The 101,525-nt window shown below is 34.7% G+C and overlaps 12 protein-coding genes and 1 pseudogene across 26 annotated transcripts; 3 read left to right on the top strand and 10 right to left on the bottom strand.

Moving 5' to 3' along the window:
• Nucleotides 1-15,503: 15,503 nt before the first annotated feature.
• LOC142519498 (uncharacterized) lies at nucleotides 15,504-16,255 on the bottom strand. Its single transcript, XM_075622531.1, has 2 exons — nucleotides 16,147-16,255; nucleotides 15,504-15,991 (listed from the first exon to the last, which is right to left on the bottom strand). The coding sequence occupies exons 1-2, from the start codon at nucleotides 16,158-16,160 to the stop codon at nucleotides 15,658-15,660; spliced, it is 348 nt and encodes a 115-aa protein (XP_075478646.1). The 5' UTR covers nucleotides 16,161-16,255; the 3' UTR covers nucleotides 15,504-15,657.
• A 4,640-nt stretch (nucleotides 16,256-20,895) lies between these two features.
• On the bottom strand, nucleotides 20,896-22,343 carry LOC142518403 (2-oxoglutarate-dependent dioxygenase DAO-like). Its single transcript, XM_075621188.1, has 3 exons — nucleotides 21,924-22,343; nucleotides 21,499-21,817; nucleotides 20,896-21,317 (listed from the first exon to the last, which is right to left on the bottom strand). Exons 1-3 carry the CDS (start codon nucleotides 22,259-22,261, stop codon nucleotides 21,057-21,059), a joined length of 918 nt encoding a protein of 305 aa, XP_075477303.1. The 5' UTR covers nucleotides 22,262-22,343; the 3' UTR covers nucleotides 20,896-21,056.
• A 1,984-nt stretch (nucleotides 22,344-24,327) lies between these two features.
• Nucleotides 24,328-26,524, bottom strand: LOC142519449 (2-oxoglutarate-dependent dioxygenase DAO-like). The gene is given in 4 exon segments (XM_075622478.1): nucleotides 24,328-24,703; nucleotides 25,267-25,386; nucleotides 25,388-25,589; nucleotides 26,174-26,524. Coding segments are annotated over 4 exon segments (921 nt in total). The 5' UTR covers nucleotides 26,512-26,524; the 3' UTR covers nucleotides 24,328-24,442.
• Nucleotides 26,525-29,182: 2,658 nt separating this feature from the next.
• Nucleotides 29,183-31,440, top strand: LOC142518924 (cationic amino acid transporter 8, vacuolar-like). Its single transcript, XM_075621784.1, has one exon. The coding sequence runs from the start codon at nucleotides 29,483-29,485 to the stop codon at nucleotides 31,319-31,321; it is 1,839 nt and encodes a 612-aa protein (XP_075477899.1). The 5' UTR covers nucleotides 29,183-29,482; the 3' UTR covers nucleotides 31,322-31,440.
• A 13,431-nt stretch (nucleotides 31,441-44,871) lies between these two features.
• LOC142519144 (gibberellin 2-beta-dioxygenase 1-like) lies at nucleotides 44,872-47,026 on the top strand. Its single transcript, XM_075622081.1, has 3 exons — nucleotides 44,872-45,607; nucleotides 45,705-46,056; nucleotides 46,626-47,026. Exons 1-3 carry the CDS (start codon nucleotides 45,213-45,215, stop codon nucleotides 46,875-46,877), a joined length of 999 nt encoding a protein of 332 aa, XP_075478196.1. The 5' UTR covers nucleotides 44,872-45,212; the 3' UTR covers nucleotides 46,878-47,026.
• Nucleotides 47,027-49,146: 2,120 nt separating this feature from the next.
• On the bottom strand, nucleotides 49,147-51,517 carry LOC142518052 (interactor of constitutive active ROPs 4-like). 9 transcript variants are annotated; one of them, XM_075620654.1, is made up of 3 exons: nucleotides 51,279-51,517; nucleotides 50,889-50,962; nucleotides 49,147-50,494 (listed from the first exon to the last, which is right to left on the bottom strand). In XM_075620654.1, exons 1-3 carry the CDS (start codon nucleotides 51,500-51,502, stop codon nucleotides 49,239-49,241), a joined length of 1,554 nt encoding a protein of 517 aa, XP_075476769.1. In that variant the 5' UTR covers nucleotides 51,503-51,517; the 3' UTR covers nucleotides 49,147-49,238. The 9 variants fall into 9 exon arrangements, with proteins under 9 accessions (XP_075476769.1, XP_075476777.1, XP_075476778.1 ...); XM_075620662.1 differs by lacking the exon at nucleotides 50,889-50,962 and having other exon boundaries at nucleotides 49,147-50,340; nucleotides 50,421-50,494; nucleotides 51,279-51,418; XM_075620663.1 differs by lacking the exon at nucleotides 50,889-50,962 and having other exon boundaries at nucleotides 49,147-50,340; nucleotides 50,421-50,494; nucleotides 51,274-51,395.
• A 7,162-nt stretch (nucleotides 51,518-58,679) lies between these two features.
• On the bottom strand, nucleotides 58,680-60,486 carry LOC142518330 (polyphenol oxidase I, chloroplastic-like; annotated as a pseudogene).
• Nucleotides 60,487-61,809: 1,323 nt separating this feature from the next.
• LOC142517774 (E3 ubiquitin-protein ligase DA2L) lies at nucleotides 61,810-67,962 on the bottom strand. Of its 4 annotated transcripts, none has more exons than XM_075620216.1 (11): nucleotides 67,742-67,962; nucleotides 67,435-67,535; nucleotides 67,016-67,326; nucleotides 66,290-66,341; nucleotides 66,134-66,179; nucleotides 65,898-66,012; nucleotides 65,646-65,790; nucleotides 65,479-65,572; nucleotides 63,464-63,530; nucleotides 62,533-63,131; nucleotides 61,810-62,356 (listed from the first exon to the last, which is right to left on the bottom strand). In XM_075620216.1, the coding sequence occupies exons 3-10, from the start codon at nucleotides 67,205-67,207 to the stop codon at nucleotides 62,544-62,546; spliced, it is 1,299 nt and encodes a 432-aa protein (XP_075476331.1). In that variant the 5' UTR covers nucleotides 67,208-67,326; nucleotides 67,435-67,535; nucleotides 67,742-67,962; the 3' UTR covers nucleotides 61,810-62,356; nucleotides 62,533-62,543. The 4 variants fall into 4 exon arrangements, with proteins under 4 accessions (XP_075476331.1, XP_075476329.1, XP_075476330.1 ...); XM_075620214.1 differs by having other exon boundaries at nucleotides 65,470-65,572; nucleotides 67,742-67,958; XM_075620215.1 differs by having other exon boundaries at nucleotides 65,470-65,572; nucleotides 67,761-67,958.
• Nucleotides 67,963-71,325: 3,363 nt separating this feature from the next.
• Nucleotides 71,326-71,613, bottom strand: LOC142518510 (VQ motif-containing protein 1-like). The gene has a single exon (XM_075621297.1). It carries the CDS (start codon nucleotides 71,611-71,613, stop codon nucleotides 71,326-71,328), a length of 288 nt encoding a protein of 95 aa, XP_075477412.1.
• A 1,166-nt stretch (nucleotides 71,614-72,779) lies between these two features.
• On the bottom strand, nucleotides 72,780-78,386 carry LOC142518422 (uncharacterized). Its single transcript, XM_075621206.1, has 19 exons — nucleotides 78,290-78,386; nucleotides 77,780-77,836; nucleotides 77,131-77,441; nucleotides 76,422-76,915; nucleotides 76,206-76,281; nucleotides 75,961-76,002; nucleotides 75,763-75,825; nucleotides 75,508-75,561; nucleotides 75,408-75,431; nucleotides 75,123-75,197; nucleotides 74,891-75,001; nucleotides 74,742-74,802; nucleotides 74,425-74,538; nucleotides 74,220-74,341; nucleotides 73,882-73,951; nucleotides 73,615-73,662; nucleotides 73,501-73,541; nucleotides 73,263-73,389; nucleotides 72,780-73,053 (listed from the first exon to the last, which is right to left on the bottom strand). The coding sequence occupies exons 3-19, from the start codon at nucleotides 77,356-77,358 to the stop codon at nucleotides 72,956-72,958; spliced, it is 1,848 nt and encodes a 615-aa protein (XP_075477321.1). The 5' UTR covers nucleotides 77,359-77,441; nucleotides 77,780-77,836; nucleotides 78,290-78,386; the 3' UTR covers nucleotides 72,780-72,955.
• Nucleotides 78,387-80,065: 1,679 nt separating this feature from the next.
• Nucleotides 80,066-82,145, top strand: LOC142518024 (exopolygalacturonase-like). The gene is made up of 4 exons (XM_075620598.1): nucleotides 80,066-80,254; nucleotides 80,321-80,626; nucleotides 81,079-81,600; nucleotides 81,671-82,145. Exons 1-4 carry the CDS (start codon nucleotides 80,117-80,119, stop codon nucleotides 81,893-81,895), a joined length of 1,191 nt encoding a protein of 396 aa, XP_075476713.1. The 5' UTR covers nucleotides 80,066-80,116; the 3' UTR covers nucleotides 81,896-82,145.
• A 344-nt stretch (nucleotides 82,146-82,489) lies between these two features.
• Nucleotides 82,490-87,207, bottom strand: LOC142518025 (polyadenylate-binding protein-interacting protein 9-like). 2 transcript variants are annotated; one of them, XM_075620599.1, is made up of 10 exons: nucleotides 86,429-87,207; nucleotides 85,162-85,269; nucleotides 85,045-85,089; nucleotides 83,731-83,803; nucleotides 83,516-83,637; nucleotides 83,348-83,407; nucleotides 83,118-83,165; nucleotides 82,944-83,012; nucleotides 82,636-82,697; nucleotides 82,490-82,553 (listed from the first exon to the last, which is right to left on the bottom strand). In XM_075620599.1, the coding sequence occupies exons 1-10, from the start codon at nucleotides 86,801-86,803 to the stop codon at nucleotides 82,499-82,501; spliced, it is 1,017 nt and encodes a 338-aa protein (XP_075476714.1). In that variant the 5' UTR covers nucleotides 86,804-87,207; the 3' UTR covers nucleotides 82,490-82,498. The 2 variants fall into 2 exon arrangements, with proteins under 2 accessions (XP_075476714.1, XP_075476715.1); XM_075620600.1 differs by having other exon boundaries at nucleotides 83,516-83,628; nucleotides 86,429-87,198.
• Nucleotides 87,208-89,618: 2,411 nt separating this feature from the next.
• Nucleotides 89,619-98,559, bottom strand: LOC142517714 (ethylene receptor 1-like). 3 transcript variants are annotated; one of them, XM_075620103.1, is made up of 8 exons: nucleotides 97,713-97,890; nucleotides 97,505-97,624; nucleotides 95,819-96,757; nucleotides 94,544-94,912; nucleotides 94,149-94,415; nucleotides 93,944-94,071; nucleotides 93,668-93,865; nucleotides 89,619-90,287 (listed from the first exon to the last, which is right to left on the bottom strand). In XM_075620103.1, exons 3-8 carry the CDS (start codon nucleotides 96,713-96,715, stop codon nucleotides 89,930-89,932), a joined length of 2,217 nt encoding a protein of 738 aa, XP_075476218.1. In that variant the 5' UTR covers nucleotides 96,716-96,757; nucleotides 97,505-97,624; nucleotides 97,713-97,890; the 3' UTR covers nucleotides 89,619-89,929. The 3 variants fall into 3 exon arrangements, with proteins under 3 accessions (XP_075476218.1, XP_075476217.1, XP_075476216.1); XM_075620102.1 differs by lacking the exons at nucleotides 97,505-97,624; nucleotides 97,713-97,890 and adding an exon at nucleotides 98,270-98,559; XM_075620101.1 differs by lacking the exon at nucleotides 97,505-97,624 and having other exon boundaries at nucleotides 97,700-97,929.
• Nucleotides 98,560-101,525: the final 2,966 nt, after the last annotated feature.

The following is a 101,525-nucleotide window of genomic DNA, read 5'->3' as shown; positions in this document are numbered from 1 at the left end:
TTACTAAAAAAGCAACATATGATATAAGGCAAGCGAACAAGGGGGAAGGATGAATTTGTGATACTCAAAATTAACATGTCTCACAGATCATGAAATACATATTTACGATTGATAACTGACTCGCGCAGATTTGCAATTGAATAATTAATTATGAGGTTGTTAAGGGCCTACAAAAATATAAAAGAAAACGGTTAATGGGCCGAGGTTGTTAACCCAGTCCATCAAAAATATATATGAAACAAGAATTCATGGGCCGATGTTACCAACCTCTGCCCATCTAAAAGAAACAAAACTTGTGGGCCGGGTTGCCAACCCATGTCTCTGCCAATTTCAATCCATCGAAAAATATAAAAACTCACCCTTTTTTAACAATTTTTTTTTTAAGAACTCACCTCCAATAATATATATATATATATATATATATATATATATATATATATATAAATTTTTAGTTGAAGCAATGGTCAAGTGCAGCCAAGAGCTCTTTGGTCACGAATAACATATTCAATTGGTCCATTAGCTTTGTTCAAATTGTGTTGCAATGCCCCCTACAATATAATTAATGCCATTGTTGGTCTATGGATACTATTTAATTTCAAGACAGTGTGTCGGCAGTCCAACGTGTATAAATGATAAGATAAAAGGCAATTGAAGCTCCATCAGTCTAAAGTAAACATCGACGTCCATATATATAAAAAAAAAAGAATATATATAAAATACGACCCGTATCGCACAAATTTTTTCCTTCAACTATTCTTAATAATAATGTAATTTTTTTTATGATACGAGAAAATCGTTTAATTTTTCATATTGTGAAATAATTACGTGCTTTATGGTTATATATATATATATATACACACACATAAAAATTGTAGTGTTGAAAATACTTACAAAAGGGAGATAACGTACTCTGATATAATTGAAACGACAAGCTCTTATAAATTGCAAATTAACCTGATAATAATTAAACAAAAGATGAGGTATTATCGTTTACAACAGAAGAGACGAAGTGAGTTTCATCGTCTGTCCATTGATCAAGAACACTCGTACCAGCAATCCCTTGTTCACGACTGTTCTCAAAACTCCAATATTTCTCCACATCACCACTCGGCGCAAACTCCACGTCCATCCAATTGTGGTCATCAAGATCGTGCGGCATCGACCAATCTTGGCCGCTGGATTCTTCGATCCAGTACTCGTTGGAATCGTGGCTGTCGTCGGGCTTGATTTCGGCCTCCAGAGACTGGATCACTTTAGTCAGCCTCTCGTCGTCGCAATCATCGACTTGCGTTTCGTCGAGTAATGACATGAGAAGGCCTTGATTGACATGCGAGAACTCCAAGCTTTCGAAATCATCCTCCTGCTTCTCAATGTATTCCCAGTTTTCAGCTACCACTGTGGCCATACAACTACTTTCAAGAAAAAAAATATTATATTGATGATCAGCGGTGAAACTCCACTTGGGCTACTCAATGGTTCTGGTTTTCCTTAACAAAAGCACCCTTTATATAGCCAGGCAATAAAATCTTTCCAATAAAGTAAAAGAATATATTATATAATTTGGTGATAGCTAAATTATATGGTATTCTCAAGATATTTTCTCTGGTTAATGTATTTTAGGCCTGTCGTGTAAATTCTTTCTTCATAAATCATGATATTGAACCTGATCAGTTCAGGATCTGACCACTTAATTGAATTCTGATATCATATTAACTAAATAGCACGCTATTTAAAGTATAAATTGTTAGGTTTCTGACATATAAAGGCATGTGTTTATTTTCTAGCTGCCAAGTAGACATCCTAAAGAGTAAAGATAAATAAAAAAAAATTATGACAATTTAAAAAATTGTTGAAAATTGATTTTGCTGTATGTGCTTTAATTGAGGTCTCTTTCAGTGGTTGAGAAATGAAAAATTAGTTGTACTCGATGTTCCTAGTGATAAATAATAATGCATCCACACTTCCACTGGTAAAGGATTGTAGATAAATGTCTTTGTCTACCACTTGTGACTGGAACATGTGTTGGGACAGGACATAAAATATTTTGTAAGATATGGAACAGTAAAGGAAGAGAGACAATTCAATATATATTTTTTAAAGCCAAAATAAAGTTATGATAACAGTAATAAATCAAAATGTACAAGCTTTAGATACAAAAATAGGACTAGCTTTGTAACGTCCGGGGTCGAAGAGGGCACGGTGATTGTTGGTGTTATAAAATTTTACAGGAGCGATTCTTGACAGTCTTTTTTTGACGAAGAGAACATGAATGAACAATTCTCACACCGAAATGAAAAAGATTTCAATATTATTCAGGTATGAGACTATGCAGTTGAGGAGTACTGCTTAAAAATTTGATAGGTATTACTCATATAAAAAAAGTGTATTTTTTTCCCGATTAACTCCAAAATTAAACGTGTTTGATTTGGAGCAATTCAAATATGGATAACCTCCTAAAAGTTTCATATGATAATATAAGTGAAACATAAATACGCTAGAAAAATACATCTTGATACAGTAGAGATAATCGTCAAATTTTTTAGATATTACAAACTTACTATATTCAATATCACATTTCGATCTCATACTCTGATGATCAATAATATGTACAACTTGATTTACATGCATTGGACAGAATTTTGTTTGTGATAATAATTAACCTAAAATATTTAAAATTAAGATAATGTAAATTGTCGAAGCGATTCCATCATCATGAGCACGGAATGATCGAAGTTGCGTGGATTAATGACTAGATCATGTCACCAGTTAGATGCCCATTACGTCTTTGATTAAGGTAATTTGATTGGAAAGTCTCTTTTGAAACATATATGCTATTCGATTTATTATTATATTTGTTTATCTGTTGGTTTGTTTGGGATTCTATTACTGTTAATCATTTTCGTAATCTTAAATGAAACGTTAAACGTAAGTTCACGCATGCTTTTCTGAAGGAATCATATTTACATGGTCAATTTAATGTCTTTTTTATGTTTATATTTTAGATAAGTATTGACCAATGAGCACGAGTCTGATCGGTTTAAAGATATTGTTTCACGTTTTAATTTTCATATTTAGTCGATATATTTCGGTTCAACATCTTATCAAAATATTGTTACTTTATCATGGATAACACCAATTGACAAATCAAATTCGTCGAGTCACATTCAAACATGTACATTAATTAAAACGATGAGATAAACTTTATGATAATTGTAAATTAATTACAACTGTCGATATTTTATTGTCGATGGTTGTGCTGGTAAGTGGATGCATAAAAAGGAGCATTTTTGGGTATTTATGCACTTTGGAGACCAAACATTTGTCAGGTGTCTAATCAATATGCGATATAATACAAATGTAATAAGAATCATCAAAATAATGAAGCGTGAATAATTGATTTTTCTCACAAAACAAATATAAATTATCATTTAAATACTATCTGATACAAGAAATAATTATGATTGAATTGAGTAAAAATCAGTCCAAGAGCCAAATAAACAAAATTTAAGATTATAGAATCCCAATTACCAAAAATCAACTCAATTAAAAATAAAATACCAACAGCAACACACAAACAGGCGTGAAAAATCACATTCAATAAAAAAAAATAGCATGATATATAATTAACCCAATTTGATAAACCTAGCTCACCTGAGTGGAGCAATTTAACGAAGAAAAAAGAGCTTTTTTAATAAGAAAATTGGGTTTTTTTAACACAAATAAAGGAAGAGTAAAATTATAAAAACACACACAAAAAAAGAAAAAAAAACTAATAAATTAAGAATAAAATTCGATAATATAAAACTAAAAGTACAAAAAAAAATTATTAAAACTAAAAATACATTTTTTTCTTTCAAATGATAATCTAAGTTATCTTCGTTATATAAATATTTAGTATGCATGAGTTGTGATTGATATGATCCCTCCCCCTACACCAAATCTTCACACTCAAATGATAATATATGTGTGAAAACGAAGTTATAGATGTAAACTTGGGCGGCAAAATTTTCCTAAATTTGGTCACATCTTGAACTTCGTCTCATTCCCATCTTGAAAATATCTCAACCTGAATTTCTGGGAATTTTCTCGCCTCGATCAATGTCAGAAGAGGGATCAAGCATATAATATATTCCCGACGTGATTCTTGACCTGACCAGACCCAATTATATTAATAATAAATTTTTATTTTGGAAAAAAAATTATAATATAGTTAGAACATTGGGACCGGAGATTATAATTTTAAACAGAATATTTGTACTGAATTCCATACAGAAATTGACTAACATATTTAAAAAAAGGCTCGCTCATATATTAAGATTTAAGACTTAAATTAAATAGTTAACTAATTCATCCAAATAAAAAAATTGTTAAATTATGTCATTTAAACGTAGTTATCATAGTTCAAGAAGAACCTCTCTAATATCACTTTTTAGAATCAGAAACATATTTAGAAGTGATAAATAAACACTTTTATATTTATTCGGAAGTCTTCAAAATATTTTTAACAGTTTTCAAGTTGTTAAGAAATATTATTGAACGGTAGACTTACTGGATGGAAACGGTCTAGTTAGGCTAGTACTAGTAGTAACCACCACGATTGATAATTTAACAAGAAGCGATGTGACAGTTTTAATAAGAAAAACTTAATTTTATACAAGTCATATATCAAGCCGACTAGACTAGTTCGGACGTTAGCTATGTTAACAAGACGCTGTAAGATCTAGTTGAATGACACGGATACCGCAACCGCGTTCAGTTGATATAGATAACATCCAAAATAGACTAGCAAATTATGTATTATTTCTAGCTATTTTGTCCACTTATCATTTTGATAACTAGTTTATGAAATATTATCAAAATATTTCCAGATTTCCAGATGATACTACAACTTTTATAAAATGTTAAAGGTCTAGGATGTATATTTAATTTTCACTGGAAAGAAATGTACATTTTCGATATTTCACGAGGAGGTTTGATGCAAATAACTCTATCAAGATATCTCATACAAACGACTTAATGTCTGTGTTATATCTAGAGTAACAATCTTGTTATATTTTAATAATACAATATGTTCAATTAATTATCTCAATTAATAATTAATTAAAACAAAAATATACGAAGATCACTAACTGTCCAATTGAACACGATGTCTTAACACATGAAAGAAGTGTTACTCATTTAACTATGTCGAGTGTCTAGTAAATTGAAATTAAAAACTGGGCACATATCGATATCTCTAATCCGTTAGGTTGTATCAGTATGTTTTTGTAATCTCTCAAAATATTTTTTAAAATAAAATCAGTAAATTTGTTTTAAAATGTAATTATCTTACTCTTCTTCTTCGTATTTCATATTTTTTTTAAAAAAAAAACAGTAATTTTTTTTTATAAAATGTAATCATCTCACTAGCTATTCTCCTTCGTATTTCATATTTTGTTCATATTCTTATCATCAGTTGCATATATTGAAGTGCTCCAATATATAACACACACACACACACACACACTGACTGACACACACACAAAAAAAATCAACTCTTTAGAGATACCAAAATAATAAATGCCGTTCTCACAATAAATTCAAAGCTAGTGTGGATTCGGGTGTTATCGATATCCAATTTGGGTCAATGCGAAGTGGATCCAGAAACAAGAACTAACTCCAAGTTAGTTGATCAAAGGCTCAACAAATCAACCTCTTGGATCCGAATCTTAGAAATACAAATACATTTTTTCGCGCTTTTTTAATAACAAAAATATTGTTTAAGAGCCCTTCAGTGAAATGCATATTACTGCTAAGGGGCAAGAGGTTAAAGGGCTGGAACTCGCGCAGTTGACTTGATGAATAAAAGGGAAGTCACGAGTAGATATGCAGCTGTTGATTCGACAGAAAAAGAGTGTGAAAATTAATCCAAAGAATTCTCTGTGAAATTCATGAAGTGTGTTAATCTTTCTGTATATGTGAGAAAACAAGAGTGAATTTGAGTGAGATGATCTTGTAAACTTGTGTGATCAGGAACTTTGTAATCGATTATAGAGAAGAGTGCCTCCTCCGTGGATGTAGATCAAATCGAACCATGTAAAATCGGTGTTCTTGATTTCTGAATTTCTTATTCATTGCTGTGAGTGGTTTATACAAATTGTTGGCACTTGTAAATATGCACCTTAACATTTTACTTTTTTGGGTGTTTTAGGGCGAGCTTGACACTTGTTGAAATGGGACTTGAACAGGTGACTCTTCCCTTCTTTCTCTTGCAATAAATAAGTCCCGTTACAAGCATTTTTCATCAGAAATTTTTTATCAAAATTCGTGGGTTTTAGAGAGAGAAATATTAGGTTGGAGGAGAAGCAAAAATAAAAAGAAAAAGGGAAAAAACGAGGAGAAAAACACCAAACTTTGTCCACAAATCTCCAAATTTTTTCACAACAATATCTTAACGAGAAACCATCGTTGTTGGAGATGTAACAAGATCATGATCCTAATCTTTCCATAAAATTTGAGTTCATGAAGAATATCTAAAATAGTTACTTCCAACTTGTTTTTCTCGTTTTTTTTAACGAATTTTGTTTTGATCATACCATAAAACTTGTTCAAAATATTTTATAGTTTACAAATGTGCGCATCCTCACAGTCCCCGTAAAAACTATTTTGGATGGCTGAACAACCAAATAATCATTTTAACGTTTCAAAATCTAGGTAAGATCGGTTCGATATTTCAAAATATTTTCTGAACAAAAAATTTAGAACTCAATAAAATAAAACTACTATAAAAGTTTCGGTCGTGCGTGGTGGCTGAAGCTCTCTCACGCTCTAGCAAGGAGGCGCGTGTACTACACACGCCATCATGTGTTATGATTTTCGAGATGGTCAAATCTTTATGCAACTATTTTTGGACATTTTAGAAAATTTTGGTGATTTTTCAAATTGTATTCTAATTTATATTACTTTTTAAAGCTATAAAAAAAATTATCTGGAATGAGTGTGGCATGAAAATAATTTTTTAAAGATTTATCACCCACTGTCGGTCCTAACCAGTGTAAAATCACTCAAATTATATTTAATGTAAGCTACCGAGGTGAGGTTTTTATCGTGATGCTTACTACCGATTTTCTTCATTTATGTCCTCTTTCGCATTTGACCTGGAATTTACAGTAAAAATTCATAAATTACTGATTTATTCATATTTATCGCATCATATTATACATGCCACATTTATTGATCACATTGTTCTGCATATTTGATTTCTGAAAAGTTATTGGCTCTTGATTGGTCATTGATCAGCTACTGACTGATTGAATGAATGGAGCTCTAGAAAACAGTCAATATACCGGATTGTTAGTCCACCGTATAATGCGACTTCGGCTCGGAAAGTGAGTCAAATGAACGACGAGTTATCAACTCGGGTATATGGTCAATCTGAACAACATGACTTCGCTACGAAAATGTGAGTTCACCTTGGCTCGTAAATATTCGATTGTATGAATCTTAATTGAGTACTTGGGGAGAAGTGACAGGTCAAATGCTGGTGGGTGTTATCTCTTTAGCTCACGATTTTCACTTCAGAGTTCTGAACAATTGGTAATAGATTTTCGTAACGCTAAGTTACCACTGATACATTATCTTATATAGAATTATTGTATTGAGATATTGTTTTTAAATTTGTTATAAATATATAAACTCAGTTTTTTCCCTCATCAAGTCCCCAAAAACTTAATCTCTATTTTTATTTCATTTATTGTAAATTTCAGATACAAATTTCAGGACTCCGAGTAGGAAATAAATTGTGAAAATGGAAATGTTTGGCTTAGTAAGATCGTGGCATTATTGATATTATTTGTATTATCTTTTGTAAAATCCACGATGGTAAACACTTCCGCTATTATAACTTGTAAGTATTAACTTTGCTTCGGGATAGAAGTATTTGATGTTAAAACAAATTTCATAATTATTTAGTTTGTCGATAACGAACTATGTTTACCGATGCGAAAATTCAGAAACCATACAATCATTCGCAAAGGGTAAAACAATTCTTTGGAAACAACACCTTGTTGCATGATTGTTTTTCATGAAAGAGTGCAATGTTTGATGAAGAGTCGCGTCTGTTTTGAATCGAATTTTTGTTTCTACATATATGACATCATTAGATCAAGAAGAAGCATAATAACTTTTTCGGATTATGATTTGATTTAGTCAACTACAAATACATAATATCTTCATTGTATCCTGAGAGAAATTTTTCATATCCATGTGACTAAAGTGAGCGAGAAAACATTCCTTGGAATTCATTAACAAATTATCTATATTCGAAATAAATTATCAACATTTGATACCGAAATTTTTTATTTTTACATTTAATCTGTGAAACTAGTTTACATATAAAACTAAAGTTGATCAATGAGATTCAAATATTCGATCGAGCTACAATCTAGTTAATAATTATTTATCATGAATTCATTCTGATACTCACGGGAAATTTAGGGTCCGATCCACGCAAGCGTCACTAATCCAGACACGGGCTTCAAAATTACCCTGGGCCTGAAATCACAAATAAGACCGTTAGGAGGGGGCCAGGAGAGTATCCTGGCGTAGCCCCTCCGACGCTCAAGTCAGAGACTGAGGATATATGGGGGGAGCAGCTAAGGGCGCTGCTGAAAATAATATAGTGAATCCAATAATCATACGCTCCAACCTGGTATTTATAGAAGAATACATGGGCTTGTCATGGGCCATTCACCTGTGGGTCTTAATGATGGGCCGGGAATTTGGGCCGGATCTTGATGGGTTCATCTCTGGGTATCACCAGTCTCCCCCTCCCGAGTCGAACTGAATCGTAGGTTCAAAGTTCGATTGATTGCGTTGTTCTCGGTTTACAACACGTGAGTTGTGCATTTTCTTCCAGGCCTCCGTCAGTCTCCAAAAAGTTGGAAACAAATCAAATATCAATCCTAGCACCGCTTCATCATCACCTCGCCGCCTGCACGCTAGCCCCAACAGCGTGCGTCCGCCCTTGCGCGCGCTCGCCCGGCAGCCTCGCCCCGCGCGGCCGCACAGCTCCTGCGCGCCACGCCCTCACCGAGCTCGTCCGGCGCCCTGCCGAAGCACTCGCCCCCTCGCGCACCACGCTCGCCTGCTCGCCTGGGCGCCGGCTCGCCCGCGTGCCACAGGCTCGCCCGCGTGCCACAGGCTCGCCCTCGGCCATGCCTTTGCCCTAGCGCCTGCTCGCCAGCGCCACGCCCCGCCAGCTCGCCCGCACCCCGCAGCTCGCCCGCCACTCCAACTCGCCCGAGCACCAGCTCGCCCCTAGCCCCTCGCCTGCCGCTCTCGCCCTCGCCCGCCGAGCGTCTGCTCGCCGCGCGCCCGAGCGCCACACGCCAGCTCGCCCGCCACTCCAACTCGCCCGAGCACCAGCTCGCCCCTAGCCCCTCGCCTGTCGCTCTCGCCCCTCGCCCGCCGAGCGTCTGCTCGCCGCGCGTCCGAGCGCCACACGCCAACTCGCCCGCGCCCGGCAGCTCGCCCGCCACTCCAGCTCGCTCGAGCACCAGCTCGCCCCTAGCCCCTTGCCTGCCGCTCTCGCCCTCGCCCGCCGAGCGTCTGCTCGCCGCGCGCCCGAGCGCCGCACGCCAGCTCTCCCGCGCCCGGCAGCTCGCCCGCCACTCCAGCTCGCCCGAGCACCAGCTCGCCCCTAGCCCCTTGCCTGCCGCTCTCGCCCTCGCCCGCCGAGCGTCTGCTCGCCGCGCGCCCGAGCGCCGCACGCCAGCTCTCCCGCGCCCGGCAGCTCGCCCGCCACTCCGGCTCGCCCGCCACTCCGGCTCGCCCGAGCGCCTGCTCGCCGCGCGCCCGAGCGCCGCACGCCAGCTCTCCCGCGCCCGGCAGCTCGCCCGCCACTCTGGCTCGCCCCCGCCACGCCACGCCAGCTCGCCGAGAGCCTGCCTGCCCGCCACTCGCTTGCCCTCGCGCCACAGGCTCGCCTTCGCCCACGCCTTCGCCTCGTCCAATACGTTGAGAAATTTGATATATTCCCTTGCGAATGATTGTGTGATTTCTGAAAAAATTATGGGGGCGTTGCCCCCACACCCCCACGACCTGACCGGGCAGGTCGATCCCCGTAAACTCTGCTCCCCTTAAACATCTTTTGTTATCGACTAACCAAATAAATTTTTCTCTTCCCAAACTTTGCTCCTCTGCTAGGCGATGTCTTAGCAGGAAAATAAAAACTCAACATCTCCACCCTCCAACTCCTCTGCTAGGTGACACCTTAGCAGGAAAAATAAATTTAATTCTCCTCATCCACTCTTCTCCTCTGCTAGGCGATGCCTTAGCAGAAAAATAACATTTTTCTCCTCCCAAACTCTGCTCCTCTGCTAGGTGATGCCTTAGCAGGAAAATAAAAATTCACTACCCCCACCCTCTAGCTCCTCTGCTAAGCCGGGTCTTAGCAGGAAAATAAAATTCAACTCCTCCATCTAACTCCTCTGCTAGGTGATACCTTAGCAGGAAAATTTAAATTCAACACCTCCACCCTCTAACTCCTCTGCTAGGCCGGGCCCTAGCAGGAAAATAAAATTCAACTCCTCCATCTAACTCCTCTGCTAGGTGATACCTTAGCAGGAAAATAAAATCAACACCTCCACCCTCTAACTCCTCTGCTAAGCCGGGCCTTAGCAGGAAAAATCAAACTCTCACCTCATCATCTCATAACTCCTCTGCTAAGCCGGGCCTTAGCAGGAAAATAAAATCAACACCTCCACCCTCTAACTCCTCTGCTAGGCGATGCCTTAGCAGGAAAACAAAATCAAAATCTCCACCATCTAACTCCTCTGCTAAGCCGGGCCTTAGCAGGAAAAATCAAACTCTCACCTCATCATCTCCTAACTCCTCTGCTAAGCCGGGCCTTAGCAGGAAAATAAAATTCAACACCTCCACCCTCTAACTCCTCTGCTAGGCGATGCCTTAGCAGGAAAATAAAATCAACATCTCCACCATCTAACTCCTCTGCTAAGCCGGGCCGTAGTAGGAAAATAAAATCAACATCCCCACCCTCTAACTCCTCTGCTAAGCCGGGCCTTAGCAGGAAAAATCAAACTCTCACCTCATCATCTCATAACTCCTCTGCTAAACCGGGCCTTAGCAGGAAAATAAAATTCAACACCTCCACCCTCTAACTCCTCTGCTAGGCGATGCCTTAGCAGGAAAATAAAATCAACATCTCCACCCTCTAATTCCTCTGCTAAGCCGGGCCTTAGCAGGAAAAATCAAAATCTCACCTCATCATCTCATAACTCCTCTGCTAAGCCGGGCCTTAGCAGGAAAATAAAATCAACACCTCCACCCTCTAACTCCTCTGCTAGGCGATGCCTTAGAAGGAAAATAAAATCAAAATCTCCACCATCTAACTCCTCTGCTAAGCCGGGCCTTAGCAGGAAAAATCAAACTCTCACCTCATCATCTCTTAACTCCTCTGCTAAGCCGGGCCTTAGCAGGAAAATAAAATCAACACCTCCACCCTTTAACTCATCTGCTAAGCCGGGCCTTAGCAGGAAAATAAAATTCAACGCCCCCACCCTCTAACTCCTCTGCTAGGAGATACCTTAGCAGGAAAATAAAAATTCTTCTCTTCCACTCTGCTCCTCTCATCGCCGACTCTGCTCCTCTGCTAGGCGATGCCTTAGCAGGAAAATAAATATTCTCCACCCCAGCCTCTACTCCTCTGCTAGGCGATGCCTTAGCAGGAAAAATTTAACTTTTCTCCCCCCCCCCCCCCCCCCCCCCCCCACTCTTCTCCTCTACTAGGCGCAGCCTAAGCAGGTAAAATAAAATTCATATAATCCTCATAATACAAGAACAACCACGAACTTAATATAAGAACTTGGCTTTATTAAATATCAACTGATAACGTAAGACAAATTCAGGAACGAAATACATCAAAAATGAAGTGAAGATGTTCTCTAAGGTGGTAAGCGTTCTCATGCCTCTTTAGAGCCTTACCCAGCGCATTCTCCAACTTTCCTCTCAGCTCCTCTTGTACCTCCACAGGACAAAGTTACCCATTTTGAATCTTCTCCGAATGACTCTACAACTGCAAGACTGAGCTCAAGCTTCCATGCGAATGCTCGTGACTTCTCTTTTCTTCTTCCTTCACGATTCTTTCATAACAACGACGTGCGACTTTTTGGTCCCCGCACAGGACTCCAACTCCTCTTCCCACAGGAAACTTAAGCTTCTGATGATAACTGGAAGCTACTGCTCTAAAATCCTTCAGGGCTGGTCGTCCTAGAATTCCACTATACGATGACTGGGTATCTACTACAGTGAAGGCTATCACCTTTGTTACCCGCCGAGGATCAGTCCCCAAGGATAGGGGAAGAACAATCTGACCCAAAGGCAAGATGACGTGTTCTGCAAACCCATACAGCGGGGTGGATACCGGCTCAAACTCAAATCCTCTCATCTTCATTTGATCCAACGTGCTCTTAAACAAGACGTTCACGGAGCTTCCATTATCAATAAATATCCTTGCCACATCATAATTGGCAATGGTGGCCGTCACCACCAAGGCATCGTTATGTGGAGTCACAACGCCTCGGAGGTCTTCCGGCCCAAAGCTGATGACGGGGTCTTGTGGTAAGTCTGCACCACTATATATCTCAAAGTTCTCCAATTTTCTCTCATGTGCTTTCCGAGCTCGCCCAGAGTCTCCATCAGTAGCACCCCCCGAGATCATATGAATCATTCCTCTCGTAGGGTGGTTATCCTCATTCATTCCCCTCCTCGGTTCCACGAGCTCCTGAGGGACATCTTGACATCCACCTTCCCCTCTCTGCTCACCCATCCTCTGATTTATCCATGGAGGGCCTTGACCACGCCTAGGGGGCGAGCGAGACCTTTGTCGACTCCTTAATGAGGATCCTTCTCGTCTATCCCGTGAAGATAATCTAGCACTGTACCCAACCCTTCGCGACTTCTCCCACCTCCCCGCGGGCTCCCTCACCTCCATCACCTCGTCCAGACTCCTATCTAAGGGAACATGGGATGAGAATTGTCTTCTACTACTAGTTATGTCTTCATCTCTTTCCCCCGCACCCCTGTTCCTTCCTCCTTTCTCCACTCCCTCAACTCTACTTCCTCCGTGCCGGTTCTCCATCCTTCTGTACCGTTGGACATCTTCCAAGTTTACATATTTCTCAACTCGAGCCAACAGTTCATCATAGCTTGATGGGGGCTTCTTGACCAGTGACTTGAAAAACTCCCATCCCCTCAATCCTTGTGTGAAGGCACTTATCATGATGTCAGGAGTAGCCGCTGGTATTTTCAGCGCTGCACTGTTGAAACGCTGGACAAATTCTCGTAAAGTTTCATTCTCTTGCTGTTTCATCACGAACAGTCTCAAATAATTTTTCTGGTGCCTCTTGCTGCTAGCAAATCGGTGCAAGAAGGCAGCTGAGAAGTCCTCAAAAGAACGTATAGAGTTGGGCTGCAAAGTGTTAAACCACTGCTGGGCTGACCTCACCAACGTGCCCAGAAAAACCCTACACCTGACTCCATTTGAATATTGGTGCAACAGAGCCGCATTCTCAAATTTTCCCAAATGCTCTTCGGGGTCGGTATGTCCATCATATTCTCCAACTTTCGGTTGTCGGAAACTCGGGGGAAGTCCTTCTTTCAGAATGGCAAGCGAAAAATGACTTCCTTTCTTGGGGGCCGACGCTCTACTTCCCACCTGTTGTCTCAACATCCGTATTTCCTTCCACATCTCTCCAATCTCTGCATTCCCTTCGCTTGGGAGGGGCTGGGTCTCTTCAATACTGCTCTGCTGGCCCTCAACATTTTCTTCTCGCTCCTGGCGAGTGGCCTGCTCTTCAATGAACACAGCTTCTTGGTTCCTCTTCATAGCCTCATCCACTGTCCGAGTGATAAATTGACCCAACTGCTCCAGGGTCAAGTTCCCCACATTTTCATTAGGACGGGGTTGCTCGACCCTGGTCTCTTGACGAGGTTGTTCAGTTCTTGTCTCCTGATGGGGTTGTTCCTGCCTCGCCTCAGCATGAGACTGTTCGGGTCCCCTCTGAGGACGCGATGACGCTGAGTTAACTCTTCTACTCCCTCTCCTCCCTACCATCTCTACATCTCAACTCAAATATTCCCACAGACGGCGCCAAGTGATACTCACGGGAAATTTAGGGTCCGATCCACGCAAGCGTCACTAATCCAGACACGGGCTTCAAAATTACCCTGGGCCTGAAATCACAAATAAGACCGTTAGGAGGGGGCCAGGAGAGTATCCTGGCGTAGCCCCTCCGACGCTCAAGTCAAAGACTGAGGATATATGGGGGGAGCAGCTAAGGGCGCTGCTGAAAACAATATAGTGAATCCAATAATCATACGCTCCAACCTGGTATTTATAGAAGAATACCTGGGCTTGTCATGGGCCATTCACCTGTGGGCCTTAATGATGGGCCGGGAATTTGGGCCGGATCTTGATGGGTTCATCCCTGGGTATCACATTCCTTATTAAACTTTGAGTTATTTAATTCGATATCGAAAAAAGTGATATATTTTAAAAAAATCTGCTACATAGAATTTTGTGGAAAATTATTTATAGTATTTCGAAATCAAAGTAATTTTTCTCCAAAATAACCATGTTAACTCGATTTTTAAAACCTAAATGCATGCTTGTAAAAACACATTGTGAATTTTCCCAACAATCGCATAAAAAATAAAAAATTTAAAAAACGCGTTCATTTAATTTAATCAATAAAATTTTAATTATGCATATTTAAAAATTAAAGGATATTGAATGTGTAACTATATAATCAAATCTAAACAAATTTAAATTTTGTGTGTGCCTCTGTGTGTATATATTTATCAATATTTTACTTCCAAAACTAATGTAATGTGCGATCAAATGTATATCAAGCGTTGGCTCATGAGAGATTAATGTTCGTTGGTGGACAAAGTGAACGTTTGATCAATGATTTGGAGTTTTATTTTCCTACTAACACTTTCTCGAACGAGCGTGTCTCATAGTATTTTATTGCATTACACTACAAAAAAAAAGGCGTATGTCCTGAAAAACCGTTGTTAAAGTCCATGTGGTTAAAGAGTGCGCTCAAAGACAACGATTTTTATCCGTTGTTGTAGCTACAATTTGCGACGATTTTTCATTACACTACAAAAAAAAGACCTACGACAACGGATTTTCCACCGTTGTCGTATGTCCTGAAAAACCGTTGTTGAAACCCTGTTGTTGAAGGGTGTGCTCAAAGACAACGGTTTTTATCCGTTGTTGTAGCTACAATTTGCGACGGTTTTTGAAAAACCGTCGTAAATAAAATTAGCGACGGATTTATGCAAAACTGTTGTATGCGTTGTCGTATTGTTTTTTTGTTGTAGTGTTATCAGAAGATTTACTTTGGGCACATCAAATGATAACAAATGATAATATATATGACTGTCCAATCTATTCCGACTTCATTAAAAAAATTGGAGAAGATGAGGTGAAAATCGATTTACTTAATCTTATACAAACATTTCATCATAATATGGCACAATCAAAAATTTAGGCAAACAAACTTTACATCGATAGCTCTCATACCAAAAAAAGGAAAGGGCGACTTAATCGGAGAAGATGAACTGAAAAATGATTTACTCCGCGATCAGCTTTTAATCTCCACCACCACAACCACCGCAACCACCACCATCACCATCACCGCAACCACCGCCAGCACAGCAACAACCACCACCACAACCCGCACCTGCAGCTTCAGCCGCGATATCTATTACAGCTACAGCAGGTTCCGTCACATCAATGATCGAATCTCGATCCTTCTGCGCAGATCCTCCATTTACAGCGGCTGGAGCCGCCTGAGAAGTTTGGGAACTATTTGGTGCGTTGGTGCGGCGGAGACATGCCGGAATCCAGCAAAGTAATATTGCTAACGCACAGACACCACCAATGACCCCGAAGACAACGGCAGAGTTATCAGATCCTTCATTGCTGCAAAAAACAGATTACAGACATCATGTTAACAGCTCAGGTATATATCCCTCAAAATTTAAGATTGGTTATGTGGAGAATTCAAGACTCTAACTAAACTATGTATGAATATCATGATAAAAGAACGTGGAACAAATTACAGCATCATTCGATACCTGGAGTTACTCATTTTTCCCACCCTAGCTATTTACGCCTTGAACAAGTATGTATATTTTCTACTCGATCGAGGAGACTCCGATCCTTACACTACGTGACAGCAGCGAGAATGAATTAAGCAGGTTGTCTTCCAGCATAGAAAAATTACAGTCCTTTAATAAGCTGAAAATCGGAAACATCGTAGATACGCGTTTCGTGATGAAACTTGGTCATAGTCATTGATTTTGAAGTCCACGCTAAAAGCCAGAGATCTCATGCAAATAATATTACATAAAAGAATATTGGTACTTATATTCTTTCTTTTCAAAATATTGGGGGATTTTTTAAATCTGCGTGAATTGGCCATTACAAATATTTTAACATAAGGTTTATATATACATACGGATCAAAATTCATTATTTATTGTATATATACTTTGGATTTATTTGATCATATACGAAGGGCATTGCCATTTTTCAGCTTGTCCAATGCATTAGTACCCACGTGAAAAAATATACTGGCTTATTGTATACAATTGGATCAGCTTTAGGACATTACCTACGACTGCATGTGTCCTATGATGAAAAGTCCAACAAATCTGGACACCCCTTCTTCGGATGATTCATTTGTCCTGCAGAAGATCATGTACTATTTTATTATTTTATGTATTGCTACAAGTTTTCTATTTTTATTAAGCTCTCTCTCTCTCTCTCTCTCTTTTTATAAATTAATAATGTCAATTTTCGATCATTTTCTACGTTAATTATATACAAAATTTAGAGGTCAATTCAATTTAAAATAATTTACTAAATTAAATCGACCTATTTAGAACATGTGTGTCCGATTTTGTAGTTAACAATAGTTAAATGTATCAATTTGATTTTAATCCCCAATTCTACCTACGTACCAAACTATATATTATAAATAGTTAATGCACTAACATGAATTTTACTTATATATTAACTAAAAGGATTAAAAATCAAATTTAAAATTACAAAAGTTCATCATGCTATATTGTATTCTAAATTAATTTTTTAAATAAGTAATTAAATTCTAATTGTTGATCATAAATAAAAATTAAAATGCATGAATATCTAATAGATCTCACTCGAGCAAGCATATTCATTTGGATAAATAACAATTTGAGTACTGTAAATTGACTTAAATTAGATTTTGTTCCTCTAATCAGTTTAAAAATATGATTTAGAACATTATGATCCTTTCATTCCGGTTCAAAGGAATGAGTATCATTAATTAAATTAAATAAATTTTAAATATACAAAATATAATAATTTACAATTAATTGTGATAAAAAGAGCAGATTAAATTTGTCCACGCGCGCTCCAAACCTGGAAAGTCTAGCAACTACAAAACAAATAATAATGGACAAGAGGATGATTCTTAGTCATGACTTGCAAATTGAAGCAATTTCTATCAAGTTTCAGCCTCTTTTATTTCTATTTTTATATATAATACAATATAAATAAGCTCCCTACACAAGGCCAATGTAATTTTTAAATTTTGGACGGCAGTATAAATATAGTTATAATTTTAGCTATAAAGTTAATTTATATGTACATTGTATGTATATTTATTTAAAATTAGTGTTCCAAAAAGCTTAATTAAATCTCGTTTATTCATATTTAAACTTGAAACTTCAAATTCGGTCAAACATAGTTTGATCAAATTAAAGATAATTAAATATGCTTAAGTGCGACTCTTTAAAACTAAAAAACAACCTACAACTAATATTAATGCTGATGTTTTAAAGTACCATAAAAAAATGCTGATGTTTTAAAGTAGTTCAATTATATTGAGTTTATATTTGATGATAAGGGAGATGAAATTAATGATACAATATAAAAAAACTAGAATCTGACCAAAAAAATTAATGCATTACATTTAAATTTATTATATTTGTATATTATTTATTCCATTTATCCGTTTGAGACAACTAAAATTATAATTTAAAGTAAAAACGATTTTTTTATGTTTAAACTTGTATTAATTCGGATTAAAACTTTAAAAAATTGCTTTAAGCTCTCACACTTCAACGCGTTTCACGCTTTTTAAAATCTGATCGTATGAAACTTCCGCGAAACTTAGCAATTAAATTGCTCTCGTGACGACAGTCGTGATCATTCCTTTGTACTCATGGAAGGATTATTTTTCGGATTTAATTCTAGAGGTTATGCGGGATTGATTTTAATTTATATTTTTAGTAAACTGAGGATTGGCTCTGATTTTTAAGTAATCCCACGTCCTTTTCTTTCATGGATTAATTTATTTAAGCTGTAAAACGCGTTATTACATCTTATTATTATCGTTGTTTAGGATAAGATTAAAATATTTATAAAAAATGAAAGTTTTGGCATGTATTTAGAAGGCTCCGTGCATAGAAAAGTTTCAATTAGCATATATCAATGTAAAAAAAAATGGAATAAAAATTAGGTGTGATATATATTTTTTTGTAATTTAATTTATTTATTTGGATTTAGTCAGTTTCTTCGTATCATCAGACGTTCAGACTAAAGGAAATTAAGGATGGCAATTTTGTTTCCAATCTCGCAAGTAACTAATAAGAACCACTTGAATAAAGGGGATACGGAACGTCCTTATAACATCATGCGGTGGCATGATGCTGCGCATGATTCTCGTCAAATTAGAAAGGGGTACGTACTGATCTGAACTACGTAGAAATGTTGGTTGCGGGATTAGGGCATCACTGGTACCGTCTGTGATGCTGATTGAGTCTGCTGCATTGGCTTCTCCAGTAACCGATCCTGAAAAGATGAAACAATTAGTTGGCATGCACAACTAGTTACGGAATGCACTTGTCACAAATAAAAATTATATGAGAATGATCAAATAAAATAATACAACTTTTTCCTACGTCAATTCAAACTTTATTTGGAGCGCCTGCCCCCACAAGAATTATTATAAGAACCACTATTAATAGTGATCATCGTCCACTTTTAAATTTCCACCATCACATACGTGGAAACAAGAATTTTAAGAAACACAGAGTCCCGCAAAGACTATTTTTCTGTATGCCATCAGATCTTTGTGAGCTTGTGATGCATCTTTTTTGTTGTTTGGAGGCCTCGCCTTTTTCCATCTTCTATAATTTGGTTTATGTTTTCCTATTGAATTTTATGTTTCTTTGGCTGTGAATGTATTCTAAAATTTCAGGAGTTGCTCCAATATATAGAGTTATTGTAGCTTTCCAGAAGAATCCAAGTGTACAAGTGCGCGCGGGCCAAGACTTTTAGGAGTAAGACAGTTTAATGCATGCATGTTTTTATGAGTTTCACTCTACACGAAGCCCACTCATGAAACAGAACAAATGTATATATATGTAAAAAGTGTGCCGTAGATTGAACTCAAGTCTCACTGTTGTGGATAAGAATTTTATTTTTAAAAATATAGAAATAATTCTAGATTGATAGTTTATTGATTGTTCGCCAATTCAGCGAAAAAAGCAATTTTGGTTTCGGGGGCTATTACGAATAATATCTATTATTCTCGTACACAATCTTGGGTTGAAATTTTACATTCATGAGTTGTTTAGTTTGGTCAATTTGAATGATTTTTAGGGAAATCGTTTTTCGACCATGTATATGCAAATTTTTCCTTATTTTGGTCTTTTATGCTGTGAAATTTCAGTTTTATTTTTGTGATTTTTGATTTTTTTACAATTTTAGTATTTTTCATCGGGATTGTTAATGTGACAATACACGCGTCAGTACTACATTGGTGTCACATCATCGTCGCTTTGGAAAAATAACTAAAAATATTGTAAAAAAGTGAAATATATATATATATATATATATATATATATATATATATATATATATATAACGGTGCAAAGAGACAATCATAAATTAAAGAACCAAAAAGAATTCCCGAATTTTCATGTATTTAGATAAAAAAAATAAATAAATAATAATTCATACATTTAACCCATTCCCAAGATCAAATCGAAATAATACTCAAGCGGCAAGTCTACTAAAACAAAAACAAAAAAAAATAAATAAATCCTTACAAACCCCAACAGACCCGACCCATTCAAATCGCAAAAATTCTGTCAAAAATATTTTTTTACCTATTATATGTATATTTCTACATATCTATCATTATACTATACTTTTGGATATAGGGTAATATACGATATATTGATAATTGAATATTGTTGTTGTTTATTTTGAGTTTTGGTGAGTTACACCACCTAACCTGCAATTTTAGTTGGGCTAGATTTGTTTGAGCTTTTCTCAATCCATTAAGAGCTAACGTGACCCACCCCATTTGATGGACTAAGACGGGTCTGGGTGGATCCATCCTTTTCTACAACTCTGTGTGCATTATATATAGCAAGAGTATAATAATGTCTCTTAGGTGTTCGAATTGATAAAATAATTAAGTGTTGATAAATAGTTAGTGGTTGATTTTTTCTACCAACACTTTCTCGAGTCTGTGGAAGGCAATCCAAACGATAATTTCACATTTCTATACATGTTCTCTCACAGATAAATAGAGCCGATTGAGAAATGCATACCAGGAGTGGATTTCCAAGATTGCACACGGATAATATTCCCGTACTATTGGACAGGAGAGTCCCAAAAAACCTACCACAGACCAATTCAATCAAAGATAAAGAGGAAAGTATCATCATTGATCCTTTACCTTCTGGCTCTAATTCCATGTTCAACCCAAATATTCAAAACAAAACAAAAAAAAAAAAAAAACGAGCAAATGATAATTAACATTTGTTCCTTCCTGACAGGTTATTTGAATTCATCCAGGGAAAAAACGATGACCAGCAGAAAATAGAAACGACAGCTCCAATAATCACCGAGGTGAAAATAGAAATGACAGCTCCATATAATATAATATTATTGAGAATTAACAATCTGCATACATCCTTTATGACTTAGTTCAACAATTCCGGGCGAGATCGGAAAAATTCAAGAGCTTCACCGGTGGGTGAATTGGTAGAGATTCGTAGCCTTCTGTAATGATTGAAATTGAACGGCACGTAGAGGGCAGGGTGATCGGAATCCGCCAACCCCGGCAACACTTGAACCGTCTCGTCCTCGGCGGGCAACACGAAAAGGGCAATTGTTATACGTACAGAAGCCTCGTAGCATTGCACTTGATGCTTCACGTTGTGAAACCTTCCATTACTCCACACCTATACATGTATGCACATGATTTATTACATAAATAATTGATATTTATACACACATTTTATATTTTAAGAACTATTGGTCATAAAACGCACGTGTCATGAAAATGGAATAATTGAATTTATTATTGATTTTTGAATAAAATATAAATTAAAAATTAAAAAATATATGTTTATAAATACTTACCTTGCCCGCATCTCCGACGTTAAAAACAAGTGTTCCGGGTACATGATCAACGGAGATTAACTCTCCAGTAGTTTTGTCCACAGCCTCCAAACCATCGACATCTTCATCATCTTGCAGTATGGTGAAAAATCCAGCGTCTGAATGCATTACAGCACCCTGTAATCCCACAGTTTCCGGTCCATAATTATATTTGTTCATTTTGAACTGGCATATTCCTTCCTTGAATTTCTCCCCATTCAATCCCAGACCTTCCATTAATTTGCTCCCTAGGAGCTCCGCCAGACCTTGAACAGCAGAAGTGTATTTTACGATGATCTCCCTGCATAAAGATTCAAAAATTGCCATTATTGAAGAGCACAGAATTCTTCTCCATCTTTTATTTGTTCTTAACATAAATCAATTGAAGGTAAAAATATTAATTTCACCTTTGCTGAGGAGATACATCCAACTGAGTGCAGAAATTTTCGACAGCAACGGCCGAGCCATCGTCGTATAAACTCAGGCTTTCGAAAAAGGCACTGGCCATGTTAGGTGGGGTGTACCCTTTGGAAGGCTCCTGATGGTTATAATTTCTCATCTTGATTTCCATCGGAAGATCATGAAGAGAACGTACTACATCCTTCATATCAGACATGAGGGAAAAAGGAACCCCGTGATTGATAAGCCTGAAACAACCCCAATCTTCGCAGGCACTCACTATTTTCTGGGGCAGAGTTGAGAAATCTTGCATATCAATCACTGGAACTGACTTTTTTACGGCCATTTTACAAAATTTTATTGCCTTTCTCAAGTTCTGTATCCATGTTTTTATATCTGGGTTTGAGTACTTTGAATAGTCAAGATCAAGTAAATGGAAAGTTTATTATTCATACAGGATTTTATATATCATATGTCAAGTGAATTCATTATTTTGGTAGGACAGTAGTTTGAATAATTAAATGATTGTTAAGAAATCGGTAGATTATTATTTATTTAATAAATGTAGGACCATATGATGAATATTGAATTACGACTAAATTATGACAAAAATTTGTCTAAAACGATCTCACGGGTAGTTTTTTATGAGACGGATCTCTTATTTGGGTCATCCATGAAAAATTATTACTTTTTATACCAAGAATATTACTTTTTATTGTGAATATCGTTAAGGTTGACCCGTCTCACAGATAAAGATTCATGAGATCGTCTCACAAGAGACCTACTCCTAAATTATTATATATGATCTTTTTCATTTAGTGTACATTGATATTTAGATTTTGTTGTTCTAATTTTTTGTTTGCGTAATTCACAATATATAAACAATTTTATTTTTCAATTAATATGGAGAAAAAACTACCCTCTTTCCGTTTCTTTTTCAAAGGATATAATTATTAATACTTGAAAAAAAAATACATATTAGAAGACCTTTTTAATCAAAAATTGCCCAAGCCGAAATATAATTAAAGATCTTAATAATTTACTAAATTTTTATTACAAAACTTCAAGCTTTTCAAATATGTGCTAATATATAGAAAATAATTATTAGACATCGAATATTCTAGAAGTTAAATTGAAATTTTAACTAAAAATACTCCCGGTTTTTCACGTTTTTCGCGTGTCTTTCTGTGTTTTTCACACTTTTTGTCTGGAGTTGTTAAAAGAATCTCGATATAAATATTGCCTTTTAGGAGGAAATATAGAATTAGTGCGACTAGAATTGCCTATTTGTTCACCAAAATATGACTTCAGTCCAAATCAATCGTTTTACTTTCCGTTTTTACTTTTTGCAAAGTTAGATGGAATTATAAGTTGCATCCTCATAAAATACATTATAATTATATAGCAACTCGATTTCACGCGTTATGTATTTGTATAATCGTTTTTAATTATTAATATTTTTAGATTTAAATACAGGTAATTGATTTTATTTTAAAATTTTGTGTTAATTTATATTAATTCGAAACATATAAAAATATAATGAGACAAGAATAATTGTAAATTAGTAGAAAAAATTATTGGTATTGATTGCAATTTTCAAGTCGTCATACTATGTTAGTATAAAATCATCTTTCTTTATAATATTACATAAATAATAGTATATTAACAATGTACAAGCTCGTTAAAGTAACTAACTACCTTGATAATTTTAATAGATGGACAAAAATATGAGATTTCATTGTGAGTTTTACCCTCTTATTAAATCTAAATTTCAAAAAAAAAATTAATTAATTACGTGGTAATATTTGAATTAACAATATTCTTTGTTAATTAATAGTAAATTTATTTTTATTGACTTTTTTAATCCTTAGCATATGAAAATAACAAAATGCACCCTTGCTAAAAATGAAAACAACTATCAATCAACACTTCATGTCGAATTTTAATTTTGATATTAGTGTTATTAATGATTTAAGACTAGAACTTTATCTATTTTTATTTTTTATAATATAAATTGTATTAAAGATTAAAAATAAATTTTCCTCTAGAATTTCAATTAAATGCATTTATATATATGTACTGTATAAGGTTTAATACTTGATTGGTAGAAGTGACGGTCGACTAGTCAATTTTTGTGTGTGTGGGCGGCGCGACCCAGTCGAAGGGACAGACCGGAGACTTTGTAGACATTCTCCAGGTTTGAAGTCTATTTATTTTATACATATATAAATTTAATACTTGCAAATTGGTGATCCCAAATTTGACTCGTTTGAATTTTCATGTCCATGCTCCGCTTGGAACTAGAGATGTCGAAATAGGCTGACAGGAGAGCTGACCTGCAACCCACCAAATCTTGTGTTTGGATGAATTGGGATATTGGCAATTCGATTTGTCTATTTGGCGGGACGGGACTAGACGGATTAACCCAACAGACACAACCTATTTTGACAGATTTACTTTCAACCAGATTCTAGAAGACAAATTAATATATGTATACATACATATAATATATATATTCAACGAGTATTTAGTTCAACAAGTCTGGGTGAGATCGGAAAAATTGAAGGGCTTCACCGGTGGGTGCGTTCATAGAAGTTCGTAGGTTTCTATATTGAAGAAAATTGAAAGGGGCGTAGAGGGCAGGATGATCGGAATCCACCAACCCCGGCAACACTTGAACCTTCTCATCTTCAGCAGGCAACATGAAAAGGACATTTGTTAGACGTACTGTACCCTCGTAGCATTGTACTTGATGTTTCACGTTGTGGAACCTTCCATTGCTCCACACCTATTTTATATATTACGAGTGAATTTCAAAGGATAGATCGAGACACATACACACATACATACATACATACATACATACATACATACATACATACATACATACATACATACGTACGTGTGTGTGTGAGTGATATGTATTATAATTAATTGATATTTTATATTAAGGTTTTTCAAGGGAATTCTTCCGCACTCTTGTTATTAGGTCAATAACGTGTATGCAATATGCATGTATTATATAATTGTTAGAAATTTGCCCAAAACTAGTAAAATTTACATAAATATCCTGAATATTTTATTAAAAAAAAATTGCAGACATTATATAATATTTGATATAAATTATAATATAGATAAAATAACTCGATTGAATAATTAATGTATTGTATACTATTTCATCGGTTTTTAACTTATTTTTTGGGCACATAATTAAAATATTATATATTATGATACATTAAATTTTTAAGAATGAATTTTTTCAAATAAAAAATTATCAAACGTATCTGTTCAAATGAAAATTCAATATATACGGCGGGGAAAGAAATATAATTATGAAATTGGTATACTTACCTTGCCCACATCTCCAACATTAATAACAAGAGTTCCAGGTACATGATCAACGGAGATTAATTCTCCGGTGGTTTTGTCCACAGCCTCCAAACCATTGACATTTTCATCATCATGTAGCTAGTATGGTAAAAAATCCAACGTCTGAATGCATTACAGCACCTTTCGAACCCACAGTGTCCGGTCCGTAATTATATTTGTTCATTTTGAACTGGCATACTCCTTCCTTGAATTTCTCGCCATTCAATCCCAGACCTTCCATTAATTTGCTCCCTAGGAGCTGCGCCAGATCATGAAGAGCAGAAGTGTATTTTACGATGATCTCTCTGCAAAAGATTGCCAAGAATAAGCTGCGATATTAACTCTGTTAAAATATTACATCTAAACCATCATAACATAGAAATCATTACATATATATACACACACATTAAAGGTACACTCGCTTACATTTATTAAAAGTTTAAAACCCAATCACCCATATTTTAGAAGATTGCTTTTAAATGAGTTTAACCTCATATAATAATTCGAATGGGAAAATAACTTATCAAATTTTGGATTTTAGTTTTTGGCTTGTCAAAATTTGGTTTTGATGCTATAAATTTTAATTTTCGTCTATTGTGATCAAATTATATTGTTGAAGTAGAATTGGATACATCAGAAGTTTTTATGTTATGTGAGCATTTTTTAGTGTTACATCAGCATTTTTCCGCGTCATGTCAACACATTGACAAAATATGACTAAAAAATCAAAATTACTACGTGAAAACCAACTTTGAAAATTTAATATACCAAAATACAAAATAGAATGAGATCGTGGACAAAAAGAATATTTTCTCTAATTCGAAATGCCTAACTATTTACGTCTCACTCTGATATGTTAGATTATGATTCCGTGCATCATGTTTTTTACCTTTGATGAGGAGATGCATCCAACTGAGTGCAGAAATGATCAACAGAAGCGGCCGAATCCATATCGTATAAACTCAGGCTTTCGAAAACGGCACTGGCTATGTTTGTTGGGGTATAACCTTTGGAAGGCTCATGATGATTATAATTTCGCATCTTGATTTCCTTTGGAAGATCGTGAAGTGAACGTGCTACATCCTTCATATCATACATCAGGGACAAAGGAATCCCGTGATTCTTAAGCCTGAAGCAACCCCATTCTTCGCAGGCATTCACCATTTTCTGCGGCAGAGTTGAGAAATTTTGCATATCAATCACTGGAACTGACCTGGTTACGGCCATTTTCGATAATTTTATTGCCTTTTAAGCTCTTAATTTATATACTATGATGTAGAGAGTTCTGTGTGGATTTCTTTCAGCAGACAAAACAGCATTTTATAGCTGGATTTCGAGTGTGAAAGACCTGCACTACATTCTATTCAACTGTTAAAAGTTCGGCCCCTCGATTATTATTGACGTAAGCGTATTTTAATTATTATATTTTCTATTAGAAATCTTACTAGCCTGAATAAATTATTATCTGCATTCTAGAAGCGTTGATCTAGAGGTTGTTTTGTTTTTTCGTCCACTAAATCACCATTATTATTTTTATATAAATAAACTTATAAAATAAAAATATTGATATAATTAAAAATATTAATTAATATTATATATATTAAATGAAATTATAAATAAAGATAAGTAAATTAATAGTGGGGTGTAAAAAAGCGTTTGTATAGGTTTATACGCTCGAAAAACTGTTGGGTTACAATAATTGCTTTCGTTGATAAAACAATCCGAACATGACGCTTGATTTTAAAAGATTTAAAAATTTCAAGTTACATCATTATTATCATTTATAATTTTTTTTAATAAAAACGTCAAATATGTTTAATGTAGAGTATTGTTTTAACATTTAACATGAGAGCGATATGACAACGTAAACCTCTTGTATATGACAGATGCAAGTTTTCTTCGTATAAAAAATAATAATTTATTTTTGAAATACTATTTTATAGTGGGACCCATTTGAATGTGTGTATTTGTATATGAGTAAGTTTCTCGTGAGACGGTCTCACGAATCTTTATCTGTGAGACGGGTCAACCCTATCGATATTCACAATAAAAAGTAATACTCTTAGCATAAAAATTAATATTTTTTTCATGGATGACCCAAATAAGAGCTTGTCTCACAAAATACGATCCGTGAGACTGTCTCACACAAGTTTTTGTCTTTGTATATATAATAACATGAGGAGAGCAATTTGTATACTTCTCTTTGTTCCAGGAATACGACTTCAGTCCATAAAATACATCAATATAACCATTTTTGCTTTTCACCTTTTTGGGTATTTATTTCGACCAATCTTGTGACTTTTTTTCTCTTACTTTTCTCTTTATGACACTAGGTTTAGTCTTCTTTCCTCTTCGAACTTCACTATATGGCGGCGGAGGGTTTCGCCCTTCATCAAATGCATCAAACAGTACCTAAAAATATATTTTTATCATACAAATTATCATATTGGTCAATACATGTCTTTTGCATTTGTATTTGAATTATATGTTTCAAGTTGCATTTGTATTTGGATTATCTTTTTCAGTTTAGTTATGAATTGTATTGTTATATTAATATTTTGTATTTGTATTAAATTATATTAATTAAAAATCATAACAACAAATTAGTTTTTAAATATTAATAGTTAAAGTAAATAAATAAACATTTTAAAAATTAACAATTATTATTTTATAATTTTTATTATTAAATATATATAATTATTAAAATAATAAAACAAATATTTTATTATTATTTAAATAATATTTATAATTTAAATACAAATATGTATAATAAATAAAAATAAAAAAATAAAAAAATTTATAATTTAAAAAAAATAAAGGAAAACCCCTGCGCCAGCAAAATAGCGCAGCCCCATTGGAGAAACTAAAGCGACTCCAATTTTGCACGAAAAACACGCTTCAATTAAATTTTAAAAAATATTTATTTATTTTTAAGGATTATAAATATTTAATAAATAATTTATTATTAAATAATTTACCTTTTTAACATAAGCTATAAACATGTAATTTATAATATTTTAAAAAAATTTAAAAATTAGTGTAATACTTAATAATATAATATTTATACATCAAATATAAAAATTATATTATATTATTCAATTAATAAATATATTAAATGAATTATAAGAATTAATGTACGTAAAATGGAATGAATATTTAGTGTAAAATTTGAATTAGATGAGTTTCTATTTGAATAAAAATTCCACTATTTTATTATAGAATTTACACTAAAACAGAATTTCAGGATTGAGATGAACTACATAGTTTAACCTAAAAAGTAGATCGACCTATCTTTCAAAAATAAAAAAGTAGGTTGGTCTATATTATATCAACATTAAAATATTTATTTATTATAGTAAAAATGAAATTAAAATATGCTTGAAATTTATATAAAATACTAAAAGGAGGCATTAAGGGCTGAAAAATATATTGCCAGTCAAATCTTTAACTTATGAAAATCGTGTTATAAGTTATCATCATGACATTATTTGAATTCGATTATATAGAGCTTGGGTATAATACAGTTATGGATATACAATAAAAACATGTCTATTGTAAGACGGTATCACAAATCTATATTCGTCAGACATGTTGACTCAATTTATGTTTGCAATGAAATTTTTTTGACATGAAAAGTAGTATATTTTCATAATTCGTATCGGAGATTTGTCTCACAAAATTGATCAACCAAACATTCTTATAAAAGTTTGTGTGCATATAAAAAGTATAAAACAAGAAAATTGATTGATCACGAGAATCGTGAGAATGGCTATCAGTTCTATAATTAAGATTTTATTTTAAATAGGATTACATTGATGTTTGGTAAAACATCAGATTATCATAATATAATAGAATAAAAACAAGAAAATTTATTGATCACGAGAATCGTCAGAATAATTATCTATTATTTTAAAAATAAAGTACTCACGCAAAGAAAATTATTTACACGAAAATTGAGGTGGAAGACATCGGAATCTTATCGACGTAATTTGGAAGAGGAAAATGTTAGCTATACATGATATGGATGTATTTGGAAAGAAAGATGAACAAGATTCAGTACGAGGAAAGGAAACTCGATTGAAAGAATTCGACTCAGTTCCAAACGCTTTTTCCTCGATTCTTGGGATTCCATTCGCACTCCACAATATTCGGCAATCCCCTTGATTCCCAGTTTGGACTCAAATTCTTTCTAATTATTATGGGACATAAGAATTACAAATTTTCGTCCGAAGTCTCAGATCTCACCACTCCAATAGCACCGCCGACAATGGACCCTCCCGCCGGGAAATCGTACTGGCGTTTCAGCAAGAAAGATTTTTTCCCGGAACCCACCTTCCAAGACTTCTCAACCTACCTCTCCGCCCTCTCCAAGACCCCCCACCGTCTCAAAGATCGCTTATTCGGGCTATCCTCCGACGTGAATGAGCTCGTTCAGTGCAAGAAACAATCGGAGAATGAGATGAAGCAATGCCTCACGTGGTGGGATCTTATCTGGCTCGGATTTGGTTCCGTCGTCGGTTCGGGAATTTTCAGCATCACGGGTCAAGAAACCCACGATCACGCTGGTCCTGCAATTATTCTGTCGTATGCTATTTCGGGTTTATCCGCTTTATTATCTGTGTTTTGTTATACTGAATTTTCTGTTGAGGTCCCGATTGCTGGGGGGTCTTTTTCTTTTCTTCGTATAGAATTGGGGGATTTTGTTGCCTTCATCGCTGCTGGAAATATTTTGCTGGAAGGGCTGGTTGGGGCTGCAGGTTTGGGGCGTTCTTGGTCATCTTATTTTGCTAGCATTATTAAAAGTAATCCTGATTTTTTGAGGATAAGAGTTGATTCTTTTACTGAGGGGTTCAATCTGTTGGATCCTTTGGCTGTAGTGGTTTTGGCCATTGCTAATGGTTTTGCAATGACGGGCACGAAGAGAACTTCGGTGCTGAATTGGATTAGTTCCATTTTCGGGGCCGTAGTGATTGTGTTCATTATAATTGTTGGTTTTGTGCATGGAAAGAGTGAGAATTTGGTTCCGTTTTCTCCATATGGGGCGGAAGGGGTGTTCACTGCCGCCGCGGTAGTATATTGGTCTTATACGGGTTTTGATATGGTTGCTAACATGGCTGAGGAAGTTAAGAGGCCTTCAAGGGACATACCAGTGGGGCTGGTTGGGTCGATGTCTTTGATCACTGTCGTGTACTGCTTGATGGCATTGGCTCTCACCATGATGGTGAAATATACTCAAGTGGATGTCAATGCTGCGTATTCTGTTGCATTCGATGGAATTGGGATGAAATGGGCTAAGTATTTAGTTAGCATTGTGGCACTTAAGGGAATGACGACCAGTATGCTAATTGGATCAATGGGACAGGCTCGTTACACCACTCAGATAGCAAGGGCGCATATGATTCCCCCTTGGTTTGCTCTTGTTCATCCCAAGACAGGAACTCCTATTTACGCTACCCTGTTGATAACCACAGGTAGCTGCATTCTTGCCTTCTTCTCGAGTTTGGACATTTTATCAAGTGTACTATCACTCAGCACTCTCTTCATTTTCATGCTGATGGCCGTTGCTTTGCTCTTCAGAAGATACAATGTTAAGGATGTCACCCCCAAAAGTGATGTCATCAAATTTTTCACATCACTATTCATTATTTTTGGCTCTTCTCTTGGGATAACGGTCCTTTGGAATTCCAAGAATAGGGAATGGATAGGGTATGCTTTGACCGGAGGGCTGTGGTTTGTAGGAACTTTAGGGCTGGCATTTACGACAAAGCACAGGAATCCGAAAGTATGGGGGGTTCCCCTGGTTCCGTGGCTGCCATCTCTATCGATCGCTATGAATTTGTTTCTTATCGGATCTCTTGGTTCGGTAGCCTTGTGGCGGTTCCTCATATGTAGTTTCATCATGCTAGTGTATTATTTGTTGGCCGGAGTTCATGCGACTTACGACATGGCTCATATGGATGAACAAAAACTGAAACTTGAAGAGGGAAAAGAAGATTTGGACCAAGCGAGTCAGCTGGTAACGAGGCAGGGCTTGTAATTTTATCCTTCATCTGTCATTTGTTCATATTAATCTCATGTAATAAGCTAAGATATGTTTGCTAATTGAGCACTGAACTAAAGTGTAAGACTCTTGGATTGATATCCGCACCTCATTTCTTCCTTCCATTTTTTAAAAATAGAAACTATATGAAATATTTAGTCCAACTCTAAAATACAAACCAAAATGAAAATTAATGTACCTTTGAGGCATTAACAATACAAAATCTTGAAGCGTGGTTAGATCAATTAACTTATTCCTTACGAATGCTTCTCCCAATTAATTGCCTTTTTATTTCACTTTAAAGTTTTATGAAGAAAAAAAAACAATAAGAAAATCATTTTGTTTCGGATTCTAGGAGTACTATTAAATCCAGAAAAGTTTTTGCAAACGAATAGCTCCCCCCCTACAAACTCTAGTGCAAAAATGTTCGCCATATCGTTTCATTATATGTAACTTCTATATTTAAATATACTAGTAGCGGTAACAAATTTGAGTGCACTATACGATTGAATGAAATATTGAGTTGTTAATTGATAGATTTTTAATATCACTGATTTGATTTGAAAAAAAAATATATTGAGGAAATGTGATGTATTTGACTTATAATTTGATTTAATTGATTATATCTTCTAATTTGATTTAATTGATTCGTCTGTTTCGAATTAGTGGATGATGTCAAAGATAGTGGCGATGTAAATATTAAACCTCGAGATGTCACTCTGGAATTAAACCGACCAAACAAAAACAAAGAAAGAATAAAATTAAAAGTTAAACAGATTAATGACAAAATAACTATATTAATATCTAAAGACAAACATATAGTGATACCAAAAGATGAACATAAAGTATATCAAAAGACACGTAAAAAACAAGTGAGTAATTTAGTAAATTAACAATGATATCGACAAAAATTTGCTTGGTTTTTTTAATGTAACTAATGCATATTCTTCTTCTTATTATTTTTATAACTTAGATATATTCAATTATGTTTTTCATTGAATTATTATAATCTCATATGATGATTCAAGTAACTTGAATTTTTGTCAATCAATACAGATTTTTCAACGCGATATTGTATTGTTTTTCTTCATTTTTTCCCAAGCAATTAAAATTTCTATAACATGTGTTCAAAGTTTATCCCCACGAAATTGAATATGTAAAATTGTTTAATTTATTTTAAATTATCACTATGTGAAGTTGATATTATTTAAAGAAATTATATATGACTTTTGTGATTCCTCTATGTTTTAATTTTTTTAAAAATTTCAATTCAGAGTTTTTCTTTTCATACCAATTAAATAGAAATGTGTAGATAACGATTATTCTTTATTATTATTAAGCAATTATACATTGGAGTGTATTATTGAGTTTTCCATTGATAGATTTTTTTAATATCATTGATTCCATGAAAATGTTATGTATTTCAAAAAATATATAAATATATCATTGATTCCATGTAAATGTTATGTATTTCAAAAAATAAAAAATATTGTTATTTTTTATTCTTAATTATCTTCATTTCTTCATTTTTCCCTCTTATTTTGTTTTGAAACATGATTGTACATCAAAGTTTGTACCCATGAATAACTGAAACCATCGAAGTGAATTTCATTTTTTAAAAATATAAACTATAAAAATAAAAAATTTAATTTATATTTTAGATTTGCTATATAGATATGTGTTCATCTTTCTCAACTTTTATTATTTGTATTTAAACATTATAAGACGAAATTCTATCATCTTATTTGAAATTATATGACTCTTATGATTTATCTATGTTTATTTTTTTTTCATATTTCAAATCAGAGTTTTTATTTTTCATTTAAATAGAAATGTATATATATAATGATTATTTTTTATTATTATTAAGCAATTAATACATTGGAGTGGAATATTGAGTTGTCAGTTGATAGATTTTTAATATCATTTATTCGATAAAAATGTTGATAAAATGTGATGTATTTCAAAAAATAAAAAAATATAATTATTTCTTAATTCTTAATTCTCTTCATTCATTCCTTTTTTTTCATCTCATTTTGTTTTCAAACATGATTGTAAATCAAAGTTCATATCACATGAATGATTGGACTATAACGTTGAAGTGAAGTGAATTTCATTTCTTAAAAATAAAAACTAGACAGATAAAAAATTTAATTTATATTTTATATTTGCTATATAGATCAGTGTCCATCTAAACAATTATAAGTTGGAGTGGAATATTGAGCTGTCAATTGATAAATTTATTAATATAATTGATTCGATAAAAAAGGTGAGAAAATGTGATGTATTTCAAAAAAATAAAAAATATAATTATTTATTAATTCTTAATTCTCTTCATTCATTTCTTTTTCCATCTCATTTTGTTTTGAAACATGATTGTAAATCAAAGTTCATACACATGAATAATTGGACTATGACATTAAAGTAAATTTCATTTCTTAAAAATAGAAGCTATACAAGTAAAAATTTAATTAATATTTCAGATTTGATATATAGATTTGTATTCATCTTTCTCAACCTTTATTATTATTATTATTATTATTATTATTATTTAGACATAATAAGATAAGATAAGATGGACTCATATCATTTGATTTTTTATAATCGATTCATCTGTTTCCAATTAGTGGATGCTGTCAACGGTAGTGGCGATGCTAATATTAAACTTCGAGATATAACTCTGGGATTAAACCGACCAACCAAAAACAAAGAAAGAATAAAATTCAAAGTTAAACAGACAAATGACAAATAACCATATTAATATCTAAAGAAAAACATATTGTCAAATGTACTTGCGATGCAAATATTAAACTTTGAGATTTAACTCTGAAATTAAACTGACCAACCGAAAACAAAGAAAGAATAAAATTCAAAGTTAAATAGACAAATGACAAAACAATCGTATTAATATCTAAGGAAAAACATATAGTGATACCAAAATATGAACATAAAGCATACCAATAGACAAATACAAAAATAGAAACTATATGAATAAAAAATTTAATTTATATTTTAGATTTGTTATATAGATTTGTGTTCATCTTTTTCACCTTTTATTATTATTTGTATTTAGACATTATAAGATAAGATAAGATGGACTCATATAATTTGATTTTATATAATCGATTCAGTTTCCAATTAGTGGATGCTGTCAAAGGTAGTGGCAATGCAAATATTAAACTTCGAGATGTAACTCTGGAATTAAACTGACCAACCAAAAACAAATAAAGAATAAAATTCAAAGTTAAATAGACAAATGACAAAATAACTATATTAATATCTAAATAAAAAAGATACCAAAAGATTAACATAAATCATACCAAAAGACAAACACAAGACATGATGGTAATTTAATAAATAAACAATGAAAACTCACACTTCTATGATAATAATAATAGATAGATTCAAAACAGAGTCGATTTCCATGCAAGAAAAAAATGCAATGAAAATTAACTTTTAAACGTCTTCTTAAGGTTTTATTTGGATTTTAAAAAGTATTTGAATAAAGAATTTGAAATGACTTCGAGAGGAATTAGAAATCCACCATGATGATTTAAAAAATGATTAGTTAAAAGAGTAGGTTTCTTGTAAGACGGTCTCACAAATCTTTATCTGTGAGACGGATCAACCCGATCGATATTCACAATAAAAAGTAATATTCTTAGCATAAAAAGTAATATTATTTCATGGATGACCCAAATAAAATATCCGTCTCACAAATACGAACCGTGAAACCGTCTCACACAAGTTTTTGCTTAGTTAAAGATTTAAAATTCGTTGTAGAATGTATTTATCTAAACAAACTAAAAGATTTGTTATTTTGGATTTTAATTTTTTAGTTTCCATCCAAATGGAACTTAAATTTAGTTCTCATCAACGGATGCGGTATTTTTATCGTTATTTTCTTCTGTTATGTGAAATGTGAATCCAATAAATCTAGAGTTGTTGTGTGTACGCATGAATATGACTTGTGATGCGATCCTGGTGAAATGAGTAAGCAGAGTCGGGTGCTCCACCGGATCTGCTATCAAAATGATGAAGGAAATAAGAGCAATGTAGATATCTGAACCAGAAGCTTCTTCCACGGGCGGAGAGGATTTCCTGCACTCAAGAAGGTAACCACGTGAATGGACGTCGGAGGAGTGTCTGGCGTGGCCACTCCGATGCTTAAGTCAGTGAATGATTCAAGCCAAGAACCAATGTAACCAAGTGATGGCTGTGATATTGGTGTGAATGAATGAATGTAAATGTAAAGAGAGAACCTGGTATTTATAGTAGGAGAAGTAATTATGACCTCATTCTCCGTGCTACCTACTAATTATAGTAGGACGGCTGAGCACACCCTATATTCTGACATGTCAAATCTCATACTGGTTACATCCAGTCCATCTGATTTTGTCAACCCATCGGCCTGGTGTCAGAGATAGGACAGTCGCTCACATCCTATTCTGCTAGTATACTCAAGTGCGGTGCTCATATCGAGGTGGCCCGGGTAGAAAGTTCCCGGGAGTTTGAACGAGAGCCCGGGCGTCCGGTGGCCCTGGGAGGAGACGTCTCGGGCATTCACCCGCCCGGCTCCTGATGAACCCTTCCTGTCGACTTGTCCTGATTCTGGCCATCTATCCAGTATCATGGGTCGTCCATGCCCCGGACACAAGAATCGTCTATGACTCGAGCACAACTCGGACTATCCCGAGGGTATCAACTTGACTTTGTTTTCGTGAAGCGAATGTCAGTACCATATAATCAAATCATAATAGAACTTCATAGTAATATCATATACTTTCAAGTTGCAACTACACGTAATATCTCAGCGCATTCCAAGTTTAGGAATGGACTCTATCCGAATTAACCGAGTCCCCTTCCCCCTTTCCTTATCTAAAACTACAGTCCTAAAGCAGTAAAAGTCCAACACTTGTCCAGTTCTTGAAATTCGCTAAATAAATGGAACATGGATTCACTTATTGGCTCCAAGTGCAGAAAAGGCAACGACCAAACTTACCCCACCTTTTTCCCTTCTTATTGGTGGCTAAGTTAGATAAGCATGATAATGGAAATATCTTCTGCCACAAATGGTCGAAGAATAATCCTTGTTTTAAGATGAGACAGAACCCAATATGCAATTTTTTTAAAAAAAAAAAAAAGAAGAAGAAGAATAAAACGTAATATTATATTAAATGGAAAACTGAAATGTTTTCAAGAAATACGAAAAACTGAATCAATATTACAATATTATATTTCTTCATGGGCAACCTCTAATCTAAATTCCAAATATATATTAATCCCTGAAACGATGTTAATGACGACAGCTCATAGACGCATATACATCAATCAAATTCCCGATAAAATCGCTTATGCATCAGTCACTTCTTTTGTGTATGCATGCCTTTGATTTGACAAACTGAGTATCCTCAGAATGTGAGTGGTTTTAGCTTTATGACTCCACCACAAATAATAATTTAGTATTGACCCGAATTTATTTGACCTTTTCTCCATGTATTCAAAAAGATCGATCGAACAAACACAACTATCAGTTTATCCCAAACATGGAGATAAGATTACTAGTGCTCTCCTACATCCAGACCAACTCATAATGCACACAATTGTCCAACTTTTCTTCGTATGACCATCAAATTTTCAATGTGTATCACCATTTTTTGCTTTATTTGGTGCTATGATACGTATATATTCAATCTCATTTATTTATATACATATATATATATATAGTGTATCGATTGGAACAATGATGTGCTGAGTTATTGTACGGTTTAAAAACAATCCTCATTTTTGCAAACCTGACATTAGCACGTACGCTACATGATCTGTGGGCATTTGAGCCCACCAAATTAGTAACTAGATTGAATATCTAGTCAAAAACATTGTTAGGCAAGCAACAATTTGTTTGATTTTTGGTAAGATATTGAATAGTTGTCAAAGATTGCGATTAATGCAGTGCGTGCATCCACGGGGGTTTCTTGATGCCCATAAATTAAAAAGAATGCACGTTATGTCTACATCAGATTGTGATGACTCTGTGAAACTGTTTTCAGATTTCAAAAGTGACATCTAAAGTAGTAGGGGATATTACTCTTCGAAACTTATAACTAGTTGAAAACAAGTTGAGCACTACTTTTGACCAAACCGATTTTTATCTTCTTGTTTTTTCCAAGGCAATCATATATCAAAATCTTAATGTGATGAATCAATTTCTCACGACTTTGGTTTTTTATATGGTAGGATTCATCATATTATGACGAAAACTGCAATATTAGTTATGTATGTTTTTCTCTATAAGATTTTGTTTTCTATGTTTTTAATTAATTCCAGTCTTAGTCCGTACTTTTTTGTTATTCTTGTATTTTTAATATTTTTTTTGACATGACGCTGATGTGATGACATTTTTAATTAAGTGTCACATCAATATTAGGCCTAATGAAAAATTAATAAACTTGTAAAAAAATTAAAAGATAAATGGTTGAAAATGAAATTTAACAACATATATAGATGAAGAAAATAGCAAAGAAAAAAACATATAGCATCAAATTATAGTTTTCTCGTATTATCATGAAACACATATTAGGGATACAAATTAGGGGTGACAACGAGTCAGATTTAGGTAAGATTTTTATATCCTCCATCATTATCCTCATTTTGACCATTTTTGACCAATTTTACGGCTAAAAGGATTTTTGAATGTGTTCTAGACCGGACTCGTGATCGGTTCTCGGTCAAACTGACCGATTTAAATTAATCAGGTGGAGTATGAATAGGATTCTCCCATACCTACAATCATCCTTAAACTCAAAATCCCAATATCTAATTACCCGATTACTTAATCGGGTCAAAAAATCTCTTCATAAGCTCTTCCATTCGAATCGGATATCGGATCCTCCAATGAATTAAGAGAAAATTATCATCTCAAACAAAAATATTACATTATTTGATCAACTCTATCTATTCAAAATGATGCATATCGAAATACGTATGCAAAGAAAGACGCGACGCTATATAATAGCAGCACTTTGTTTTTCATCTAACAAATGAAGTAGATACAAGTCCTTGATTGGTGTGCTGCGTGAAAAATCAAACTTTATGTCGGTTTAATCCCATGAAGTAATAATCACTTCACTTTCTTTATTTTAGAGAAACTTCACTTTCTATTATTATTTCTACTTATTTGTATGAATAAAATTTTAGAGACATACTAGATATGCGGAATATAAGGGATAAATTCATAGGATTACTGTCAAGGACAGTACAAATTTCCATATGCGAGATTTCGCCCACCATTTGTATGGATCTTGCGATATAGCAAGATCTGTTACTCAAAGAATAACTAGTTTTCCGAGTCTTCCTAAACACGTCTATCACGTTTGCTACTTTACCCAAAACTCTTGTTCTAACTTGGTAAGAACTAGGCATTATAATACGCACATATCTTACATACAATGCATTTTATTAGAACGGTTGACCAAATGTAATATTTGAGGGTGTCTAGTTATCCAACTCTAGCCAACTATTATTTTTTTAAAAAAATGACCTCTTGCGTTATATTTGAAATACATTTAGGAAGACCAGATTCATTTTCCTATTAATCCCGTAATATTTGTAATGTTTCACTCAAACTAGCTAGGTCTTTAGCTACATCCCCCTATCTCACGTCTCAAACCTACAACTGCCTGCGCTTGTATATTCTGTACACCATTACCACCTTATCTCCCCAGTCTGACTGGTTGCTTTCACTGCTCACCAAAAATATGGATGCATGTCCCAATTTTATAGGAATTTGCATCAATTATTGGTCCATTGCCACAATTGGGACCAAAAGCAACTCTCGCCATCAATATTTTTTTGACGTTTAAATAACTACTTTGGGACAAAGACCGGGCTAGCTAGCTAGGAAAAGGAAACCAAAACTCTTGCTTGCGTCGGTCAGACGAGCCAGACACGTGTATCCAAGATTTATCGCTTATTTAATTTTCAAACATCCAACTCTTGAAAATATAACATTTTAAGATAATAATGATTAAATAGTAGTCGTTGCAAAGTTTGCATGATCGAAATGCGTAACAAATCCATATAGCAAAGTTTTAATCAGGGGCTGACCTTTTTTCACTCCAAAATTGATCACCCCACCAAACTTCAAATGTTGAGCCATGAATCTTTTGCAGTTAGTTCTATTGGCCATACCTGAACCACGTATGTATATGCAAAATGTGTTACAAAGTAGCCAAGTTAAGACACACGCACAACCGCAAGAATTAACAAATACGTGTGGGGTGGCCAACCTGGCTAGCTATTTCCGTCCGGCAAGCTAATAAATTGGAGTCCCCATACCTATTCGCCATAACCAACGCCAAATGTACGCGCCTTGCACGTAACAGTCGACATGGAAACACACGAATCGTACTGCTCCACGTTTCCCAACTTCAAATTTGTGGCCCATTATCCCAGTACGACTTTTAATTGAAATATACGTACAGCTATTATTATATATTGTTTATAGTTTGATTATGGAAGATAATATTTAAAGTGAAAATGTTTCAAATTTTTAAATGAAAAATATATATTTTAAACGCCAATAAATGAACCCAATCCAATTATTTAAATGTTAAGGGTTTTCTTGAAATTAAGTTTTCATTGAACCTGGAAAGATTTTGTTTTATTTTATAGATGAATAAACCCTAGACGAGTTGGTAATGCTTGAGACGGGGTCGGAGGAGAAGTGTGAACAAAAGTGGACAATTGTTTGGCTAAATATATCCAAATAGGAACTATCAAATTCTAATTTAATAGCTTAACCATGTTGGTATTTGTAATTATTTTTCAATTTTCAAGATGTCTTCCCTTTTTTTGCTTGGCGATGAATTTCATTTTCATTTGTCCTTTAAATAATATAGTTTTTTTTTTAATTTTAGAATTTGATTTTGTTATATAATATTTGATTTTATAACTTTATTTATCTTGAATATGGTTAAATCGGTTGGTTTAAAGAGAGTTTATTTTTGTGTGAACATTTGTCGTGTTATGAATGATTGAAAAGTGGACGATAAAATATCACATGAATTTTTGTGTTAAGTTCTCGCAATTTGGAGATCTTTGTCCAGCTTACATTTTTCACATTGATGGAATAAAATAATATAATTTTACGGCTTTAATTTGTAACTGATCATGCGAGGCAATGATTGGATTGAACAAAAAATAATATTTCTAAATTTTGGGATTTTTTTGCGAATTTATTATATGTTTCCAAGTATTTTTTACCAAAAAAAAAAATTTATTCAGTTTTCATTCTGATTTAAAAATATGTTTAGATTTGTACATGATTATGAAACAAAAAAATAAAACAGCACTTGATAGTATATGATTTAGATTGGACAAAAACTTGTGTGAGACAGTCTCACGGGTCGTATTTTCTGATACAGATATCTTATTTGGGTCATTCATGAAAAAATATTATTTTTTATGCTAAGAGTTACTTATTATTGTGAATATCGGTAGGATTGACCCGTCTCACAGATAAAGATTCGTGAGACCGTCTCACAAAAGACATACTCTTTAGATTGAATATAATTTATCGTTTTAATTCCAAAATTTTAAATTTTTTCCACACCATTCTCACTTTCCAGCAACTATAAAACAAATGTTTTTTAGAAATATAACTCGTCAAGACGCTTATCGCGACAAAATTTGTCCACTGATGGAAAACTTCTTGTTACACCCATGGTTTAGAGTGACGCGAATTGATAATCTCTGACGTCGTCTAATCGATTCTTGTGTGAAACATATTTTTCATTAAAATATTATGAGATATATTCTCAAGATCAATATTTATTGTCGTTTCGGATATCTACTTATGTACATATCGCGACTTACTTTTTTTCCTCTTGATTCGGGACTCATATATAAGGTTTACCATCGTAGGTGAAAAACAAAGATAGAGGTGAATAACTTTTTGTAAAAAAAAATGGAATGGAAAAGAAGAATGGGGAAGGAACTGAAAAGTTTTGTTGACTATACGGGCCCACAAATCAGATGGGGGCTGAAGAAGAATAGCTGACCAAAACGGGCCCAGTCAGCGACGATGTTGACTACTCCTAGTTCATCAGTAATGGCTGCCCATGGCCCGCAGTAAACATTACGTATTTATTTATTTTTCATTTTTTAATAATATTTATTTTTCATTTTGAGCAATTCAGACAAGTTTTCATAACACCCATCACCTTGAATAGAAATATTACAAGAAATGTTTTTATTTGTTATTATTTTATATTATTATTATTGCCATGGGCGTACTCTATCAATGTGCTGTCGAGAAATTTCCAAAAAAGAAAGCTCACTAATCTATGAACTGTCATAAATGCAAGTGGATTAATTGTTGGAATCCGTTAACGATGTTCTGAATTCAAATAAAAATATAACAATTTATGTTCTAATGTAAAATCACAAAGAGGTGTAATACACTGTCTTTGTAACATAAACTTAGTCAATTATTGGTTTCAAAAAAAAAAAAACGATCATGGACCATTAAGCTGAACCAACATGGACATCGGCCCATACACATGCACCACTACTGGTCATGGGTCGTTAGGATGGTCCAGCATGGACTTATACACCGCCACTCATAGAATATCTCACTCCTGGAAAGTGGTTTTTTTCGCCTCTCCCAACACTTGAATCCATGACCTCCAGGCATAATTATTTAGATTCTTAAAGTGTTGGTATCAGTTGGGCTACGTGAAAAAAAACACATTTTGTAGACACAAGCCATATCCTTGTGTTATATATATATATATAAACTGAATGTAGTTTTGCACTAAATAAAGAATGAAGCATATGTACATGTAAACTACTAATAATTTTGATGCCTCAACAATAATTAACATAGATGATATAAAATTAATTTGTAGAAAATGGCTAACAAATTATTGACTATGTCCTTTTGAATATAATATAGTGAAAGTGAAGCGTGAGACGTTGTGGGGAATAGAAAATAGAACCTAGCTCATACATACATCAGAATTTAACAAAGAATAATCCCGTTGACCATAAGTCAAATAAGTATCGATGATAATTAATAGATACATGAACCCAAAAAAGGTACACATAGGGGTTAACAATTATGGCTTTAAGGCAATTCCTTGCACAGATTGGAACGATGAGGATTTAATGTCAAACTCTTTGTATTTTTATTATGTCAATGAAAGCTAATTACCCTTTAAATAACTATATGGTTTGGAAAGTAACTATTGATCATTTGCAGTCGGTATAAAAAGTTTCACTCGAATTTAAAGTCATTATGATATGTTTTGACGCTCTGGTGACAAAGACAATTATCGTTCCCATACCATTTTTTTCGCATCTAATCTATGAAAGAAAAGAATCCACCTCTAAATTTTAAATTGCAGTGTGAGCATGCAAGTTATTAGTTATAAAAAAATATGCATTCCCTCGTATTATCAAGGTGAGAGAGTTTTAGCAACTTTTTAATTAAAGTTAGAGGGTATTTAAATTCAATTATTTTTTTTTATTTTTCCATCTGAGTTCTCCCACCTATGCACTCGTTAAAGTATATTTCATGCGTCTTTCTTGGGTAAAAATCCAAGTACTCTGCTCCAATCTTGCGTGTTCGTTTAAATTTTCTGTTTCAAATAGTACGCTGTTTCTTACCGCATGCTTTGGTCCCATACCATGTTTTCTTGTTCAATCTCCTACCAGAGTGTATCTGACCAATTAACGAAATGATAGTCTTAATATATCATGTAATACATTAAAGAGTAGGTAGATTGAGATCATTTTTTTATTTTTTATTTATTTTTTAATTTATATATCAAAATTACAATGTAGTCCCTCACTATTTTTTATAATTATATTTTGATCATCATTTAAATATAAATCAAATAAATTTAAAAAAATATTATATAACTACTCAATGTGTAAGTCGATACACTAGTATATATGACATGTGCGCGCCTGATTGTTGATATACTACGGTAATAATTTGTTAACAAAAAACGATATTTAGTCATTGCAAAAATCGACATATATACAAGTAACTGTTTGGGTTTTCCTGCTGCCGACATTAGAAAGTATTTAATTAAATAGTTAATTCAACAAAAAAAATACATTTAATTAATATATGACAAAAACTTGTGTGAGATGGTCTAACGGGTCGTATTTTGTGAGAATGATCTCTTATTTGGGTCATCAATGAAAAGTATTACTTTTTAGGTAAAAACTTGTGTGAGACGGTCTCACGGGTTGTATTTTGTGGGACGGATCTTTATTTGGGTCATCCATGAAAAGATATTACTTTTTATGCTAAGAGTATTACTTTTTATTGTGAATATTGGTAGGATTGACCCGTCTCATTAGGATCCGTAAGACGGTCTCACATGAAACTCACTCTACTTTTTATGTTAAGAGTATTAATTTTTATTGTGAATATCGGTAAGATTGAACCGTCTCACAGATAAAAATTCGTGAGATCATCTCACAAAAGGTCTACTTTTAATATATATTGACTTCACAAACATATAATTTACACATGTCAAATAATAAGCTGTGTGAACCGAAGACCAATCTTCACGTTCTAGGGATTGATGAAGCCGTGGACCAGCCAAGCACCAAATTGACTATTTCTTGCTTTTCTCACTCTCATTTATGAAATTTTATGTTTATATTTTTTATAATATAAAATTTATGGAAACCATTAACTAACATTATAAACATAACTGATATGCAATGTGTATTTTTTTATTGCGTGAGATGTTTACTAAAAATATAGAAAAATCCTAACCCATACGGACGATTTTTCACGTAAAATTGATAAATTAATTAATATGTAAAACATGGATTAAATATATATATATATAGGCAAAAATTTGTGTGAGACGAGCTCATGGGTCGTATTTTGTGAGACGTATATCTTATTTGGATCATCCATGAAAAATATTACTTTTTATGCTAAGAGTATTACTTTTTATTGTGAATATCGGTAGAGTTAACCCGTCTCACTGATGAAAATTCGTGAGATCGTCTCACAAGAAACCTACTCATATGTTTATATGCACATCGACATTTTGCAATTTGAGTTACGTTATATGTATATTTAGAGTTGCACTTGATTACACATCATTTTTGAGATTATAAAATTACCTTAATACACTTTGATTTAAAAATTACATTTGTGATAATTATGTAATCTTAAAATCAATATATGACATGATTCTTATTGTGCACATCCCATTTCTTTCGAAATTCATGATTTTTGATTAAGATGTTATGTCATATGTTGATATTATGTCATAATTATGTAATCAAAAAATCAATATATGATATGACTCTTATTATACATATATATATTTTTCTCGATATTGATAATTGTGAAGCATCACAAAATTTTGTGGATGTGCAAAAATGGTGATCGGATCAAATAAAGTACGTTCGTGTCAGTCCGGGTAAAGCTACTACAACTAAGAGACGTCTGGGTTAGCTTCGTTCCGAGACGAAGACCGGCCTAATTCGTGATTTTTTATTACCATATTATGTCATTTTTCCAAAAATTCCAACTTGTAACACGAAAATTAGGCATAATTCATACATGAATATGATTATTTATGTGAACAACAAATTATTTGATTAATTACGTTTGATTGAATTCAACAGCCAATATCTCCCCTTCACAAAATTCCACTCTCTCATAGTTTCAAGTACGACTTTTTTGTTCACGAAATCCCATTTCCTCTTCGCCATCGTCTCTCTCCAAAACCCTCTATAAATAGCCAAGCAACACCCCACCCCATTCCTTCATTCATAAACCTTGACTCAGCTGTCTGAATCTTCGATAAATCTGTGTACCTTTGCTTCTCCACTTCCTCGTTTTCCAATGGTGGTTCTCACGAAACCAGCTACCGAACAGTTCTCCATAGCCAAGAACTGCTCCACATTTTTCACTGGTGTGCCACTGATAGACCTCTCCAAACCCGACTCGAAAACGCAGCTAGTTAAGGCCTGCGAAGAGTTCGGATTCTTTAAAGTGATCAATCATGGCGTCCCTTTTGAATACATGAGAGGTTTGGAATCGGAAGCTCTTAAGTTCTTCTCTTTGCCTCTGTCTGATAAGCAGAGAGCAGGCCCGCCTAACCCTTTCGGTTATGGCAACAAAAACATCGGCCTGAATGGAGATGTCGGTTGGCTTGAGTACTTGCTTTTGAATTCAAATACCGAAGCAGATTACCATAAGTTTTCGTCCCTCTTCGGTGAAGCAGCAGAAAATTTCTCGTGAGTGCTCAACTTATTCAGTCAAGAAAGTGAAGGTTTTTGGTTTTAGCTCCGGTTTTTCCCACCATTTCTTACATTCTCTGTAATTTTTTTGCAGCTGTGTTCTGAAAGATTATGTATCAGCCGTGAAGAAAATGGCGTTTGAGATTCTTGAAATGCTAGCAGATGGGCTGAAGATTCAACCAAGAAATGTTTTTAGTAAACTTCTGATGGATGAACAGAGTGACTCTGTTTTCCGAGTGAATCATTACCCTCCATGCCCAGATTTGGGAGAATCCAATAGTACGAGGAATTTGATTGGATTTGGAGAACACACTGACCCGCAAGTCATATCTGTTCTTAGATCCAATAACACCAGTGGCCTTCAAATCTGTTTGAAAGATGGGAATTGGATTTCCATCCCGCCCGATCACAATTCTTTCTTCATTAATGTTGGCGATTCATTGCAGGTACAACAACCCCTTGAACACATGCATATACTACTCCTACACAAATTATATATAGACATATCATAGGAAATCATATCAAAGAAATAAATTTTTATTTTGTTATGAAAATTCTTAATTTTTCCATGTATATATATTATTTATAACGTGTGAGATATAATGATTAAAAGAGAGGTCGGTGAGGTATATAGATTAAAAAATGTGCCGAAAATTGTATTGACCCCTTGAGGCTATGACATCATTCATGTTTCATGCATGCGTTTCTGCCTTGTATGTGAAATCGAACGAATCTTGGAAGATTCCTTCACGTCTATGTTTTTCAAGTCACCATCTATGTGGTTCTAGAACCATGAAAATGAATGGCAATAAAACTAAGATGGAATTTAGAATTTCGGATTTAATCGTATAAAATAGGAAGGTTCTATCTTTGAAGAATGAGTATTAGTAAAAAAAACCCTATTTACAATATAATGTACAAGTTAGTTTTTTGAAATAATTTATGTCTCATTTCCCATCAATCACATCAAGAAAAGGGAAATTCATTATGAAATATCTTCGGTGTATTTGGGCAGGTAATGACGAATGGGAGGTTTAAGAGCGTAAGGCATAGAGTTGTGGCCAATAGCTCAAAATCAAGACTTTCGATGATATACTTCGGTGGTCCACCATTAAGCGAGAAAATAGCCCCATTGCCTTCACTAATGAAAGGGGAAGCCAGTTTGTACAAGGAATTTACATGGTTTGAGTACAAAAAATCTGCGTACAAGTCAAGATTGGCTGATAACAGGTTGGGCCTCTTCGAGAAAATTAATGTGGCCTCTTGATGCTTGGCTGGCACATTTTGGGATTTGGTACAGTCGGACTCAAAATTTTCCATAGATGGCAAAGTTTGTGTTTTCTTTTGCTTGTATTTCTTTTCCTCCTCCATACATCATGTAACTTGTTTGTTCATAATTCAAGAATTCATCAATTATCTTGTTTGTGTGTAAATAGTTTGCCCCTATAATTCATTCATTCATACTTTCTTCTTCTTTTTTTAAATAATAAATGGTTCTTTGCCACCATAATATCTATCGTATTTCAAGCAATTGATTACTTGAGATGGACTTGTATCATTAATTCAGAATACATCAAACTCAGGCCGGCAAGTACTTTTCACAGAAAATCAGTCTTTGTCGAAGACTCAAATTGGATTAGAATATTATATTCTCTGCAAATTCGTTGCATCACTTGTTCAATATATGATATTTTTTATGGGTTTTTTTAAAAAAAACATAAAGAAAGGGATATAGTCAAGTTCTTGGCAACCCTGATCAATTATCTTCAACTCCTAGTTTCTTGGAGCTCAAATTTTGTTTGCCATTAGTTTATATCCACATTCAATGAAAAGATGCTAGCAATAATAACCAATAAAGATTTTTTTCCCCCAATATACGTTTCAGTCGAATAGCAAAACTATAAGACTATTTCATTTTTTATTTTTTTGGTTAAGACTACTTTCTCTTAAAAAATTTATTTATTTCAAAGTTATTTTCAATAAATGACTTGTAGATATTTGGGGCTAATTAAATTTCTAGGAAGTAACTTTCCAAATATCAATGTCTCAATATTTTACCTAATAGTTATGCTCTGTGTACAATGCTGGTTAACATTGAATTACAAAGCACATTTGAAATGATAAAACTATCTTACATGTACCTGCATTTTTTAAAGATTTCTCCAAATAAAACACAAGGAAATGTATTTTGAATCTCAATTTATAACTATTATTTTACATTTTCCTTAATATAAGGAAATATAAAAAAAATATTCATAACACAATACTTATGTATTGAAGTCAATCGATTACAATTTTGCTTGTGGATTTAATTTCGCCCAGTCCAAATGAACTTAATCGAATTGCCAGACCTAAAATCTATGCGTCTTCAAAAACCCATGCCCGTGTCAATCGCTGACAGCGAAACCCCACCCTGGCCTCTGCTCCGGGTCTAAATGGAGAAGGACGATAACCCCAGTTATGAGCCCTTCCACGGGAGGAGAACAACAATAATAACAGTTTTCTAATAAACTATTATTGTTTTTCAGATAATATTGGGTTTATGTGAAATTTTTTATGCGTGAAAGGATCATCGGGAAGATTGCATTCAAGAGGATGAGTTGGAGATTGATGTAGCCAAATAAATTTATTACTGAATTAGGAGAATTCAAGAGAATGCGGAAATCTCGGATAAGGGTATGTAGAGGTCGACACTAGACACGCTGGTTATTACCCTCCGACACTCAATTCAACGCTATCCAAAACTAAAGAAGTGAGCAAAAATGAGATCTTGGATAGTATAAAATAAGAATTTGTTGAGAGTAAATGAGAACTTAACTTGAAAAGAGAGACTTGGTCTGTCTATAGGTTTTTGGAAGACTGCAAGAAGGCTTGGGGCCTTACATGAGCTTAACGGTCCTTTATTGGGCTAATTAAGCTTAACTATTTGGCTATTACCCATCTGAGATATTATTGCTAACAAAGCCTCACTCCATTATTTGTTGTCCTACGGGTAATATTTTACTCTTTAGTCCAAGAATAATTACAAAGAAAATATAATTTTTTCCAATGTGTGAGCTCATTTGAAAAAATACATGCGACATCTTATAACGTTTGGATTAAGAGTTGGGTACTTTCATAGGGTTGCATCGAAGACCAGGTTTGAACCCTCTGGCAGAATACACATTGAACATGTTGAATTTTCAACTCAACTTAAATCAAAACTCAGAATGGCTATGTGGCAGATGTTATATTCATTTTTTTCCAAAAATCTAGTATAACCTTACAAGACATGAGGTTTGAATTTTTGTTTGGGGTACTCTGCTTGTGGATTTTATGTTAATGAATTCGACTTCTGTATGCTTAGCGACTGAATGTTTCTCGCTCAAACAGTGATGTTTGGAAACATAATCCTGCTTGATTTTATTGTCGAGAATCTTGCCTTATATAAGATTGTCCGCAAGGTCGAAGACTGAATCAAATGTATATTTTGAGTGCTAAGTGGGGTTTTCTATAACTCCATTTTTATTGAATATCAATCACGAGAGCGTCGGAGGAATCAGAGTACAAATAGTCACATACTGATGGCAAGCAACCATATTTGAATATCAAGCATAAACACATCAACAACAAAAGAAAATTTAAGGTTCTACTTTTGGCCCTTCTTTTTCCACAGGTCCCCAAACATTCTAATACCAGAACCTTTTCTTTTTCCGCCTTCAAAAACATCATCACTTTCATCATCCATTGGCCTAGGGGAATCAGCATAACCGGGATACACACCGACCGGGATTCTATAATGATTATCCATGGATCCACACCTTTCAGATATCCTTCTTCCATTCATCTCTACTCCCCCTGCTGCTAGAACTGCTGCTGCAGCGTCAGCTGCTTTTCTCCATTGCTCGGTTTGCACTCGAAGCAACTTCATCTCACTTTCTAACTCTTCCTTTGCCTTTTCGGCGGCTATTAGCTTCTCGTTGATCTGGAATGCGTTGTTTTTAGAATTTTCAAGTTCTTGATCAGCTTTATTCAGCTTCAAAATCAGCTCCGCTATCTGAGATTGAGCTGATGATATATTAAGTGATTTCTCGTTAAGCTCGTTCCTTAAGCTCTGATTTTCTCGACGAAAAACGTCCATTTCTTTGTCTTTTTCGTCGAGCTTGGTTTTCAACAAGTTTATCTCATCATTCTTTGATCCCAACTCATCAAAAGTGGAATTATCTGGCTCTGTTATTACTGGCGTTTCAGGCAACAAATCACCGGATCTAGATACGACCCGTGTCTTAGTTTCCATAGGAACTTCAAAAACATCAGTTTCGTTCTCTACTTCATCAGACGATTCAAACTCTGCAACACTGCTGTTTTTCATGTCCATCTCTTCGGTTTTTATTGAAGTTGAGTGCTTCTCTTGGATCTGCATCGATTCTGTGACGTTTTGTTGTTTCTTTGCTTTTTTCTCAAGATGTTCTTGAACCACTTTTTTGGCAGCATCAGCTGACACTAATTGGTCTTTAAGACTTTTGAGCTCATCTTGAGCTTGCCCAAGTTGAGATTCTAAATCAGCAATTCGCGTCCCGAGCTTCTTTTTATTTACCGGATCAGATTGGGCACCACGAGGAGAACGACCCTCTGCAATTTTCGGGCTCCTTTCAGTTCTAACACGATTGTGTAGTGGATCAGAAGCAGAGCTCGATGTCCTGAGATGAGGGGGGCCTCGGGGAGTTTGCTTTTGAGGCACTTCTGTTAACCTGTTCTCATGAATTTTGATCAAATCAATGAAATGACAACAAATCGATGCAATAATGAGATTCCTGGTTATGAGAAATACCTCGTTGTTCTTGGCATTCTTGATCAAGTTTAAAGGCAAATAATTTTTAACAGCAGCAGAACTTAATGTTTGATCTGTATAATTTGAAATATTAAATAGAAGGGGTTTCAGCAAGAGACGGCACACATTCGACAACAATTACTTCTAACACTAAATCGGAAGAAAAAGGAACTGCCTGAAATATTATCCGTGAGAGATCATTAATGAAGTATCACATTTACTTCAATGCACCTAAATTTATAAAAAAAACTCTGGCATACAATCAAGACTTGTATATAGCTTCATCATACCTTTTCAAGTAAAGATTAAAACAAACATACGCGGAAAAATCAAGTCGATTGCTCAGACATTTCTCATGTAACATAAAGAAGTGTCCAAAGTTTTGACGCATGCTTTTTTCTCCACAAAAGAAAGTAACTTTGCAGTCCACTTGTGGCAACTTTTAATGCATTGAAAAGATGTGCAGACCTTTGCCTACGTACGTCGTACGGGATTCAATTTGGTTGTGTAAAAAACGATGATCAAGTGGATGCTCATGAGATCTGAAGTTACAGAAATAGTCGGCAAATAAAGATCCAGGATCAAGATTCAGTCATTTATTATTAAATCCTTCATTTAATTTCAAGAATCTTGAGGTTAATGCTGTTAAAATACAAAAAACCCTTTTAAATAAGCATATAATCAAGCTTTGAACAAAAAAAATACCACAGGGAGCGACAGATCACAGTTAATCACTGTCATGATCGCAAATTAACCCCCCCAAAAAAAAAAAAACTGACACCATGAAGACAAAATCTTGGAAAAAAGAATTCAGAGCTCAGAATCAAAGAAATGACTCGATCACAATTCTCACCATACCTTGAACCAGTTTCGTTTGCCCTTTCTTCTCTGCAAAATGGGAGAGAGCACAAGATCAAGAACGAACACCTAACATACAGAAAATGAAGAGTGGGGTGGTGTAGCCGTTGAATGGCATTTATTAATGCATATCTGTAAATATAAATGGACAGCTCTACACGGGACCCCAGACAAGCGGTAAAAACTATATGTTTTATGTACATGCATTGAAAGCATATTACCATTTTCAAATTTTGAACTACCTTCTTCTTTTTTGGATAGAATTTGAATTACTTACAGGTTAACAAGTGTGAATAAATCATACTCATCAATATACGTAGTAACAACATATAATCATATATGTGTAAATTTTTTTATGACGATGAAATTGCAGTCGTTATACTACGTCATACTTCGGTGTTCACCGGATAAACCTCGAATATATATAAAAAATATTTATATTCATTTATTCAACATTTAGATGAAGAATGATATCATAGATACGGTCGGATAAATTTATGGTCAAACTTTCTTGTAACAGATCGGAGTTGTAGGCAGTGAAATATTTAAAGGGTATAATAATTTTGTGAATATTTAAAGGGTGGGCTGTTATTTTTTTAATTAAATCTCAATATTGCTACATGGCTTTATGTTATTTTAGTTAGAACCTTGGAATTTAATATTATACATCACAGTAAACAAAAAACTATGTCTCTAGCTAAAATCTTCAAATCAAACCTAGCTCCATCCTTTTTTTGCAAGATTAATAATATTTTTTAAAAAATTATATAATTAAAAAATGATAATTTCTAACTTAATTTGTCCCACTTACAAAACGAGGTAATTACCCTTCATTAAATAACGAAAAAAGGGGGGTAGACAACGACGTTTTAAGATCTTGATTAGACTAAGATTTGGTATGACGTCCGCTACTTATATTGATTACATTGCTAATGTTGACTAAAGTTACTCATAAATCATTCATCAATGATCAATCCAACTGTGTTATTCCAAATGTTATTTAATGTCAGTATGCATGAAAGTGATAGCTTTGCATGTAGAAGGTGGAATATGCAAGTTGAACGAATATATAATATATATAAAGGGGATAGTTATTTTATAAAGTTATTATATGATTTTATAGATGTTTATCTATTGGACGAGTCTATAGTGTTCATATTTACAATAATAAGTAATATTTTTTACATGAAAAAATAATATTTTGTCATGCATTACTCAAATAGAATGTCTCTCACAAAATTGAATTGTAAGATCGTCTCACAAGAATTTTTGTTATATTAATATTGATTTAATTTTGATTTTGATTTTCGAGAGACGGGTAATTTGAGGAAATTTGAATCGGGTTGGAGACTCTAATTAATGTACTTTTAAAAATAATATTTATATATAATATTTAAATTTATCAAATGACAACTTTTAGCAATCATCGATTGCATATTTGCATATGATATCGGATATTTTTGCATGTGGAAAAATTTAGTTTATTTTTTAAAAAACAATTAACATATCCAGCTAAGAAAATTGTAAACCACATGTTGAAAATTGGCTAGCTCAAACTTGCATCCTTTTATCATAATTTATAATGATGAAAATTGGATAAATTGGTCATATAAGTTTGATACTTTTAGTTTTTGGTTCGATATATTTGCTATTTTTTATTTACGTCCGATATATTTCTATTATTTGGACATTGGGCCCTTTTTACTCAATTTTCATCACACTTGTTGAAATGACATTTTTCTTTCCTGATGTGTAAATTTTGAATCGTAGATTTTGTCACATTACACATAATGTGAAATTTATTATACGCATCATCTTTTATTGGTGGGAAAGTAAGCACTTTTTTTCTCCCATATTCATCGATATTTACGTGGAGGGATAAACAAGTCTCTATTTTTTACTAAAAAAATTCCCCAATTTTCTGATATAAGAGAAGTTATTTTGCAAAAAATGCTGATTTGAATTGCGTATGATCATCATCTAAGAAATTATCCAATAAAAAGAAAAAAAAAGATAATTTTTCATGATCCAGCTTGTAAGAACTTTAGATTTTTATTCTCTTTTTGGTTTGTTTTCTTGTAAACTCTGAGCACACCAAATTTTCATTTCAAGTCAGTAATTATAGTCATCGGCTTGCGACACATCAATGGATGTTCCCATAAAAAAAATCACACCTACCACTATGCCATAGAGAGTAACATGTTTCACCAACAAATTAGTACAAGACTTTAAAATCAAAGCACAAGAAATTCGCCAGCCATGGAACCTTCGACGCGGGTTATCACTTGTCCAAGGAACCCTCAATTGTGCTCTTTTTCCACATTTACAAAACAAGATTCCTCCTTAAAAAACAGATGAGTTCATAATCTCGTGTAAAATAAATTTTCTTCTACTTAAAAATTTATAGATTTTTTGAAAGAAAAATATGGATTTGCTTCTTCTAAATAAAAGCTGATGCCGATCGATAAGAGAGACAAGACAAGATGTTAATGTTAAATTTCATATTATGATTGATGTGGTAAAACCAAAAATTCAGAGTTTACATATAATAAAGAAAAAATGTTAATTAAACAACTATCACTACAAGAAAAGCTTCAATCAACAACACTCATAGGACAACAGTTTTTATTAAAACCGTTGTCGGTTTTAACAAAAAACCGTTGTCGTAGCCTAAAAAACCCCGCTTATAGACAACGGTTTTTAAAAAATCGTTGTCTTTTATGTGTCTACGACAACTATTTTATGATGTGTCTACGACAACGGTTTTGTCTATGAGCGTTTTTTTTGTTACAACAACGGTTTTTAAAAACTGTTGTCTAAGAGCTTTTTTTTGAGCTACAACAACGGTTTTAACAACCGTTGTCTATGAGCGATTTTTTTTTAGACTACAATAACGGTTTTTAAAAACCGTTGTCTTTTGGATGGTTTGTTTGGGCTACAACAACGTTTTTTCAAAAACCGTTGTCTATATAAGATTCTGTCAAGGGTCAAAGACAACGGTTTGTGTAAACCGTTGTCTTTCGGATGGTTTTTTAACTACAACAACAGTTTTTTAAAACGTTGTCTTTTTTTAGTGTTTTATTTGATTAAAGACAACAGTTTTTGAAAAAACGTTGTCGTAGTTTCTATTTTTTTTAAAAAAATCGGTTAATATTTAGTGACGGGTTTACAAAATACACACGCTAAATTTAAATTTCGCGACGACCGTCGCTAACTTTAGCGACAGTTACCGCCTGTTCGTCGCTAAATTTAGCGAAGGTTTTTAGCACACCGTCGCCGATTTAATTTAGTGACGGTTTAAACAACAACCGTCGCTAATAGCGACGGTTTAGTCAAATACTGTCGCACAAGTGTCTATAAATATCCGCGTCATTACTCATTTTCTTCACACCCTTAAGTCATTTCCTTAGTTAGTTTCACTTCTCAAGTTTTTTTTCTTCCACATTTTATCTACGATTTTCCTTAAACTTAAATTTTAAGTTAAAGATTATAAATATATTAATTTAGTAAGATTGTTAATTTATTTTGTTAGGTTTATCAAATTATAACCGTAAATTTTTTTTATTTTACGAAAAAAATAGTGACGAAAATCATAAAACAACCGTCGCTATTAGCGACGGAATTGTTTAGAAAAACCGTCGAAAAATTCTTGTTTTGCAACGATTTTTCAATGCTACGACAACGGTTTTTCACCGTCGTCTTTAGACGTCTACGACAACGATTTTTCACCGTCGTCTTTGAGCGCATCTTTTTAGCCACAGTGTCTTTAACAACGGTTTACAAGACCTACGGCAACGGTTTTTCACCGTCGTCTTTGATGTCTACGACAACGGTTTTTCACCGTTGTCTTTGAGCGCACCATTTAACAACAGTGGCTTTAACAACAATTTTTTTGACCTATGACAACGGTTAAAAACCGTTGTCTTTCGTCTTTTTTCTTGTAGTATATGATGAAAATTGGGTAAACAATGACCAAACATCTAAATAATTATGTAAATCAACTGTGACAAAGATAAGAGACTAAAAACCAAAATTGACAAACTTATAAGACTAATTTACAAATTTCCCTTTACTACATCATTATTTGTCCAAATTTAATAATCAGAACGAGATTATGCTCTATATTTATATCAGATAATAACAAATAATGATTTCTTGATCGTTAATTATTATAGGAAATTAAATGCACCTTTCACGTGAATCCAAACATAGTAGGTAGATGTTTTTTTTTTTTTTTTTTGTATTTTGTTTTCTAAAGACAGATCATGTGAAAAGCATAAATATAAATCCAACGACTCCATTGAATTTGCCTATTGTTTAGTAGCCCTACGCCTATCAATTTTCGTGACCAATCTTGAATTACCGAAATTACAGATAGCACATTCAAAGAATCAAGCCCACTCGCCTGATGTCACGAGTCGGAATATTTAATCATAAATTATACACTTTATTAAAATTTAAGTTGTCTCATCGGTGAAATATAATATAATACGTCGTCTTCTTCTCTCTTCTTGATTTGCTTTAATTAAAGTGTCAAAAGGGTCAATTTCAAAAACTACTCCTTTTCAAAGTTTGCGAAAAAACCCTATGAAAAAAATGTAACGCGATCAGAGCAAAAACACACGCAGTAAGAAATTAACAAAGGCTTGGCACATATCAATAATTCACATAAAAGATTAACGCACAAAAGTAAAGAACAACGGAATTACGTGGAGTATGTTATGGTTACGTATTTCATAATTTTTCTTTTTTTTGAAAATACGTATTTCATAATATTTTTGAAATAGTGTTTCATACTTTTATGAGCATAAAAAATACACAAAAACTCATATGAGACTATCTCACGTGTCAAAAGTATTATATTTCATTATAAAAGTATAATTTTTTTAGTTATATTATGAAGAAATATTGTGTAATATATTCTGATTTGAGCAAAAACTATTATTTTTTATATAAAAAATAATACTTTTAACTATATGCATAGATCGGAACAAGTCTTCTTACAGACACAGACCTCTGAGATCATTGCACACGAAACCTACACTAAAACAATAATCATAATAATATCAGTGTAATCATAATAATATCAGTATATCACTTTGATAAAGTCTTTCCATTAATTTATCGCGAAACTTGTTCTATTCATTAAATTATATCGAATTTACACACAATTTTTCCCCTTTGAACTTTAGCAAAAAAACTTGGTTTAAAAATATATTTAAAATCTTTAACATGTTTTGAAAAATGAAAGGAAAAAGAAAAATATATATTTTGTTATTACAATCAAAATGTCATTCTCGACTTTGTACATAATATTATGTACAGATAATAAAAACTATATACGCCACGCACAAAAAAAATCCATAAATTTGATGAGCTACGAGTTTTAGCTCGTTAAATTTTCATTGTTACGTCGTTGCTTTTTCGTTGTTGGTTTCAACTTCAAATTAACACGCACATGAATACTGCCATTGGATTCATTAAATTTTCAATTGGGAGGATATTAGTAGATTTTAAAACATTGGGGTTGCTTTTGGAATTTTTTGGCGATTTGCCCAAATTCAAAATCTGTTCAAAGCGGCCCATTAACATAGCCAGCCCAAAACATTCCGCCTCCAACACAAAAAAAATTGCATGCAGACAAGATTCATAACAGTGGATTACTTAAAAATCAAGGGGAGAGATTCCATCCGACAATTTTGCTTCTTCCGAATATACAAGTCAAGTCTTTACCTTCCAAAAGTCAAGCCCACAACCTTAATTTATACCTAAGAGCACCCACAATGGGATGTTAAATGAGTGTTATTGTGAATGAGCGTTATAACGCTAACGGCCCACTCACTAAGAGAGAGAGGGACGTTCAGTTGTTTGAACGCCCCTCTGTCAGTTTATTTTTTAAAAAAAATTTGATAGTCAAAAACCGTCGCTAGTAGCGACGGATTTTCAACATCCGTGGCTACTTTGCTGACGCGCCGGTTTGTTTTTAAATTTTTAAATTTTGACTTTTATTTCAATTTCAATTTCATATATTTTTGCTATTTCAATTTTATATATTTTTAAAAAAGTTAATATTATTTATTAAAATTAATAAATTTATTTTATTACAAATTAAGATGCTCGTTAAAACTATAATAATGATTTAAATAATGTAAAAATATATTTAAAACATATTTATATAATTAGTGGACTGTGTGACCCATACATAATGAGTTTGAATGTTAAAAGAAATGTGAGTAAAAGATATATCTTGTTATAATGAATATGTGCCAGTGAACCTCACGTTTTTTGATGAGTCGGTCGACGTTGGATGCCCTGAGAAAGAAGCAAGTAGAGACTAGGTAGTTATAATATATATAGATATATATAGACTTGACTTGTATATTCCGAAGAACAAAATTGTGATGATGGAAGGCAAATGACGAAAGGAAGGCGTGAAAGAAAGCACGTAGCAGAGAGCAGGGCGCACCCACACGGTGGAAAAGCCACGTGCATGTATACACTCAAGTTAAAGATCGGGTGACTCAAATTTTTTTAAAAATTTATAAGTAAATTTTGTATAATTTTAGAATAATATGATATTAGTTCGATAAATCAATTTAAAATATTAAAAAAATTTAAAACTTAAAATTTTAATTCGAACATAGTTATATTTTTGGTTCAGCCACTACGTACGTCGATAACCCAGAGCACCCGCGTTGTTCAAGGCTAAATCGAGAAGTAGGAGCACATCTGCTCTACCTTCTTGGCGCGGTCGCGCTGCTGAGACGAGAAACACGCTTGAGAACAGAAAGACGGGCGCGTACGCTCCAGACATTAGGGGCACCCGCACTAGCTGACATACAGAACATGGCATCTGCGATTTTTTTGATATTATAAAAGGGCCACAACTCTAGCTGCCATGAAAAGAGCTTAAGATCAAGCGACAAACGAGAAACCACTAAAAAAGAGAGACCAGAGGGATGGGAGAAGATTTGGAGAGAAAAAGAACAAGGGTACGAAAGCGAAGAACGCCACATCCGGGGCAGAGAAGCAAAATTCGACTTCGTTTTATTCTTCTCTTCTTCTCAATTCTTAGTTTAATGTTCGGATTGAAAAACATTATTTGTTTTACTTTCTATTTCATTATGAATTAATTTTATCATGTCGAAAAACGAGATATCTTGACTTGAAACCAAGTTTTTTATATTTTATTTTATATATTTGAATTATTCGTTCAGTTTATTTGTGTTTTCATGAATTGTTTGTATTCATGAATATATTTGAAATATGACACTCGAGAAAGAGAATTTTGAATAAACTTAAGAAAATATATCTTTAATGTTTATAAAATTCGGACATAAAACTTCATTGAAACCATTACAACATATTATTTTAATATCAAGATTCAAGAAGGAAAACGCACACACAAACATCCAAGATCAATCATAAACTATAGAAGCTAAACGTAGATGATCTTGATACCACCAATGGATATGTCCTCTCCCCCATCTTTGGGGACCAAAGAAACCAGTACTTTTTCATCATCTTCAGAACCCAAATCTTCCAGAAGTTCAGTCAATCCCAGCCTTATCCGAGTCTTGACATTGATCGAATTCTTGTGCGGAATCTGAGAGAAACATCCTGCGTACTCCGCCTTGTCCAGTTCATCAGCCTTATCTTCTTCGTCATTAACAAAAACATCGAACCTCACAAACTTAGCAGTGTCCACTTCAATCCCTTCAATCACCAGCAACTCCTCTTCCTTTTCCTTATCATTCTTGCTTCTCGATTTCTTTGGCCTTGTGACCAATACCTTCACCACCTTGTCAAGTTTCACCGGGAAAACAGTCTCCGCCGCCGGCGCCCCAGAGGTCGCGGCCACGTTCGATTTCTTGACGCGCGGAGTTGGCCTGTTTTGCAACCATGGCAAGTCCACCTCCTGGTAAACGTACCCCATTTTTTCGTTCTCCAACGTGTCTTTGACTCTTACCCGCACAAGCTGCGCGTTTTCGTCGTAGAATGGGAAATCGGCTTCCAGCCAGTCGGCTTCGGTGTAATCTTTGGGTTTTGTTCCCCTCAGGCCGCGCCATATTGTCCAGAGACGATCAACATTTGCATGGTGGGCGTAGAAAATTGCGTCTCGACCTGTTGAGTAGAAGTTCCCCATATCCTCTCCACTAGGCGTGGCCTCACCTGTCCAAGCGTGCGCTGCTATGTGCGATCCACGCTCCACTGTGCCTGGACCTGGGTTGGGAGCGGTACCCGTTACGTACTTTTCCCCGTAAAAATCGTCTATTTTTTTAACATTGCGAACCATTTCGCCGTACATGACTGTCAAGTTATTGGGTAATATCTTGCTCGGCTTCGTGGGGGATTTGGCTGAGTACGCCAGATCGAGGAGGACAGGCGGTAGATGAGTTTGGTTCCGTCGCGCATCATACAGGGTGAGTCTTTCTTTGTGAATGGTTCAGGCATGACCATTCCACCTGGGTGGTCCCAGTTCCAAAATGGCAAACCGAAAGTGGGGTCGCCAATTAATTTGCCCAAGATTCTCTCGTAAAAATATAAATACCATCTGTGCCAGGGATAGAAGTGCCAGCAGTTGTGAATTTGAAGTTTTTGCTTAGGGTCTCCTGCCTGTTCATAGGTGAGATTGCAGTAAGCGCAGTGAACATTAGCTTGTTGCATGAAATTACGAGGATCGTCGGCGGGCAGAGCTTTCATGAGCTCGATAGCTTTCTCAAACTTGGCGTAGTATTCTTTTCCTGCTAGCTGTGCAGCTGGGCGGAAGCGCATTTTCTGCACGGGGGGAAGCTTATACTCGATTATTCCCGAGGCCAGAGGTGGGCAACAGTCCACGTCGAGTGGTTTCTGTGTGTTGAGATTTGTGCCCCTCGTGCATTTGGTGAAATCGGGGGAAGAAATTGGAGAGGCAATGGCTGGCGAATCCGACGGAACAAGACTAGCTGCCCCGTAGAGACCCCCCATCCCGAGAAGTACATTTCTCCGGTCCAATTTTCCTGGGATATTTTCAACGTTTTCACGGTCATGCTTCTGGTCTCGACCGTGGTTTGTGTGGTTGCACGACACAGCGAAGCGTCGAATTTTCGATGGATCGCCTGTTAATCGTGGTGGCTCAGCGATAAAATTAGGTTGGCGCTGAGACAAGTGGATGGACCATGAGAGTGGAATAGTAGCCATGGTTTGTAAAATATTATTAAAGCAGAAAATACTTGGAGAAACTTACCACTATTTCTTTGTATATATAAGCAATTGAACCAAAGTTTTTATGGTTACCATAATTTAATCAATTAGTGGTCGAAATGCTTCTATTTTAATCAATCAAACAAGTTGAGCTTCTTCTATATATATATATATATATATATATATATATTATTTTCCAAAAATAATCAATATTCAACTTATACCTTTTATATCTAATGACAATTTAATCAAGTGGGGGTATTAATATACATCTTATAAATAAATTCGTTCCCACGAAACCACTTGCGAGCTTAAAAATTGAAGGCTCGTCACCAAAGTTGTCGAATATATTAATTTTTCCTATTATAGTACAAATGAGAAAAAAAAGAAAGAATAGACCAACACAGAAGTTTGATATTTAATAATAATAGTAATAGTTAAAAATTCCTTGTTCAAATAATGAATATTCGACGTCGGCCTTGGTCGGACCAAGGCGGTTAATGCACTCCACTTTTTATTATTTCTGTACGTAGGCAAACAAACCGCGAGGTCCGGCGGCTACTAATATTCTATTTCGTATTAAATTTTTGATTTGTTGAATGATCTCGAATTCAACATCTAATTATTATGACAAAATATCCATATCTCTCCACTGGAAAAAATAAAATCGAAAGTATTTTTTAAAAGTAAGTATCGTTACATTTTTCTAAAATTAATTAATGTGAATCAGTGAGCATTTAAAGAAGCTAGGATAGTAGGACAAATAATAATCAGTTTTGACCCAGGCTCAATTAATCTATCTTGAAAATAAATTCGCTCCCATTAAAGTTTAAACAACTTGCTAGCTTAAAAACCTAATGCTAATCACCAACAACCCGTAATTAAAGGTTTGACTTCCAGCCTTCCTTCTTGTTTGAGTTTCAAACCATGAATTCAGGTGTTGGATTCCTTCTGGACTTCTCAATTTGAGCATGTCTCACACGACTTACTCAATATGATTTACCGGAACATAGTTTACAGACTATTGTGTTAACTATTTGAGCTTACCCAAAACGCACCACATCGACAGCTATATCCACCAACCCACACAGCAAACATTACACAAGTTCCATGTATCTACCAAATCACTCATATTCCATATTTAAATCCTTGTGCCATCTCCAATACCACCCTCTTTAGTAATCACTGGATGCTATGTCTATCTACTAAATTAAAGAACAAAAGGATTGAGAATTAAGACTAAACATTATATATATTATATATATATATCTATCAATTTTATTATATATTATCGATCAATTTTTTTATCACTCATAGTTACAAATCCATATCCTTCAGACATCCCAAATATCCGTGAAGTATTATGTAATAGTATTATGTAATCATGAGACTCACATAAGCAGTTAATTACACAAGAAAATGTCAAACTCATAGCCACTCAAAGGAAAATATGATCGTCCAATAAAAAGAGAAAAAAATCTATATTCCACACAGATTGCGTTGAACAGTCCGTCAGGAACAGAAAATGGCCAATTAATCTATGTCATTCCATAACAAAGTACACATCCGAACCACCCAAAGAAAAGAATGTGAGAATCTAGAAAGAACTATAAATGTGTGTGTATATGTACATCCCCTTGCTTTATACCTGAAAATCAGCCATTTCCAGCCTTAAGATGTTCTGATACATAGGAAGTGGCCAACTTTCTAGTGTCCTGTTCAGCTTGAGAAGACGGCTTCATATGAGGTGCAACGTGATTTGTTTACACTCCAATTGAAACCAACACATCCATACATATAGCGCTCCCAATTGGCGTTTTTCTAGGTATCGTGATAGATGCCCTTTGAACAAAAGCAAGCTATCGAACAAATTCCTTCTGCAAGCTACTTTGTACCTACAAAGTTGGAAAGGAGATCATGGAACCATGTTTTATATCACATATTTCCCCGGGCTTACCATAATGAATTACCCTCCCCAAGTTTTGAATTTCTATCAATGGATAAAGAGTAATATATAATAAATATTTTTTTGTTGGGCCCCTGGGGTATAGAGGGATAGATTTGGCTTTACCTAAGCGGAAGCTAGTGCCATGTAACTCCTGGCGCACTTGTCCTGGCTCGAGCCTCGGCAAGTGAAACAGCCATGGCTAGCATCATCTGCTCCTCAAAACTCTCAGGAACAATCGTTCCTGTAACAGGTTGGAAGCTGTCTTGATTTTCATCTTGTTGAGGTGGTTCCCCATGCCTCATACCGTCATCAAATTCATCAGAACCTCCATAGCTAGTTCCAACTTCAGCCATTTCCGATCTATGATCAACCCATTCTCCAGTATCCCCGGTCATTGCCAAATGGTTATCAGGTGATGCCACAATCATATTCTCTGCAGGAAAATAACTTTCAGATTCACACACCTCCCGATTCAAATATCTGCTAGAGCTAGGCATGCTATACGTAGACATGCTTCCAGCATAGTTACTAGAGGTCTCTCCGCTTATTTGTTGACGTTCCGCAAGGGCTGCAATGGCGCATGCGAGACCACCAGATGGAGATGATGAAGATATGGATATCGGGGCCATCGCCGCCAAGGAACTGGAACTGTGATAATCTGCAATGTATTCTTCTGACTGAGCTGCATCACCATACTGTGGATCTTGTCTTTTCCCACTCTCCTTTCATCATCACAGTAAGAGACACGACGACAAAAGATCAATTTACAGTTTCATGTGATCAGAGTAAAAGATTAATGATTAGACCAGTCAACAACTAGAGTTCACGAGAATAAAAGGGTGAGGGAAGATTGCAAAATCAATCCTGTAAGTAGGCTCAGCAGTGATTTTGATCGGCTAACTAATCAAATTTCAGGTTTAATCTAGTAATTTGTTTCAAAAATTTACTCCTTTTTTGTCAGACCGCTCACATGACACTCTTGAGTGTCTTTACCAAATAACAAACATAAATATTGCATCAACAATAGAAAAAAAAAATGGATATGTAGGAGTACCTGAATAGACAGCCAAATGGCTTCCATAACCATTATATCCTCAAGATCCAGGTCAAATTCGCCCTCCCTGCATTTAGTGTCGGTATAAGAATATCGAAGGCATATGGCATCATAAATCTCCAAAGAAGCAATCTCTAATCTATTAGTCTAATCAGCAACCATTATCACCTTCATATTTAAAAATCCATTACTCAACTTAGTGTTAATCTATTCGTGCATATGTGAGATATGAAACATACTCGGGGTCATAGAAGTAGGTGCCAACTATCAAGATGTTGTGAAAGTGGCCATAGAAAAAAACGTTAATAAATTTATATGTCATGACTCATTACATCATACACACCCAAGGTTTCTTCATAGAATATTAGAATGAAAATGAAAATATTCTTCAATCCAAAAGTAAATCATTTCACCAAATCCTTTCCAACAAGGAAGTTGCTTGAAGAAGCTTAAAAATCTGACATCTAACAGGGTGATGGAAAAGTTCATATCTCAAACTATATAGTATTTTTCTAGAACAAGCTCTCTTAACAGCTTCATCATTTTTAGCATGTAAATAACAAGATTAACACTAGAAAAATTATAATTTCTCAGCTTAGTTTTGATTAAACAAATTCAGATTTATTTTCTGGAGAAAGAAACAAAAAAATGAATCTAAGGTCTTACAAGATCCAGTAACATATTATAAAATCTCAGGGAGATGATAAGATGTTAAAAATAAATAAAGCCAAACACCTCTAAGTTGGTATACTATAAGAACGAAAAAATATTCATATTACTGTAAATTTCGGTTCATTCTTGATGTGTGAGGTAACCAAATACTTGCTATCAATAAAAATGAAGATTACATCCCGTATTTGCTTCCATCTTTCAGTGTGTAGACAAACCCACAGGGTCCTAACCACTCAATATCCATAAACCATGTTAAAAAAATTATTCCATAACTAAAAGTTACCTAGCTGAACTTATATTCCAACCTAAAAAGATGAAACCCAGTCATCATTTTGCAGATAAACTGTTATGCATTACAAACTCTGACCACAATCTCAAACTTTAAGCCAACAATGCAAGTCGATCCGATCATAAAGTACATGGTACAAATTCTAGTATCCTATGACCAGAAGCTCTTAAACTTTGATTGCAAAACAAGCTTTAAGATGAGCGAAGAAAGTGGATAGCAGAAATTCAAAAGGCTAAAGCAACATTTATGCTCTTCATTTGACAGCACCTTAAAGAAAATGTAACAAACAGATTATTGAACATGAATCATGATGAACAACAAACCAACCATATATCACACAAAAAGCTTTGGCAACAATACTATATCGTGTGGAAACAAACGGTTACACTAAAGTGAATCGAGTAAAATAGAGCTAACATTCTTTGTCGCTGACATTCCTAGAACCTGGGGATGATAGCTTTCCCACCAGATAAAAAGAAAACAGAAATATGTAAAGAAAGTGCCAATTTTGAGTGATAATCTTCCAAACATTTGACGGTATCTTCACGTTTCAAGAAATGGAAAGGGAAAAACCGAAAGAAAAGAAACGTATGAAGAGGGCAACTGCCCAGATTAAATAGATTCCTGGTTACAAATTAAATGAAATTACTAAATTTTCACCAAATTTAGACTACCATTTGAAATGTAACACAATTAGAGTGATAAGATTGACTTCCAAAACATAGACATGGAATAACTGATGCGCTCACCTCTAATCGGCCTCTGACAAATGTATTCTTTTAGCTACAACCTAAACACGTCAACACAAACTTTTATACTGCCTGATCCAATTCAATTAAGAACACACCGGATCATGATAAGCTCAACTCCCAAAAGATAAACATGGAACAAATGATGCGCTACACCACTAACCAGCATCCGATAATGGATTCTTTTAGCATACAACCAAACACGTCAACACAAACTTTTAACCGATACAATTCAATTAAGAACACACTGGATCATAGCAAGAATGATTTAAGCAGAAATTATAAAATAAGTAGACCTATTTTGCCTTTGGGGTGGAAGCAGTCTCGATGCGGTAGCAGCACTAGACTCATGAGAGTCCACAATTTCTTCACTTTCCAAGGCAGAAGCAAAAGATGGGGCTACCAATAGGAAGAAATGAAATGTAAATTAGTAAATGAGCAACAGCCAGTGAAAATGTTTCATATCAATTACCTCTAGTCGAACAATAATCAGCCTCACTTAGTTTTCTCACGCTGCTAGAAGAACTGCCTTCTCTTCGTTTCAGCATCCTATCCTCTTCATCCTGAACTTCTTGCTGCCTCATCCTTATTTTGGCTTCTATAACTCGTTGTTCTTCCTAAAAATGTAAGTTCGATTACATGCCAACATTTAGCTGTGAGGCCATTTTCAACATCTACAGGAGGAAAAATATAGCACATAATGATACTAATATTTCACTCTCACAATTTGTTCCAAGCCTTTCTCCTCCTTTGTCTTAACACCTCGATATTCCACGGCATAATTTGAGGTTTTGCAGAAAGGACACCTTTCACTGTTAAGGTAAGCAGAACCAGACATACTTGACAGCATAACGAGCAATTCAGATAAATAGTTAAAGCAAACAAATTGCATAATAAGTGCAGAGCAAACCCCTCCAATATAAAATAGAAAATAAAATCAATTATAGAACCCAAGGATACTGTGTTGGCCTGGTGGAATTAGGAGTCCTCATCTGCAAAAAACACTCTGAAATGGGGGAAAATCAATATAGCAACAACTTAAAACCAAGATAAATAAGAATAATTGCTTGGTGAAAAAATGTCTAAATATGAAAAATAAAATAATGTGCAGTGTACCGGTACATATTCCTTTCGTGCAGCATCTTGACCTATTAAGGCTTGGATAGAACTGAAAACATTCAAACAAATAAACATAGTTCTGAATCAAATGGAGGTCAAACTAAAAAGAAAATAACATGTCGACAATCACTATTGTTTGCTAAAAACCTAATCATTGTGTCATCAAGAACAAATATGTGCTTTCTTTATTCCTACAAAATGACCCTCCTCCGTCTATCACCGGGAAATAGATAAAAACACATAACAAGTTACTCAAATTTCCAATGTCTAACCCTAAACCCTACACTTTACATTTCAGTTGCTCATGAGCACTAGCCCAAAGGGATAAAGATTAGGCTCATATTTCCAATGTCAAACACTTGAACAATTTTGCAGAGGCAATTTCTTTGGCACTGTTGAATACTCAATTTTTCCAAGGCAGTTTCTTTGGCGTTACAGTGGAAGAAAAACACAAGTCCAATAAAGTAAAAACAGACAAAAAAAGTGAATACACAGACGATCAAATGGAGCTGAAGAACCAAACTGCAGTAATAAATAGAAAATTCAATTAGTTACCCCTTCAAATCTACCAAGACTTATAAAACAATGTAGCATTTGTCCTCTAATTTCTTTTCCTAATCCACTTGGTATCGCATATGAAACTGTTTCTTCCTAAATGGAGATCTAGTCCAACCCCTACGAAATACAGAAAATTGAAAAACGAAGACAAAAATAGGGGCAGACCAGGAAACAAATGGGGCATTCCTCTAGGTCACAACTACAATCATCATCACCAGGAAAACAAGGTGCCAACTTTGAGTCAAGAATAAGCTTTCTAAGCTTCTTGTGATCCACATCTTTGTGTTGGTACAACCCTTGAGGCCTAGTGTACTTCTCATCCACCACATGCCTCTTCTTCCCCAATTTATTCCCCATTGAATAAAACCACAAAAATTCTCAATCGCTCTTTTTCTACAACAGCGAGATGTCCAAATCTTATCCTGTGGCTCCAAAATTTCACTTCAAAGCAACACAATTTCCACTATCTCAAATTCCTGCAAAACGGGTAAATTAAGATTAAAATAAAACATAAATGTCAAATAAACAAGAGAGACCCGTCAATTTATACGCAAGAAATGAAGAGCACCATCAAATATTTAAACCTTGAAACAAAATCTTGGAACAAATAAAGACGGCCCCTAATGAAATTCAACAAGCAAGACAGCGCAACACTGCGTATGCCTCCACGGATACATCAACATGTCTGTACAAGAGAAAATGGAAAGAAGAACGAGGGAAATAGGGAACAAGATCAGAACTTTTTCTCAGTTGTCAATATCTGTGTTCTTTTGCGTGTGAATCGATATATAAGTGGGAGAATTGTGATGGAATTTGTATCACTCTTAATTTTATGCGGTGCCTACAGAAATAATAAAATAAAAATATATATATATATCGATATATATATACTTCTTCTGCTGATGCATACGCTGAGAATTCACAGTCTGCTTTTGTTCTTGTTCTATTTCGGATCTTTAGGCTTCGGTTTGTTCATCAGATTCAAACCAAAAAGCTTCGGTGAAAAAACACAAGATAACTCTCTGCCGTCACTTTTTCCCAACCAAGTAAAACAAGAAAGTTTGGATATTTGTCCTCTAATATTTAACTGATTGATATGTCAATTTCGTGCTATTTTTCCTTAAAACTTAACGAATAAAACAATGGAAAGAAGCCACGGGATAGAGTGGAGCAACCGGAAAGAATCAAGCGGGCAAAAAGAGTACAGAGTTTTGTTATAATACTTCCGACTCCTAGACTATGAGTATTAATGAAATGTCACTCACTTAAAACTATTCATAAAATGACGATAAATTTATTAAAATCTATACAGATCTCACAAATCACCATACACTAAAAAATGTAAAATAGGTGAGATTCAAATATTTTATTCCAGTTTTGATATTTATATAATTCAAGTGAATTTGGTGATTTATATTTACTTTTTCATTATATTGTCGTGCATGGACTTAAATCATGAACATGGAGAAAGAAAACATTTAACCATCATTGTGCCTTAACGAATTCGAGGGTCTGAACTCTGAAGAACCATGCACGTAGCCAGTATATATCTAAATTACCATAGGCATTTATTCGAAATTTTGGATATATTTTCAAAATGCATGAATGTAATTGTCACGTTATCTTCTCAGTAATTAAATAATTCGTAAACCATACTTTTTTGGTGAAGCTCTTCAATATGTATTTAAACAAAATTAATCAACTTTTTATTATCAATATCAATGTGTTTTTATTCTGAAAAGCTGAAACAAAATGGGAAGTTGACAATATATTTAAGGTTTTTTTTATATAAAAAGACAACATAAAAATTGAGTAAAACTCAATATAATAAATTCTATTAGGGTTTATTTTTCGATGAAAAAAAAAACTGTCCTTATATTTGGTCCGCACATTAAATCTGTAAATCCCAAGGACATTCTTAGCCAAGGATGAAAGCAAAAAATTGTTGTTAAAAAAACCAAGAAATAAAGGGAAAAGCTGTGAAGAAATAATAGAAAATTGTATATAAAAAATCCATTTCCGTATCAATGATACGCCAGCTGCTTGTATGTACCCTGAAAAAGCAAACTGGACCATTTCCAGTTGCTTATCCGAGCAACAAACTAAGATTCACTTCTATTGTCCCCTTCTATTTCTTTCCTTTCTTTTTTTATTTATTTTCCATTTACAGTGTGCTCTTGTTTATTACATGCGTGCCTGCCATTCTGTACAAAACTTCTCATGATATCAAGACTGAAAATGGTGGGTTATTTTAATGTATATACACCTCCAAGTTAATTTTATCATCGCATTAATTCTTTTTGAATAGTTACAAAAAAATTGCTTTCAAACTTATTTTTTTAAGGCAAAAATTTATGTGACACGGTCTCACGGGTCGTATTTTGTGAGACGGACCTCTTATTTGAGTCATTCATTAAAAAATATTAATTTTTATGCTAAAATTATTACTTTTTATTGTGAATATCGGTAGGATTGACCCGTCTCATAGATAAATATTCGTGAGACCGTCTCACAAGAGACCTATATATAACATTTATATATTTCGGTTATCTAAATTTGAGTACAAACATAATCAATGATGTTTTTTTATATAATTATTATTACATTTTGAATATTTTATATCAAGATTAATTTATTTTTTTATAATATGAATGATTGAAAATTTATATAACATTAATAAAAAATATTTTTACAAATTCTTCGAAACACTTCTTTAATGTATCAGATATAATATTATTTTGAAAACTTATTGAAATTTCTAAATGGGGAACCGTACATAACATTTTAATTTTTACATTTTTTTTAAAATGTCGATTCATGATTCGATGTGTGTTAATTTTTAGGGTTGTGGTAACGTTCCAACTCTCTCTTATGAAATTTATTAGCTTGAAGGGACCTAATATCCATGAAGATATATTTAATTTACTCAAAAAATAAATTCGAAGGGACAGTTGTTCACTACTTCTGCTAAAAAAAAAAAAAATTAGTTGAAAATTAGAGTCTCCATTTCCAATTAATGTTAAGTGATTCCCAAAGTTTTAGGTGAGAAATTTTAGTAAGTTGGTCTGCTTCTGCATCACGACTTCAGGAAATATGAATATCTATAAAAACAATAGATTACTAATAATTTTTTTAAAAAAAATTACTATCGAAGACGGAAATTTTATTGTATTCATTTATTTTTATCTAATTAAATCCGATATCTCATCTTATCTTATCTCCATAAACCGTGAATTTGTCTTCAAAATCTCTTGACTTGATGACACGACACATCTGACTTTTCAATTTTCTCGTCTTTATTGTATAAAATAAAATAAAAAATCACGAGTTTGCCGCGCCTCATTGGCACATCAATTTACGACGACGATCTATTATTATATATTTTTGTTTGTTTCCATGGAAACTATAATATATGAATGGATTATGAGAAGAAAATAGCCCTTTTTTGTGTAGTGTATATAATATATATAGATGTGTGTTTGGTCCATCCGCTGCGACCGTGAGTTGAATTTTGGATTAATAGTTTAGTATTTTATTTGATACGAGTCATCGACTTTAGGGTAAGGTCCCCTGCCAAACCAAACCAAATCAAAACCAAAATCAAACCGATAGCTTCCCTTTTTCTTTTAGAATTAAATAATATAATATTAATATTAGTCCAACTAAATTTAGTTAAATTCAACATTCCTACTCTATTTCCATCTCATCTGTTCGCAACGGTATACTAACAACCCGTTAAAGATTTCCATAAAGCAGCCACGAATTAAAGAGTAGGTCTCAAGAGAGACGGTCTCACGAATCTTTGTCTGTGATACGGGTCAATTCTACTGATATTTACAATAAAAAGTAATACTTTTTCATGGATGATTCAAATAAGAGATCCGTATCACAAAATATGACCCGTGAGACCGTCTCGCACAAGTTTTTGCCCAAATTAAATACTATTATATATATGGGATTTTTATCAATTAATTTCTAAAAATAAGACCGAATTAATTTTAGATATATATGCCATAATCATTGACATGAATAAATGATTCTGAAACGAATTTAAAGAAGTATAAGTTATGTTTATTCATCATTTAATGTTTTTTTATTACATTAATATAAAATTGTTTTATACGTATATCAACTCATAGGTAAAGTTTTCAAATGTTAGCAATTTGATATGTTCGAATACATTTTTTGATCATATATTCATAATTATCTTACATACGTATAACTCGGAAACGATGAATGTTTTTTTTTTAAGAGACAGATACGATGAAGTTAACTTGAATTCTGTAAGAATTGGAAAGGATTGAAATAGAAATTTAGATACAACTCAGGGTTCAATCTGAACTTAACCCTAGCTTGTTGTCATTTGTACTTAAATGTTGTGTACTTTAACTTAAAACATATTTCCATTTGTATTCATTTTTTGTTACCTATGTGTGTGTGTGGATAAATATCGAACAAAATTAATGAATTATACTTCATAGTAAAGCTTGCAATAGTTCATCGAGTGGAGGCAACTCCTTGGGCGTCCATTCAAATTCGAAGTCACTAAACGACATTCCATGTGACAAGAATGGAGCCATGTTACAGGCGATTGGAGTGGAAGATTGAATCCGCGGCGGCTGCTGTTGCAAGTTAGCATCCTGGATATGGGAATCCTTTCCGGTAAGGTTTTGAACAACTGACTTGAAACTCATCGCATCAGTTTCCACATATTGCGTGTTGATTATCACCACCTTAACTCCAGCTCCTCGCCTCCCAGCCATTGTTCCTTTCCTTTCACGCTCCGATATATATTGCTAAATGCTATAGCTCAGAGCTGTTTTCTTCTTCTTCTTTTTTGACTTGGAGCGCAGCTTTGTGAATGATGATACTGATGATGATTAGCAAACTCAGAATTTATAGGTGGTCTGACATGTGTACGGAGTCATTCGTCAAAGAAGTTGACCAGTGTATTGTTATATAATTGACGGCCTAATACGACCATGACGCACACGCGAATGGGAACCTTTGGAATTCAAGAAAATTCCATGAAATTTACATCTCATTTAGATTTTGAGGAGCTCGAAACCAGTCAACTTCACACACACACTGGAGGGGAAAACAACATTTTTCATCTTTTAACGTACATATTTTTCATTTGTATCACGTCATCGATCAATTTTTACAGTTTTAATCTACTAACTTGTACATTTTTTTCTTCCAGTTTTTGTTATATTTAACCCGAATACTGATACATCACTATTTGTTATATATATATACAATAATTTTATAAAAATGACAAAGTGTCTACGTGTTTGTACGCTCTTCACATATTTGGTGGGAACGCAACATTAAATTTTTGCTGACCAATTGCCAAGTTGATATTTGTCTATTTTAATTTTCACATGTAATTTAGTTTATGAAGATACTGTGTAGTACATAGACTTCATGTCGTTTTGTGATTTAACATTATGAAGTGGTCAAATTGAAAATTAAATGCAGAAATAAAATTAGACGGAGACTCATGGGAGAAAGTGATGTACTTACATATATTTTATTCATGGTTGTGTAATTAGGCAATAATTATTCATAGATTTTCCAGTACTATATTTCATTTGACTCTATCCACATTTAACAATAATAATGTCTTAAAAGTAGGTTGAACCCAATATCATTTGACAAAAATTTGCGTAAAACGATCTCACGGTTCGTATTTTGTGAGACAAGTCTCTTATTTGGGTCATCCATGAAAAAATATTACTTTTTCATACTAAAAGTATTAATTTTTATTGTGAATATTGGTAGGATTGACCCGTAACACAGATAAAGATTCGTGAGATCGTCTCACAAGATATCTAGTCATAAAATTCTATGTACTACATTATTTAAGTATAAAAGGAAAATTGATATTGATATTCCTCAGTCGTCACTGAGTTTCGTTTCTTAAAAAAACTGATCTCTTTGTACCAAAATGTGAAATGCCCATCAGCCCATGAACTAACGAAAATTTACTGATTAACAGATAAACAAAAAGTAATACGAGATAGCCTCAACTGAAACCAAAAAAATTATCCTACTTACAGGCATGTCCTGAGATATGTGGACTTAGAATTCGGTTTCTAGGAGCTATTGTTGGTTGCAATCTAGATCAATCAATCTACGAGTTTCTTCCCATAACTTGGTCTCCAGTCCTAACTTCCGGAGCTCCAACAGACCACGCTCGACTGTGACACACAACGAGCAATACGGATGAGTTCGAACACTACAAGGAACCATTACTTCCATCATGCATGCATGATTAGTCAAGAGACATGGGACGTATACTTGTGTCGTGGAGAAAACAAAAGAAACATCATATTTCAATAAAGCTAAGGAAAACATGAAAAAGGGACAAAAACAAAAAAATTGTAGATAGAAGTGTCCAAGTTAGTACCGTCCACAGCGTCATGTGAATTTAGCAGTTTATGGGATTTGTTGATCCATAACTGTAGTTTCTCTTCCGCGATGTCAGGTTCCAGTCCATGATTCTTTGCTCTTCTCCAAAAATATGTCAGCCAAGCCTAATATTACAGCATAATGAATCTGTCTGTCATCCTGAGCACGAATGTGCAGCTAGAATATAACAACTATAATCATTCCAGATTACAGAAATCGGTTTCATTTAAGGTTACCTGTTTAAGAAGAACGTCTTCAGACTCTTCTGGACTCAATTCTGAAACAAAGTATTGAGTTTCTTATTAATCAAAGTAGTAATAGCTGGAAAAAATTTGGACAAAAACACTTACCAAATGCTTCTGAATAATATTGGCCCTCACTCGGTAGCTTTAATTCATCTGTAGATGTTAAAAAGAAGGCAATACCAGAAATATTTGAATCAACTTTCCTTGTCAGACTGTGAATTATGAAATAATAAAAGTTCACATGGGGTTGATTACAATGTAAAATATGAGGTGAGACAATTCTTTGTTGTACAAGAATGAGATCAGATACAAATTTGACAGTATTCATCCACAGGATTAAAAACTCAGTCGAAAGTTATCGAGTTTTCATACCGGTGACATTAGATTTTGCGACACTTGGGCGACGCTTTAGGGCCATTGATATTGCTATTGCCTCTTCTACCTTTGAAACAAAATACTAAAAATCATCAGAAAAAACAACAAAATTCATTCTTTTCCTTTTGTAACCGTAAAAAACTTCATTCTACTTGAGGTTGAATAAGAGATCTCAGGCGAAATCAATGTCTTTGTTTCCACAAACAGATCGAATTTTCTAACATTCTTTACAATTTACAAACATTAATAAAAATTCAGAATAAGGAATAACATAATGTTGAAGAAGTGCGGAAATTTCAATCCACAGGCATTAAAGGCAAAGTTTCGAGAAGAACCTTAAGTGAGTTCAGTTCCCTGAGACCTTTCTCAACTAAAAGCATGCTTTCAACACAAGTTTTTTTTGAAATATCATTTGCGTCTTGTACAACCTTCTCTCTTTCTTCAAACTCGCTATTCACTGCAAATTGACAAAAGTAAAATACGGTCAAGTTGCATGAAATTAATGCTAGTTGACACAAACATGGAGCAAATGGAAAATACTCTGTGAAGTTTCATCTTTTGCTTTCTGTCCAGCAGCTAATATAACTTCAACGGGACGAGAGGCAAAAGAGGACCAATATTCGTATCTTGATCCAGCAATTTCAGCATAGATACCTGCGATTTTATTTCAGATTTAAATTCCTAAAACAATTTTGCAATTAAAATTCAAGATTCCTATAGGTGATATAGTCCACCATAACCTGCTTTTCTAGAATTCCTAATAAAAATATCAGAATCCTGTCATGTATCCTAGTTGGTGTCTTAAATAGGCCCAACCATGTGGTGGTAGTTAAAATTGAAGACTGAATAAAAATTACCATGGCGAAGGCATATACTCCAGCACCGAGCAAGCCAGCATCTCTTCAAAACAACCTCTTCCTAATATAAGAGACTATCAATAACATAAGTACGGATAAAAAGTGACAGGAAAGAGCACTGAAATGTTTCACAATTTGTAGATACCAACCATCTCTTCTTGAGTCAATATCGTTCTTTGAGTAATTGTTCGAAGTGATTTAACTTCATTTTCGACATCGTGGAGCTGCTCCAAAGTCGATGTAGCTTCATCCCTTGCAGCCTTATTAGAATATCATGGTAATAATATTTAGAATATACTTGGAATCATGATTGATTAGCATCCTTATGACTTTGCAAAATTTGTGACTGAAAAATCATAAACAAGCTAGACATCTCAGTACCTCGGCTTCCATTCGAAGTGCTGCAATCTCCTCACCTCCTCCGCCATAGCTTTGTGCTGCAACTTTAAGAGCAGCCTGAAATGCAATTGATAAGAAGAATTAAAATTAGTTGTCCATGCAAAAGGAATTAGCAGAAGCATCAAGCCTTGACCTTTTTTAAGATTTAATGAATACGGTTTGGCGTAAGTTGTGATACTGACTATCATGAATGTAAAGCTGATGCTCACTAATAGATAATCACAAAAATATCATTTTAAGTTGGTAGAATTTTACTATCTTACAGACCTCTCGTTTCTGAAGGTCAGCTTCCTTCCTGCAGAATTGGTAAGATAAAAACAATTAGAACTGAATCTACCATCTTACTTAAAAGTTCCCAATCCAATACTTGCCTGCTCAAAAGACGAGCTTCTAAAGATACACCTTCTCCCATAGATGCAATCTACACAAGGTCATGATATATCAATCAAATAAAAGCTCAAACTTGTAGGTTTTGAAGCTACAGACAAAAAAACATTATACGGTACTTAATTACTGAAATTATGTCTTTTCATAGCCGTAGAAATAAGTCAAAAGCTATATACAGGAATTTCATATTCCCCCAAGAATTAAATATAGACCTCAAGTACACTTTCAAAGTTACCTGTTTCTCGAGCCGCCTGGTTCTTGCTTCCGCTTCCTCACACCTTTCTTCTGTAATGCGCAGCTGAAGAGGAGAGGTTACATTGAGATGCTAACTTATATTGTGATATGGAAACTATTCCAGTTTCATGTGAAACTAAACTTGCAATAAGAAATAAATAAATCATGAGTCATAAACTAAAAGGAAAAGATGCATCACCTTTTCCAATAGATTATCATTTTCTTCCTGAAGCATGTCAAGCTGCAGTTTTTTTTTCAACAGTTGTCAATGAAACAGCCGAATTTCAAGGAAAATATTTCAGGTATATGCATAACAACTACATTATTATAACAAATATGTTAACAGCAAGAACACATTCGTACATCCATCCCTTCTGAAAGAGTACAAATGCACTTTCCCATTATCCCACAGCAGTGTAATCAATTTGGTGTAAGAAAATGTACCTCGTCTTGTAGAGCAGAAGACGACTGCTGCTCACTAGGATCTTTATATTTGAAAGTTCCAAAGTCTAGAGATAACCTTGAAATTGGCAGATCAATTATAATTGAATAGATAAGAATACTCAAAGTTTTTTAAAAAACAATGCAGAATATATATGGCGAGTAAAAAATAAACTAGAGTGAGAGATCTTTTGACACAATATTTATCGATTCAAGTACCTTTTATCTTTGGATTTAGCAGATTTGGTCTCAACAGGGACTCCGGATACCTCTGGCTTATTTGATACTGGTACACTTCGAGGCACCGTGGAAGCGGTCTTGATCACTAAAGTTGGATGATCAGCTGATGTAAAACGAACAGATGGAGGCTGTTCCGAGAGACTAGAGTAAGAAGCTGATCTTCCAGTGGCGTTAGATCGAGCAGAAAGTGGTTGTGTTTCTTCGGCCGATTCTATGGGTCGAAATGAACTACTTGGTATTGTAGAAAGATTAGGTGTCGGCAGGTCAACAGGCTTTAGATTTGATGGTCGAAGAAAAGATAACGAGCGAGCTGATGGAGGCTGTTTTTCTATTGAGCTGAGAGTTGCGGATGCTCTAGTACCTGATGTTGAACGTGCAGAGAACTGCTGCTCCACCGAACTAGCATTTGTAGATCCTCTAGCACTGATTGTTGAACGTGTAGATGGTGGTGGTTCTTGCAAGGTACGAACTGACTAAAAAACAACATAAAAAGGTCCATATTAGGTGCTTATAGGAAATTCTATCCTTCATATTACTTCCCCTCGAAAAAGTAAAAAAAATTAAATGAAAAGTTTCTTCCCCTCCAGAAACCTGACACATCTCTCTCACATTTTAAATGAAATATTGGGTCTGTCCCTCACCAAATGATACTGAATTAAATGAAAATGTTAATGATATAGGTTTTTACCATTGGAGAACGACTTTTGGTTTGCCTTCCTTCTCCAAGTCTTATGCCAACTGACAAAATACCAGGTTCAAAACCATGCAGGTCATCGTCATCATCCTCGTCATCCGCAGGTTGATGAGCCATAACTTGAGCAAGTCTTTGAGCAGCTAATTTTGTGTTCTGTGGTCTCTTCATATTTGATAATCCAGTCGAACTAGAGCGTCCATGGCGATTCATTGGAGATGCCATCGTGCCGCCTAACCACTTTAATTTTGTTGTATCAGGGCAAAAATTATTCCTTCATACTTACACTGGTCTAAACAGGTTCATTGCTGCAAAATAACTTAGTGGTCATGCAGAAGAAGACTAGCCAAAAAGGATTATATGGAATTTTAAGAAAAATGAGAGCAATTGAACCATCTTAGAGCGACCTCTAAATTTCTTATCATGAATTATCAAATTCTCGATCACTAAGAACAAGACTATGGATGAGAATGTCTGTGGGAAAAACTCAGACAATGTAGGAAACAATAATACTTTCATGACTATATTTCCATGCATACATGAAGAGAAAAGTGCAGAGATAATGTCATCAGCAAATTAAAATGGAAACGCTACAATGTTCATAAACAAACTCCCTGACTAACACGAAAAGTGTGCCGAATTATACCTATAACGATCACCTCTTCTGCCTCGCGAACTGCGTTAGTAGTGCACTGCCAAAAACCTGCATCAAGATGTATCATACTATTACTACAAAGCTCTACTTTGTGTGTCATAACTTATTTCATGAACATGTACATAACTTAAAAAACAGAATGCCAGTATAATGCAGTATGGAAACCAGCTGCTGACCCTCGAATTTCAAATTGAAAATGAGAAAACTTCAATTCCTAAAATTCAGATTTCACCTTCTCTTGAAATCACTCATATGTCCTGCAGGCCTCCCGTCTCACGACATCACATCCACTTTTCTCATAGATTTTCCATCCAGAAAATATTCAATTTTTTGCGGTACGAATCGGCTTTACGATCAAATCCAATCCATTTATATTTATATTTCAGAAAATATCTTAGGATCCATTTTTTTAGCTAACTTCAAGAAAACCAAAGATTCCCACAATCAATATATATGTGATCACATATTGAAAAAGCTCAATTATATTAGGATTTATCTCACCTGATGCATAAATGTCAATTACCGATGAAATTGGCTGGCCGAAGGAGTCTGTAGCTCGTATTCGTACGAGGGATGGTGTCCGTTTCGGAACTTTCCAGGAAAAAAAAAAGTTATAAGCCCCACGTGTGTGCATTGCATGCAACTCCAAATATATCTCGATTTTAAATTTATAGTTTAAATTTAAAAAAAAACGAAAATTAAATTTGAGTTTAATGCTTCGACTCCATAAATTATCAAGAAACTTGGGTGATTTATCAGACGAGTAATTATATAATATTAATATTAGTTTCCTAAACAAATGACTAATTATTGATTTATCTTTAATTTTGAAAACTTGGACGCAAATTGTGAAATGGAAAAAATGCGGAAGATAGAGTTGGGTCGTTAAAAGGTAATTTTAATTTAAAAATTATAAATATGTCACAAACATATCAAAAGTTAGTTAATTGGGAGGTTTAATTTTAATTGTAATATTATATAATAAGAGAGTGATTCCGATATGAATCATCAAACGAAAGAATGACAAACACGCTTAATTGGAATCGAGCTCTCAATTTAATAACGTTTAAAGGATCCGTTTTGTTGTCCCGACCTTTTGAATCCAATATTGCGCGACCTTCACCCCTAAACTACGAGGTTTAGTAATAAACGATCACAAATAAACAACCGACACTCAAACGAACCTTCAAAGAACTCGTCTTTGACAATCCGTGCAATAAACGATCGACAAACGCCACAAAGTATAAACTTTGATAAGATTGATTTTTGAACAAGCTTTTATTGTTTGAGAGAAAAACTCAAGAACAATGTATTCTATCAAGGAATAATCTGAATTGTGTTGAAAATTCATTATGGTTACATACTCAAAGATAACAATATCTAGTTATCAAAATAATTAGGACTCTAAATTAGGTAACAAGATAATATTCTCGCAGACGGCACGTTGGGCGGTATAGTTTGGCCGTCCTAGCGCCGAAGGGTTCTGAAATGTGCACCTTGGACAGTGTTTTGGGTGCTGGGGCGGCCAAATTATACCGCCCTAGCGCTGGGTTCTCTAGAATTCACACTCTTGAGCAGTACATAGCGAGCTGGGGCGGTAATATTTTGGCCGCCCTAGCGCGAAAGCTTCTGGTCCAGGGTCATCCTCTTCATAATTTAGCACTTAAACTACGTTCATTTGACTCTCAACTTACTTTCATTAATCACGAACCCCTCGAAACTTGGTTTCTTACTTGCAAGTTCTTCTTGATTACTCATGAGCCCATGCAATGCTTCCTTGAATTTCTTCAGTCGTTCCCTCGTGATTGGTCATTCGGACAACTCCAGCGATTCCAATTCCTTCTTTGGAACTTGATTCGCATCATATTCATATTAAAATTTGTAAAATACATTTTCCAACATTAACCCACGATTGAGCACCATAAATATTCCCAAATATATATTAGTCTCAAGGGATTATTTTATGCTACACTTTATGATTTTAATAGTACAAACTAACATATTAAATTATTCAAGAAAGATTAGTGGATTTCGATTTTTTAATTCGATCCCAACCATGGTAATTTAATGTTGACCCTTGAACTTCCTTAGGAGAATCAACAACATTATCTCATAAATTCTCTTGCTCATTCAAATCCGAGGAAAAAAGAATTAAATTGACGATAATGGGTAACTGTAACAAAACGAATAATGATTCTCTTAAATTGCCCCTTCCGTTCCAACTCCCAAACTTGTCGCTACAATATATAGCATTCGTAGAACTGGAGCCCATAAAAATAGTCGAGAATCTCCATTCTCATTCAAGAAAGCAGGAAAACAAACACTAACATGAATCCAAGAGTAGCCCTCGGAATAGCACTTCTTTCCTTATTTTCAGCGGTGGTTGTGTGTTGGAGTCACAAAACAAAAGTTTTCGACGTCAAGAAATATGGAGCTATTGGGAACAACAAGACCGAGAATTCTAAGGTAAATTTGTTGCCATGCAGAGATCCCATAAGCTGTGGTTATATGTTTTCTTTTGCCATAATGTAGGCATTTATGAGAGCTTGGACCGAGTCATGTAAATGGAGAGGCAAGAGCATTGTTTTGATTCCGAAGGGAACTTTCCATTTGGGATCGATTGTTTTAAAAGGACCTTGTAATGGTAGAAAAGAGTTTGTCATAAAAGGGATGCTAAGGTCTCCTAATCGACCGAGTTCCTTTTTCATCGACCATTGGATCACATTCCAGAATATCAATAATCTCAGGATCCACGGTGGGGGTACATTGGACGGCCAGGGAGCCTCGGCTTGGCCGTATAATAAATGTAAAACCGGTTCTTGCAAGCCTCTTCCTGTTGTAAGTTCTTTTTTTTTTAATATAATTTTCATTTATTTATTTTAATGATTTTTTGCCTATTTCTTGACTATTAATAGCTTGATTAATGAGAAGATTTGTGGTTGAAACGTTTGGAAGTGTTAGTGGCCAGGAAATTTAATTTTGGTTGACTATATGTAACCCCTCCTTTAATCCTGTTATATATGAAATTAAATTGGTGCTAAATGGCTTAGAACCTTAACTGTCTCCATTTAATTTTTCTCACTTGGGATTGTTAAAATATGTACTGCATATATACTGAACTAAGATTCAGTAAGGATACGGATAAGTATTTTGAATTTTGAATACAAAAAGATATGATCAAGAGTGTGATTTTTGCAACCAAAAAAAATCGCAGAAGCCGTCAATAATTCCACCTACAATATTAAAATTTTATGTTTATAAGTTAAAAAATTTGGAATGACATGCAACAGTCGCTGCGGCTGGATTTCGTGAACGAGTCGGAGATATCCAACATAAAGTCACTAAACAGCAAGAACTTCCATTTCAACCTCTTCGCGTGCAACCGTGTCAACATCCGTCACGTCATTTTATCAGCTCCGGCTGACAGCCCCAACACCGATGGCATCCATGTCAGCAGCTCGGGTAACATCAATATCGACAAGACTGTCATCTCCACAGGAGACGACTGCGTGTCCATCGGCCCTGGAAATCGGGACATTCACATCACCAACACATTTTGTGGGCCTGGCCACGGGATCAGTGTCGGTAGCATGGGAAAATCTGGCACCAAAGAAGATGTTACAAGCATCAGCGTCGTCAACTGCACCTTCCGAGGGACTCTTAATGGAGTTCAGATCAAGACTTGGCCAGAACCAAATGCTGCCGGCGGGTTCGCTTCGAACTTCACATATGATAACATTTTAATGGAGAATGTGGACAACCCTATATTCATTAATCAGCAGTATTGCCCTTTCAACTTGTGCAATCCTCAGGTAAATTTTGTATAAAGTGATTGGGTTTTCCATTGACTTGTGGAGTTTTTCCTAAGTTTTCTTGTTTCAGGGATCATCGAAGATTCAGATAAGCAACATTATATTCAGGAACATATGGGGGACATCAACCACCAAGGATGCAGTGAAACTGAAGTGCAGCAAAAGCAATCCATGTCACAACATTGCGTTAGAGAACATAAACTTAATCGGTCCAGGAGGAGTTGAATCTTCTTCCTGTTCGAATGTCCACGGCAGGTCTCGCGGCAGACAGAAGCCTCCTTCTTGCCTTTCATGATTAGAATTTAGAGGCCTCTGTTTTTTAAGATAACCTCTACATTTATCAATTGGCACTTTGTTCTTGTTTTGCCGACTGATGTCGAGAATATTAAAGCTTTTTAGACTGGCCAAAGTTTTTTTTCCCCGTTATTTTGTTGGATCGTATATTCTGAAACAAGAACTTTTGTAATTGATCGGACGTAAAACGGAAGATGCATCGTCGTGAGGTTCAATAAATCTCTTGAACCCGATGAACCGCCTTAATTATGGTAGTTGAATTTTGAATAGTTAATCGGTTAATACTCGTCACATATCGATACTTGGAAAAGAATGATTCAAGAAAACTTAACCATGGATCAGATCTGAAAATAGTAACTCAACTGGCCTGGAAAGTAAAAAACCAACCATTTTCGATGATTGATCATGGTATAAAGCAACCTTTAAATAAAAGGTCGACCATCAAGAGTAGCATTCAGTTTCAAGGGGAAAAAATCGTGGTTTTCAGGGAAAAGGGATAAATGAAACAAAGTTAAATCCCACCACCGCTTCATTTTAGAAGCATTCTCTTCCAAGAGAACCAAACCCCAGATACCAGGTTTTGGATTCCCGCTAACAGACTTTCTTATACTCCAGGACGAGGAATCCGGGGCCTTACCGGCGTCTTTGAAGGACTCACCCTATAGTATATATTTAGAAATTTGGTAAATGAATTGTTACGGTCTTGAAATAAAACAAACAATCACCAACGACAAGCTTTACCTGATGCGTTGGGATCCCAAAATTTCACCGCAACACTCAAGGGCCAGTATTGCACTCTCAGCCTGCAAATCATACCAATTTACACTAGTATGTATGCATATTAAAAGCATGTAAATATGCAAGTGGACGTGGCTACGGGTGATTGGTGTCATCACTTGAGCGGCCATGAATAACCAATGTCCATCTTTTGGCTGACAAAATCTTTCGATGAAGTTTGGGGAAAACTTGAGAGTTGAAGCGTTATTCAAAAGAAGATGCCAAAGCACAAAGTCATTTGAGAGCAATTTCAGCCAGTTAAGAAAACAAACCATGGAAAATTCAACAAATGCCATGCGTGTTGAGTGCATGTGATCCCCCAAGAGCCTCAGACGAGAAACCTACAGTTGAGTTACCTCAGGCATTTTACACTTTCAAAAGCTACAATATTTAGAAAAACCGACTCCAATGGCCAATACTTTAAAACTTTTAGCCTTTAGTTATACCTCTCCGCATCTTATTTCAAAGAATACCTTGACATCAATTTGAGAGACCTGCTCAAGTTGACACATACCACAGATATGTGTTTTAGAGTATGCAACAGCTAAGTAATATACGAGCAGGATAGAGTATGCAACAGCTAAGTAATATACGAGCAGGACATGGTAAACGGCAAACAAATCATTATTCAGTAAAAGCATAAAACCAGCCATCAACAGATGTAGAGATCATGTACCTTCTTATCAATATTTGTACAGTATACTGTCTTGGCACACATTTCACGTTCAATCTCCGACTACAGAATAAAATTCATTTAAAGAAATATTGGTAACTAATTAAGATGGATTTACATACAAATTTACTTCGATCCAAGCAATATTTAAACTCATATATTTGATCTTACCCTGGGAAGAAAGGTGGGGTTAACGGGTAGAATGGCCGTTTTTGAAGGCAGGACTGTCACAGGAGAGAAACCTAAATGTGTCCCGCAAAGGCTAAGAGCAGCTCTAGCAGAATCTGTAGATGTTAATCATGCATGCGAAATTGAGATTTGAAGATATTAGGCACGCATGTCAAGCAATACAAAAAAGAGTTCATGGGGAAAGTAAAATTACATACACTCATCACCAAATTCTACAAAGGCGAAGCGAAGGCGAGAGTGTGGATCACCACAAACTCGACAGTCAAGAACCTGAAATTAAATACAGCCAGAAGATAAAAACTATAAGAAATATCACAAGATATATCTTGCCAATCTTTAGCCTTCAGTAAAGTTCTATTCATTGTGAATTGATGATATGAAATTTTTTCCTGGTAATCAGAAGCCGGTTTACTGTTTGAACCGTGACAGATTTATGACTATAGACCATTCTCCCAAAAATGGACGATATAGAGACCACATTTTAAGTTCATAAAACAAGAAAACAGGGAAGAGAAATTAACGGCATCCCATGTTTGTCTTTAGCTCCGGCAATTTTTTCCTTCAGGTTAGGATCCCTAAATCAAAATATATTAAATACTTCTAACTGTGGAGACGCGTGTCCATTGGATTTTTCAGACGAAACCTATTGACTCAATCCCCCCTTTAATGTCAATTTATGACAGATACCCTACGAGGGGTAGTGATAAAAAGCTTCAAAACAGAGTAAAAGACATGCAAGACAACTAACTCACAACCTCAGTAAATCTACTCAGTCAAATAGTTTACGGATTTGATATATGTAACAATTCAATCACTGGTTAGCTAGGTTAGGCAAATTATTGATGCTACATTTTCAGAAAATATAAATAATTTCCTGAAAAACAAAAAATTCCATATCTCGTTGCACCGAAAGAAGAAATGCAGCTAGACCATACTGTATTACCATAAAAAGGAATAAAACCAGCTCAGCTGAGTTAGATAAGGTATACTATACATACAACATGATAAGATGTCTCACATCGGTTGAACAAAATTCCTGGGAATTACATATATGAACTTGGACAATCCTCCCCCTTGAGCTAGTTTTTGGGGTTGAGTTAGATTCAAGTCTCAATCCTAACATGTTATCATAGCTCAGGTCCAACGTTATGTGTTATACTGCCTATATTTGGGTCACCTATTAATAAGATGTCTTACATCAGTTAGACAGAGATCTTGGGAATTGTATATATGGACTTAGATAATCCTCCTCCTTGAACTAACTTTTAGGGTTGAAATAGGCTCAAATCTCAATCTTAACACAATCAAACATATTCTTCGAAATCTCAGAATAGCACAGATCCATGATTTTTCTCCAGATTATTGGTTAAAATTCTAATATCTGAATCTTATTTTCAAAAATCAGCACCAAACATCTCGTTTTGTTTTTCAAAAAACACATATACACAGCAGATTTACAAGGAAATCATTAATGGCTTGCAGTTGAACGATCTCTAAACATAACAACTTACCTGTCCAAAGCCGCTGAATAATGCAGCAAGCTGCTCTTCGGTGACCTTATTTCAAGAAACAACAAAAATGTGTCAATATGAATTAAAAGAAAAAGTGAAGTTAATTGATTTACTTACATTGTGGTCAATATCAGACACATAGACTGTTCGCCTAATACTATCATCTCTTTGAGCTCTAAAAGATCTGCCATTTATTCTCCGATTCTGGCTGTAGTTATTTCTTTTCTGAGAACAATTGTGTGACCAGTGAGAAATAAGTAAATATAAGAGATTGGTGGTAGGAATGGTATTGGCAATCTAAAAACTCAGTTCAGATAAACATAAAAAGCACATTTTGGTCTAAGAAATCATAACATGCAACACAGTCTGACGTTCAGATATGGTAAGAAATAATCACAGAACATGAATTGGTAAAAGAAAATCGATCGTCGGTTATGAGATCTAGTAATCGGTATTACACATTTGCTGCTGATTCTGTTTATATTATATTATTAGATTTGTGCATGTATGTATATCTTAATGAACTGAAGCCAGGCGCAGAGCTCACAGTCATATATCAAATGGACCAGTTCGATAATGTATATGCCGAACCAAATTCACTGCCAGCAGTTATAATCACAAAGTCAACAACTTTCCCAAAGATCCATATTCCAAAAGAGTCATCTTTACAGATCAAATACCTCTCCATTCGGATGATCACACGTGTCCACAACCTATCTCCTTACATATGATACGTCGAAGACGATTTTGATGTATAAAAAGGACATAATTTTTTTCCAAATTCATTCCAATCCTCCTTCATGCATTAATGTACGAAAAGACCAATATGTAACAGAAAATCCATGACCAATAAGCTGATTGCTCTATTTAAGAGGACTTGTATCTTAAAATTCTTTCCACCACTTCAATTTAACAATAAATTCTCCAAAAGAGGAACATAAAACTACATGTAGAATGATCGAATTTGGCATCAAATCTAGTTCTGCAAACTCATCAAATCCACGTGAATAACAAAAATAATGAAATGTATAATCGGATCATCATAATTCCAAATTCAAGAAACCATCAATCACTATAAAAACCTTAGACAACAAATGACTCCACAATCCTGAGCAAAGAAAGGAAATAAATCCCGCTAATTGTTTTATCGTTCTCACTTCTGCAAATAAAACACAGGAATTTCTTCTTATTCAGTAACAATCAAATATAGAAAGTGATTAATTGCAAGCTATCACGGTAAATTCAACACTGGATCAGATGAACAGGTCAAAACCTTAGATGATAATCAACAAAAAGTCAAGCACGATAACTAAAAGACTAATTGACCCATTAGAAAATGAACACGGTTAAAACAACCAGAGAGGCTATTGAATTTATATTATACCCTTTGATTATTTGGGAAACCATCATTTCCTAAATTCTTATCATCAGGAGCAAAATTGATTATCCCCATTTGGCCATGATAATAAGAGGAAGGAAAGAACTCCTTAGCTAGGGGATTCAGCTTCAGTTTCTTCAGAAGATCAACAAGTTCCTTCACTCCCATTTCTGATTTTGAATCCCCATTGGAGTTCAATGCAGAATCCTTAACCCCACCGTTTACCTCAGTTTCCGCACACTCTTTAGAATTGGAATTGACGTTATTTTCGACGGATTTTTCAGTGGAAGCGTCGGTGGCTTTTGGTGGATCAAGAACAGCAACAGGGGTCTCCATTTCCTTACTTGCTGCGTCACCATTCACTTCTGCACCAGCAGCCATTGAATCAACAGAACCCCACAAACAAAAAGGGCCCAAATTACACAAAACCCGACCCTGAAAGACAATGCACAAGAATTCAGACTCAAAAATCAGAAGGCTCCGATATTTTTCATGTTTCCTCCCGCAAAGATAAAAACCCAAACTTTTATCTCGATAATAATATTAATTATAATGGTCAGTCAAGAAATAGTCTTTTTTCTCCGTTCCAGATTTCGGTGATCTCCACATAAGATTTTACCAATTCTCTCAATGCAACGAGTATGCACACAATTAATAAATGGGCTATAACCACAACCCCATCACGTGAAACAAGACAAAAATGGCAGGAAAGAAAGAAGTGACGATGATAGGGATAGTGATGATGATCCAATGAAGCGGGTAAGAATTTGATGGGTGATTTTATCGGGTGGGGTTGATGAGCTTGAGATAGTTATCCGGACACCTGACCTGTACTCACAAGAGAGAAAGAACCTTAACGGACGTCGGAGAATTCTGCGACGTTAAAACTTATGGAGAAAGTTTTGTAATAAATGTTCTAGGTAATATGTAAAATAAATGAGAGTCTTTAATGATAAATCTGATATTTATAATAAGAAAGTCAAGAGTGTACAACCACTATTCATGAAGATATGGTTACCCATGCTTTCTGCTTTCACTGACACAGTTCGGTCTGAAACACATGCTTGTTTTGATTAATTTTGGTCACTTTTTACACGTTAAATGATCGCTTAATGATGATCAATCCAAAATGCCTCATACTTATGATTTAAACTATGTCTCCTGTAGTGGAATGTCCGAGTTCTATCATCCCGGGCTCTCAAACGGAAATACCCTTGCTGCTCAAGTGTTTTGGTTATCCGGGTAATCTGTTGATAATATCCCGAGAGCTCTAAACTATATGGGCTCAAAACCGATAATGATTTAGGAGAATATAAGATATTTACCGGGATATATAGAAAGAAGAAAAGAAAGAAAGTGAAGAGAAAGATGCAATATATTAGAAAGGGGGCTCCTGTATAACAAATTCGATCACAAATTGGTAGTGGTTTTGGAAGAAACAAACAGGTCGCCTTTCTCTACCCTTCTTTTTGCCAGTGTTGTTGAGAGAGATAGAGAGATAGTTTGTCACATATACATACAGCTAGCCATATAGGATAGATGGCTGGAGGGATGCATTAATCTCACATTTAATTTGATGTTCAAATCTTGCTATATTTTTCTTAAATAAAACTTTATTTTAAAAAAACACTAAATAATAAATACACCGTTTTCAAAAAAAAATAATAAATACACTAAACATTACGAAGAAAATAGAATAAATCACGTACAAAACATTAGATTTTTATTTTTAAATTTAATAAATCATCAATATATTGTTTTAATCATTTATTGTGCTTGAGACATAATTTATTGTCGATTTTTTTAAAAAAAAATAGACGAATTATCATTGTACTTTATTTATAGATAATGTTTAATACGTTTAATTTTAATAAATTTTTGAAAAGAAACTTATATAGGTGAGGATTTAATCCCATGAAAGAAGGGAGCAGAGATATGTTTGCTTGTTTGTTTTTCATACGCCACACATGGGACGTGGCTTTCGTAACTTATCACTGCCCCTTTTTCATTGGGATTCTAATTCTCCATTATCTCATATTTTGGACACTTGCTTATATTATTTCTCCTTTCATTTATTATATATAAATGTTGATTGATATTTGTATGTTAAATATGTTATTTAGTACAAAAAATAATATTCTCACGTTTCATCCAATTGTCTAATTTTATATTGGTTAGGTGGTGTCCATATATTTTTTTAAGCTATGTATGTCCAAATTAATTTTAAACCATTGAATTAACATCAAACCTAAAATGGCCATAGACATAAGAGTGTATCTAAGAATTGATATTAATCAATCGAGTAAGTTTTTGTGAGACGGTCTCGCTGATTTTTATTCGTGAGATGGGTCAATCATGGTCATATTTACAATAAAAATTAATATTTTTAACATAAAAAATAATATTTTGTCATATGTAGCTCAAATAGAATATGATTGTTTTAACCGTGGCCAAGAAAAATTGATTATTCCCCTTTGACTCAAATAGAATATTACATGAAATTTCCAATTAAATAGTTTTAAATTTTGATAATCAACATGGCATCAAAATCAACATAAATAGTATAAACAAAAATTATAACAAATGGAAGGAAACACAAACCTTTGTTGTCGTTTTTAGCATCATAAAATCATGCGTATTCATTTGTGTATGAAATGAACTTAACGAAATTCTATTGTTTGAATTCAACATCGTTGAATCTCTAAAATATAAACCTCCAAAATGCTAAAAACTTTGAAATCCCGTGGGTGATTACAACATAACTGCGATGATTACATTCTAGTAATATTTTAAAGCGTCAAGAATGATGTTTTAGTTTTAAAACCAACCACGACGACTAGTTCGATTTTTTTTTTTATATATTATTACTTGTGCTTATTTCATCGCCACAAAAGTCAGGGAGAGAAATGATTTCCACACGTTTGTTGTTACGCAAGGGAGTTGGTCATTAATTAGTCAGAAAATCGACTTTGAATAAGTTTTCCCGTTGGAACTCGGAAAATATATAACCTATAGGGGCAGAGACGCTAGTGATTGAAAAATAATAATAGAAGCTCTCGAACTCGAACCAAGCTCCATCCGAAATACCAAGAAGGAAGCCATTATTTTTTAACTTAAAATGGGTTTGACTTGGAGCATGAATATTAGACAAAATAACAGTATTTACAGCCTTCTGAATAACAAACGAGGGAAAAAATAGAGTGAGTTAGGTAATATAGATGGTAGGCAAGTCCGGTTTTCAGAACTTCCTCTATAATTTATGATAATATATTCTAAAACAGAATGCAACCGAGAAAATTACCAACTTATGATTCAAACAGACCATGTGCGGAATACAACCTCCGGACGACTGATCTCTCCCAAATTTTGTCGAAGTTTTATCATCTTCGAAAACCATACTTTATCCGACCAGTTAAACAATAGCAACATGGTCTCAGGCAGCAGTTCTGTCCCCATATATCCATTAAGCTCAATTACCTTGTTCACGAGTAAGCAGTCGTGTTTGGTTTACTGAGATTCAAATAAAAATCCATGCTCGAGGAGCTCAGATAAGACGGTTCTCATTTTATCTACGGAAACAGGCTTTAACACGACTCCATCCATACCAACCCTTGAGCAGTTCTCTTTTGTCAACTTATGGGTGTTTCCTGTTAGTGCTATAATCAAATGTCTCTCATGACGTTTTGGGAATTTTTCACGAATCCTTTTAGCAACTTCAAAATGATCAGCACCTGGAATGCTTATGTCGAGGAACACCACCCTGTGTTCATAAGTAACGGCTTTGATACACTCATCTCCCGAACCAACAGCCAATACATCGCACCCCAGGTGCGTAAGGAGCCCCTTTGTTACCATACGGCCAACACTGCATCATGAAGAAACAACTTTAAAGTCAAACTTATTAACAACTATGACTCGTGCTATTATGTTTCAAATCTTTTGTGCAGTTCATCGAGTATTCAACATGGTCAATAAAAACCAACAAGCCATGCACTTAGGTTCAACAACAGGCAAGGCACATTACTTGCACATATGTGAAAATCTTTAATGAAGTGTGTGGTTTGAATATAAGGCACACAATTGACATAAGACTCGATGTTTTTATTTAGCACAACCGCGCACTAAGCGTGCTTCTATATGAAAACAACACATACATGGGAGAGAGATGAGATCCAGTCCTACTTAATACAAACAATACCATACAGCTTATTAAGAGATGAAACCCAGTCCTCCTTAATACAAACAATACCATACAACTTAGCCAAATAAGCATAAAAAAGCACATTAGTATTCTTATGTCTGGCGATTGACTTCCCCATCCTTAAAAGATCGATGTTAAATGTAGAGTTTGTTTAATCCAAGTTGAGATGCAATGTGATAGTCCTATATAGCATTAAACTGAAAAAAATTGTTCCCAAACTATTAACGAAGTATATTATGTGCAATGTTGTGTAATTTTCCAATCCTCGTTCGTAGAAGGCATGTGCTCACTTGTGCTTAAGCTTCAAGTTTTCCTTGCACCTTCGATAACTATGATCTAGAATCATAAGAGGATTTCGACTAACCTGATGTATTTTGGAGGTGTGGCTAATATTGCCTTACTAACCCTACTCTAACACTCCACGTGAACTTAGAAACACAAATCTGTTACATCCAATGAAATAACAATGGCCAAGAACTCAACAACCACAATACCACTTAGCAACAATTCAAAGATCGCAATAATAACTGTAATCATGTCAGACAATGCAAACAAAATTGACCACTAGGATCCAACAAGATCCAAATTTTCCCTCTACAACAATGACAGTAACAATAATGGCAGATGTGACACAAACCTCAGCAATTTAACAGCAGCGAATAAGGTGGCAATGACCAATGGAATGGCAGGCAATGATGCCAAAACTATTGACGACAACGACAAAAGACATATCAATATGTTTAAGACAATAGAGCATAAAAATGAACTCGTAATCTCCGTGAGTGACAAGAACATACAGTTTCTCAACATATACTTCATTGAGACCATGGTTCTAAAATTCGCTAGGCGCTAGTCTAGTAGACTAGCGCCTAGAGGCTAGGGCCGCCTAGGCGAGGACTGTAGCTAGGCGGATTCCACGGTATTAAGAGACTTGTAATGGTTCTTAAACTAAATTTCAGCCCAAACTTTGTTAAAATCCAATTAACACCTGGTTTATTCCTCCGCGGATCAGAATAATAGACAATGCAAAAGAAATCAAAATAAAGAAAAAAAATTACTTTAGGGTCTGTTTCGATTTTTTTATGTGTACAGAAGTAAATAGACAAAGAAGATAAGACTGGCGTGTTAGGACAAGCACAAGCCAACAAATTGTGGTTTTAATCAGGCTTTCAATCCCAAAAAAATTAAATGCACGAGCCTATATTTTTTTCTTATGACATATTCTAGTTTAATTCGACTTTCAAAAATTAAAACCCCAAAAAAACTTTAAACGCCTAGACCCGCCTTGAACTGTCTAGACTCGCCTAAGAGCGCCTAGGCGCCCTTGCCGCATAGGCCGGCATAGAACCTTTTCGGTGCAGTCAAGCGACTCCTAGGAGGCCATCTATCCCGAGTTTTAGAACACTGATTGAGACTTGAATTGATTGTTTTTCCTAACTCAATAAATGTGCTCCTGTACAAGCTAAACTCGTCCAAACATAATGATTCAAAATTAGTGGTCCAACGCCATATGAAAATGTTTAGATAGGGTAAATTATATTAGTTCCCAAAGAAGTGTCCATAAACGACACAACTTACAAAAAATAAAACATATCTATCTTCTCCGAACTACATTCCTGGCATAAAATAGCCAAAAATGCTTTCACAAACATCCTATCTAAATATTCCACTATGTCAAAATAAACCGCCCATAAAGGAAGGTAGAATTAATTTTAATTTTCAAAAGGTCAAATAACATAAAGAAATGTAACCAGTATTTATTGGAAAAGGCAACCCCAAATATTACAGTAGACTATGGAATAAGTTTCTTCAACTTGGGTTAGTTTAAAAGAACAGAATATATTTTCGCCATCACTATAATCAAATAAAGTATTTACTATGGTGAGCCGGTGCCAGATGCCTTTTTTACATATTGGATCACCCCAAGTAGCTATTTTAATTGTAGACAGGCCAACAGACAAAACTCATGTCTCTACCATGAGCCCAACGATTTTTTGGCCAAATTCCTTCATTTAGTCAAATTCGTGTTTTTCAGTTTTTGGTAAATTTATGTTATCTTAATGAATCGGCATATGAAAATCAAAATTCAATTCCGATTTGATTTCCATATTCATTAGGCAAGATAGTATCTTTTAATTAAGTACTTTTAATTTTCTGGATTTTGATTATTATGAGTTTGTTCTATATACACGAGACATACTTTTGATGTAGGGACAGGTTTTTTATTAAATAATATTATTGCGAGTGTTTTCTCATTATTTCAAGATTTTCAGGCATGTTGTGTTAATCAAAAAGTTGATCCTTGTTACTATACGCTTCTTCTACATCATATGGTAACATCATGAATAGCACATAACAAAGCACCGCCCAATAAACCCATAATTCCTATCATATGAAATGGGTGGGGCGTCAAATTAGGAAAATAGGTTTGAATAATTTGGAATTTGTACTTGCCTCTAGAGAGGATGTGGGTCTACCTTTTTGAAAAAATCCCCACGGACCACAATCAACGAATATCACCACAAGATTCGCAACAAAAGACAATGGTGCGGTATGGAAGAAGACAATGGTGCGGTATGGAAGAAGCTAGTAGAACGATGGTGACAAGATGTTGACACTTGGCTTGAGTAAGGTGACAGTCAGACAACAACAATAGGGGTATAATCAAGGGTACTCAAAACGATTGGTCTCCTAATATTTGGTTTTCTACATTTCTTGCAACAAATGTAGGGCAACATCATTAATTGTTAATTGGCTTATCCCATTTTTCCTTATGTTCATCAATTAATCACCGAACTTTCTGCAACATGAACTCCCATTAAGAATGTAAAAAGAAAAAAGAATTTTCCAGATTTCAAATACTCTACGAACCAATTCAAGCCACAGCAGATATTAATTCAACAAAAGGCAAACTTTAATTTATAGCTGATGTTTATAAATCACTGCTTTACAAACAAATAGAACATATATTGCTCATAAATAAGACACGGAAGGAAAAACATTACAACGACATGAATAAAAGGGAATTATAAACCATTACTAACCTGTTCTCATCCATCACAACTACCTTGAGACCAGAAAAAATTGGCTTAACATAAGTTTCTGGACTTTTAGGTACAAGCGAGTACTTGATCTCATTTGAGCGTCCAGGAAAACCAAGTTTAACAATGAAGATGGCAGTAGAACCTTTCCCAATACCTTCACTTTCAATCCAAATATGCCCTTCCATGAGATTAACAAACCTGATCAAAGAAACAGATCTAAGCTAATTTTGAAATCATTTTAAAATGTTTATGGCTCAGGAAATGTAGCAAGATTACCTCTTACTAATTGCCAGACCAAGTCCACTGCCATCAGAATTTTTGGAAGCTAAAGGTTGACTCTGCACAAATTTCCTGAATACCTTGGGAATATCTTGTGGGCTGATTCCCAAACCAGTATCTTTTACCTAAACCAAAATGGTAACAGTTGTGAGATGCTTGGAAGAACAAAAATAATCCTCCCATTCGGAAAAAGGTAACAAACCTGTACACGTAAATAGAAGTGGTTGTCACTCAGTACAGGTAAAAACTCTGGGGCTCGAGGATCTCTCAAAGCATCTGATTTTGCAAGAAAGGCAGAAATTGACACGCCACCCTCTTTTGAGAACTTCACAGCATTCCCAACAACATTCAAAAGTATTTGCATTAGCCGCTTTTCATCACCAACGGAAAACTCAGGCAAATCTGAAGACAAACTCAATGTAACAAATAGCTTTTTCACAGATGCTATAGGCTTTATCAGGTTAAGGGCCTACAATAAGAAGAAGACATTCATTTAACCATAGGAGAATGGGAAACAGAAATTAAATAAAAACTTGCTACTTCTAAAGACGGGGCAGTAGTTAAACAAACACAACACAGCCAATATCGTGTTTTTACCTCTCTGAAAAGTGCACGCAGGTTAAAATTTCCTATCTCGAGTTGAAGGCTACCATCTTCAAGCCTTGAAAGATCCAAGACATCATTTATAAGTGTTGCTAAAAGGTTGCTGCTCTTGAGTATTGTTTCAACCATCAGGCGTTGCTCCGGTGTCAGCTCAGTCTCTTGTAGTAAGCTTGAGAGAGCAATTATTGCATGCATGGGAGTACTCATTTCATGATTCATGACAGCCAAAAAATCATTACGAGCACGGACAGCCATCTCTGCTTCTCTTCTCGCAAGATCAAGAGCAACGTTCTGTTCCATAAGAAGATCCCTAGCCCTCATTGACTCCTCCAAAATTGCAGCATGCGATAGAGCAACAGCAACCTGATTCCAGAATAGATCAAACACATAGGAAACTCCAAGCATCAAGAAATCTGATAAGAGGGCTAATCAACTGTTCTGAATCAGGCAAATGCAGAACGCAAGTTCTTCATTTTTACAACTTTCAGAGGCGTGTTCTTGTTTTCAGACGATTGGCACATCCTTTAAACCAGAATTTTTTTTGACAACTTAAATAACCAGATAAGAAACACCAATAAGCACCATGTCATAACTATACCCCTAATTGTGACACTATATTATACACAACCAAATTATCAGGGAATGTAGAATGAATTTCCGACAAACGAGAAACTTTGTTGAGATACCCTTTAAAGTTGTTAGACCAATACAATCAAAGAACAAAGACTAAAAAGTCAGCCTGAAAAAGTAAGCATGCTGCTAATGGATCTGGATCTTGAGAAATGGATGAATAAAGCCCATTCTATTTCATAACAGCAATGCCAAACTAGGGTAGAAATAAAGAATAGAAAACTAAAAAAATACAATTTTGTTGCAGGACTTTCGGTGGGAAAAAATCCCACTAGCATTGAGATAATACTAGATGCAGCTACAAATACACAAGATCCCATCGACCATTTTACCAACCTTCCAGTCATATAACTGTCATTCACTTAAGTTGTAATTTAAGAACAGCATGGCAGCCCCATTCGAATGGAAATTGGCAAAGAATGGGGCCCTGTAGTTTAATTCTTCATTTCAGTAGATTTAGCTTTCTAAATTCTAAGCACGACAGCATAAACAAAGCATAGACACATTCAATGCCAATATTTTTTATTCGCATAAAGATAAAAACTATAAAAAAGATCCGCGCCTCAAATAAAGGAAGGCACAAAGAAAATATGTCCAAAATCTGAACGTAACTAGGAAAGAGATGTGGTGAATCCTAACCTGGTCCGCCACGACTTCAACAAGCTCCAATTCATGGACACGCCATTGCCTTGCACTATCCGAGGGGAGCATTAAAACCATTAAAGCATAGCGTTTAGTTGAGAGCTCAGGCCAATCATGAATCTGGAAATTGGATAGATGTAGTAGGGGAACCCGCACGGAAACCACTTCTCCAGGCATGTGTTTTCCAGCACGTCGGAACCAGGCGACTGGAGAATTTGGAGAGATTTTTATGGCTCGATTAGCGTTGAAAACTTGATTGATCACAGGATGCTGTATAGGCACAGTAAACCCAACTGGATTTTGGTGATGAAGTGTGTAGGAAAGTTGGAGCTCCAATCCTGTACGAGTTGGCATCCACAACGCACACTCTTCCAAAGCCAACGTTCTTCCCAGCTCAACAAATGTAGTCTTTAGAATGGTATGCCTGTCAAGAGTGCTTCTAATTTCATGAGTTAGCATTCTAACATGCCTACCAGTTTCTTCCTGTGACCGAATCAATCCCATTTCTCTATCGAGCTCTGCAGCCTTATTTTTCAAAAACAACTCTCTTGTTTTAACACTTAATAGATCAGGAATAATATGAACTAGCATAAGGGCAGTTGCACACGACACAGCAGCAGTCAAAACTTTTGCAGCGGTCATGACAATTGCCACGGTTCTTGTATGCATTGTAAATGTCCATAAATTAATTAAGTGTGTTGCCCCACAAAGAACAATGAATGCACCAAATTGCACAAGCACCCATCTATACGGAAATACAGCAGATTTTTTGACAAAGTAGATCAACTCCAAAGGAATCGAGAAATAAGCCAATGCAATGAAGAAATCTGAAATATACTGGTACTTCATCAACAATTCATCAGCCGGCCATTGCGGCTCCATGCAGCAATCCATGCTGTAAGAACCACCTGAGCTCCACTATTTACGTCTACATTCCTGCATCAATTAATCAAAAATGAAATCACAATCCCAGCTGCATCAGAAGTTACTATCTGATTATTAATAATCTGAAGAAAAAATATAAAGTTTTGATCTAGCTGGATGCCTTTAGATGGAAAAACAAACCATGATGAATAATAAAATAACTTTATAATATAATATCTTGACATATCTTTTGCAGTGAGGCATATTTTTATTTCGCACTCACATGGTTCCCAGATTAAAAAAATCCATGATTATTTATAAATGAAAATGCATCAAACAAAGTGCGATGAAAGGGAAAAAAAAAACTTAAATCTTTTGAGACAAAAAATACTCTATTAACCTATCTATGGGGCACATTGCTGACCAACAAATATTATGACAGGCACTGAATCTAAATGACACTAGTAAAACAATGGCGGCTTTCAACCTTACGAACAAAATTTGTTCAAAGATCACTTGAAAAGTCGATGCCCTTTCCCGGATACAAGATTGCGCATCTCCAAGAAAAAGCCACGCCACTAGTTAGCGTATTCCGTTATATAAAAAAATTTCCCGAAAATTATTGATTCACTCTGATGAATTACGCGTGACAGCTAATCATATAATTTTAGCATTTTCTTGAAGAGATTATCACTTATTTGAAGATGGTTTATTCGACTACCCCCAGACAACCCAGAAAAAGAAGAAAAAAAAAGCATCTCAATACGACTCTTCAATATTCAAATACAGCTTGCCCCAGCAGACATATCATCATATAACCTGATAAAACTGCGAATTTTGCCCAAAGAACAAAACTTTAACTGAACCCCGTTCAAAGAACAACTTTTTGCATGGTAAATCAGATCCCGTAAAGCGAACCAACAAAATCTGAAATTACTACTCTCAAATTATCATGTATTGACGAAACGAGAGGAACTGAAAAAATAAAATTGGAAAAAAGTAGGAAGAAATTACCCGACATTTAAACAAGCAAAATATTACTGGAGCTGAAATTCAACAGAAAAACGAAGCACGACGCTTTCCCATTGGCTTCATTAATATTTATATATATTACATCAATATCATAGATTATATTAAATTAATGAAATCATATGAGCTTGAAGCTTTTCTGTGATGACTTTGTTTTAAACAAGATGGGGCCTAGAGAAAGAAAGTGTCCGGGTACCGATGTATTCTGGAGGAAAAAATAACGTCACAGGACTGTGAATTTTTCACATCACGGTCATGGATCCCAAAAGGTAAGTAAACCGTCAACATCAAGCAAGTCAAGGCCAGTAGGTTAAATAAAGGGCATTCAGTCACAGTATAAAATTATATTAGGCAAATATTGGATTTTTTTTGAAGGAACAAGGCATTATATTATCTTCTCATAAAGTCATGGTTTATAAAAGAGCTCAAAACAAAAGGCAAAAATATACACAATCTTCTGAAGCTTCAGACGATAAACCAAAAGATGTTAAAACGTGCGATTAGCCAATCGTTTACAATGTTGTACAACAAAAAGAGAAGTCTTGACTACCATACCGATAGATGATGCTAACAACAGTAGGTTCAGTTGCCCAATACAAGCTGGAATCGAGCTTCAAAACTCCCAAATTGAAGGTAAATCGAGTGGGCAAAATTACTAACAATTAGTACCCTGAAGAATTCGAACCAAGGATCTGTAATGAAGTTGAAAACTCCTAAAAAAACGAAGCAAAACTGATTTTTCCCAAATCGTTGCTGGAAAACACGAGCCTGCGGTCACGGCCGGTTTGGTTGGTAATATTCCCAGGGCTCGAATACACACCACTCACGGCGTCATTCGTATCAGAATAAAATGAACCGGGCTTGAGAAGTTGACGTGATACTCTTTTACTAGCGCATCGATCCAATACTTCTGTAAATCTTGATAAGTAAATATATTTTTCAAGGGGACGAGTGATTTTTGGTAGTTTCATAAATTATTTATAATTATATTAGATTTTTTTTTCTTTTTTCTTTTTTACTTTCAAATCAGTATTCTTTCCAAATATTTTATTTAGAAATAAAATTTGCATCAAATAAATGATAAATTAACTAAAATTAAGACATTGGATTAAAGAACAAATATAGAGTTTCGTCATTTTAGTATTGCCCTAATCTGGGTTCGTTCGATCCTGGGTATGGGGGCAGTGCCCACACCCCATATGAATGATTGGGATTCCACTTGAAAAAAAATTAAAAAAAAAAATTTGGGCCAGAAAAAATTTCGGCCCTTGGATGTACCCCTGCAGGCACTGCCTGCAAGGGTAGGATGGAATAATCCCCTAATCTGATTCAATGTTTATTTAATGAACTAACGATAAAAACTTGTGATTTCGAAGTATTACAAATATATTTCAATGAAAATGTTGCTATAAATAAAAATTATATATATTCTCATATAAAAAAAATAACTACTTTCACGAGGGTTTGGATGGATGAATTTGGATTTGGGGAAGATTTGAAATGATTATATATAGAGCCATGTTCTCATGGTTTGTACTTAATGGTTAGACTTATAACAATTTTGTCTTCTTTATATTAATATATCTCTAGAGTCAATAATTTGATACGAAGAACTACTGAACTCATTCACTTGTTGTATATTGAGGTCTACCCTGTAGAAGTATTCAAATTGGACCAGTGATCGATTTCTAGGTTTCGTCGTAGACCTAATTGATTATTTCAAATTACATAAATCAAAAATTCAAACTATACTCAAAAATAGAGCATTTCTCTCTTCTTTTTTTTTATCTGAAATTCAATCCAATAACTCAAAATATAATTAGCTGATATTTAAATCCATCATCGTCAAATGAATTTTGACAAACAAACAATATAATATATTAAGATTTGAAATCTTTATCTTCGAATCAATCCATAATGCAACTTTCACTGTATATCAATGTTAAAAATAGTGGCAATCAATAATTGGGAAAGTGGTAATGTCCGATCAACCAACTAACCAAAGAAACAAGGGGATAAGTGTATGGGTGGAGGGTCAATTAGGCGCGTTTTAATTAAGGGGTATCACGTGAATGATTGGAATTCATATCTAACCCTTTACGTTGCCGCTGGTTTAATTGGACCTTACATTTTGCTCCAATAGAAATAAATAGGAGTTGGCGAATTTGTCATTCTTTAGGAGTTTATATAAGCACGTCTTACTAGTTAAAGAGGCCAAGTGGAACGTAATTTTTTTTTCAAAAAAAAATACCAAACTCAAAGCGAACCAAAACACGACGATTTCTTATAACCTTGCTTTAATTTGTGCTTGGATAATTATGCAATAAACCAAATTTGTGATTTAGGATGTCTTCATTATCTAATCTCGTGCTTTTTCGTCCGAGCAGTTGACCATATTACATTGTATTGTGTTCTATTTGAGTGTGAAAGTCATCGTAAATATATTTGAAATTTATAAAACTAACAACAAAAAGTGCTTCGATTGATGCAATAGTGAATTGATCATCCAAATAACTTTTATGGTGCATTTATTTTAGATGCTAAGATAAATTTAGTTAATGGAATTTCAAAATTTTATCTCATGGTAATTTAATATTAATCATAATTCATTTCAAATTTTACCCGACATTACTGCTAACCATTTTTCTCAGTGGTATGTTATGCTCACAAAATTGAGAATGTATCATTATCGATCAGCTTGAGACTCCTCCACCTCGTTATTCAAAATAATAAAATAACACCAAACATTTCATATCAAACTACTTTATCTAATTCAAATATTTTCATCCACACGTAACCATATGATATTTGAGAGCATAGATGCTTTCAAATCCATCAACTCCAAAGTTCTCCATAAAATTGAACTAATTCGTTCATGGTAATATCTAAATTAACTGTGAACCTTGACAATACTTAGAGGTGATGAGTTAATATTTGTTGGAAATGGGTTTTGAAGCCAAGTAAGGATTGAAAAATCGATCAATAAAAGATGATTGGATGATATTGTCAGTTGGTCGAATAGTGTTATTCCTCCAATATATATATATATATATATATTGTAATATAAAAAAAATAATTGATTGCCGGGAAAGGAGGGCATTTAAAATTAATTGCCTTTTCTGAATTATTATCCATTCATGGTTCACACTAAAAAGTGGGAAGTGGGAAGCAACAGTGGTCAAATACTACGTGTCGAGAGTAGACAGCTTAAGTCCAATAAATGTGGGCCAGTGAAACCTTTAGTGGGCTCCTAGACAAAAGTTCGATAACGAAAAGATTGTCTTTCGGCCCAACTTTTGGCCCTCAAAGCCCTAGTGCGGAGGGATTTTTTCCTTCCATTTCTCTTCGCACTTCCAGGTAAAATTTTCTGCTACGATCGTGTTCCACAAATTATTTTGGAATGTATCATGGGAATCTAGACAGGAATTCTTGGTAATTTTAAATTGTATTTGGATTAACTGATTTGATCCGACGATTTTTTTTCATAAATGAATTTCAAATGATACGCATCTCGATTGTATCTAAAATCAACAATTTAAAAGTAACAATTCAATCTGTTATAATATATTTATCAATAGAAATGAAAATAAATTTCTTTTTTTTTTGGCCATTACAATTTACAACAGTTGATCGACTCTCTTCTAAATTATCCCATTTTTTGGCCATTTAGAAGCTGAAGTATTTACTCATATTTAGTACCAGTTAATAATAATTACACGCAGAAAAATGATATATTAGCTAAACAAAAAAAAATACAAATATAAATTTCAGGGCTCAGCTTCGTATTTTCTGTCATAATTTATGGCCAACT

Source organism: Primulina tabacum, chromosome 11, assembly GCF_025594145.1.
Source record: "Primulina tabacum isolate GXHZ01 chromosome 11, ASM2559414v2, whole genome shotgun sequence".
NCBI lineage: Eukaryota > Viridiplantae > Streptophyta > Magnoliopsida > Lamiales > Gesneriaceae > Primulina > Primulina tabacum.
This window is presented reverse-complemented; position numbering and strand designations above follow the sequence as displayed.

Coding starts and splice junctions, on each gene's coding strand:
- LOC142519144 (XM_075622081.1), top strand. CDS start 45,213: ATGGTGGTTCTCACGAAACCAGCTACCGAACAGTTCTCCATAGCCAAG. Junction 45,608..45,704: donor GAAGCAGCAGAAAATTTCTC/GTGAGTGCTCAA, acceptor ATTTTTTTGCAG/CTGTGTTCTGAAAGATTATG. Junction 46,057..46,625: donor ATGTTGGCGATTCATTGCAG/GTACAACAACCC, acceptor GTATTTGGGCAG/GTAATGACGAATGGGAGGTT.
- LOC142518024 (XM_075620598.1), top strand. CDS start 80,117: ATGAATCCAAGAGTAGCCCTCGGAATAGCACTTCTTTCCTTATTTTCA. Junction 80,255..80,320: donor ACAAGACCGAGAATTCTAAG/GTAAATTTGTTG, acceptor GCCATAATGTAG/GCATTTATGAGAGCTTGGAC. Junction 81,601..81,670: donor TCAACTTGTGCAATCCTCAG/GTAAATTTTGTA, acceptor TTCTTGTTTCAG/GGATCATCGAAGATTCAGAT.
- LOC142517774 (XM_075620214.1), bottom strand. CDS start 67,207: ATGGGGAATAAATTGGGGAAGAAGAGGCATGTGGTGGATGAGAAGTAC. Junction 65,791..65,897: donor AGAAAGGCTTGGAACAAATT/GTGAGAGTGAAA, acceptor TTACATTTTTAG/GAAGAACAACGAGTTATAGA. Junction 63,531..65,469: donor CCACCCCAAAGGCAAAATAG/GTCTACTTATTT, acceptor CACTAAATGCAG/GGAGGGCGAATTTGACCTGG.
- LOC142518422 (XM_075621206.1), bottom strand. CDS start 77,358: ATGGCATCTCCAATGAATCGCCATGGACGCTCTAGTTCGACTGGATTA. Junction 76,916..77,130: donor CCAAAAGTCGTTCTCCAATG/GTAAAAACCTAT, acceptor GTTGTTTTTTAG/TCAGTTCGTACCTTGCAAGA. Junction 76,282..76,421: donor GCTAAATCCAAAGATAAAAG/GTACTTGAATCG, acceptor GCCAATTTCAAG/GTTATCTCTAGACTTTGGAA.
- LOC142518025 (XM_075620599.1), bottom strand. CDS start 86,803: ATGGCTGCTGGTGCAGAAGTGAATGGTGACGCAGCAAGTAAGGAAATG. Junction 85,090..85,161: donor TGTCTGATATTGACCACAAT/GTAAGTAAATCA, acceptor TCTTGAAATAAG/GTCACCGAAGAGCAGCTTGC. Junction 83,166..83,347: donor GTACAAATATTGATAAGAAG/GTACATGATCTC, acceptor CAACTTGAGCAG/GTCTCTCAAATTGATGTCAA.
- LOC142518052 (XM_075620654.1), bottom strand. CDS start 51,502: ATGGTAATATGCTTTCAATGCATGTACATAAAACATATAGTTTTTACC. Junction 50,963..51,278: donor GCAAACGAAACTGGTTCAAG/GTATGGTGAGAA, acceptor CTGTAACTTCAG/ATCTCATGAGCATCCACTTG. Junction 50,495..50,888: donor TACGACGTACGTAGGCAAAG/GTCTGCACATCT, acceptor CAAATTATACAG/ATCAAACATTAAGTTCTGCT.
- LOC142517714 (XM_075620102.1), bottom strand. CDS start 96,715: ATGGATTGCTGCATGGAGCCGCAATGGCCGGCTGATGAATTGTTGATG. Junction 94,913..95,818: donor TTGAAGTCGTGGCGGACCAG/GTTAGGATTCAC, acceptor TTCTGGAATCAG/GTTGCTGTTGCTCTATCGCA. Junction 93,866..93,943: donor GGTCTGGCAATTAGTAAGAG/GTAATCTTGCTA, acceptor TTCTTTGATCAG/GTTTGTTAATCTCATGGAAG.
- LOC142518924 (XM_075621784.1), top strand. CDS start 29,483: ATGGGACATAAGAATTACAAATTTTCGTCCGAAGTCTCAGATCTCACC.
- LOC142518403 (XM_075621188.1), bottom strand. CDS start 22,261: ATGGCCGTAAAAAAGTCAGTTCCAGTGATTGATATGCAAGATTTCTCA. Junction 21,818..21,923: donor GATGTATCTCCTCAGCAAAG/GTGAAATTAATA, acceptor ATCTTTATGCAG/GGAGATCATCGTAAAATACA. Junction 21,318..21,498: donor ACGTCGGAGATGCGGGCAAG/GTAAGTATTTAT, acceptor ATACATGTATAG/GTGTGGAGTAATGGAAGGTT.
- LOC142518510 (XM_075621297.1), bottom strand. CDS start 71,613: ATGGCTGGGAGGCGAGGAGCTGGAGTTAAGGTGGTGATAATCAACACG.